Genomic DNA, 144,179 nt, shown 5'->3' on the forward strand with positions numbered 1-144,179 from the left:
AGAGCAAATGCCTAGTTTGTCAAAATTCACTGGAGCAGAAGCTTTCAGCAGTTTATTTAATCTAGCAGGACTTATCAAGACATGCTTAAGTAAGAACTACTTACGAGGAGCATGAGTTGTTCATTCTAGTATTCTTCAGCCAAGTTAGTATTAACATCCATTCGATGATTTAAGCACTGCTACTGCCAGATAAGATGGCTTCACAAGTATCTCAGTGGCAATCATACAGATATATACACTTTCAGCTTCTAAGGTCATCGTCAGTCTGTCAATTAGAGTGAAGTGGTTCTAAGCTTCCAGCTTTTTCTTCCAGTTGGACTTCGGTCTCCCTAAACTCTCAGGTAAGAACTTCTGCTTTACGTCAAAGAATAAGCCAGGTTCTAAACTCTTTTCTGATACCTGAAATCAAGTAGTTAGGCTATGATAAAGCAGGTGTCAAGGACAGTAGAGAAAAATAATTGCTGCAACCATGCTGTAAAAACATGTCACTTCCACCAAGTACCTCTGCAGTGGATGCCTGTCTTTTGTCTCCCACTCAAACACTGTCATGCCTGTTAGGAGAAACTCTGTTAAGAAGACAATTCAGAAGTGAGATTAGATTTGTTGCTGCTTCTTAAGGTATTTAAAATGGGAACTGGAAAACTTGAGTAAAAAGTTAAACTAGGTACTGGCTTAGAGACTGTTTGTTCTGTTCTGCTTATTATGCACAATGGCAGCAAACAAATTCTTCTCTACATTAATTTTGATGATGAGTTCTCCTATGATTATGAAATCCAAGGAATGTTTTCACCACACAATTGTCAGGCTTAATTTAGTGTAGCTCTGTCCTAAAAAAAAAAAAAAAAGGGCTCTCTTTTCTTCAGCTGGTTGGACATGAGTTTTTTCAAATGTACTTCTACCCCTGTAAATCATCTTCTGCCATTTTTGTTGTTGTTGTTAGGAGCATCATGAGCTCATAAATCAATGGACTTTTCACATTTTTAGGATTATCTCTAGAAAATCTTTATAACCCTTAAGCTGACTCCCACAAGTGTTTACCACACTTAAATGTCTTATGGGGTAGTCTGCCTCCACACATTTAGGTCACGTGGCCAACCACTTCAGATGTACATTAGAGAAATCCCTGATGCATTTGGTCTTAGTAGGACTTTAGTGTCTGCTGCCTCCTGCCACCAGAGAATTTCCACGGTCTTTGAGGCAACTTAAGGAGAAGTGAGAGTTTCTTAATGTGGCTGTGTGACAACACACTGAATATGTTACAACATTGTCTTGCAGGACTTAAGTTTTGTTCTCAGTTTGATGCCTGCTCTCTCCACAGTCTCATCCAGAGTCTTCTAAAACCGTTAAAGCCTTTGATAATTTGTGGTTTATTTCACCATGTGGACATGCATCTTATAAATGTGCTTCTTAGTGAATGACTTCATCCAGTGCAGACAGCAAACGCCTAGTGGTGATGTTAGCCAGCATTAACAGGAGCTGGTTGATAAGAGTTTTTATCTTTTTCAAATGAAGACTAGAAACAAAGTTATCACGAGTCCTATGGGCCTTACAGTTATCAATAACCGCTTTTTTTTTTCAAGAGAGTGTTAGCATCACCTGGATTATTGTTAGGTGGAACCAATGAATCAGAAAAGGAGGAACCTAACACTGAGAGTGCATTGTTAGTAAAACAAGAAAGTCTTCAGAGAGACAGAAGATTACATTAAAGATCCTGGGCTGAAAAATCTTACTGGAAATGGAGACTAGGTGAAAACAAGGTGAAATTATTTCCCCATTTTGAGGAAAAGAGTAGATAAATGAAAGGCAATTCATAACATAGGGAGGAAGGTAAGATGAAGGAAAATAGTTAAATCAAAATGAAAAATTGCCCTCCTTAAATATTTATGACTTAGATTTATGAGATTCTTACTCCTGATGGACAACATGCAGACTAACAAGCTTTTAAGTGTCCTTTATGCAATTAAGGGTGGCAGTCTTTTGCTAAATCCTGAGTTTCAGCCGTAGTTTATGTAAGTTGTTCACATTACTCAACCTATAATGATGTACTTGGCTTCATTGTTTGTGGTCTGGTTCTCATTGTCTGGCATTACATTCTAAGATTGCAATGACTCAGATTTCCTTTAGTTTTACAACAAAAAACACTAGCATGTATTGCATGAGGCATCTCAAATTTATTCATTTGCTTGTGGTCTTCTGCAGGCTTCTCAAAGCAGGTGTATCCAGACACATACCTCTGCCTTCAGAAGATAAATAGGAATTCTCTGCTGTACTGTCACTATAGTGACTCCTTTGCCATATAAAGACTGACATAGATTTGAAAATTTTAATGTAATTTGAAAATTTTCAGCACAGGATGTTCCTGAGAAATTATTTAATCATAGTCCTATATTTTCAATAGAGATTGAAATCTATGTCTTTCCCCTTAGGATTTTTTTTTTTTTTTTCTGGTAAGACATGAAGAAGAAAGATGTACTCAAATTATACCATGTAGAAAACAAAACCGGCATGTAATCTACTTGGCAGTGCTTCCAGAAAACCTTGCTCAACCTTTATTCAGACAAAGCACTGCTAAAATTGTTAAGTCTTTCACCTGGAGCAGGAAGGCAGGAGTTGGCCACTGTAGTATTAAAGTGTGTTTTCACTTATAAAAAATGAACTGCTATACATTTTTATTGGCTTTAAGTCAATTAGTATTTTTGCTGTAAGCAATAAAGAGAACTATCCAAATGTTCATGCTTATAAAGTGAAATGGATTCAAAAATGTTAATAGACTTTGGGATATGACTTTTATATATATTCAGACAGCAGAAACAATGGTGTAAACTTCAGTATATGCTAACCAAAGCAGGTACTCAGATTCCCTTGACAGTATATAATTCAACTGTTTCTGCATGCCCATGGCTTGTCACTGAGTCCAGCTAGGATTATTAAAATTAAAGAAGACAGTTGAGTGTATACTATTGTCTTACCTTCATTTTGTCATCCACATACACAACCAGAATACAGTATGTCCAGGAAGAAAAAGCCGAAAGAAAGAAAGGATGAACTATATGCAGGCAGAGAGATTTTTGGAAAAATAGAACAGCCAGTTTTTCTGCAGGGCCTAGAAATAAAATAGAATTCAAAGGGACCTGGAATTTAGTTCCTAGGCTCTAGATTCCTGTGGAACCCAGTGAAGCCTGAGAAGCCACTTTTTGGCGACAAACAGATTTCGTTTGCACTTGCAAAGACTCAGTCACATAATACCTTCAGTTCTACACATAATTAAGCTAGAGTATTTAATAATTCTCTATTATGTTCAGCTATAGTCTATAAATTAAAAAAAAAAAAAAAAAAAAAAAAAAGAAAAGAAAAGAAAACCACAACAAACAAAAAAAACACAAAGAGACGACCTTGAGATCCTGAACTACGGACAGCAGTAGCTGGATGTGGTGAGCCAAAATTTTGTGGTGAGGTTCAGCAGCAGCTCATCTTCTGTGGATGAACAAAGGAACAAACCAACAAACCTGCACACATTACTCGCCAAGGAGGTTTTGAATAAAGTCTGTGTTGAATTAGTTCTGTCTTAGTTATACCTGGACAGATGTATCATTAATAACAGGGATTCTGTAAGATGATCTAATTCTGTCAACAAAAAAAAGGGAGTATTAGACATTTTCATCTTCTCTGATTATTGCAATGGTTTTAATAGAAGTTGTGTATCTCTTCAAATACCCAAACATGTTCTATCTCCCTGCAGTAGCCAAAAAATTAACTAGGAAGTCGTAAGTCCTCCTGACCATGGAGAAAGCTTGTGTGTATGCCTGAAAGCTGTTGGCTTATTCTGATCCTTTCCATTTTCTTTTTCCATGGTACCCTCAGCACTGACCCCTGAAAACCAGGCACAAGAAAAACAATTTATTTTTCTTTTCTATGAAGAAATGGCCAATAACAAAGATAAATATAGAAAACTGGATGGCCATTGACTTGATTCATTTTGGCACTTCACAATTAATCTTACATAAAATTCAGTTGGTTCCTGGAGTTTGACTGTATGTCATTATTGATGCATTTCCTGGGGTTCTAGCTCAAACTCCCTTAATCAACGCCCCAACTCCGAGGATTCCAGATCTCTTTCTCCAGGGCATGCTGTTTCAAAACCGATATTTGTTTTCTCAGAAATTACTTTAGTGGCATACCAAAAGAAATTTTACCTCCCCACATGTGGATTTATAACATAGGTGATCTTGAGATTTCAGTAAGCAATGCAAAATGATGCTGATGAAAGCAATCAGCTTTCAAACTGTTCAAGTATAGAACACAATGGACCTGTAGTCAGTGGAAAGGCTTCCTCTTCCTTTTCCAAGATCACTTCAGTTGGCTTCAGTTTAGGCATCGTGATTATTATTTTCCCACAAGGACATTGAGGAAGGTCTGCATTCCTTATTCTATTATGCAATTCACCTTGACATGCTTTTTACATTTGAAACTGTCCCAAAAATGTAAAATATGATAGTCTTCTTACATAGAGGTTTATTTTCAGAACAGCATTAGCAGGAACATTAGAGTTTCAGGAAAAGCAATAAAAGTAAAAACACACATCACATAATGTAGTTTAAAGAACCTGCAAAGAATTATTTGGGACTGTAAACACACTCAAATGGACTGTAATAATTTTGAATCAGAAGGAGATCACTAAGACTCAGATTTCATATGGGCAAAACTCTACTTCATAACTCAAATGAGTAGCCCCACAGGAGTCAGTGAACCAAGAGAGGAATAATTTTGTTTATGCAGGGCCTACAGAGAAGAGAAACATCGCTTATCTGCATAGTCCATGCACTTTCTTCTTAGGACAGACATGAAAGCTATCCTTCCAAGAGCAATTATTTGAAATCCCATCTTAACCTGCCTCCTTCTTATGCTGACTGATTTGCAGTAACAAGGACAAGAATAGTGAAAATTGAATGGAAAGGACCTTCAGTCATCCCAAGCAGAAGTGTAGGAATAGGAAACTAAGGCAGCTCCATCCTGGGAGATACAGCAACTCTGAAGATTTGGATCTTGTGCAAGATCAATCCCAAAGGCAATGTCACCACATTGTCATAAATTCCTTCTAGTTTCTGCTGCTCTGCACTCTACTACATACTAAGTCAAGACTGGAAAAGATGCAACACATTGCTGGCTTACAGGTACTGTTACACCCAGGAGAGGATCAGGGCTCCAGTGGATTTAACTGTCTAAACTTCACCTAATGTGAGGTCTCCAGCCATGGCTAGTGTGGCCCACTGGAGAGGAAGCAATTGTAAGATTCAGATGTGAACCCCAACTTTGACCTTAAACTGTGGAATTTGAAAAAAACAAATTTAGTAATTCAGGATACTTTATGTTCCATTCCCATAACTTTAAAGGGGTTTCATACAGAATTCTAACTAGTAGCAGCCTATCGATATTTTTCAAACTGTATCATTTTGCAAATTTTCCCTTCCTCTATAACACCAGATAAAAATATGCAATTTTAAATACATCATATAACTCTATAGCTTTTGCATCTGGTACCACAAAGAACTATTTGTAAGATTAAAAATTAGTATGATTTCTGAGAGTAGCAAGATCATTTAAAAGAAATTATCTTTATCAAATAGTCAAAGTAATTATTGAAATTAAATTCTTATTAAAATTTATCATGTGAAATATACAAAACATAAGTGCCAATAAACACCAAAACCACAGAATGCCTCCACAACAAAATAACAGTCTCCATGTTGAAACTCCTTTACGGAATAATAAAGACTAGAAGAAGAGCTATCAAAATAACCAGCTGTCCTCTCTTCATATTATATTCACTAATATAACCTGACCTGCTCTTCAGGGCCAGGCTCTGTGGGGGCCAGGTGCAAGTGGTTATCCTCAAGAACAGACATCAGAGTCCATCTTTCAGTCCTACAGATTTTGAAGTGTTAGTGGAAGGGCCAAGGCCACCGTTACAGTCCTTGGCTGCAAGTCTCTGCAGCACATTCATACTTGAAAGCCCCTCTTTTACAAGAGCACGTATTGCAGCGCAGAGGAGATACGGGACTGTATTATCCCTTAGTCTAGATCAGGATGCCGACAAAAATGGCATACCTGTCCTATTCTCTTTGGGTGAAGCTTCAGGCACATAGGGAAACCTCCATGATGGCCTAAGAAGAAAAGGAGCACCGATGTGGAAAAAAAAGCCTCTTGCTGAATCATGTGTCCTCCACACATAAACCCATCATAGTCCAATGACAAAGCAAAGTTGAAAAAAAAAAAGATAGCATTTGAAAATAACACACCTACATCAAAAAGGGAATAAAACACATTGGTTTTCCACAGAAATGCACATCAAAAATGAATCTTTTTCTGACGAATGGAGTTTGTAGCAGAAATACCAATACCAAAATATTCTAATACCTGTAAGTTTTCAATAGGCTTACTGCTCTTCTCTTTCCCCTGTATTTTTCTCAAGAGACAGTTGTTTAGTGATAAGAAGCAGTGCATTATGAAAAATAAAACTAACTAAAGAGGTCTGCCTAAAACCAAGTAGCAGCACAAAGCTGAGAAATCATAGACATGACTGCTCACAAGGCAGTTCAACCTTTCCAAGGCTAAGATATGAAAGCCTTATTTAAAATAAAAAATAATAAAAAATGTAGCATCAAAGCATACTTATTAAATTTATTCACAATGCTCTTGGAATGATTCTAGCTAGAATCCAAATCTCTAAGCTTTTGGCCCAGAAGAGAGAACACCAGTAAACCCATGCTAGCTTTTGTAGCATTTTGCTTGTGCAGTCTGATCAGAGTTTAGTTTGTAGGATCCAAACACAGTTGAGCAACATTTGATTATGATTATTTTATTTGATTTTCTGAAATATTTGCACAATGTTCTTGTTACTTTGAAGATACCTCACTTCAAGCTGTTCAGCTTTTATTCAACAAAGCCAAACACAATTCCTTTTTATGAAACACTGTAAATATAGAAAGCTGTAAATTAAGTTACTTTGGAACAGAGAAAGCAATTTTACGAAATGTCAAGTGACATATCTAGCTTTGAAATCACTCTCCATGGGAAGGAACAGGACATTCCCTATGTTCCTGCCACAATGTGAAGCAAAAAGGCTATTTCCATTTCAGGCCAGAAAAAAAACCAGAAAATCACTATGTGTTTACATTATAACACATACCAGTAGATAGAAGAGGTACTTAGGAAAAGAAAAATTGTGTTTATGACCACAAAACATAGGTGTTAGCATAAGTATTAGCAGTACTTTCCAAATTTGTAAAGTTATCACAGAATCACAGAATCACAGAATGGCAGGGGTTGGAAGGGACCTCTGGAGATCATCTAGTCCAACCTCCCTGCTAAAGCAGGTTCACCTACAGCAGGTTGCACAGGATCGTGTCCAGGCAGGTTTTGAATATCTGCAGGGAAGGAGACTCCACAGCCTCCCTGGGCAGCCTGTTCCAGTGCTCTGTCACCCTCAGAGTAAAGTTTTCATTCATGTTCAGGTGGAACTTCCTGTGCTCCAGTTTGTGCCCATTGCCCCTTGTCCTGTCACTGGGCACCACTGGCCCCATCCTCTTGACACCCACCCTTTAGATAGTTGTAAGTGTCGATAAAGTTCTCTCTCAGTCTTCTCTTCTTGAGAGTCCCAGATTTCTCAGCCTTTCCTCATAAGAGAGATGCTCCAGTCCCCTCACCATCTTTGTGGCCATCTGCTGGACTCTCTCCAGTATTTCCTTATCCCTCTTGAACTCAGGGGCCCAGAATTAGACACAGTACTCCAGATGTCACCTCACCAGAGCAGAGTAGAGGGGAAGGAGAACCTCCCTCGACCTGCTGGCCACACTCTTCTTAATACACCCCAGGATGCCACTGGCCTTCTTGGCCACAAGGACACATTGCTGGCTCATGGCTAACTTGCTGTTCACCAGCACTCCCAGGTCCTTCTCCGCAGAGCTGCTCTCCAGCAGGTCAGCCCCCAGCCTGTACTGGTTCATGGGGTTATTGCTCCCCAAGTGTAGGACCCTACACTTGCCCTTGTTGAATCTCATTAGGTTCCTCTCTGCCCAGCTCTGCAGCCTGTCCAGATCTCACTGAATGGCAGCACAGCCCTCTGGTGTGTCAGCCACTCCTCCCAGTCTTATGTGTCATCAGCAAACTTGCTGAGGGTGCACTCTGTCTCTTCATCCAGGTTGTTGATGAATACGTTGAACAAGACAGGCCCTAATACTGACCCATGGGAAACACCACCAGCTACAGGCCTCCAGCTGGACTCAGCACCACTGATCACAACCCCCTGAGCTCTGTCCTTCAGCCAGTTCTCAATCCACCTCACTGTCCTTTCATTTATCCTACACTTCCCAAGCTTCACTATGAGGATGTGGTGGGAGACAGTGTCAAAAGCTTTGCTAAAGTTGAAGAAGATATCATCCACTGCTCTCCCCTCATCCACCCAGCTAGTCGTGCCATCACAGAAGGCTGTCAGGTTGGTCAAGCATGATTTCCCCTTGGTGAATCCATGCTGACTACTCCCGATAATCTTCTTTTCCTCCACATGTTTAGAGATAACAGCCAGAATGAGCTGTTCCATCACCTTTCCAGGGATGGGGTGAGGCTGACAGGTCTGTAATTTCCCAGATTCTCCTTCTTGCTCTTTTTGAAGATTGGAGTGACATTGGCTTTCCTCCAGTCCTCATGGTCGTTACGAATCAATCACTGTAGTACTTATTAGAGTATGCTTTAACTACTCCTTTACCTAAAATAAGCACTAACAATCTCGTACTATTAGATACACACTGCAGTGTTTTTGGAACTATCTTAATGAAACTAAGTAATTAAATAATTATTCAAGGAAGCACATATATTGCAGTACTGATATGAATGGGTCTGTTAATGATATGAGCTATTCTTGCTTTTAATATACCTTTCATACGCTGAGCCATCCAACCATTTAACTCTCGATACACCTGAAATGTATTCTTCTGTATGGGCTGATAACTACTAAAACCTTACCATGAGCAAAGATTTTGGAGCAGACGTTTCCCAACTGATTCACCAAGCAGAGTTGAAAAGTTCCCCAAACAACAGTAGTGGGTTACCTGAGTTGAAGCACTTCTACACAAGCAGTTCCAGCTGATCCCTACTATATCACTGCTGTGTGCTGCAGAAGTCACCTGTATGATTTGCTGCTTTTGCTGCAGGAATACAACCAGCACCAGAACTTGCTCTTCAGGCTCACCACATGGAAGCAAGGCTAAGGCAAGGCAGCTTGCTTGGAGGAGAGAGTTGAGATGCTGTATATAGGCTTAAGGTACAATAGCCTTGGCAAGGCAGCTGAGTCTGAGTGGGACTGCACAATGAGAAGGCAGGACATTTGTGGTGGGGTCCTGGCTTTAGAGGTTTGCAAGAGAAAGATGGCAAGAAGGGGAGAGAGATGTTAGACTTCCATGTCACACATACAACCTGCAAATTTAGGTATATATGTAAAAGGTTATTTGTTCAAAACAAGTCATAAACCAATCCTACAGTGTGCTGGTCAAGTGGGTAAACTGCTGAAAAGAAAAAGCCCTAGAAAATCTGTAATCTTATTTCCACAAAATTTGCAAAGAAACTTTTATTCTAAGTTTGTCATTACAGGCTATGTAAGTACAGGTACTTTTATAGTGAATTAAGTATCTAAAAAGGTCAGTAAGAAATTTTGCCCAGAAGTTGAAAGTGATTTCTGAAAATGCAAGTCTACAGACCCTAATGTGAATGATTCCACCATCTACTTAGTGGAAAAGTTCCTGTGGGTTTATACCCCCTTTCAGTTACCACTGGTATTGTTTATAGATCCTTCTTAGGTGCTTTTGGGGGGGGCAATATAAAACAGCTAATCATGCTTTGTAGATTAAGAACATAGCTGAAAAATCTATACGTAAACCTCCATTAAACCAGTGCTCAAAACAGTATTGTTGTTCAGTTTAAACAGCTGTTGAGTACAAATCACTGATGGTAGAGCTAGAGTATTATACTGCTCTAGCAGTATATATATATCACCTCAGAAGTTATCTTCTATTATGTTTTTGAGTCCTGATGATCAATGTATCTACATAATCACACCTGAAACCTCTAACTGCTGTACTATTGCAGCCTCATACTACAATGCTTGCTTATTGAAATGAAATTATTCATTAGGACATTACAAGTAAGCATCCTGCTAGCATAAGCAGATTTTAATCTCCTTCTACCCAATCTGAACAGAAAAAAACACATACTATGAAAGATGACAGTGTAAAAACTGTTAGATTTTGATACTCAGACTTCTGATTACAGCCCATATTCTATCACCCTTCCTTTCCCTTTAAAGAAAAATTTCTACAGAAGTTTTATTTCTGTCCAAAATCCTGAAATCAAAATAGCATGTCTCCTGACCATGTTTTGTTAATTTTTGGCTAAATTTCTGCCAGAGAGCATTGCTTGTTCTTTGGAGGTTATCATCAACTTTTAGCCAGATGTATCAACTGCAAGGAGATCTCTCAAGTCCTGAACAATTTCTCCTCCACAAGCCATCTTATATTAGGCATAAAACTTGTTAGGATAGTTCCAAATTCCCTCTTCATCCCTCTGGGATGTTTCTTAAATCTCTGCACCAGGTCCTCAACAAAGGAATGAGCTCTTGGTTTTGGAATCAACAAGAATAAACTTTTTAGTTTCTTAATTACTGGGCTAGTCTCTTTCCAAAAGGAACTAAGTTTGGAATTCTTTTCCTGGCTACTTTTTCTAATCAAGAGCCAAGCATTTTCTGCTCCCTGGATGGTCACATAATTCTTTTAATTTCTTTTGGGCTTTTACTGTCTTGCTGCTCAGAACCGCCTTATATTCAGGAGTATGGTGCTGAAGGCAGAGATATAACACTGCAACGACAGCTACCTAGAGATGAGTCTGATAATTATCAGTGCCTTTATGTAAAGGCACAGGAAAGCAAAAGTGCACAAATAAGCTCTGGGAAAGTAATGGATAATAGAACACTAGCAAAGACAACAAATGTTATTTTTATATTCTAGCATTTATAGTCTTCACCAAGACTTTAAGCGTTTAATTTGCAGCCTCCAAACTCTGCACCAATCAAGCTCAATTTATTCAAGTGCAAATCCCACAGCAACTTTCAGCATTGCATAAAAGTAATTTCCCATACAGAAGCCGCAAGTGACTAGGATCAATTTGGAAATTTAAATACAATCTGGTTCATAAAAATCCTTTCTTCACCAATTCAAATCCTTTTTGCTGTTCCTCTGTCAAAAGTCTCCCAATTAGTTGGTACTACAATGGCATTGCCCACTCATTCAAACTGTATACAAGTCTTCTGTACTTTCAAACCGCTGAATTTCTTCCAGTCTTGAAGAAATTTCCTAGCCCTTTCTCATGGTCAGTTCTATAATTTGAGATGCAGGAGAACAGATGAGGTTACTTTAAACTTGCTTTCTCTTCCTGTGTGTTAAGGTGTGATCTCTAAACTAGGAACATACATTTGGTTAGCTTTAGGATCCTTCCAGTTCCTAACAAATTGCTCTCCTTTATTCCATATAAAAAATTGAAATAATCGAAGTACTTGAAAACATCTTCCATTCCCAAAAACTTGGGTTAGATCACTTACTGCTCACCAGCAAATCCAAATGTTCCACTGTGAGTTTTCCTCACTTTAATTATAGCCAGAAACAAAAATATATACTTTTTTTTTTTTGCTCCCAATGTTTTATATTATCTGCTACAGGAGAAAGCTGTTAACTATCTTGAACTACCTGTGCATTAGGGATCAGGCCAGCACATGTCCTCCAGTTTGTGTCATACTTATAAAATTATTACCATAAAAGGTGTCTAATCAGGTTGTTTCTTAGATTCTTTTATCTTTAGGTGATACACTAAAAAACCCTAGAGATTGATTTTATGTCAATAACACACTCTGGTTTAAGATTGTTCTAGTAATATACCAGATTAAATCTCCCAAGATTTCTGCTATTTTGGAAAATATAATAGCTTATGTTGAGAACCGTAGTTACAATTGCTACTTCCTGCTTTTTCAGTTCTCTCTTTCAAGGCATCCTCTAGATTTCTGACTCACAGCAGCTTCACAGCTCTTGTCCTGCAATAATGATCATTCCAGCATAAACTGCAATGAACCCAGTATCTTTAGTCTAGTTTCTGACTGATTCTTGGTCAACCTCAGCATTCTCAACCATACATCCCTCACGAGCACAGCTCTCCTCTACAAAGATTTTCATTTCAAATGCCAGTGCATTCACTACCAATGCCACTGCAAGTGCTAGTTTTATGCACTTGCATTTCTACTTAATTTGCTTTGGTTTGAGAAACCTTCTCATGTAGATTTGGCCTTTTTCATATGTAGTCCCACTGACCCTAGAGGATTATTTTGCCACAGTTAAGCAGTATTCTGTATGTGTAATTGCTGCAGAATTCACGCCTGACATGTTCATCCTTTCTCCCCCACCCCATGTTTTCTTTAATTCCTCACACACCCTGTAAGCTGCTGAGCTGCCAGCCAGGGCAGAAAAAAAGAGTCAGCACAAGTATTTCACATATACTTAGAGCTTCAAGAAGGCTACAACATCATGAAACAGTATCCCAAATGATTAGGTTTATGGACAACATTGCTTAATTTAGAACTAGACAGGACAGACAAATTGCAACTACATGAAAGCAACCACTAGATAAATCTAAAGCTAAGTGCTTTAACGAGGTAATTTCACATTATTGCTTTTATTTGGTTTAATCAAATTTGAAACAATAACAGCCAAGAGTGGAAGGACAATAAGAAATTTCAATTCCTTTCTTAAAACTAATATTTCTGCTAATTCCTCTTCTAGAAAGCTTTCATGCTTAGGAAAATCAGATTCTTAGAAATGGAAAGAAAAATCTTGTTCCAAGACTCCATTGGCATACTATTTTCAAAAAGATCTTGGATGAGCATTTGTCAAGTACTTGGTTTAGGTAGGCTAAAGCCAGTGAGAGTGTTCTCTGACAAAGGAAGACATTTTGACTATCAGAAATGAAAGCATTTCCAAAGCCTTAATAGATTTGCAGGAAGTCAAGGGTTTTTTCCTAGAAAATTAATACACCCTGTATTTGAAAATTTAATTTTCTATGAAAAATGTGACCAAAACCACTTGATCCCTTTTGGCTGGACACATGGTGACAGGTAATGAATCTATTTCTGAAGGCTTCTCACTTACTGCGTTGCTCCGTTGATCATCAAAACTTTGCAGATATCTATTAACTAATAAATCTAAGCAAAAATTTAAAATACAGTCCTTTAAAAAAGGAACTTAAGTTCTAGTGTGCTTGGTACTGCACAAACTTTAACAAAAATACAGTTCCCTTCATAGTCCTACAGTCTCATAATTTGGATAAGATCCTAACAATACAATTCCCATTTAATTCGATGGTAAGCACATAACTAAAACCCTGTGCAAGGAATTGAACATTTAGCACAGTATTCACTAAGTAGATCCAGATGATGGGCCAAATCCAGCTCTGATGTAGGTGGGCAAAATGCCATTGAAATCATTTGAGTTGCAACACTAGAGCTGAATATGACCTTATATTTTTTGAACATGGTGCCAAATGACTGCAAAAACAATGCAGTTTTTACTCAAGTGCAAATGAATGCGGTGGTTTCATCCTATCCCCTGGAGGACATGTATTCAGAGCACAAAAGCATCACACAGTTTGGCACAGCTTGTAACTGCTTTTCTGCAAAGATCCAGGACTAGAGTGTTCAGGGCGTTGCAGGTCATGAGTGAAGGAGGCGAAGCAGGATAGCTGCATGGAAATGGCTGCACACTGTTTGCCTCTTGCTAACCTCTTGCCAGCACTCGTTTCCTCATTTTCATCATTCACTTTAATGTTTCAAGAACAACAACAGCAATTTGAATTATTTTGAAGTCTTAGTAGATGTGCATTGTTCCTCCCCAGAGCCTACTGAAAGGCAACTCTATAACTTTGTATTTATGCCGATAGAACTACAAGCTGAATTTGTCTTAGTGTGGCTATTAACACTTGGCCTGTGTAATGTTTTACCTTCAAAGATGTCAAGGGTCTTTCTGAAAGCAAATTTATAGAAGGCAGTGATAAATGGGACCAGCATTTATAATACGCCTACTTGTTAGCCATTCATATTTTCATATTTAGACTTTGGCTTCCAGAATTAGCAAGCAAAAGGAAATTTTATTAGCTCCCTTGAAAACTTTATTCACCCTGTGGCTCCAGGGACCTCATTCATTCCAAGTCTTTACATTCTCCTTCATGTCGGTGGCAACATGTTTAATTAGGACAAATAACACAAGACAGGTACGAATTGAAAAAAAAAAACAACCTACCAAATCTAGATAGCCTGAAAAAAGGCTGCCTGGATCATGAGATTCCACAACTAGGTAATAGGAATGTAATCAAGATGGTCTCAAACCTGTGCCTTCTCACCACTTTATGAGGTTGTTGAGTAAATTTAGCACCAATGTCCCCTGACTGCTACTTTTCCTATTTAACTTTTCTGTCTTGAGGGTAATAAGAAAAAGCAGAAAGCTTTACATAGAAAGATTAAAAAAAGGCACAAAAATATCATGTCTGGGGAAAATTACCCTGTTTTGAATGTGGCAGGGAGATTGGTGTCTAACCAGTTGAATATTTAATAAAGGAATAAGATGCAAGCCTTCTGTTTTTTCTGGTATTTCATAAGAACAACTTTTGTTCTGTTCTTTGTTCATCTCATTTTACTCTTGCAAACTGTACTGTCACCAAAAAACTTCCCTGAAAGAAATCACAAGGATAACACCCCAGGGCCACAGAATAGCTGAAGAAATAATCTGCAGTAGTACTTGCTCTCTTCTCACATAGAAAATGTGAAAGATAATTTGTTCCTCACAACTTCTCCTCCACTCTTTTAGCAGTTTTTATCACCAGTTTAATTCTTCCTTTCAGCTTTCTCTGATCTGTTAAAATGAGATCTTATAGCAGTGTTCATTTTGCAGTTGTATGGATCTCATACTACCCCAACCTGCAGACCAGTTCTACAAAGCAAGCAATACCAATGTGGAGTGAGCAGAAGCAGCTCTGTGGTCACCTAGATAGACTATTAAGGTGCAATTATGAAAAACACAAATGGAAGCTAAGCATTCATTGGGAACTTAAAAAGCAAGTGACAGGAAACCAAAAGCAAGTGAAATTAGAAGTCTAAATTCATTAATCCAGTTTTGACCATCTTGACTTACTGCTCTTCAAGCTTCTGATTCGGGATTTTTGATTTTATTTAGGAGTACATGCCATTCAATGTTTTCCAAGATATTCTGGAAGACAAAGGTTCAGAGCTCACAATTAATTTACACATCTTTAAAAAAATCTACTCAACCAACAGCACGTAACGTTATTAGATCTACATAAACTTACTTCATCTAGTTGCAATGACATCAGAATCAGATCCTTCACAAGAACTTTTAAACTGCTTCTGAATAAACATGTTAGATTTATCTTCTGATAGATGGCAGATATACTATTCCTTGCCCTTTTTGATCCAACAGGTATCACGAAATAGATACAAAAAACATCATGGAAAACAAGTAAGGTATGTCTTTATGAACCAAAACCCAGACTTTTAGAATAAAAAGATGTGCAACATAGTTATTTTAAAAACGTGCTTTACAACCTTTTTTTTCCCTTACAGATGGGATGTCTGGAAAACCATACTAAACTGGCTTCCAATTCCAGTAAGCCCCCCTAGGAAAGCAGCTTTCAGTTCCAAAAAAAAATTTTTAGTTAGTGGCTAAAAGACTTCCAAGTTCATGATCCAGTACAGGCCAAGAGTACTTAAAAGTCAACAACATCATAAATTAGCTAAGCAAAACTAAAGTACTGAAGTATCTGAGGTTGATTTTGGGGATATCAAATCAGAACTTAACTCAGACTTCCAAACCCTATTTAATTTTCTTATAGAAAATCTGACTCAAAACCCAGTCTATGTCAAAATACTACATCCCACAAAACCCACGACTGAAACCTTGAACAGGCTTTTGCATTACAAAGGCCAAACTTATTTTTTTTCCCTTTGACCATCTTTTTGCTAAATCAGACTTCAAATAGAGAGCTTTTCTGGGAGGAATTAAAAGACACTCACAAACTATCCCTATTTTAGATTGACTTTGACATTTCATAAGGATGTTAGAGCTAAGTCTAGCCAACTCGGGTGGAAGACTTCCAACCCAGGATTCTGCGGTGCATAGGGCTGGTGGATAGGTCACATTCTTTCCTCCAGCCATACAAATTGATGTCCTAATATGGTGCTAGGCGGCACTATCCTGTGAACAGACTTTTTTAAAAATAAAATGTAACTCTTCATCACTAAATACCACTATACCGTTTGACAAAAGTGGGGCATTAACCCATTCTTTGGCAAATCCAGGGCATGAGCTACCTTAGTCCCACAGCCATTTCAACCAGACTGTTTTGGTTCAGTTCATGCATCAGACTTCATGTACTGCTGCTATTAGATAGGATATAGGTCTTCATGTATATTTTAAAGATGCTTTTGCTTTCTAAGTAGAATCCTATTAAAGTTAAGGAAATCTTTGAAAACATTCAGTAGAATATTCATTTGTAAAAGCTCTGTGAGATCCTTTGGAAGAAAGGCTCCAGATCTTTATGAAGAATTATTTAATATAAAAAATTTAAAATCTTTGCCCTGTGCTGTAGGTAATTCAGACTCATGCTGTCCTACTCCCTAATCTGCTGATTGCTGTAAGAATATATGGATGATTCATTTTTTGCAGTGTATCCTTTACACCCTTCTTCTTCCTCTTTCTTTGTGGGTATTACTGCTGTACAAGGATTCACGAACAAGGATTCACTGAAACAGGACACCCGGTTCTTTAGAGGACCAAAAGCCAAAAACTTGGACTGAAGTACCAAATGTACCATTAACATCCTGTGACAGGTTTAATTTATTTGCCTCAGTTTCACTTAGAAGAAAATATATGGCAATATTTTTCCGTGCTTATGACACGTCTTGACATGATTAAACTGTGGCATCCAAGTGTCTCTTACTATCCTTTTCATATTTCATATTTCTACCCTTCATATTTACTACCCTTTCATATTTCACAGAAAAACAGTGTAAAATTGAAAAGCAGCCATGATGGTAAAAAAAATCCCACCTCCTTGTCATGTGATCTTCCAAAATATCTTTTGTTTTTCAGTGTTGCAGTAGCTTAATGTAGTATCACTTTCAGATGACACTTCCATCTGTAGCCACTTGTAATTGCTGTGTCTCCCCAGAATACCCTTGGGTTACCAAACTCTTGTATTTAGCTCAACTTCTTACTATAGTCCAAGATTTTTAAAAATAGCAGCGCTGAGGACCTCTAATAAAAGAGAAGCTATTTTACATTTATTTCTTGCCATCCATTCTTACTGGCAATTTGATGACATTCAGAAAACATTTGGCATTAGGCAAGCAATGTGATTGGGATCATTAACAATGATGTTCTTAAATACTGCACATTATTGAAAAAATCCTCTAATAGCAGACAACAAGTTTTCATGACAGGCAAGCCATAGAACTCTGTAGACATTAAAGCTATATTTTCCCAAGCATTTCAGGTTCAGCTTATTATAATAGGATATCTGTTGAAGCTGCATTCCCAGGTTTAGTCCATCTTTATAAATAGTATAATACACTACAACAGAAAGGTATCAGATTTATCATGAACGCATTTCGTAGAAAGGAGCTCTCTCTATTAACCACCAAATGAAACAAAGAAATAGTTCAAAATCCAGGGCGGGGAGGAGCTGACTAAGTTTTGATTTGTCCTGCTTTCTCTTTCTAGCTTGGCTGTTTTCTTATATATTCTATCTTGTGGAAGGGTATTTTGCATTGCTCTTCCCTGGTCTCCCAATTTGTTCGTCTCACATGAGAGATAAGAAGAATGGGCCAGGTAGCAAAGGCAGAGCTTGCAATAGTTAACAAAGCAGAAGAATCAGCAGGCAGCAAGGGAGCAGACCCATGCCTCCCCTCCATACCACTGCAGCCTGCACAACTTCGCCTCCCTTTTAGAGGGGCAGGTTATGGCCGGGAGGAGGGGCAGCCCCCAAGAGATATACTCGCACTCCAGTCAATTTACAGACATCAAACAGCTCCATGGGGTTGTTGTACTAACACTATCCCATTTGTTGTCATCTTAGGCTCTGGAGAAAACTTTTGAGTAATGCTGAGTTTACTTAGCTGCAGAAAGTTTGGTGAACTTCAGTTCATTGTGAGGCCTGTTAACAGCAGGAAAAGTCCAGCCTACAGCTACGGAGGATTCCCTGCTTGATGACATTAATAAGATCCAGATCCAAGAGGTAGACACAGCTGTGATCTTCCGTATCCTCTGCCCTGCAGGGTGAGTATACTAAAGCTTTTCATCCCTTTATAATGTTCCCCCTCCCCACTGAAGTGCTCAGGAGAAATTAGCACCCTAATTTTGCATTAGTAAGAATTTGTAAACCTCTGCTGAGCAGATACAGCTTAGAGAGACTGCTGCAAAGGTACTCCAGCCTCACCAACTTTTTAAACAGATATGCTCATTAAGACAAGAGAAACAGAAGCTTTTTACAAATAGCAAAACCAGGAGAAGATAAACATACACATAAGAAGGCTGATACAGGACTTGATAAAGTCAAGATTCTGGAAATATAAACCACAGCGAAAAAAGATGAGGATGGATTAAGCTCAGAAAATACTTCATAAAAGAGATTTTTACGTCTACATTGTGTATTAGACTAAAAATGTGTTTTTCGTGAAGCAATGTGCCTTTTTAGCTTTCTCTTTTCAAAAAAATCTTCCATTTCTAATGTAAGAAATTACATTAAGGGCAACAGTTTGCTTAGTGTCAAGTATCATTTACGTATAAGTTACATATGAAGCAACTGCATACCACAAGCTATCCAAACTAAACAATTTATATTTTCTATTCAGAAAACAGAGAAGGCCCTATTCTGAAAATCATGGCTTGTGGATAGCCAGCGATCACTGGTGGTATGTCTTTGAGCAGAAGTTAGTAGGATTAAGTCCTAATCTGTGCACCTGACATCAAACCATCAAGGAAAATCCACACCAACAACAGATGTTTATCCTAAAGGTTAACAGTAACACACACAAATCACATCAGAGAAAACACAAGAGCCCTTTTGAACTGTATTTATTATTTTCAGGAAATATATACCTTTCATCTCATGTAACGGAGTATTCTGGTTTATTAAATCCAACATGAACAGGTGAAACAGTAGGAAAAAGTTCAGTTAACAGCTTATCTTTTAAATTCAGATGACATTGCTATAGTTAAAAGGAATATCAACAGTGTTGATAAAATGAAGATAAAACATAAAATGCAAAAGATAAAATGAACAAAGTTGGAAGAGACTGAAAGATATATTTGTTACTGCTTTAGACCAGTAGCTTCCAGAAAAACATTTCTTTGGTTATTGACAGATGAAAAACTATTATCACTAGAACCTTTCTAGTCATGGGTTTTACTGTCCTTATGAAAATGATTAATTACCTAGTTTCAAAATATTTTTCACGGAATACACAGACTTCACTGTAGAAAACTTAAGTTCAGAAGGAACAGTTATCTCTAAATCAGTATATTGTCTGGGTGATTTTTATCTCCCTTTTACAGTACTTACATTTCCACAATGTGCATGACCTACAAGGAATTTTAGCAGTTGTCTGATTCAAAGTTGCTATTCATGCTTGGCTTTGAGTCTAATCATCTGAGTTGTGTGCCTGTATCATGCCATAAAGCTGAGATCTCATTTAGGTGCCGCACTGTTAACATTGGTAAAAAAAGCATTTCTTTCAGAATGAAAGCAGAAAAATAAATAAGAATTTGAACATTCAGAAAGTTCACATGTTGCAGATGGTTCCTATCAAAAGACTGATATCTGGATATAGCTTTATTGGAAAGCTAAATACATATAAAATAATTTGGGCTTGTATTTAAAGGTTATCTAATTAAACAAATAAATAACATTAAATTAGTCACAAATGTTCTTAAAATATTGGTTTGTACCATTTACAATTAGCCAGTAGAAAGTTGATTCATACTTCTCACATCTGACAAAGTGTTACTTTTGATTTTTAAAGCAATAAAACATTTTAAGCTGTATCAGCCTACTAATATTTAAATGGGAATTGAGAATTTGCTTTGAGTCATATTTGGCATGATCTCTTACTTTTCCTCCCAACAGTAAAAATTATTGCTGAATTTCCCATTAACTTTCACAGCAATGTTCTTTGGACACAACCAGCCAAATTCTACCCAGATTTACACTCTGGAATCCCAAGCAGAGCCAGTAGGGATGCAAACTATGGCCCAGCAGCTATCTGCCAAAAGGTGACATGCTGTGATGTGTCTGTTTGCCATCAGGATACTGCTGTGGTAAAAACTAATATTACAGTTATCCCAAACACCTTTTCAAAGCCACTGCTCTTACTTTGAACATTTATGCAGTGTTTACTTCAGAGAAACACTAATCTGAATGTATGGAGCATTAATTTGAACCCTGCATTTTAGCACATTTGTAGTACAGCATTTGTAAAGGAACAGATAACTAAGTTGTTTCAGAGGAAGGATTTTAATGAGACAGGGTGATGCTTTTTTTTTTTTTTTTTAAAGGATGGCACCAGTTGTATCTAGTCATTGTAGTACCCACTACTCTTCTGTTGGTGTTGACAAAGGCTCCTTCAGCTTTATTTAATACCTTCTTGATTCTTGCTACAGAAAGCGTGATTACACACAGTCCTCCACTGAAATGTTTGCCCATTTGCCAAATGATGTCAAATCAATTAACAAATATATACCAAAAAAAAAGTGTTCCTCTAACTGTATCAAGCTATGAGAAGTTCTTAGCCCAATACAGCAACATTTTGAAAAGCCCTAATAGCATGGCCGTGGCAGGATTACACACACCACTTTCAATTGCTGTAGAATTATTTTCACTTCCAAACAGTTTATGCCCAGAGTACTTTCAGTTTTAGTTTGCAATGCTCAAATCTATGAGGTACAACAGGTTTTGTTTTGATCTAAACTGGCTTCAGTTTGGAGGTCATTTTGTTAACATAAAACAGAATCAACGAATACTCAATTGTACTTCATTCCTCTTTTCCATTCTGGGCGTAGCTATGCTCCTGAAAAAAATAAATTATAAGGAAACACAATGTATGCCCAAATCTTTTTCTGTAGCATATGCCAAATAGTAATATATGGGTTCCAGTTCCTACTTCAGTGATAATCTGCAGCAAAATTCCCATGGGTATAAAACCACATTGAATCATATCCTCTTGGCACAATATATAACAATATCCAGCAAGCTTAATACTCTACATAATATATTTCAACATCGGAGCCACAATTATTTTTAGACATCTGATTCTCTAAGCCTTTTGGTGTTATTGTGCAGAACTTTGGCCGCCACATTTGCCCTCCGCTGCCCCCCGCCCAAGTAATCTGGAATAATATCTGTCAAGAGCTCAGAAATCGCTACAGAGCAGACTGGGAGATTGCCATCAACCCCAACAGTCTAGAACTAGAGTTTCTTCCACATGCAGAAAGAGGCTGAGATTTTCAGTCTGATACAAACTTAATAGCCCTAAAGATTTGCAAAGGTGAATTTGAATGCCATTGTAATTCACCTATTTAATACAAATTTAAATCCATGTAAAACAGCAAAATCTGCCTGCCTGTTAAGGTTGTGTCCCTCTTTCAAGGATTTCAGTCCTTCCCTAATTAAAGGAAATTGCAAAACTCCTTCCCATTTCACTGGGAGAAGAATCAGATCCTTTCAGATCTTTACCAGGGACTACACCCTGCTATGCATGCTTTCACATAAGAATCATCAATAACCAAAACTATTTTTGCAATGGTGATTAACAAGAAAAATGAGGCCCATAACACAGAATCCAGAGTAGACAGTCAGTACTGTTTTCTCAACCCCTAGCATTTGGCTGTCTTATTTAGTCTCAACAGGCTAGTTATAATCCATTTCGTAGGCTTCAGGATGTAGGAAAGATCCAACAGTTAACAACATTTAGCTGAAAAAGTAACAAATGTGCAAGTGGAGCAGGGCATCCCACTTGCTTCATTAACAAACCTTAAGCATACATGTGCTCAGCTGAGTGTCACATACAATCACGCCGTAGGATATCGTAGTTAAAAGCAGGTCTCACTGCAGTTGCTTTGTGTCCTTATCAGATCTTGATGTCCCTTCTTCACAGTAAAAATAGTCACATTCTCCACTTGGGCACACCTTACAGTCTTGGTACACAACCATTTCTAACACTTCCATAATTAGCTTGAGCTCTGGCTTAGAGGGTGTTGGCGAAGGGGCAGGAGGAGAGAAATAGCTGTGTGTTAAATATTGTAAGACTTCCGCTGTTTTATATGTAACATCAGAAAGAGAGAACTTCTGCGTAAGGTCGTTCTCATGGTTTTCATTATCGCATATAGTTAATCAAAAACACTTCAACCCCAGGCAACCAACACACTGCAAAGAGAATATTAAGAGGGTATAAAAGCATCCTACTCACTTGGAAACTAATTAACTTGGTTAAAAATGAAACAGTTTTTTAAAAAGTACTGTAGTGTCAGGAAGGGCTTGTTGATACCTCAGATTTACTATGTGTGCACACAAATGAAAGCCAAGTTTGCTTCTGTTGAAGGTAATGGCAAAATTCCATCTCCAGTGCAGGCAGATCAGGCTTTTAGCATTTGACTTAAATTTTGAAATAAATAGGATAGCTATACAGTGGCTTAGGTTTTTTTTTAAAAAAAATAGGCTTTAGGTGCCTGATGCTAGTTTAAGAGCAATTTAGGCACTTCATTCCAAAACAATAGCCTTGAAAATCCTTCTTCAACAACTTCCTAGACTTTGCAGTGCCTCCATCTTTGTGACTATCTATTTCCAGTTTGGCATAGACTAAGCAGCTTCTTTCTTAAGTGTTATACTGCTCCCTGCTTAACCAACCACTTAACCATGGCCAGATATAGACGCAATGTTCTAGGGCCAAGACCCTTCCATTGAGCTGCGGGGGTCTACAATGTAGGTTGCCCATTCTGACATTGTCAGCAAGAATCTTTCTATGGTCAAAGGAGATCAAGTCAGTGTAGTTAATCGAGTTTGGGACACAACTCACCTCACAAGATTTGCTCAGAAAATTATGGTATAGATTCCACTCATCTATTGTCAACAGTGCAAGTACCTCAGACATTGATACTTACAGGTAAGTAAGAAGAACTCTGCATTTGGCGTCACGCTTCCTATTTCTCTTACCAAGCACTTATTCTCTGAGCACATCTACTGAACGCCAGTTGAAGCAGGATCTGCATAAAATGCAGTAGCAATCCATTTCATTTAGAAGATATCTTGAAGAAATGCCTTCCCTTTTACACCAAGAGATCAGAGCACACATGAAAATTAAGAAAGAATAAATTTCTGTCTGAGAACATTTGAATTCATGGCCCCAGATATGCCAAAGCCATCCAGGTATTGGCTAGTCTGATGACTATGTCAGAAAAAGAAATGATGGTTTCAGACCCTCTTGATGAAGCTGTTCCATTAAACAAACAAACAAACAAACAAAAATTTATCAAGGTAGAAAAAGACAGCAAGGAGGAATAAGGTTTTTTGCAGCATGGCATGCAAAACCCCAGTTTCCTGAACAGACCACAGAAGCAAGCGAATGCATCTTTTCTTTTCTGCAGGAAACCTACCTTCCAGCACAAGCCCACATTCCTACCTCTCATGAGATGGCCATGCTTGAGTGTGCCACCCACTTGGCACTCCATGAGGTTTCCAAATTGAGGTCCCTCTCTGAAATCCTGAATATAATATGTAAAACATCCAAGAGCAGAACAAAACTCTCCTTCGTTCAGCACATTTCACCCGGACAGTTTGGGTGACTCTAATCAGCTGGTTTGAATTCCATCTTGAGGTTTTTCTCTGTATGGAATTGATATTAATTCTGGGTCATTTTCCAGGCACCAGTTTGATAAGAAAAATGCAGCTTCCTTAACATGTGCTCAGCCTCTGCCAGTTTAAGTTCTCACCTTGAACTGAAAGCCTCCTGGATAGACCTTATACTTATACGAGAAGTGAATTAAATTCTCAGCAAGTGCCTTAATTTGTTATGTGAATTTCTGAAGAATGGAGTCCCTAATTTGAAATTCTCCCTTGCTGACAGGAATTAAAATTAGAAAAGGCAAAATGAATAAGTGTTTGTATTTAAATAAAAAAAAAACACATTAAATCCTACACGAGAGTATTTTTAGCCATAGCATGACAAGGATTTAAACAAGGATGTCAAAAATTTAGTACAGAATAGGTCACAAGTCTTTAAAATTGTTACTGATACCTATTGCATACTGTGATATTTTAAGAGTTATTCTGTTGCACAGATTAATAATAGATAGAGCACATTCGAGTGGTTTTATTTACTCAGCTTTCTCTCACATGAAACTAATCCACACATACATTATTGATAAATAGTGTACACATCTCCAGTTCACAGCATCTAAATTATGCAGAATTAGGAACAGCTGACACACTAATACACAGAGCAGTTTATTCTAGCGGACATCACTGTATTTGTTGCCAGCATACCTGCTGAACTGCAGTTTTGAGTAAAACCTGCAGTTGTATATATAGATGGAGTTTTTCCATAGATGCCATAATGTTTGGTATTCCGATCGATACCACTCTTATTACTCTTTTGCTTAGATAAAAGATCTTAGAATTAGCTTCAATATATACAGAAGCATCATTTGAAAGTAATAATGCAGCCTTATAAAAATAAAAAGTTTTGCAGTATTTTTGAGTATATTAATTTGCATGTTTCAGTACTGCATTAGACTATGGTAGTTCCATCAACAACAAATAACCTTCTACCAATGCTTACTCCTGCTTTCTTTTTATAAAGCAGTGTTTATTTGCATCTATGAACTAAACACAACATTGTCAAGCAACGTCTCTCAACAGTCATGAAGTATTTAGCACAATATTCACCTGAGAGCATCACCCAGTACAGATTTTCAAAGCAATAATCTTAGGTTACATGTGCATTGGGTTTCCAAGAGGAAGTGTGTGTTTTCCTATGCAGATACACAAGTCCAAATTCACCTCATCAGTTCACTTCATTCCCGTCTGGAATGAATTTGGGCTATTCTCTCTTTAACTGTGTTGAATTAGACTTTGAATCTTCAGCTTTATTTAGATGGAAAAAATTACCTGAGAAAAGCCCCACAGAATATTCATTGTTTAATATTACAGTATTACAAAGAAATAGGCAAAATTTTGCATAAAATTTGTTATACACTGTATGTTCTGCCAGTTATGACTGGACAGCTTAGATGAAGGCCAATGACATACACTGTGGGGTTTGGGGCTTTTTTGATCACTGGGGCAATACAAGCACGAGACGAAAGCTTAAAACCCTAAAAGCAAGCCATTCTTCAAATACTGAAATCTAAATCCTATTTTATTATACTGTCAATGAACTGCTGAGATTCTCCTTTGCTTGTTAACATGATAGCAGACAGATGAGAAGAAATAAAAAGTACTGGCCTGTGAAAGGCAAATCAAAAGAGGAGATTGAAGGGATTTCTCGAGTTACTCAGGTGAGTCTTTAAGCCTCAGCCAGTGACCCAGCCAGTGGTCAGAACGGTGCAGGTTCCGTTTGGTTGCTCCGAACGCTTAGACACGGTATCCAACTGTCTGCCCAAAAGGCTGAGAATTTGCAGTTTCTTTGTAAGCCTACTGCACAATAAACAAAAGAAGGGAATTTGATACTAACTAAACAGAGAATGAATAGTCAATAACATTGTATAAACTTTTTCAAGCCACAAATCTTTATGTGGCAGGAGCAACTTTGCACGTTACTGGAGTCTTTTACTGCAAAGACTGCTTTTTTTCTTCCTCTCCCGCCTCATTTTTTAGGTGTAAAATGTATTTTCCTAAAATGAAACCTCACCTCTTGGCAGATAACATCATCAAATCTGTAACTTCTATAAAAGAAAGGTAAACCATGGACTAAATAGAAGTTAAAGTGAATGAAGAAAATGGAGACCACTACTGAGATACTTAAATAGTATGCAGAACTGCAAAATAATTATTTTAGGACTTTCAACATGGGTGGCATGTTTATGAAATAAATTATTCCAGTAAAAAAGTGTATTTTTTTCCATTGTTGGATCTCTAATTTTTGAATTTAAAGAAGCATTTAAAGTACCATGACCAACATGTTGAATAAAAAATGAAAGTATGTAACAAGTTCCATGCTATCATAACAACTATGAAATGAGGTGGCATGTGAAGAAGAAACACAGGGGACAAGCATATTTGTACAACAATCTTGAGTGCAGTTAGGTGGAGTTTATAGACCTAAACCTGAATACTCTTACAGTGGAAACATTATTCTATGCATCATGGTGTATATTTCTCAGAATACATTAGCTGTCAAGTTTAAGTAATACCTTACATGCCCTTTTCGTAACTTGCAGAATTAGCTTTATGAAACCCAGCTGTTCAAAATAAAGCCTGGACTAGCAGTGCCATCTAGCATCTTTAAAAAAAAAAACCAACAACAAAATCTCTGTGCACTCACAGAATTGGTAGGTTAGCATTTATTAAGACTATCAATCTTTGTAATAGATCTATGCATCAAGTCGTAACCCTCAAGTGAGCAACAGGACATGTTTTGATAATCAGTGTATTACCAAATATAAAATCTGTACATGTCACAAACCATCTGGACAATAAAAGTGTCAGGCAAAAGTCTTTAGCCTTTGAAAGAGTTGAACTGAGACTGGGGAGAAGAGGGCTGCATTTACTCAGGCAGTGTTGGGTTATAATACATGGATAGTGTGAAGCTGAGATAAAGATGGGAAGTAGGAACAGCAAGAGGTTTTCTTCCTTAAGCAATATAAAATACGCAGAATGGTTTAGATGACCAAAAAAAATATTTGCTTATGCCAGTAAAGAGAAACATCTGCTTTGCATGGCTTAATAAATGATTTTCCCATTCTGAAATCTAATAGCCTTCTGCTTTGCAGAGGTATAGGTATATATTGACATGTAACTATGCGTATGGAATATATTCATTTGCTCCTCTCTATATGGAGTTAAAAGGCTTAAGATTTGCTAAAGTGTAATAGTGAGTGAAATTTCACCCGCTTTTATTGTTTGTTGAACAGAATGAATTGCTTGGCATTGCATAAGACAAAACATGAAAACAAATACTGCCTCTCAGAGCCTACAGTATAGAAGACAGGCTCTGAAATGACAGGATGTACTGGGAAGCCTTAAAACACAGTCATTAATTATCATCATTGTTAGGAACAAGCCTTTAGAAAGAACTTGAGTGCAAACAAGGATGGGAAGACACTGTAGCATAAAGGACCTGCAGAGAAAGAGAAGTGAGATGAGTTATCACAAGCTTAGCCACAGCAGCCCCTTACACCGATACAGATATAGGCACACACTTTTGCCCCATAGCTAAGAATCATTTCTATATTGCATAAAACAGAGGAATTAATTATATCCCAGGCACAATAATTAGATTATGAATCTTTCAGTTGAAAGCCCCTGAAGAACTGCTACATCATGGACAATGATTAATGCCTTGGTGACTTTGAAACAGATTTCATCTGCCACTGTTTCCCCCTGTTCCTGTGCATTTTTGTGTGGATATTCCCTCAGAAAAGTTTCATTGATCTAGAACTGTAAATTTAAAATATAGCTTACAATATCCTAGATTATGCTATTCATGAAGCAAAGTTCTTCCCCCAACACAGCTAAGTTTTCTTCGGATAAAAACAAAAATAGTGTGCAAAGACTTCAACAAATACCTCCAGAGCAAAATTAACCCCACTGAGTCTAGATCCCCAGTCACCCAGCTCAGATAACCAATATGTCCAATCTATGCCACACTACCAGCAAACTTTGTTTCCACAGAAACACGTACAAAGCAAACCAACCAAGAGAAAGTTTAATATAAAGTTCTGCATCCGGCTTACATGTTAAAAATAAACTAAGTTATGTCAATATACCCGTTTAGCAGCTACTATAAAGTCATGTGTAACTATCTCAAAGTCATTACAGTCCCAGTAGAAAAGTGCTGTATCTAGATACATATTTAGGTGATTTTCTTTCAGGGAATAGGGCCTTTTATCAGTCAAAAGCCACACTTTATCATTAACTACTTACTACAACTGGTATTACATAAGGTTTTGTGAGCTTCAACTATGGCAGAGCATTCAGCTGAGTTAGATACAAACCTAAATATATAACCATGATATTCTCATTTTCCATGTCAGGACTTGAACTGTTTGATTGTTTATTTTTCCAAAACACTTTTTTTTACTAGAGAGAAATGCTACTCTCTAAGAACACTGATTTCTAAAATATAACATTTCTGCAGAACTTTCAAAAAGACCCGCAGATTTTACATAGAGAAGTGGAAAAGCAAACTGTCAGCATTATAGTCTGATAAAATGTTTTTACCTTCGTAAAAAAAAAAATATACAAATGGTGGCAGCATGCCGTGTGTTTTCCAGTACAATCACCCTAACTTTAGACCTACCAACAGAAAGAAAAAACATGTACTTTGAAAGACAGTCTAAAGGAAATGTGCGAATGGAGACATGGCAGATGTTTTACAGAGCTCCGTTCTGCCCTCAGTTGCTTAATTCAAGCTTACTAGAAAGGAAATACCAACTATGAGGTAGGAAACCAGGGAATGTTTTCACACTTTTTTCAACTTTCTGTTTAAATGCAATTTTCTTTTCTTATTTTATTTCTGTTACGGCAGGCTAGTGTGATTGGGAATTCATCCCCACTGGAGAGTCTCTGCTTATAGACCTAAGGAAGGAAGGTACCTTGTGTACACTAGTATAGGTACTTAGGTAGATCAGATCAGTTTATTCAGAAGACTCATCATAACCCTGAAGAGCTCAAGGCGTGATATGAGAGCACTCCCATTTGTTAAACATCACCCCTTTAATGCTTAAATAGTAAGAACATTTCCAAAAGAAACCAGCAGCAGAGCTGAAATGGAGGTCGGGGGGGGGGTGCATTCAAACTAGACACCCCCACACAACTAACCCACTGGCACAAAACTGATTAGCTGCCTAAGGCCACTGAGAGCATAGGCACAGGATGTTTTCCTAAAGGGAGGAGGGGCTAGCTTGACCTTTTAATTTATAAAGGGAAACCACACACCCAGGTGTTGCAGCTCTGCTCTCTAGGACCAATTAGGACATAATCTGGGTTGTTTATTTTGTTGGGTTCAGAGGTCCACGCTGAAAGATCAAAAAAGACTTATAGTCACTCAGTAAGCTCCATGCATGTGATGTTTTTCAACTGTCTTTTGTGTTCATACTGTCTAGTTATTTGTTTGTTTGGAAAGAAAAAGCAGTCTCTTTAAGTAGAAAATCCCACTTGGGCTACATCAAGGCAAATTGCCCCTTCATGGTAAAGTCAGATTTTAAAGGAAAAGAAACTTGAAAGGAAAACTGTGCCTGTACAGTGAGCAGCAGCCATTTGATTAAAGATGTATTCTTAGAACTGATACATCCAGTCCTTTCTAGATGAACCCACTTTTATTGGATACTTTGTGCCTTAAGGGATACTGTTATAAACAAACTTAGCAAAGAGATTGGTTTAGTATATTTTAAACCAGTAATAGGCTTCAGAGGCTAGAACAATTCTGCTTGTTATCTATAGAGAGGTATAAAAGAAAATATATACCCATCAATTACAACAGGTGCTTTAAGTGACTCTTCTGGGCAACAGTGACACCAATGTCACAGCCAAAGTCGCACAATTACCTGTGCAACCTTCCCAGAATGAAAAAGTCAAGCTTGCATGGCTCTTCTGACCCAAACTGTACCAGCGTGGCAAAGAAGGTTGGGCAATATTTCAAACAAGCAATAAAAAATATTTATCAGGCTGTCAATACAGAACCAATAGTGAGAGAAAGAGAAACTGCTGTGGTGTTCCCAACCTCTGGCATCCTGAATCTCTCCAAAGATTCATAGCTGCTGTCCTAAAAGTGCTGCCTATCGGTGTGGTCTCTTTAAAACAGTCCTGCATCGAAGATGTGCACAGCAGACCCTTTGGCCATGATATTGGTTCAGTGACAAGCCTGACTGTAACAGCATAAGTTACTTTTTTTTATTTATTTTTTATTTTTTTAATGAAAGATGGAATATAGTACTTAAAGAATGACTGCTTGTGTAATCCACCCAGGAAATGTGGGTCCCTCTGTGGGACAAGACCTATCATTTATTATATGGAGATACAACTTTTAGCATATTGCAATGTCTTGGACAATCTTCAAGTAAGAGATTCTTCCCATCTACTAAAGTGCTTGGTAGTTGATCTGTCATCAATTACCCATAAGAGAGAAGGAGGGTAAAAATAGCCTTTCTTCACAATAAATTCCTTTCCAAATCTTTCAGATTCCCTGCCAATGCCTTTTCTGTGGATGCTGTTCTTGCAGCTACAGGGGATGTTGGCCAACAGGATAGCAGGGCTGCCATACAGTGGAAAATCTCTGAAATCTTGAGACTGCCACATAAAGGTGTCAGAATTCACCAAAACAGTTACATTACTGCAACGACTAACAACAGGCTGGGATACCATAATCTGGGCGCTACTTTTGCAAAGACTTGTACACAACCTCAAATTAGCATATGGCTAGCCTGATCCAGAAAACACCGATATTAATGGAGCCCTTTTTCCAGCTGATGGACAGACTTTTGGCTCAGGAATTGTAAACAGCCTTGTTTGTGTGAGTAGGGTTTCTTTCAGTGTGTGAACTTAAATCATGAATTTTACAACAGCAGCATCTACCTGGGATGTGTTGGGATATGGCAGCCAAAAGCATTATCAAGGGATTAATACATGGTGCTTTTTTTCTTGAAATATTCTGTTTATTTCTAATGTTTGCTGTCTATTTGATCTTGTCTTCACTATTTAGAAATTTCCTCTGTAAGGTTTTCACGGAAAGAAAATCCAAGAAAACCAAGTCTAACATCTCAAACTTCCAGAACAACCCATAAGCCTAGACATGTCCATTTCTGTCTCTTTTTTTTTTTTTTTTTTTCCCCCACAAAAATGAAGGAACTGTTTTTTGAAACATAAATGGCATATGAAAAATTTGGCACTGGAAGATCTGATTCACTGCAATGTCTTCTTCTTCCATTCCATTCTGACTACCACAAAGCACAGTGATGTAGGAATGTCAGCCCTCATTTTATATGACGTTAATATTTTCCACAGCTTTGATACTCTAGGACAAAAATGACAACAGAATCAGTTCTGCTATCTTTAGCTTCAATGAAGAAAAACTACAGCATTCTATAAGAGTCTCAAACCTCATTTTTCTTTCATCAGAGCTAAAAGCTAATTTGTCATGGCACAAACAGGAAAGAGCAAGAAAATCTGTTTCTGAATGCATCTGTTGGTTATGAACACAAATTAAGCTGAGTTTTTGTTCTTTTTAATTGATGGAAAAGTTTAAAATCTAAAAAATACAGTAAGACCAGAAAATAAAATATAGAAGATTCAATATTTCATCCAAAAATAACTGTCCTGAATTTAGACACCAATTGCTTCACTTTCATGTAACTGGAACATGTTTTCATTGTTTCAGTTTTGACTTTTTTGGGGGATAAGGCTATTTTACAGATTCGTGAATTTCTAGTCCATAGGCCAGTGGATGTCATACTCGGAGCTTGTTCGCCCTCATAGCATTGACTAGGATCCACTGTTGAAAGCTTCTGGAAAGTTACTTTTAACCACAAGTTATTGTACTAGCCACAGGAATTGGGTGGAAGATGGATTTGGGAAAGAGGAGCTTTCTGTATCATACACTAGAATGCAAGATGTATCTGATAGCCATAATAGTTATTCTTGGCTTTACTGTTTATGAAAAAAATAGAACATTCATCAATAACGGATCTAAATTTTACTCCATATTTTAAAGAAAGCCTACCGCATACAAAGCTACAGAGCTACAAAGCTGGTAGTAATTTAAAAAGAAAGGCAAGATATAATTGAGAAATAGAGAAGAAAATTCAATGGTTTATTTCTTGAAATTATAAACTACATCGGATTAGCAAAATAGCAAATGAACAAATAAGCAGATGAGTAAAATCTTATTTTGTCAGCTATTTTACAATCCAAAGTAAGTGGACACTACATGGGAAGAATATGCTGCACAGATGCAGTAGCAGACTCAGATGCTGCAGATCTGGCTTTCACCTCCGCTACTGGCCTTGTGGGTTACCTTCAGCAAGTCAGTTCCATAGCTTGTACCTCTATTTCGTAGTATGTAACATGGATTTCCTCTGAAAAGCATTTTGAGTCTCTTGGTAATGCTCTCATAGTTAAATTGTATTGGTTTTGTATTTTACTGTGATCTTATCCTTTTTGAAGACAAAACAGTTTGGGCATGTGGGATATAATTTATCCCACAGCACTACCCTTGGGAAAATAATGTTAACCAGGGGTATCTGCAGTATCCAAAATGGGATTTAAGGCAGCTTATGCATCTAATCAACTGAACTTTTGAAAACTTTTGCTCAGAGATTGTTTAAAGTTCATAGGGGCCTCAGGCTTCAACAAAGGTGCATTGGCACCTACAGATGAACTTCTAGTGTGTAAAAAATTACCTAAGCACCTAAAACTGGACAGGACCAAGCAACTCTGCACGCTAGTGTGTACTTTATGTCATGATGTAAGCACATGTCCTGCTGGAATCCTGAAGCTAAATCTGCTTATTTCCATGAGGGATTCAATCCAGTAGTTGTTAACAATCATGCCTGTGAGAAATTGAATTTCAGTGTCTGCTTGAACTGCTGCTTATTTATTTTGCATCAGGCAGTCATAAAATGCATAAGCATACCATGGAGCGGTGACTGGAACCTAGATCTTTATTTTAAGAGGAAAGCTTTAACCCTAGGACACAGTTGGAGTTTTTCTGGACATGAGTGCAGGCAAAGTGGAAAAATGACATTCAAATTGAGAAAGAAGATTATTTCACCTAGCATGGCTTAAGCACCGTGTTAGACTGGAGGTGCAGACCTAAATCCTCTTCAGGCAGAGGTATGCAAAACAAAAAGTGCCATCACATTAGGAAGAACCTGTGGATGAAAAGCAATCACCACTTGTGCTTTCACCTGTGTTTCAAAGGACAGATTCCTACTTAATTTGAACAAAGGTTTACCTGTAGTGTCTATAAATTCAAAGGAGAAGGCAGCATCTTCCTCTAGTACAGAAACAGCACCTAGGTCTGCAACAGAGGGCAACCAGGTCAGAACGTTTTCTCTAGGGTATACAGACAACAACATAGACACAACAGGCTGTAGCTTCTAGAGAGGCCAAGCATCTGATACGTAGGGACTGTGGTGACTAACATCAAAGCACCAACATCCTTTATTATGAACAGATTCTCATAAACAGGAGCTCACTTGTAGACATGATGATGTCTCCAGACACCCCGCAATTTCTGTCAGTTCTTACAGTGTTTCAGTTCAGATTCCAACTTTGTAACTCATACATTTTCTCACAAAAATAAGTAGGAAGAATGTTTTAGATATCTTGCACTTACCAGTAAGAAATGACATTCTGACAGCCACGCACAGGCATAATCAGTAACTAATCTGATATGAGTCAAACCCTTTCCCTGTCTAGTTAAGGTCCTTAGTACCTTAACCTGCTGTAATATTTATTACAGCTAATTTCAAGAATTTTGTGAAAAGCTGTTGGTGGAAAGGGTGGCGAGTGAGGGTGTGTGTATGCACACACATTTCTGAAGAGGTTGAAGATTTGTGGCAGTATAAATTACAACTTCCTGAGTTTTTACAATTGAAATTTGTTCGAGTGCTGGCTATCTGAGGATATGATTCTTCGTATAGTTCCACATTTTTCACATCTTTTATCTAGTAAAAAAAAAAACAACACAAAATCTGGCTCAATAGCCAGACAATGACAAGACTACTTCAAACTGTTGGAGTATTTACACGGTTAAATTTTTGACACAATTAACAGTCACATTTTTGACACAATTTAAAATGGGGAAGAGCTCTACGAGTAAACAGGCTGCATAACTGCTGTAGGACCATTTACAGGACCTGGATTGTTGACACAGCCTTGAGTAAGAGTGACAAATAAAGAGCATCATAACAGAAGAAGCCCTTCTGAGTACGGTAGGCTCTCATGACTTTTTTTACCCCTTTCTGTGAAGGCTGATAATATCAGTAGCAAAAGATTACTTCCTCTAATTCCGCACCAGAGGAGTAAAAGGAACTTAGCCTATCTATTCTCTGCTACCACCATCCCCAGCTAAACACGTGCACCAAGCACACATACACATAGCTCCTACTTACTGCTGCCATAGCAGGCCAATGTCCAAGACAGCAGAACAAGGGTAGCTGAAGAGGTCTTCTTTTTCTCAGCTGTAAGGATGCATTCTTCAGACTAATTGGTTACAAATGTTCATTTAACAAGTAAAGTTTTTCATATGTTACAGTAATGCAATAGTGAGTCTTGAAGACTTTAAATGTTGTTCACTTGTCTTTCTAAATCAAAATCACCCAGCAATTATTATGGAAAAAAAAAAACACAGTACTTAAAGCAAATGTCATTTTTAATCTAGGGGAAATTTGTATCCCAGAATGTAATGGATTATTAGCATTCTTCTCTCTTTTTTTTTTTTTTTTTTTTTTTTACCAGAGAGCAAACCCTCTATACAAGTGCTTAGCAGAGCTAAAAAACCCCAAGCATTAGAAATAAAAGTAGAAGCCTTTTTCTGCTATGCTAGTGATTTTTTCACTCAGATGTGATCAAATAGCCATACTGTGTAAAACAAACTGCTAAATCAAAATCCTAGTGGATATGCAGATATGACACAAATATACAACACTGGAAAGATAAAAAAATCAGCATACACTCAAAGAGCATTCGTTACTGTCTTCCTTAGTCTACACTGGGAATTTCCAGGGAATTTCTAGAATTGCCATGCCCTGATGTATTTTCTGCAGTTTGGTCAGTTCAGGAAAACCACATAGAATCTGCTGAAGTCAGCTGGCCAGAATCAACTGAAATTTGAGTCCTGTTTATTTCCAAGTTTTGCGGAATTAGAGTTTGAGAGAGAGGATCCTCATAAAAAGCAATGGAAAATAAAATATTGTGAAAGGATGAGCGAGTTTGCTCTGTTCTTGCTTATGCTCTAGTTTTACAGGAGATTTTTGCTTAGTAACGCAAGCATTTTGTAAGCTTTCAATTGAGATCTATTTGTTTTCTTCAACATCATGAAAACTATAGGAAAAGAATCCAGCAACCATCTAAACTGATCTCTGTACCAGATCAGGTCCACCTAGAACAACCCAACAAGTTTCTTTCTAATTTACTTTTGAAACTACCCACTAAAAAGATATATAACCTACTGGTTCCTTGTAATGCTCATCAAAAGCACTGAACATTGTGCCCATAATAATGTCCTTTTCCTGAAAGGATACATAACAGCTACATTGGTACCATTCTTTCCAGTTATGAAAATGTTACTGTCTTTCAGACTTGAAATGTGCCATGCAAACACAGTTTCTTATTCTCACATTTTGGGTAGTTTTAATCCCTTAAAAATCTTGATAATCTCACTCCTGATACCCAGATTTCTACAAGAAGAATTCCACACCTAAGGAATTTTTTATAAGCTATCTGAAATCTGAGTAGAAAAAGCTGAACAAACCTGCCTTAAAAGTACTTAAACACACACATAGCTTTGAACATATGTGCTGTCATATTTAAATTCATCGGAATATGCAGGTGCTCAAGCACAGGAGTAGGAAATTGTCCAGGTGGCTGGTGCAGGGCTCAAAGTTCTGTAGGGCCAAGTCCAGTTTTGCTTGAAGATTGCTAACAGATTAGAGGGTCTTATTTATGGATAGTGTTTTCTATGTCATGATGTGGTTAGTTGCATTTATTTCCCTGACATTAACCTCAGTAATTATCTCCTCATAGATGACTTGCACTTTGTTTCTATTGTAAAGGACAATACATTTTACACATTAGCTGATGTTGGTTGATTTGCTTTTATCAGAAATGCAGGCTGGACATAGTCATTCTTGGTGCCAGGCCACTCCCTACTCTCAATTCTATTCAGTGTTCGAAAGGAGATCTACATGTGTCAGCCATCAATCAAAAAACTGGGTAGACAACATCCCAGCCTTCACTTCTCTGCAGATGCTCCATCAGGAGCATCAGGAGCAGGACAGGCTGTTTCCAGGGTCCACAATTCTGTGCATTTCTGAGCAGATCTTCAAGGACAGGCTTCCATTTTGGAGAATGTATGGCTTCTCCCCAGCTCCCATTTGAGGATACTAAGCAATTGCAGGAAAAGGGAAGGATATATCTTCTGAAGGCCACCAGGGAGCAACTTGTCCAGTGGAGCTGCACAGAAGGTCCCAGTCTTGGACTTCTGGAAAAGCACTTTTTACTGTAAACTGGAGAGAAAAAAAGAGCTCATCCTCGTCTCCTCAGAGAGCTGACTTGTGATGGCTTATCTGACGATGTGATTTGTTGAAAAATGTGAATACATATCTATAGGGAACCAGAATGAGAACGATTGTTTGGTAATTAAATTGTATGGTCTGAGTTAATACATTATTTGTAAATGCCATTTAAAATTTCTCTGACTAATTGCCATTCAGTAACCATGAACCTAACTAGTTGTCTGTCATGCCTACAGCTTTTTGTAGGGAGTGTTTACCTGCCACTTTTACTAACTAACTAACTAATAGAATCGTTAATGAATTGAAGAGTTTTCTGCCTTTTGGAGTATGCCTAACACAAGCACCAACAAGCAAAGCTGACCTGGTGCAGGCTGAAGCAAGGGTCACCACTGTTTCGTTGAATTGTTTGTACAACAGACTCACAGAAGTTCAGAAGACATCAAAAGCACTACTGACAAATGCCTCAGAAATTAAGCAAATATTTTTACCCTTGCATCATCCATGTATATTTGCGTTGGCCTATCTATTCAGCTCTTCCATATGCACTTCTCTGCTTAGAAAGCATTTTGTATTACGTAGTGCTTTTCCACGGGCAACAGTCAACATTTGCCACAACTAATGAACTTGCTCTTTGTTGTTTATATTTCTGTCATTCAGATACACAAAAAGGTCTCCAAGATATTATTTTCCCAGTAACCACATGAATAGGATAACTTGGTGATTCAGGGCTGGAAGGAATATCAGAGGCAAGACAGCATCACAAGCAGCGTAGAATAAAAAGAAATGGAGGTGTCCCTCCTTCTTTGGCTTCTGCCCTCCATTCTTTGATTGCAAGAAGCTCTTACATGGTTTTGAAAACCGCTCAGAATGAGCTTATACCATATACACAGGCTTCTACTGCTTGTTATAGAATCATAGAATCATAGAATGCATTGGGCTGGAAGGGCCCTCCAAAGGCCTTCTAGTCCAACCCCACTGCAGGGCGCAGGGACATCTTTAGCTGGATCAGGTTGCCCAGAGCCCCATCAAGCCTGATTTTGAATGTCTACAGGGATGGGGCCTCCACCACCTCTCTGGGCAAACTGTTCCAGTGCTTTACCACCCTTACGGTACGGAACTTCTTCCTAATATCCAATCTAAATCTACCTGTTTCTAGTTTAAAACCATTGCCCTCGTCCTGTTGCCACATGCCGTTGTAAACAGTCCCTCCCCAGCTTTCCTGTAGCCCCCCCTCAAGTACTGGTAGGTTATGATCAGTAATGTCTCTTGGTTTGGCAAATTCTAGCCTTTAGAGAGTTTAGAGGGTAAACATCCCTGAGCTGCACTGAAAAACACTGCAGCAGGTTTTTTTAGTATTTAGAACTATCCAAGGAAGGAATTTTACCCATTACTGGCATGCAAAAACAATGTGTGTCATTTTCAAAGTTCCTTGCTTTTAACTACATGTAGGATACACGAAACGTGATGTTAAGTTTACTGAATCTGGCATTTAGGAGCTAATCATTATCATCAGTAACTGGCAACATAGTTAAAATCTGCAATAATTTGGATCTGTGTGGCCAGTTGTTACCCATATGCTGTAAAGAAAAATAATCTCTTTAAGCCTCGCAGAATGGATGACTGCTCTTCAGAGTTGCTTAAATCTTTAACATGCTGTAAACATTTTCAATAATGCTAGAAAGAAGATACCACATTGTTATCCTTTGTTTCTGTGTTTTGATCTTAATAAAAAGCTAAAGAATCTGCTAATAAATATAGAACTAATTACACTGCATTTCCAAACCATAATGAGCAGCTGGAGAGTACCCTATAACAGAAGAAAATAATCTTTTAAAAAGATCACAACTCAGAATAAGCTGACTTTGAGGGTCTTGTTCTTTGATACAGAGCGTAGAACAGCAGTAGAGCCTGTCTGTTCTTTCTGCAATCCAGGACTAAATAATAAGAAGGGTATATCTAGTTGGGAAATTATATCTGAGTCACGGTGTTCTCACTAATAACATTAAGGGTACTAGTATGCCCTAAGCTATGAAGTGCTTAGGAAAAAAAACATATATTTGAGCTGACTCCATATTTGTTTTCTGTCTTCATGGTACCTTTGATGAGACATGTTTGTCACGTACACGTGAAAAGGTACGGTCTTACGAAAGGTGGTGTCCAACCCTGCACAGCATTTCTGTGGAAAAACAGGTCGAGCGCACCCTCTAACAGATACTGTGCTACGCACCTCCCGGATGACACCATACTTAGGAAGGCTGACAGGTGCCCAGCCTGGCTTGCAGCGGCTCTGGCACTGCCTGCTCAGCAGGAGACATGGAGAGCTGTCCCTGCTTCCCAGCCCTGCCCCATGCTTCTCTCCTAGCAAAGGGCTCGCTTCCATCACCCTTCCTCACGCTGAGAGGTGCTTACTCACAGAAGTAATTCCCAGTGACTGCTACAAATTAACTGACAAAGAGGAGGCAATGTGTGAGCTCCCCCTGCAATGTGTGAGCTATTAACTAGCTCAGAGGGAGCCCAGCTGGCTACCCTGGTTGCCTGCGGAGAGGCAAGCATGTTCAGCTGTTGGGCTGATGTTCCTAGCTGTCAGCTCTGTTTCAAATAGCTCCACAAGCAATGCCTAGAAGTGACTTCTTCACTCCCTTCCAGTAGCACTCAAGAAGGATGGAGCCTAGCAGACCTGCAGAGTTTTGGTTTGGCTTTGTTGCCTTTCTAAAGGGGATCTTTGTTGGATCCAGGGAGTACCAGGTAGTTAACACCTTTCAGGATACACACTCTTGTTCATAAAAAAAAAGATTGTATAACTTTTTTGGTTTTGCCTCAGTTACATCCCACACAAAGACCTTTTCCAGTTCATTATTAGATACAATTCAAAGAATCAAAGATGACATTTAAGTACCAAATTATCTCTATTTCTGGAAAGCTTCCTCTGGGGAACTGGAGCTTCAATGTCACAAACAAGCCAACACCTTTAGATAAAAGTTTGTCCTGGGAATGATTGGTGAAAATGTTTATAGTTTATCTTCAGAAGAAGTTGTATGAACAGTTAGAACAACCAGTATGAGGGAAAAAAAAATCATTACCATCAGCATTATCCATCACAAGAAAGCTCACCAGAGTGTAGGTTTATGTGGAAGGAGGGTACATCATAATGCACAAAGTATTTCCTCAGAGTCCTCGTAGGTTTCCCCACGGAAAATGTAGGCTTAGATGAGATTGAGTGGTTAAAAAAAGAATCTGCAAAGGCCTGACTGACATTTGCCTCTTCCTGGCAGTTTCTGACAGTTTTGTTCTCAATCACCCATATTTATAGAAGTATTTAAGTGGCCTGCATTCATGGTAGTTCTGTATGAAACAAGAAAGAAAAACAAATCCTCTAAGATTAAAGTAACTCCTTGAAAATATTGCCTTTTTAATTATGTTTGTGCCACAGAGTATGCAAAACTGGCTGCCAGCAGACCATTACTAAACATGGTCAGTGTCCAACCCACGCACATAGCTATTTATGACACTGCAGCTCAATGTCTGGGGGTCCATAGTCTCCTCTAGCTGACCTCCACAGAATGCATTTTTTACTTATTTCTTCTTTTTTTAGTAGCTGTGTTTATCAAACAAAAATCATACAGATATTTTCAAATGTCATATATCTCTTTGTAATTTCTTTGTCAGACATAGCATAACTATAAACATATTCTAAGAGAATAGCCATAATTAGCATTTTAAGAAGAATAAACAATTTTCTTAATTGTCTGCTTGAAGCGCAGCATTCAGTTTTGCCAATACATCCATGAGAGAGAAACACATAATACTAATCCAAGTAATGGCTCAAATCCTGCTGGGTCCCACAATTTCTGTCTGTTCACAAACAGATGACCTGTGCGGTCCTAAGAATTTATCACCAGTAGCAGTGCTAGCCCAGCCAACTCTTCATTCTCTCACCAGATCTCACAGGGTCAGTACCATCTTAGTTCTCCTGAGGACTATAGCCTCAGCCTGAGCACTCAGCCATTCTCACTAGTGACTCTGTAGGCTGGGTGAAACCAGTCTGGCTGAACTGCATTTTGGTTATCTCAGACTTGGTTTGCACGTGCCTGTTGTTATTTCTGACGTAGGAATGCAAGTGGTTTTGAACTAAAAAAGAAATGCTGAAACAAGCATTTTATTAACCTCTGCTAAACTCTGCTCAAGTTCCTCTCCAGTTTTGGATACTTAGTTGGAAAGGAGTGTGCTCAGAGGAGCCAACGGGTATGCTCCACACACTACCAAATCCCACTACAGGCAGCTAAACTAGTATTTTGATTTTATATGTCTCATTCCAGCTTCATGCACACTGATGAGTTACACTGCCTTCAGTCTTGATCTTTGACAACTGCAGGGTTTATTTTATAACTCATTCTATACATAAAATTAGAATAATATTACTATTTTGACACTTTTAAAATGAGACATGGAGGTACATGAAATGATGAAAAATAGAGATAAATACAATTATAGTGATTTTGCAAATTTCTCAGAATGAAACAACTCTAATGATGATTTTTTTTTCTCAAACTTTAAGACACACTTCATTCAGATAAAACGCAATGGCCTTCAGTCCCTGTTGTTGGTAGGCATGAAATCCACAGTGTAAAGATTTCAGCAAGTAGCACTGCATCTCAAGTCAAACAGCTTGTCTCATTGCTGGCTAGTGACTTTGTGGACACTATGTGCCACTGCCTTTTCTTTATAGCCAAGATTAGTGTTTTACAACACTACCAAGTTCTGCAGTTTGGAACTGACATATAGGGGGAGGCATACGAGCTGTCACTGGCATTCGGCATTCCTCGCTTTGTTTCTGGCAGAGCTGCTTCTCTGGCAGTGACATTTCCTGGCTCAAATCTCCCTCAATGAAATCAAATGCGTATTTCCAACACCTTGACTAAGAACGGAATTGGGTCCCATGACCAGAAGATGTATATGCATTTCTCATCATACTGTAAGCACCAAATGTTCATGATTACTATCTAGCAATCCAAACTGAGGCGCTGGTGACATTTGAGAGTGTGTTGATTATATTAATACTCAAAGGCATACACAGAATTTATTTACAACACCAGAAAAGATAATGCCTTGCATAAGTGAAATCATACAAGGCAAAATCTGTTCCAACTACCTTAAAATATTCCTCCTCTGATTCAAGTCGTCTACTTAACAAGGAAAAAAAAAACCACCACAAACAAAAAAAAACACAGAACATCCCTCCTTGATGAACAAAAGACAAAAATATAAGCTATTGCTACAAGTATAAAAAAAATTCACCTGTGCAACTCATTTTCCTGAACATTCTTTGGAAAGCAAACAGTCCAAAAAGAAAATTCGTAAAATGTACTTTCTACTTTTTGCACATTTTTTAGAAAGGGTTTTCTTTATTCCACTCTGGATGGGTCAATGTAATTCAGTCTGGATGTAATTCAGCATTTATGAAATGCAGTGCAGGAAACTTTTCACAGAATCCTAGAGCATTAAAAGACAAAACAGAAACACTGTTTTAGAAGCAGCAGGTACCATTTCTAGTCTAGGACCTGTACTGATGGTAGCTGCTTTTCAAGCTTAGCAATGGAACAATTAATAAAGGAACCCATTAAGGTCTGATTCTTGCTGCTAAAAAGGAAGGTTGAATTTCAGTCCTTTGAAGTAATTGAGAATGATTCAGGCCTCATTACAGAGATATAATCTACATTCATACATTTATGTTAGTGATTCAAATCTATTGGGACAGATTGAATTCCGTTAAATAGTGCATCTTTCCTGTGGAACTTTTCTCAGGCTTTCTCAGGCTAACCTAAGAGGTGACCTGACAATACAAAGTAGTGGGGTATTTAGGGATTCAACTGTGCCATAAAAGAAAGCCTATACAGAAAGCAGAAAAAAGAATGAGATACAATCTAAAAAGCTATGTCAGCTTTTCATTTGGACTGTTTTGTAAATGCCCTCCCTGTCATCACATGGGATAGAAAAGGACTCTATGCGTTGTAGTAGTTTTAAGTACTGCACTGAATATTGCACCTGCCAGAAGCGGTTTTATTAGGAAATTCTGGATATGTGGGTTTTGCTCTTTACAAGATTTTACAACCAACATACACCCAATCACAAGCTAGAAATAGGTCTAAGCAGAACTCTTCTTGAGTAAACTCAAGACACTACCCATTTTTTTTAATGAGTAGGGGTTAAATATAGCTGTTTTCTCCTGCCACTAGAGAACCTAAAATGCCGATTCATTGTATTTTCCAGCATTTGGCAGGAAAAAGAGAAAAAAATAAAGATTTCTTCAAATGTACCACTTTAAGACATTATAGTAATTATTTATGATTTAAGCTGTTGGAATCAAAAGAACTTCAGTTTTAGAAATAACGTCGTATACCTTTCATGACCTAGACAGCAAGCAAACATTGACATCAGCTTTGTATACAAATATGTAAGCTGTCAGGCATTCACCAAAAGGTAGGCTGTTGCTTTTCATTTGGTTTTGTTTTTCTTTTGTTTTAATTTATTAGTTGCCACAAAAGGAAAGCCTAAATCAGATTCACAAAAAATTTTCTGAAATGCTTTGTACTCAGTGCAAATTCGTGTAGAATAAATACTCTGAAGTACCATAAACAACAACATAAAACATATTGATTCTAACATTAAATGGTTTCATTTTTAAGGCTGTTTAAATGTCACCCCCAGAAGCTGAACACATAAATTTAGGAGCCAGCTCTCTCCAGAATAAACACCATAATTGGAGAAAATAATTTCTAATTTCTGCTGTGAAGTTAACAATATATTTAACATCGTAATCTAATGAATCAGTCTAATTTTAGAACTATTTGTTCTTTTCTGCATTTTCTGTTGTTTAAATTAAGATTTACTCCAAATGCCAAATGTAATTGCACAGGCTGGTTTCCATTGCATTCCACTGATCTGCATTATTAAACTGCTTCTATTTCAGAAAAGTTCTGGGTTTATGTATTGAGCTATTCACTGTGTTTCTGTACCACTTCACTTCTCTGCTACTCCATTCTCTCAGTGAATGTTTCATCTACTTGCATTCTGAAACAGTTATTTTACAATACTAAACACTGAACCAAAATTTAATGTCTTGCTTGCTGCCCATATCCTGTCAGTCCCTGATCCCTTATTCTGGTGTTAAAAGATAGTACATCATATGGAAGATGACTGTTAATTACTGGGAAAGTTCAGTGATGAGCTACAAATATGAATCTGTCATAACATGCAGTATGTGAAATGACAAATCCATTAGGAGAGATGGAATCAAAGGAAAAAACAACATATGCCCCTTCAGGAAAATAATAGCGTGAAAAATCTCTTTAAAATAGCCTTTAAAACAGAAAATTTGCTTCTTTCTGGCAAAGGAAACTATCTTAGTCAAAAAAAAAAAAAAAAAAAAGGACAGCAAAATATTCAGACAGATTTTATGGGGAAACCTTTGCAATCCCAATAAAGCCCCTTTTGCTTTGAAGTCAGATGCGCGATTCAGTAAATGCCTCATGTTAGCAATTAGAAAATGGTCATTTAGGGCCCTGATTTCTTTTGAGACAAGAAGGGTGAGGGTGGGGAAAGAGACACAATAAATCGTTGAGAGGCTTTAAAGGAAGAGCAAGCTAAAGTGTGAACTTTTTATTTCAGCAACGGAAGCGAGAAATCAGTGATTCATTAAAGTAGGGAGAAAGACCTCCATGGAAGCTGGCAAAGAAGGAAAAGGAGCTAATTATGTCTCTCTTCCCCCCCCCCCCCCCCCCCGCCCCCCTTTTTACTCTCTCTGACCAGCATATAATCTGCTTTACCAGGGTCTGCCTGTAGTATACACTTTTTTCCAACCTCTCCACCCAACTCCTCCTCCAGCGGGGGTGGGCGGGGGGAGGGGGAGATCTAGCAGGCAACAAGCTCCAGGTGGCTTTCTCAAGCACTTCACTGCCAGAAAATAAAATAAAATCCTCCGCTAGAAAACACGTTTCTTCTTTTTTTTTTTTTTTTTTTTTTGGGGGGGGGGGGGGGTGTGTGTGTGAAGGGGGAGGGAAGCCTCCCTAGAGGGGATTGGTTCAGCCTGGAAGACAGGGAAATTAGTAAAGCGTGAGTCTCCAAGCCATGCTGGTGGCCGGCGCTCCGAGGAGAAGAACGCTTTAGGAGCAATTAGCAGCGAGCCGAAGGCGGTGGCTGCTGCTCCCGCTGCAGCCCGGGAGGAAGCGAGGGCAGCTCCCGGGGCTCCCTCCGCAGCAGGCACCGCTCGCTCCAGCTGCAACAGGGTTTCAGATGTCCCACCGCTGCTTGACCCCCTGCAAATAAGGGTTGACCACCAGAGGCACATCCCACCTCTGACTTGTAATCGCTGACATTTAGGCTACAGCTTCCAACCTGTTTACAACCAAAGAGGGAGGGCAAGGAAGGGAAGGGGGGGCGGGAGGGGGGGAACAGGACAAGTTGGGATTTTTCCCTCTCTCTTTCTTCCTCTCTCTCTGGATTTTTTTTTTTTTTTTTTTTAAATACTGTTCTGGAGAATTCAAAGCAAAACAAAGAAACTGCCTCCTCTGGGGTCGTCAGTGAGAAAGGACGAGTTGTGCAACTGTTTTGGGATTTGCAAAAAAAGCGAGGGGGTGGGGATCAGAAGAAGGTGCAAAGCCACAAAGTGTGAGTGTGTATTTGTGTGTAAAGGGGTATGCGTGAAAAATCCCTTTCCAGCACCCCTTTCCACTGGTGATTATTTATTTTTGTTGTTGTTGTTCACTTTGCTGTCATCTATTTTTCAGACCTTTCTGCATCTAAGATGGTGAAGAAAGGAGTGAGGAAGAGAACAAAATAACTACTGGGAAGTCTCAAACCAGGTTGGGGAGTGTGTGTGTATGTGGGGGGGTGGGGTGGGGAAGAGAAAAAGGAAAGGATTAACCACAGCAACCCCCCCAAAAAAACCAACAGCTCTTTTTTCTGAGGGAGGACTCGAAGGATTAAAAGGCAGCAACTTCTGAGGCGATTTGTCCCCTGAGTTATGGATGTTGGTGCACTTACTTCAGGCCAGATCAGAGCTCAGAGGGATCTAACCAGAAGCAGCAACCACCGGCTCTCCACTTGCCTTTTACCAGGTTTTACCCTTCCAGTATGTTTCATTTGATAAGACATTTTCCAGCGCCCAGAGTTTCAGTACAATGTGCAAATGGATACTGACAAATGGTGCCTCAGCCTTTTCCCACCTGCCTTGTTGCTGCTTGCTGCTGCTCTTCTTGGTGTCTTCTGTGCCTGTCACCTGCCATGACCTCGGCCAGGACATGCTGTCCCCGGAGGCCACCAACTCTTCTTCTTCATCATCCTCCTCCTTCCCCTCGTCCTTCTCCTCTCCTTCCAGTGCGGGGAGACACGTGCGGAGCTACAATCACCTCCAAGGAGACGTGCGCAAGAGGAAGCTCTACTCTTACAACAAGTACTTTCTCAAGATTGAGAAGAACGGCAAGGTCAGCGGCACCAAGAAGGAGAACTGCCCCTTCAGTAAGTACCGCTCTGCCCCCCGCACCCCGGCCGCGGCAGCCCCGGCCCCGGCGCGCCCGAGCCCCCTTGCTGGGGAGGGAAGGGGAAGGTGGCGGTGACGCCTCGGCGGGGAGGGGGAGCGGGGCAGAGGTGGGGTGGGCTCCTCCGGGACGCCGCTCCCCGCCGGCCCGTATCTGCACATCTCTCCGGTTACATTTGCTTTACAAATGGCCTCGCCGAGCACAGTTTGTTTCTTGGCCTGGCAGAAGAGCAAATTAGAAAGATTTGTGAGGATGTGGCGCGGAGTGTGTGGGGGGGCATTGTCTCTCGAATCTGAAAATCATTATCCCTTGTCATTAAAGTGCCTTGACGAGAAGGCTGTATTGGAACAATGCATCGATTTCCCCCACGCGCGCGCACACACACACACACACGATCTTCTCCCCGACCCGCGCAAGAGCCCTCTGCCCCGAGCCCGGAAAAGGGGGTTTTCCTTCGGGCTGGGATTTTTGCCGGGGCTGCCCCTCCGCCGTGGGGGTGCCCGGCGGGGCTGGCGCTGGGGGCCGGTACGCGGCCGCGCAGCCGCCCGCGGTGAGCGGTGCCGGTGCCCGCCGCGCCCCTGGCGTGCGCCCCGCCGCTCCCGGGCGGCAGCGCCGCGCCACCGCTGCTCGCTCCATTGTAAACATCTGGGGCTGGGCGCGCACAGACCTCACACGCGTTTCATTGTCGTTCCATTGGTTGTGTGTGTGTTTTTTGTTTTTTGTTTTTTTTTTTTTTTAAAGAAATTTTTTCAAAGCAAAAGTCATATGGCTGTTTCCATGGCTGAAGTTCCGAGGTTTTCTGCAGTACTAATTATGCTTTTAGTAATAGTATACTTCTGGTAATGTATTTTTGGCTGTCAGTGCTAGAAATGTATTTTTCGGCTTTATTCGGCTTTCCTGCCTGTGCAATCTCAAATTGAAGTAACTGTAGTAAATCTCAATATACTGCATTGTAAGTCTTAAGTGACTGCATCCCGCTATAGTAGCATGCTGAGAAAGTAAGATCTGTTACGCAAGTGTTGGAGGAAACTCTCTGACTCGCTCCGTTGGTGGAGAACCACATTTTGGTTCTTGAGTTGTTTCATATAAATCAGATGAACCTGGGGACAAATCTTCTGTTAAATTAAAAAAACTTAGTGACTTAAGTAGATCCCTTGGTAGCTAATGTGTAAAGCAAGGAGTACTTCAGCAGGCTGCCATGCTGTATGATAGGCATTACTGCTAATTCAGCTGTATTTAGGCTTACAAATAGGGAGGAGAGGGCTGCTGTATCGTATGTCACTACTTCACTTGCTCCACCTTGCAACTTCATGCTTTTACAGTCATCAAGTGCATGATAAAGCTTTAGATGTCAAAGCAGCTGAATTTTGTCACCTCCCTTTCTATATTTCATAGGAAGCCAAATTCTTGAAACATTTCGTTAGAGTTCTGATGAAGACTTCACTTTGATGAATTTGTGTGGAATGAAGTCCTAGCACTGTATTTCTTAGATTACTTTTGTTTGCTGAGAAGGGCAGCATCACTCCTGTAAAACAGGACTCTGAAATCTTTGTGTGCATCTCTGAGAACATCAAGCCATTCTGTGTAGAACATTGCTGCCGAAAAGGCTATAAGAGGCACAGTCTGGCAACAGTGTACTTGGAGTATGAACCACACATCTGAGCAGTCCCCCTTAGCCAGCAGAACTGTTCAATGAGTAAAGCTGCATGCATCCATGAGATTGTGCAAGGTCTTGCCAAGAACAGGTAGAATACACTGAAATGCACATGGACATCTTTCTACTCTTTCAGTCTACATGTAAGAACACCCCCTTGCAACTATAGGATGTGATTCTTTTTTCCTACTTTTGCAGTCAATGCATCAGAAAGAGAATTGTCATTCTTGGTGATGTCATGATTATTGTTACATCTGCAGAGTATCTGTTGAAAGAGAGGAGAATGTGATTTGTTTCATATAAAAGCAAACCAGCGCCTTTATTATACATAGTTGTATCCTGACCCTCAAGTTAATGTGCAATGAAGAAAGGACTCCGGTCATCTTAAAACCTGCAACTTGCAAACTGCACTTAGGTCACTAATTCAGACCTAGAGTACAACGTCTTTAAATACAAGACAACCACGATCTTGTTAGCAGAAGATAAGTCAAACAGTTGTATGTTTTTCTTCAGTAGTCATTATAATTTGCAGTGTGAAACTGTGTTTTCTGTAAAAGTACGTAGTCTGAGACTGTTTAAGAATGTATTTACCATGCAGTTATTTAAGGGTGTCTGTGTAGCAAAAAGTTGCAAGCGACTCACAAAATCAATGCTTCTCATAACCTCACATGTAGTTGTGCCACCATAATACTGCCATAATCCCCAGCTGGACTGATTCAATGCAGATATCTGGTATCTTTAAGATAGTCTAAAATATGTAATTACATATGAATATATTTTTGCCATGCATAAAGGGTTAGCTGGCCAGCCCACTAAATTGTAGCCTGTTTAACATTAAAGGCTATTTAAACTCTAATATTAAAGTTCCTCTTTCAAAATCATGATTTCCTAAACAAATAATGGTGGCTATTAACACACAAGACTGAAATATTTTAATTTGGGGGCTAATTTTCTTTTTCTTATATGCTAATGTTTGAAGTCCATTTGTGCTGCAGTAAAACCTTATCTGTAGGGCTGTAAGATCATGATATGTTGTGTAATTAGACAACAGCTTTCATGGCTGGCAGCCAGTTAAGCACTGTCAAGTAAGAAGAACAGTTGGAGAAAATCAGAATAAACATCCAGAAAACAGAATTTAGTCTCCAGACTTTAAATGGCTCAAGCAGCGTTCATAGATTGGCTCTATAAATATTGTGTGGAGTATGCTAAATTGAAGTGTACTCTGGCAGATGTTTTCCAACTCGATTGCTTGGAACTAGTCCGTCAGCCTTTCTCTACCTATACGGTAATCGGAACAGAAGTGGCTCCTGACTGCTCTGTCAGGAGGCCGGGGGAACTTGCAGCATTTGGCATAGCTGGAGGGTGTCACTAGATAGAAGTAGGACATTTTTTAGGTTTTGTTTTATTGTTCCTTACATATGAAAGATTGTTCTTAAAATGCAAGTACTAGCTCATCCTGCAATACCACAGCTGTGAAGTCCCTTGCCTCTGTTCTTTAGATAGTCTTTTGCATGCATGAGTAAGGAGAGCTGTACTGCTTTCTGGTGACCTAAGTACTTGGGGGAAAAACAAAACAAAACAAGCTTCCAAAGAGTAATTACAAAAGCTTTCACTGTAACTTGAGATCTGAGGTGACCAAGAGAAGCTTAAGCCATATATTAAAACTATGAGAGAAGTGCATATGCATCTTTACTTGCACCCAGGAAGCTTTCTTGAAGATAGTGAAACTCTGAGTTTAATGGATGGCATGCATTGAGCTACATGATATATGATAAGCTCTTTCAGGAAAACTTGAATGAGTGTTGTACTATTCTCAACTGACTTTTAAGGCAACCATTAATAGTGCTATGAAGCACACAGACTTCAAAATTAGAGGACAGATCTTAGCAGCTGAAGAATGGTCACACAATATGCAATGTTTAATTAGCAGCAACTAACCTGCAGTTTGTGGAGGGAGTTCTGCCTGAGCAAGGATTGCAGGATCAGGCTATTATTTAGGTACTTGTTTAGGGAGTGGAGTCTGTGTCACTGAGCCTGCATATTAGTGCGAAGAATTGCTGGAGCGTTTCCTGAGGGCTTTGGACCAAGCGGTGCTATGCAAAACCTACGGTAGATGGCGGCACAGCCACTCCCTGGTGTCACCTCTGCTCGAAGTAGGTGGACAAAAAGGGGCTGGATCCTAGCTGTATGTGTTAATTTAGCGCTAGAAAAATGAAAAGCGCTTACACCAACTAAGATTCTATTAATCGACCTTCTGAACATCCAAAGTCGATTAATCCAAACAGTGCAAAGGCACTGCAATTGCAGAGTGAGAGTGTTTGCTGGTGGAGCTAGCATGAAATAATTAGCTACTTCTCACAAGCTAACCTATTGCAGGCTTTTCCCCTGAGTATGCAATTTTTACACATAGCTTTAGGATCTGCTGAAGTTCCTGATAGTCTTTGGTTTTGCTTTAGTTGGTGTGGGGTCAGATTACCAGCATAGTAAATACTAGCAAGAAAGTTTTGAGCCTCATTCTGTAGCCCAAAAGATTGAAAACAACCACTCTAATTACTAGAAATGCTGAACATTGCTACTGAGGGTTTTCAGTGTGTGTATCTATACATGACACATAAATACAGATTTGTACTATGTATGGGGATATACACATAAAAATAGATAAGTGTGTTTTCATTAAATATACTCAGTTTGGTACTCAGTTTTTTGATTGTACCTCAGGTGTAATAAAATCATAGAGCTTGATAGGTACCTTAACCTCAGCTGTAAAGCTCAAACCAGATTCGAATACTTGGTAAAATATGTTCTTTTGCTACTGAACTTTTTTTTAAGCTGGTTGTTTGAGGTTATCGTTTCCTCATGAACTGCTGTTTGTAAATTAATGTAAGAACTTTTCTTTGTTTTTCCGGAGACTGATTAGTAGGCATATGTGTTTTGTTGTTTCACTCTCCATAGAGATCCAGTTTATTTTTTTACTAATCAGAAGATTTAAACTAGGAAATAGTACTGTTTTAGTGAAATAATTTAAAACTTAGGTTCTTTACTGTGAAATGTGTAAGTTCTTATGGAGATGGTTTCTCACTTTAAGCCTCTTTTTTCTTGTCTTCTGCAGAACTGAGTTATGTAATTTATAACCAGCAGTATACAACCTTAGGCACTTAGGATTTATGAATGTGGAAAGAATTGTACTATTTAACGTCTACATGACACTCTCCTGTTACCCTTACTGCATTCCTGCCTTGTGGACCCTCCATGCTGATACTGTAGCCCTGTCATAAATCTGTTCAAAATACACAGTTGTAAGAAGTCTTTTTGTCTTCATAAATCTAACTTATAGCCACTTGTAAAAAAAAAAAAAAAAAAAAAAAAAAGGAAAGTGGAAAGTTAGGGACAATTGGAGGTTTGTTCTTCTCAAAACCACAGAAGAAAAGAAAGAAACGAAGGGGCATGCAGGCTTATAGATGTGTTGCTGTTTTAACGGGACAGTTCTCAGGTAGTGGCTAGGTCAAAGCATCCCTTGAAGATGGCGTTAGCTGAGTGAGCACTATAGAATGTGCTTACGCTTCTGAAACATCTTGGATGCATTCGCTCATAGGATAAGATCCTCTGTTTTGAAATAAGGCATTTAAAGATGACTTTCAGATGTCTTTGAGCTGTGTATGTGAATAGGGGCCTTTTTCACTTCAAATAGGAGTCGGATCAGATGCTGCAGTAGGGGAGTCTTCATTTTTTCTGCAGAGCCTTTCCTTTTGGAAAAGGAAAAAGCCTTCTATGAGCAAATCTTGTTAACCTGTGTATCTTAAGTTAAAAATAGCATGTGCCTATGTGAACATAGGGAAACATCTCCTGTCATTGTGGATGCATGACTTTTCCTCTGAGCAAGTAATATAATTGCACAACGAAGGTTCAAAATAGGAAAAAAAAAAATTGTAAACAATATTGTATTTATATTCTTAGGCTTAATATTTGGGATGATAGAAAGTGTTAGCAAAGTGTTAGCAAAACAGAGAAATTATCTGGTCACCTTGGGATTTGTTATAATGCTCCCTTAATGGCTTGCTTGTGTTTGGTTGTTGTTTTTTTCTCAGTTTTCTGAATTAAGCACTTACAGTTCCTTCTTCCCCAAAACAGCACGGAATTGAAATTTCAGTTTGCACATTTTGACCACTTGCTACCACTGCTTGCAGTCACCATAGGATACTGAACTACCTTATCCTGATGTTCAGAGGTTTATTGTCTAATGACCTCTTTCCACTTTGAACAGCACAAATAGTTTTAATGTTTATCAGCATTAACAACCAATGTCAGCTTGATGAGATTAAATAGAAAAGTAACCTTTGCTTGCTTTGGGCAATGAAAACCAAATTATCAGATCAGAAATGGAGAGTGCATTTAGTTAACATTAGCATATGTATGTTTCTTGGACAGTAGATATACTAGTACAGCTAGTCTAACAGTATGCACTATCAAACAAGTTATTCTTTTGCCTCAACTTTTTTAATGCAGTATTTTAATATCTTGCAGCCTTTCACTGCTCAGATGCTTTGAATACAGAAAAGTAGTCAATGTTACTTGCAACCGTTCGTTCTGTTAACTAGGAATATCCTTTCATAGCCTTATTAGTTGCTTCTGTTTGTAGTGCCAATTTGTTGTAAAACATCTCTGTTAGTTACAACATAGTGAAAAGCAGACAGGAAACATTGTCACATGAAGTCTTGAAAAGTCAGCCTGGGAAAGCTCTGTGTTTATGAAGAAAATTATAATCTTCAAGGCTAGGAGTGAGGAGGAAGTGGCTTAATCTTTAATCACTGAATGGATATTAAAACTGAATTAGTTAGTTGGTGCATTATTAAAACTGATTATGCTACTCTGTGAGTACAGTGCAACAAAGGGAAGTTGCAGGAGAAAGAAGTGGTTACAAGTGAGCCAGGTCACACACTAAATAATGGCTTTAAAGGCACTCTTTGCTTTTAAATTAGGTCACTTGTGTTCTTTCTTTGAACATTCAGTTCTAATTGCAACAGTAAATCAAAGAATACACTCAAAGTAGATTCCCATGTAAGGTGGACAACTGGACAGTGCCTTTTTACTGCTACTAACACGTGCATCCAATTACTGAGTTGATATACTCACAGTGTCAGCGGTGAAGCATTCCCCTATTTTATAGTTAGCCTAAAGAATTATTAGCCTGTCCCCTTTCACATTTACCTCTAAATAATCTGTCAGTAGTGTATATCTTCTACAGTTAAAGAGGAATTTTCACACGCATCGAATCTGACTTTCAAGAAAATGAAATGTTGAAACTACACCAAAAGTTTCATTCCTTTTCTCCCTCCCCCCTTCCATAATTTCTGGTGTTGTGTAAGAGAAGAAAAGGCTGTGGATGCTAGAAACTTGAATGCTCATGAATTTTATGTAAAAACAAAGATCAGATCTTTCATAAACCTTGATTTAGTAAAGCAATATGATGCCTGCTCCAGTCACAGTAGAGAACATGTGTGAAGGACAATAAACTTAGTTGGGGTTTGCAGTTCCTGACTCTTCTTTCTATGTGGGGAGCAGAAGTGAAAATGGGGGCCTGAGAAGTCTAGTTGCTCCTACTTCTTCCAATGATATTACGCGTTCAAATATTGCACAGAAATAAAGGAAATACAAGTTTTCTTTTAGGTTCCTGATGCACATCTGTGCAGCTGTAGTCAGTGTGTGTGGGAGTTGGGAAGGGGATGCTGAAGCATTTTGGAAGCATTCAGGATGTTGTTTAATTGGAAATACAACATGGTGCTAAGTGGAGGCTGAGTATAAATCAATGACATCGTGCCTGCATTAGAGGAAGGGAATGGGAAGTGTGACAAGTGCCAGAGCAACACTAGAAAGGATGACAAGAAAGAAATAGGGGCAACATGTGTCTTGAGTGGGAGAGAAGTGGGGAGGGGGGACCGTGGCTTACCCATTTTGGCATCTGTGGACTGTCAGTGATGCTGAATTGTTCTGTCTCATCTCACTGCATCGTCATTTGCTCACAGGCTCAACCTATGAAGCCCTTAAGGTGCCTGTTGAATTTTCCTGAAAGTGTGTAATTGGTGTTGGGATATAAACTCTTCCCACTCCCAATTTCATTGTGTCTTCTCTGACCCTGTTGTAGATGCTATTTGGTACATGCTCTGGGATTCTCTTCTTTACCTTATCCTCTTCAAGAAGATTAATAACCTGCTTTATTGCTAATGTCAAAGTCAGTACAGACTACTTGCAAGCAGAAAGGTGCACTTGGAAGTAATAAACTATTTAAAGGAAGCACAAATAGACCTTGTTAAAAAAAAAAAAAGTTGGGGTTTTGTTTGATTGTTTTTTCTTCAATTTTTCACTATGCTAGTACTACCCACTAGATTTGTTATGAGAAACATACACCTGAAGGACATCAAGATATCCTAAACTTCTAAGTGTTTTAATCTTTTGAGGGTGGAATAGGGTATTTTTGCAACCAATACGTTTAGTGTTATCAAGTATGTCATGTTTTGTAAGCCTATCTTTAAGATTTGAAGTAGTTACATAGTTAGAAGTTCATATATTCAGTAACTGTTCGTTACTACAGTGAGCAAGAGAATATATACTCTAAAATAGGTTACAGGGTGACTACATTTAATAGGAAGTGGATTTTGTAAGACTGCAGTTTTAGTACCTTCTTTCATAAATTTTTATGACATTTTAGGAGACACTAAAGCTCCTGGTGTTCACTGAAACAGTCTTTTGACTTCACAGAGCAAAGTTTGCTCTCTGTGTATTTCCCTGATACTTACTTTTTCCCTATGGTTTCCGAGATGTTCATTAAAAGGGTAAACCATGTCAATCTGGAAGTACCTCTCTCATTTGTATGAAGTATCTTAGTACCTGTGGCACCTGTCCCATGGAGGAAAGGAAGCTAATGAAAACCTTCCCCTGAACTGTAATATTAGCTGACTTCACTGTTCCCTTCTCTCCTGTCTTGGGGGAAGCAGGGTGGTGTATGTGGCACATGTTCTGACGACAGGACACCTTTCCTTTGTCAAAACACTAGTGCTAATTACTGCAATACAGAAATTGTGTTCTGAGGATGTGTAACTGCAAAACTAATAGTAACATGAAAAGAAGCAGCAGAGAGTCTAGAGGTAACCACATGAGCCAAGCTGTGGCTGCTTTCTGTTAGTCTGATTCAAGGTCTGGGCCTGGTTGCTTAGCTGGCTCTTTAGATGCTGAAAAGGTAACATCCTCCTGTAAAAGACACATGTAGTTTTGGTGCTACCCTCACCAGGTAGCTGGATCAGCAGTAGGTAATTTGGCCAAAGAGCTGAGCTAAGACACCACCATGTGTAAACTGGAGCAGAAAGTTAATATGAGCTGAGTTTCACCAGGTATTCTGAGGTGCAACTAGACATCCAAGCCATTGCAAGCTCTTAAAATTGTTACTTTACCTGGTTCTGACAGAAATAGTTTGGAAAGTGAGTAGCATGTTAGAAATGGAAGGAAATGATTGTTTGAGCTTCTTACAGGTGAAGATGCTGCATGAGGGCACATATTATGGAAGAACATTATTATGAACAGTAACATTTACTGTCATGACTGTTAGCTTTTATTCACAGACTAGCATCACTTCTGCTTCCAAACACCCATGAGCACACACAAGCAATGACTTGCTTCTTAAGGCAATGTATAGTTTAAACCTCTTAAGCACCTAAAGCAAAATTCACTAAGGTTAGCACTGGGACGTGCAAATTACGCCCTTTCTGAGGCCCAGAAGTAGCTTCAATTCAAGCAGTTTTGCTGTTTCCCTTGGGTTTTGTGTTGTGGGCAGCCTAGTCCTAGGGCAAAGAGCATAGAGGGAGATGGTGAGATCATACAGACTGGCAATTCTATCCATCCTGGCAATTATGATGTTTCCTATTGCCAGCATACTGTGGGAGATACTGCAGGACAGAGGGTGGCGGACAATACTAACAAAAATCTCTGCTTGAAGTGCTATGTGCAGAAACGGACCATTTCTCTCACAGCTTCACATGGCTGAATAACCTGAGTGGTACTTGGAACCCAGTCTGTACATCCCATGGCATTTAGACTGTGTAAGAGCTATCTATGAGTTATTCGTTGGCACTTCCTTTCCTCGTGTGGTATAAACCAGTCAAGAACAGTGACTGCTGATTGCTTCGAAGGTGATGATAATTGTGTATTAGGAAGCCACAAGACCGACATTATTAAAAACATTTTGAGATCACTGTATGGAAGACACAGAAAGATTACTATTAGTAAATGCAATGCATAAAATACCTTGCTATAGGGCTTTGGATGAGGAAATGCATTTCAGCTGGATGGTATACCTCACAGAACAGCTACTCTCAAGGTTGCCACTAAATTGGTTGGGAAAGAAAAGGTCCAACACCAGCTTTCTTTGTAGAAGAGATTGTGGGGTTTTTTAACTTTAGAATCTTAATGACCAGGATGGATTTTTTTTTATCAAAAGAAGGCCGAAACACGTAATGGCCTGCATAATGATGTAGGGTTGTGGGAAATTAAAGGCTTATATCATTCACCATGTGCTGTGAAGGTACCCTGGACATAAAGGGAGCTGGGGGCCTCTTCTGAGTTCCTCATGCTCCTCCTGATGATGGTCAAGCAACACAGAGGAGGATTATGCTTAAAGGGAGAGGGAAGAAGACTGAACAATTTGGCACAAGCATAGTCTATGGGAAGTAGACTTTGAGTATAGGGAGTGCCATAAAGTGTTAGGTGTTATGAAATATCAGGTCCGATATATGTTTGTTATCCATTGTACCCCAAAATTTATAAATGTGTTTGACTTGAATGTCTCTTTGGCTCTTTGCTGCTTATAAAAAGAGGATATTAATACTTCCTACATGAGCAAGGGTGTTGTGAAAACAAATTATTTGTGAAACACACCAGTAACATTGTGATGAGTGCCAGGGAAAAAAAAAAAAAAGCCCACCCAGAGGGTAATCATTCTCTTTTTACAGAAACCTTTGGATATAAGGAATAGCAAGGGCAGTTTTGTCCTCTCACAGAACAGGAAGGAGTAGGCTACTTCTTAGCTCTAGCAGACTTAGGTGTTTGTCTTTTGACTACAAAAATCTGAAGATTCCCCAGAAAAAAAAATACTCAATAACCTCTTTTGCAAGCATTCTGTCAAGATTACTCAACAAATTTGTTGCATAGCATAATAAAAGTTAATGGCAAAATAGCTCCTAACCAAACAGCATGGGCACAGGCGCAAATTGGATCTGTCCTTCTGTCAAGCTGAGCTCTAGGTCTGGTTGTGCTGAATGAACGTTACAGTCACAAGTGATGTCAAAATTTATTTTGCTTTAAAGATATGAACATTAGGATGTTTCAGCTCAAAGATCTATATAATTTCTATGATTAAACAGTTAAAATATAATTGCAATTTCACTCTCTTTACTGCCAGGCCTATCAGCCAAATAAATTTGAGCACAATCTCCATCTAATATTTATTGTATTTGGCCCTATTATATATTTTTGGAACTGCCTGAATTTCTCTGAAATGCTGTCTGTGTGTTGGAGTTACACTACTCAAATTATTTGTTTGGTTTTTATTTCTTTTCCTACCATTTTTTTTATTACTGATACTTCCCCTTTAGTGTCACAGACATTATTCTTTCAGTTTTAATTTATTACAGTTACTTTTACATGTCACAACTTCTCTTTGAAATGACAGCCATCCAAGTTAAAGTCTTTTCAACTTTAGTGAAAACACATATAATGAGGCTGACACTTGGCTCATGTGGTATTAATCTGGTCTCTTGGTCATTTCTTCTGTGTCTCCTGCTGCAGTCGGCTCTCAAAAAGACATATCTGCAGCTGGGGAGTACATAAGATTAACTTCCGCCTCTCTGTGGCTTCTTGCCTCAGACCACACACCAAATAATTCCTCAAAGCGTTATCCAGATTTGCTTAAAATTCACCATGCTTGCTTTATTCCTTCAGTTCTGCCACACATGCCTTTGTGGACTCTGCTTGCAGCTGATTCTGCTTATGAAACAGGAAACATTTTGCAAATATGAGGATTTGGAGACAAACGCCATTGTAAGATATCTATAATAATTTCTCTATGGAGCTCTTCCCTTTTTGGTTTTGCTGATTTTATAAATATACACCATAGACCATAAAGGTCAGCAAGATGACCTTTTTGTTTTTCAACTGTACTCAGGGCGTAACAACGACTGATGAAGCTTTTCAGTACAGACTGAATTATAGTAACTCCTGTGCCCAAAATGGAATTAAAAAAAAGGCAAACCAAAGTGCTTATCTTCAGGAAGATCTTTAGTGCTGTCTGATCTGTTACATTCAACAGTGCTACAAAAAAAATTGCCACTGGGTGCATGGAGGAATTGCTAGTCAGCGCTCTTTTTCAGGGACCTCCAAACCTTAATCAAAGTTTAAAATCCATAAAAAGGGAGCCACAAATGTGAGGAGTACAAGTACCTGTGCTCACACACCAATGCAAACTCGATAAGTATCTGGAATGTTGAGCAGGAAAACCAGTACATAAAAACATCAAACTACTTTCTGTTACCTTATGCTTAGTATAAGAAGTTATAACTGAAGTCACCAGACACTTCTCATTAAGTTCATAATGGGGATGGGAACATAACTTTGGTGTTTGAGTAAACTTCAGTCTGGCATTTTCTAGTATTACTGTTGTTGGTTTTTCAACTAAATATTTTTTCATGGTAGTTTCAGAATCTTTCTGCTTTCCACAGCAGCCAGTCATAAATACACACACACACGTATATATATATGTATAAACTCTTCATTTATGGATGTGTTTTGTGTGCCAAGCTATGGAAGTTCTACATGCAAAACTCTTGTTACACACTCACAGACATACTGATAATCCAAAAGTAGGTTGCATGATGATGCGACTAACATACTGCATAAGATGAAATTACCAAACCGTCCGTAAGGGCCCTAACTGAAGAGCGCACTTACATTTTGGGATCGGATCCTTATGCAGCCAATGCTGTGGGCACCTCTGGGAGCTCACTCTATCAAGTTTGTGATGTGAGAGCTCTCATGATGTGAAACATATTGCGAATAAGTACAAATCTGTGTCATTATTGCAGTATTTGGACACATTAGATTAATGTCTTCAGGAGGACCATAGCATATGCTTTACCTAGCAAAGGATGACAAATGTTAAGAGGCTTCTAGATATCTAATAATAATTTCGGAGTTTAGTCAGTTAAAGAATTTATCTCGTTCTGTTATACCAATAAATATCTTGCTAATGAATCCTAATTAACATGAATGACCTTGTAGCAGCGTTTTTTGCTGTTCCCTTTTTTTTTTTCCCATTCCTTATCCAAATAGTAGGTTTGTTTTCTGATTTTGAAGGAGAGCTGATACTCACAACTCATATGTCACAAGCCACTAAAAGTGTCAAAATCTTACAGCAGGCCCTTGGTGGCTTGTTAATCTTTCCTTTCCCCCCCCTCATTTTTTAAAGGAAACAGACTAATTCACTTAAATATAATGAGAGCCATGCTTGGCATAGCCTACTTTTTAAACAGTATCAGCTCAAGTAAGATCTGTCTTATTTCGTTGCCTCGTTTTCTTGGCTCCAACAATCAAAACACAAAGCTGAAAAATACAGGTTTGTATGGCAGAGCTATTTCATATGTCAAATGAGAAATGCAGCCTGCCATTTTTATAAGAGAAAAATATACAAGTGTTAGGACAGGGAAGTGTTTCTTCCTTTGTGCCCCTCCCCTTCTAAATTATCATCAGCAACATGCAAAAGGTAAACCTCTGTGTTAAATAAGGAGACCAGATGTATGTTTAACCTCTTGCCCTCATTTTTCTAATTGGCTTCCATGAGGAAGAAAAAGTTAAAATATCTAAACAAAAATAACTGGTATGGTAAGGGGAACTTTTCAACTGAATAAAGTCCCTTTAGAAAAACACAGTATTAGAGTCCTGTGTTAGGCCAACAGACTTTTACTGTAGTCTATACTAGGAACAGTAACTCCATGTTTACCTTTGGTAAGTAGCAGCAGAAAGTTTGCTGAGTTGCAGCAAAAATGAAAGTAAGAAGTTGTTAAAATTCTCATGTCTTAAAGAAAGTCTAGAAGTATCATGCTACAGATCTTAGGTTTGCTATTCAGTGTTAGACTTCTTCATCTCTACAGACATCAGCTAACCAAATCTTGAAGTATGGCTGGGTTATTTTCCCATTCCTCAGAGACAGGGAGTGAGGCAGAGAGTTTAAAGACCAGGATTTTCTCTCTTATTTTCTTTATTCAGTCTTACTCCACTGTAAATCCCTGGACTGATGATTCTAGTCTGTTCCTTACTTTGTGTTCACAATAGGAAGGATGACATTTGTGTTTTTAATAGAAATCAGAATTGAAGGGTAAAGTGTAATCCTGTTTATTTTATATAGCAGAGTATGTCTCCAACATAGATGTACATGTATGACAGATTAAATGACAACTTTAACACCAGTTAAAGATAAAGAAAGCAGAAGAAAAGTCTATGGAAGTCATTGAAAAGAGACAATAGTCAATTCTGTCTAAAGACAGAGGTATTGGAAAGTGTCCTCGTTGTAAAAATGCCCATCAGCCAGCAGAGTCAAGAAAATCGACAAAGTTTGAAAATGAGCTGTTCTTAATGAGCAAAGCTATGAGCTGCTGGTAACCCATAAGCTGTCCTTTGGAAGAGTTTGGGAACTGAGTTTGTTTTATCATGAAAGATAAGTGTTTTAAGTGCTGTTAGTGTATTGGCTACAGATACCACCTGGAGAGAGCCTGTCCTTTTGGAAGTGTACAGTGTGAAAACTAACAAATTTTGCGTATGAATTCTGAATTAATAATTTTAATTGCTTCCTTCTCATATAGTTAAGCTTTTATGAATGAGTTAGTGTTTATGAGAGATTTAACTGAAGAAAACATGTTCACCCAGGAACAAAAGAAAATTGTGAACAGAAGGGCAGGAGAAACTGACATTGAAAAATTGAGAGACTATTGCAATCGGGGAATCACTGCCAGAAGCAAGTGAGTAGAGGAGAAGTGTTCCAGCAGCTTGTTCTGCCTCCTCTGCTGGATGTTACTAAATCTCACCGGCTCATGTTAGCATTCCATAATTTCCCCTGTGTAAAATCACACGTCTTAGCTTTACTGGCTTAAATACAAGATTTCAGCCATCCTGGCTGATATTATCTAAGGCAAGTGTACACTGGAGTGTTTGGAGAGCAGCTAAGCTCTATCTGGGGAAATCACTTAGAGACTGGCTGGTACAGGTTTTGTGTTTTTTTTTTTTTCCTTTAGCCTTGATTCGTAACAGGGATGCAGGATGTTTTAGAAGGAAAAAAAGTGAAGGTAGTGTTAAAAGGAGTGACATTTGATACAAAATCACCAAAATAATTTAGATTCTGAACAGAGAGGATGGAGTTTTGACCTTGTACCTAAGTGTAGCAGTCCAGGAATCTCAGTTGTGCATTCCTCGTATGTCTTTGAAATTGGTAATGTAAAGTAGCCAATTTATTCACACTGTGATTTCAATTTCTGTCAGAGAGTATCGTTTCAGCACCTTCTGAAAGTAATAATACCACCTTAGAACCTAGTCCAGGAGAAAATACCAGTTGATTTTATGGGTTGTGCCAATCCTGGAAAAAGTTGCAGATGTCAGCTTTACAGAAGGCTGAAATAGCCGAAGGAAAAGGTCAGTTGTAGGATAAAGAGGAAAAGGAAATTAAAAAAAAAAAAAAAAAAAAAAAGAATTCTTTGTGCTGCAAGCTGCAGTGGGGAGAGAGGAGCACTCTGAATTCACACAGTAAGCTCCTCATCTTTTGTGCCCTGCAGCTACCCTAGAAACTCTTTTCTCGTTATCTGCATACATTTCAAAAGTAAAATGCTAATATTGGAACCATTCCTACTGGACAGCTTCAGCAGACAGTTTCTGTGAAACAGCAGTCTATGCACGGTATCAACGGTGTCCTTACTACATTTACAGAATGCTCTCTCATCCACAAGACAGGCGCTTCCAGATGGCCTTTCCCACCTACAAACGTCCTCTTTGTGACAGTTTGAGAGCTTTAGGTAGGTGGGGAGAGGTTCCTGGCTCTTGGCCTATAACAGGGAAGTTCTGCAAAGTCATGTAATATTAACCAGTGAACTTATGGTACCAAAAAAATCTCTATTCATCTTGCTCTGGCATCTTCTTTTAACATCAGCTTTTGGTGGATCACTTCAAAGGGATTAGGCAGGTCTTGTGTCCCAGCATCAGGAAGCAGCCAGCATTTCTGTGTGGTTTACAATGACTGGGGAGCTCTGCTGTGTTCACAGCCTCACCATGGGCATTTGTTATACTAGGTCAGTGTGTGTCTGTTAATAAAAAATGTGTCAAGTCACAGGAAGGCAGGATCAAGGAAAACGTCCTGGGAACCCTAACAGAGCCTCTGTAATCACCAGTGTTTGCTAAATAAATTTGTTCAGAAGTTTATCAAGTTCAATTAACACCAGGTAAGTTTCCTCACCATACTCCTTAGAGGAAGGTTGTCCCACAATCTTGTGCCTCTAAGGGCTACAAATAATTCTTAGGTCAAAATACCTTCATAATCAGTGCTGCTCTTCCCACTCTTTTGCCCAAATAGCATCCTTCATAGCTTTTCTTCTTTACAGTTCACCACCACAACATATACATAGGAGGCAGTTATAGGTTATATTCTCTCCTTTTTTTTTTTACCTTTGCTAAACTTAGTAGGCCAGGTTCATTGCTAACAGAGAACAGCATGCTGAGACATAGCCCATCGTCTTCCTGCTGGTTGTGGATGTGAAGCAATACGGCTACATCCACATAGGTTAATAAGCTATGTGTCTTGATGGAGCACAGCAGTTACTGTGTGGCATGCTGGAAACGTAGCTGTGTTGCTTTCCAAACCCAAATTTAATGGCTTTTCTGGGGCAGTTTAATTTGAAGGATTTCTTTTGGGTCTTCTGGTTGGTTCTGTGTAGACATGCCCTTTTCTTGTAAGATAGTGCTTTCATTCTCCTGCCTTTCTAGAACTACTTTTAGGTGCCTGGTCTTAAATCAGAACTGCGCACCATGTCCTAAAGCTAAAAGAAGAATTCCAAGATTGCCGAAACCAACAAACGCCCCAAACAGACTGCACATCTGCCACTTGTCAAAGGCTTCCTGCTGCCCAGTTAGTAAAAGAAATGTGGGCTATAGAAATGGCCCTGCTTTACAGTGCATTTGACAGGAAATGTTGAAGTGCTCTGTTAAGAGTGATGGTCAGAATAAAACTGAATAGACAAAGGTGAATCGAAACAATGTATCATGTAATGTTTTACGCTCATTGATTTGCATATAAGACTTCTCTTGACATTTGAAAGGAGAACATTGGTTTGTGGATGTTTTGGGGAAGGAACTTAGTTTCCCCACTTCCTTAAAGATGTTGAAATGCCAAAGCATTTTCCAGTTAGAGTGAATATGAAATATTGAAACAGACTTTCCTACAAAATTGAAGTCCAAAATAATGTCAGTTTAGATGAAGCATGACATTTAGTGTGAATTAGTTAGAAATATATAATGAAAACTGTCCAAATTGAAATATGTTTTTATTATAGTAAGCTTAGCAAGATTTTTCTTTTTCTTTTAAAAGTTAAAAAAAAAAATATCATTATTTTTAGAAAGTTTAATTGAAAATTTGGTTGAAGCCCATTATTTCTATGCGAAACTGAAATTAATGTAGTGCTATTTTCAAATGAAGTAATGTTTGGTCATAAAAGTTCCATATATAGCTTACTGATTTCAAAATAGGAAAAGAATTGGAGAGTAAGCAAATAAATGCTCAGAAGATAGTTGTAGTATTCTTTGCCAGAATAATCAGGCTCTCTACTGACATGATGCTAAACTCAGAGAGTGACTATGCTGCGTTTCACACAGGCCTGTGTCCAACTTCTTGGTCCAGGCAAGCAGTTTGACTGTCTGTAAAACGTCTAAGTTAGTACCTGAGGCTCAAGGCATCGATGTCTGTGTGACTGAAGGAACAGACAGTTCCAGCTAGTCTTTAGGTAGCTTCAGTCCCTAGGAGTTATTGAATTATTTCATTAGAAATACTAGAGAATTAGGGCGCATATCCATAATGGCTTAACACTGTGCACAGAACTCTTACTTTCCATGCAGAAACCTGCCCACTGGTCATTATCTTTGTCCCAGATGTAGAAGGGAACAAGCAGAGCTCTACCATTGTTTGCTTGGCTTCATTCACTGATAACAGCGTTACCAATGGGTTTAAGGTAAACATTAGGAAATATGCTTGGTTTCTGTTCCCCAAGCAAAGCATTGCTTTCCCTTGACTTTTTTCAGGAGTAGCAAGACAACTACCATTTGTTCTAGATACAGTGCAGGCTAAGTAACCAGGACTTTTTTCCATGAAGTTGTGTCTTTTTATGCTAAACACACATTTGTATTTACAAAAGCACTTTAGGAAGCAGTGTGTTTTATGTGGCTGTGTATTTGCATTTTATCTAATTCATACGGGTCTAGTGCTTCTGTGTTGGGGAGGTGTGAAAAGAATGTGTTGACAATTTTTTCTTTCATATTGTGACAGATCTGTTCAATACAGTATTTCCTGAAACCTTTAGGTATTATTTCACTTGTTCCTGCTGTTCTAAGATAGGTATATCAACCAAAGCTATTCTTAGTGCTCTACTGCTACATCAAGATGTCATAGAAAAAGTGTGGACTGTTGCAGCTGATATATGGAGATAATGGACACCACATGACATTTTTTTTTTAATCTGTTTTCCTTTTCTTTTATTCTCTGTATGTCTGGCTTTAATCAGTGACTTCTCTGTGAAATGTTGCAATTGGGCCTGAACAAACTCTTTGCTCTTCTTTGATATGGACCTGTGGATTATAGGTGAAACTGCATTAAGAGGCTACAGAGGTTAATTATGCCTGAAAGTTTCCAGTACTATACACATCAGTTGACACTCTCAGCACACTGCATAAACAATCTGGGAGAAGCTATCATTAGTGAAGCAGGAGATCTGCGCCTGCCCAGCCCCTGCGCTGTCTGCTTGCATTTAGAAGCCTTCACACATGGTTGTACATTTTGCATGCGCCATTTATGCGTTCACCTGAGTTTGTTAGTCAGCCGCATATCCCGTATGTGATAGTTCTTCCATTTATACAAGGAAAAAAAGTTCTACCACTTCTCCAAATATTTAACACCTAAGTAGTCCGTTCACAAAGCTTTCTTTTTATTTACAGTACCTAATCTTTCTTTTTTTAATCAAAGCTTGAAATAATTTTGGTAGAACACCTGCACATATTGTACTTGTCAAGATCTTTCAAGGTTCTGTGATCACATTTTGCTAGTTTAAAAAATATTTTTTCTCTGTTGTCCTGTGAAAATTCTGTATTGACCTGGAAGCTAGCTTTCATTGGTAAATAGTAAAACTGATTAAACAGAAATTTTGTCAACAGTGCACTGTAAGCATATTGATAAATCATTGCTCTCTTTTTAATAGAATCTTTGAGGGTGTTAGGTTAAAAACAGAAAGCATAAGGTTTTCAAACAAAAGCAGTCCTCGGGACAATCATGTCTCAATTAAGATTACTGTATTTCAAACATCAGTTATCTCCTATGCAAAACAAAGAAATGAAAGTACAAGTACCTGCTTCCCTCTATCTCTTGTTATGATGTTTTCTTACATTCCAACACCATTTTCTTTACTCTTTTTGAAGAGAAGAGGCAGCTTTATGCTTTGGAGTGTGCAGAAACAAGTTGAGGAAGGGTTGGAAGGTCAGCCAGTGAGCTCAAAGCGTGGCAATTCACTTCTGTCTCACCTCATTCCTGCTTCTTCAGAGCAGCAGCATAATAATCTTTTAAATCTGTTTGATATGGCTCGTATGCTTGAAGCAACTTGGACACTACTTGCATAGGAGCTGTCTTGAATTTGCCTATATGAGATCACAGAAAAAAGAATCATAGGACACTCAAGGAATTCTCCAGGTTGCTAGATTTAATTACCAGAATTTCTAAGGAATTCTTTTGTACCAAAAATAATTGGATCATCATTTTTTAAAGTGGATTGGATACAAAAATATAATGTAAAACAGCCATTACATTGAGATATGATGTGGGACATTTTTAGCTGTCAAAATGTGCTTAGAAATGTATAACAAATGCCAACATGATACTGTGAATTGTGAAAAGGAAAAGACACAAGTTCTGCTGTTTGCTGTTGCCAGTAAATGTCTACTTTTGTTTAGACATTATTACTACAAAAGCCAAGATAAGATTGTGATTTGCCAAATGTTGCATTGTGCTGTCCAACTCAGGTTTTGAATTAAAATACACATGTGCCAAAAATTGTTTGTGTAATTTAGTAGGTTGTGTAATAAGAGTGTTAGGTAGTCCAGTTAATGAAATTATTAGATTTTGGCAGAGTGGTGTTAAATTGAGTTTATATTTAATATTGTTTTTGGGGAGAGTGGGTGGAAGGAGAGTTGAATTCCACTTCATATTAATTGAAACGGACTAAGCTGTCGATCTAATAATGCCTGTAAATAGCAATTAACTGCTATGTGATGGTAGGTTTCTCTAAGAAGACAACTTGGAAAGTGTTTGCTTTAAAACAGAATAGTCTAAAGTGGAGCTTTTATTCCCTGTAAGCAAGATTGTCTGTGTAGCCAGCTTTCCTTTTGGACAGGTGAGATGTCGCTGGTCGCAGGAGAACCATGTACTGAGGAAAAGGTCTTTTAACTCATAGTACAAGTCAAAAAATGAGGATTAAATATTCAGTGGTAGAAGCTGGCCCGTGGGAATTGGTACATCTTATTATCTTCTGTCAAACAGAATCTTGGTTCTCAAAACGAGTGCATACTTTTAGACTTTTTATGTACATTAGAGTACATGTACAATTTAAAGGATCTCATTCTTTGTATCAAAATCCTATTGTAGTCACTTGGATAATTTTCTTGAGGCTAAATATTACTTGGATGGAGGAGTTTGCAGGATTAGCTTTGGTTTCCTTGCAAGTTTCCCAGGACTTTCAGATGGACAAAATCTGCTCACCCGAGCTTTTATGGATTATGTTTGTTGTTTATTTTTCCACTATCAAGATGACCAGTTATATATTTCATAAGTAGTTTTTTAATTAAGAGTGTTGCAAACAAGCTCCATTCGTCCCTTGTTTGGTTTGACACCCTTCCTGGACACTAACACTTAATTAGTCATTGTCCGATCTGAGGAATTTGAGTAGCTTGTTGGTTTTGTTTGTTTATTCCATCACATCAGTAAGTAGTGTAAGACATATCTTGAAACAAAACATGATGTGAAAGGACCATGTTGAAAAATTACTCATTATGGGTAACAGAAGTTAAACCATTGCACCATTCTTAAATGAAAATGTTAGAAGAAAATTCAAGTTCTAGAAAGAATATCCACGTAGACAAAAATACCAGCCCTGTTCCTTTTTAAATGATTGCAACAATGCAAAAATGTTCGTTAAAGTCAACGTCTGCTAAGCTTCACAATTTCTGGCTTTACTGGTAACATTTCCAGTTGTGGCAAACTAGGTAATTGGGATTTTTTTCCCATTTACTTAGCGTATTTTGCTGTAGCGGTAAGCAAATGGGCAGGTAAAGATCTTTTAAAGAATTATTTTGTTTGGATCAATTCAAGCCAAACCTTGATAGCTTGTCTTTGAATGAAATCTTTCCCTTCATATATATTTTAAATTAAAAGTACTTTAAAGTCTTTGGTGCTGGAAGCTAAGCCATTGGGTATCCACTGATAGTATTCAAATGTGCATACTTTTTTTTTTGCACATTCAAGTATTTATAGCTGCTTATATTCTGCTGTCTAGAAAGATGTGCCAAATAATTTCAGTCTGCTCACATACATTGCATAAAACAGTTAGGAGTAGATAAGAAAGGTGAGACAAGGCCCAGAACAATAAGATGAAAGATGAGCTATCTGGTTATTAAAAATTATAAAGAAAAATGTCATCACTGACATACATCTCATGAGCATTTTCTTAGCAGAAGTATTTATATAAGATGACTCGGTCTGACTGCCCCACTATAGGAGAGTATTAGGTGTCTTGTAGTTTATAAGTGTAGAGAAGCTTTAAGAATTGAAAAGAGTGTGTGTATACGTGAGTGTGTGTGTATGTAAAAAGAATAGATTAAATAACAGATGTTACCTTAATCAAGGTGGTTTACTGCAAAATATCTTTTTTTGTTGTATTTGGTTTTTTTTTTTTTAATTGGTTAATCATTTGGTTTGTTATCAAGATGCCTGGTTTTGTTGTCATGGCTGCAGTCAATGTTTTGACTAGATACACACATGCACGAACATATATTTCAGGGGCTTCAGAGGAAGGGTTACAGTAGTTTACAGAAGTTAGCCACATGAAATGAAAGCAAGGGCATTCCTGTTAGAAACCTGGCTTCGGCTAGTGTCTGCTTAACCACTGTTGCGTCTAATGAATAGCAATGGAGCCTGGTATTACGAAGTGCAGGGAGTCATCAAAGGTAATAAAATTGAGATCAGACCAAAGCAGCATCTGGGCCTGAAGTTTTAAGTAGCAGACAGGAATGTGTACTAATTATTGCATTGTTAATGTGTTGCATGTGTTGGTTGAGTAGTGATGGTGTGACTAAGAGCAGGCAGTAGCACCGCCAGTAGCCCTGGATTTTATCCATCACAGATTCTGTATTAAATCTCCAGCTGCTTTATAACTCTCCTAATACAACATATTCCCATGCAAAACCTGTCTGTCCAACTGAGCACGCTGCTTCTTTCAGATGTCACCAAATTCATGTAACAACCTAGGACCATTTGGCTTCCTGCTAAACTGGACTGAAAGCTTAGAAGAGACAGCTGGACAATGTTTCATTGCTACTAAAGTATTTGCATTGTATACATCAGACACTCAAGTTCATTGATGTGCTTTGATGGCTTCTTTCCTATATATACAGGAGGAACACTTAGTTGAGATGATATTGCAGCATTGCCTACATACACAGCATTCCAAGGTGTCTCTTATCCTTAGAGAAGACTGTTCTTCAGGCTGTTCTTCCTTTTTAAAGAACAGGAAGCTTTGGAGAAGTTATTGTTTTCTTTTCCATACAAGGTGTGCCAAAGAAGAATGGAGCAAGCACAGTTCACCAGCCAAAAAAAAACCTCTTCATCCTGAACTTTACATGTTTATTATTTGAAGTATCAAAGTTGTGAAATTAAATGTAATATTAATCAACCTGTTGAACAGAATAATATTTAGCATTTGTACTTCAAATTTTCAAAGCTATAGCAACATAAGCTAATAAATGTTCTGAAAGCACAGGAAGTAATAAAAGTTCTGTAGTGCTTTGATTGTGATGTGGCAGGCTCACATAATCAGCTTACATGTCTGCATGAGAAATAGTCTTGAATGTTAGCTGGAGTAATACCATGGTAAATGAAGCCATCATTTTTCTCTATGATGTCTTCCAAATTTCAGGCTTTTGCCATCAATATCTGTTTAAAATGCAGAAAATTCACCTGTTAGCATCACTCCTGTTTGCATTATTCTCAGTTTATGGCCTGTTCTGCTTCCAGACTTCCTTGGGCTTTCTAATTTTATGAAAAATCATAGGATTATGACAGATGTCAAGGGAATTTGCCTCTAACACCTAGCTTTGTGAATCTTTTATGGAAAATGTTGATTTCTCGTATCAGTCTAAATGTTGTTTTCATGTTAGGGAAATAATTTAATTGTTTATGAGTAATATGATACGGAATTTGTTTATGAAGGGCATTTGTAGGATGTGGTATCGAATACTTCATGGACAGTCTGCTAATGTAGTTGTCAATCCATGATGAAAACTTTTGGTTAAGAGTTACTGAAAAGTAAAGAGGCACTGAAGGACCTCACATCACATTCCTTTTGACCTGGGAATGGAATTGCATTTATGATTTGATCAAGAGCATACTTCAGGAACAGTCACATTTCGCTGTGGCCCCGGTGACGATGTCATCAAGAAAGAAGGCAGCAGGGCACAAGCCACCAGCTTGATTATGGTGCTCTGGATCCACCCTGTGATATTCAGGATTTTCTCACTCCAGTCTTAAACTATCCAATGACCAAATGGTATCACACTAAAGAATTTACATTTGAAAAGAGAAAGGAGAAGTGTGCTGTAGCTCTTCTGAGCTTTGTCAGTTCTCCTATACAATGTTTTTGCCAGGCTACCAGGAATCTGATTAGGTTTTTCCTATTCTAATTTTACTCTCAGACTCTCTAGTGATGAGAAAGTCTGATTTTTATTTTTTTTTCCAGCCCTGTAGGTTTTGAAACCTGTGTTGTCACAATCTGTTTTGCTCTGTAACTTATTTTACTTAGGACACAAATACCCACGTATCTGATCCCAGTGTAGCAGTGGCTTGGTCATCCTCCTTGGTGCAAAATAGGAACACTTGTGAAATCTTGAAATGTTTTCTGGGCTAGAGAGATGGTTTCCCACCCAGCTTTCACTAGCAGTCACATATTTATCCATGGAATTCCCATATGGCTTTGTGGGTGGTAATGTGTAGAGGGCAGCTTTCCCACCACAGCAGTTTTCCTCAATACAGATTTATTTCTCCTTTGCTCTGCAGAGTTTTCAGTCTTAATCACTGCTAAACTTAGGCCTGGTGTTTGTAGGCCAATATTAACTGTATGAGGAAATAGCCTGTATTGAACCTTACAGCTCCTTGGAGCTTACCCATTTGTTACTTTTGCCTTTAAAATTGGATAATTATTTTGAAAGTTTCCTCATCCTGACTACAGGCAAAATAGAACGTACAAAATCCTGGCACCAAGGCTTTTGTTACAAACTCCAGCCTGGAGGCAAATTGGTGACTCTCTCTGAGGGTTGAAAACCTCAGCCATGCAGAAAGCGAATAACCAACAAAAGCAGAGTCCTCTGGCTGACTCCTGTAGATGAGAGCGCTGCAGTACTCTGTGTACGTAGCAGGGGGCAGACAGCAGTCAACTTCTGGCGTCTTTGTCAGCTCTGAAGTCAGCACTCCTCAGAAATCTATGGCACAAAAATATAAAGGCAACAGGGTCACCCTGAAATTGATAAATACCAGTTTTAAAATGTCTTCCATTATATAAAGATTGGCTGGAACCAGACTGAGTGTCACATATCTTGCTCTGTTAACTTGTGAGCTGAATCCAGGAATTTGAGATGTGTACCTGTTGTTTGTTATTAATATACTCTGAGGGGCTGAGAAGTCTTTTGATTCCAGTCCAATAGATGCAGATCTTAGCTCAGTTAGAAGGTGCCTTTCTGGCAAATATCATTTATGCTTTTACTTTGAGGAAATATTGTTATTATATTGTGGGGCGAAAGGGAAAGAAAAAAGGCATGGTTCACATATCCTGTCCTCACTTCAGACCTAGGGTGTAAGAGACATTTAATGCTCAATGTGTGCTTCCATTGCAGTCTGGTCCAAAGGCAAACGATGTGGCTGGAGACAGCAGGCAACCACCTCTCCTTCTCTTGTAAGGTGCATGGAGTACCACTACTCCACTCCCATCATAATCATGGGGCCTAAGTAGACTGTAGGCATCACTGTTAAGAGTTTTTCTTCATTTCATGGAACTCATTGGAGGTGTCATACCCACAGGGCAAAATTCTTTTTATAACACTTTAATAACAGTTTTTAATAATATTATATGATGATCTCATATAAAACGTAAAAGCTGTGGGTGTCCATGCAGAAACCTCACAATGCCACACCAATGTGTATCATCTGGATCAAGTCTGAATTTTTGTTTCTAATTTTAAGATTGCTTTCAAAGTGTTCTTCTCCTTTAACTACTTACAATTATGTGATCTTCATCATCTCACCATGTTTTGTTATTTTGTAAGTGCTACTGCCTAGCATAGCTGAAGTACAAGTAAAACGGGAGGAGAGATTGGTTGAGTCTAAACTCTATAGAAGTGCTAAACACTGCCATTCAGATGCTGGCATTCAGCTGTCTCTAATCTGTACTGTTTAAGCAAAAAATAGAACGTAAATAGGACCAATTAGTAAAGTACACTAAAGCAGATCACTCAGTTGCAATTCATCATTCATTTCATTTTGGTTCACATTAGTAAGTTATCCTTGTATTTCCAACCACTAGAAAACTGAAGTTGTGAACTGAGTACAAGTGTACATGTAAGTAAGCATATAGTAAATGCAACTTTTTCCTAATAAATAGCCAGTAAAAGAATTTGATTTGCTGCTGCTGCAGTTGCAAGGAAGATTGCCCTAAATTGTGTCTGTTGTTTGCAAGCTAAAGACATGAGATAGGTTCTCCTCTATAGTAACATTATCCTGATTTAGTCTTCTCATAAAAAGTACTGAATATTTTTGAAAGTACACTTGAAAGATGTCAGACTGTTCTTTCGTTGTTTCTATTTGTTTGCTGGTTTGTGGGGAACTGTCTTTGTATGAAGAAGTTAAGATTCTAGAACCAGAAGGGCTGCTTTGTGAGGTGCTGTATGAGCACTTAATAAAACAGTCTCAGCACAAGTGAAGCCTTTCACTTGTGTCTTTTGAAGCAGCAAGGAAAATGGGAGCAGGAAGAGGACATGTCAGGAACTGTCATCAGACTGGGGATTTCAGGATTTATTGTAGTAATTGTAGGACCTTAACCTTACAAAAGGAGGCATTTGCTCCTGGTTTGGGAACAACAAAAGCTTTCCTTCTCTAGTTATAAGCTTAGTGTAAGAGCAGATCGAGTAGAACAACTGCTTGGGGTAAGCTGTGCTCCAGGCACATTTGCCAAGTTGAGTGAAAGGCGTAAAGAGAGACTGGTTCTTTGTGCAAATGCAGAGAATTAGACTGAACTAAGGGAACTGAGCACTGAAAGCACTAGAAAGAGCCCTTGCCCCTCCGTTTGCTTGAGTAACTTAGTGGCAGTATAGTAGAAACTGAAACTTTGACCACAAGGGAAACAGTTCAGTGGTTAATCCATGTTAGTGCCTCTTCTTTAGAAGGAAAACTCTCAGAATAAACCTTAAAAGAGAGCAATATTTTTACTTCAAGCAATTTGCATAGTTCTGATTTAACTTCTTGTTTCTTTGGTGGAAAGCATTAAAGAACTCTTGCTTAAATCCAAGGCAAACATTTTCTTTATAATGTAAATCAAAGTTATCTTCCTATGACACTGTGGTGCAATCTTTTATCAGTGATAGATATAGAATAACAAAATATACTGCATTCGTTTTCCTTCCTAAGTTAGCAAAAGTAAATTTTCTGACAAAGTGGCACATCCTGAGTGGATTTTATACATCTGTTCTTTGTATTACACCATAGAAAGAAAACAGCAGCTGAAATAAGAATCATTCAGGTTGGAAAAGACCTTTGAGGTCATCGAGTCCAACCATCAACCCTACTCTGCCAAGTCCGCCCCTAAACCATATCACCAATCACTACATCTAAATGACCTTTAAACACATTAAGGGATGGTGACTCAACCACCTCCCTGGGCAGACTGTTCCAATGAATGCCTGACAACCCTTTCAGTGAAAAAATTTTTCCTAATGTCAAGCCTAAACCTACCCTGGTGCAGCTTGAGTCTGTTCCCTCTTGTGTTGTCATTAATTAGCTGTGAGAAGAGCCCAGCACCTACGTCTGTACAGTGCTCTCTCAGGTAGCTGTAGAGAGCAATAAGGTTTCTCCTCAGACTCCTTTTCTTAAGACTAAACAGACCCAATTCCCTCAGCTGCTCTTCATAAGACTTACTCTCTAGGCCTTTCACCAGCTTTGTTGCCCTTCTCTGTGCTCTCTCCAGCACCTCAATGCCCTTCTTGTATTGAGGGGCCCAAAACTGCACACAGCATTCGAGGTGTGGCCTCACCAGTGACGAGTACAGGGGCACGATCACCTCCCTGCTCCTGCTGGCCACACTATTGCTGACACAGACCAGGATGCTGTTGGCTTTTTTAGCCACCTGGACACAATGCCGGCTCATATCCAGATGTTTGTCAACCAGCACCCCCAGGTCCTTTTCTGCTGGGCAGCTTTCCAGGCACTCCTCCCCAAGCCTGTAGCACTGCATGGGGTTGTTGTGACCCAAGTGCAGGACCCGGCACTCAGCCTTCTTGCACCTCATAGCATTGGCCTCAGCCCATTGATCCAGCCTGTCCAGGTCCCTCTGCAGAGCCTCCCTACCCTCAAGCAGATCAACACTCCCTCCTAACTTGGTGTCATCTGCAAACTTACTAAGGGTGCATTCTATCCCTTCGTCAAGGTCATTGATAAATACATTAAACAGGAGTGGCCCTAGTACTGACCCCTGCAGAACACCACTTGTGACCGGCCACCAGCTGGGTTTAATTCCACTGGTCACCACTTTCTGGGCCCGGCCGTCCAGCCAGTGTTTTACCCAGCAGAGCGTGAGCTCATCCAAGCCATGAGCAGCCAGTTTCTTCACTAGAATTCCATGGGAAACAGTGTCAAAGGCTTTACAGAGGTCGAGGTAAACAATATCCACAGCCTTTCCCTTATCCATCAGGCAGGTCACCTGGTCATTAAAGGACATCAGGTTCTTTAAGCAGGACCTGCCTTTCATAAACCCATCCTGACTGGGCCCGATCACCTGGTTGTTCTGTAAATGACTCGCGGTGGCACTCAAGATGATCTGCTCCATATCCTTCCCTGGCACCAAGGTCAGACTGACAGGTCTGTAGTTTCCCAGATCCTCCTTTTGCCCTTTCTTGTAGATGGGTGTCACATTTGCTATTCTCCAGTTCCACTGGGACCTCCCCAGTTAGACAGGACTTCTAGTAGATGATGGAAAGAGGCTTGGTGAGCACATCCGCCAACTCTTTCAGTACTCTTAGATGTAGCCCATCCAGCCCCATAGACGTGTGTGCATCTAAGTGGTGTAGCAGGTCACGGCACACTTCCTCTTTAGTTGTGAAAGCCACATTCTGCCCCCCGTCCCTGTCTTCCAGCTCAAGGGGGTGGGTGTCTAGGGAACAATTTGTTCTACTACTAAAGACTGAGGCAAAGAAGGCATTGAGCACCTCAGCCTTTCCCTCATCCTTTGTCACTATGTTTCCCCCTCTCTCTAGTAAAGGAGGAAGATTCTCCCTAGTCCTCCTTTTGTTGTTGATGTATTTATAGAAACATTTTTTGTTGTCCTTAACAGTTGTAGCTAGTTTAAGTTCTAATTGGTCTTTGGCTCTCCTAATTTTCTCCCTGCATAGCCTCACTACTTCTTTACAGTCCTCATGATAGACCTGCCCCCTCTTCCAAAGGTCATAAATTCTACTTTTGTTCCTAAGGTCGTGCCAAAGGTCCCTGTTCAGCCAGGCTAGTCTTCTTCCCTGCCAATTCATTTTTTGGCACATGAGGACAGCCTGCTCCTGTGCCTTTAAGACTTTGTTCTTCCTCCCCTTCCTGGACACCTTTACCCTTCAGGGCTGCTTTCCAAGGGACTTTGTCAATCAGTCTCCTGAACAGGCCAAAGTCTGCCCTCTGAAAGTCCAAGATGGCAGTTTTACTGACCCCCCTCCTTACTTCCCCAAAGATTGAAAACTCTATCATTTCATGATTGCTGTGCCCTACACAGCCTCCAACCTTTACTTCCCCCACAAGACCTTCTCTGTTGACAAGGAGCAGGTCCAGGAGGGCACCTTCCCTGGTTGGCTCCCTTACTAATTGTGTCAGGAAGTTATCTTCCACACACTCCAGGAATCTCTGGGACTGTTCTCTCTCTGATGTTCTATATTTCCAGCAGACATCTGGAAAATTAAAGTCCCCCACGAGAGCAAGGGGTAGCGATTGTGAAACTTCTCCCAACTACTTATATATTCCATCCACCCCTTCATCCTGGTTGGGTGGTCTGTAACAGATTCCCACCACGGTATCAGCCTTGTAAATTGCAGGACCTGATATTGTTCTCCTTCAAACCATCAGTAGTTCTGCCATTGACTTCATTGGGACTAAGGCCAGTTTATATTTCACTTCAAATTTTTTTCTCATATGAATAATCCATTGAAAAAATACTGCCCTAGATAGGTGTCACGGACAGAGGCATTTTGAAGGGTAGTCCTGGTGCATAGCAGATCTTGGTGGAGAGACTACTTCATTAGTAGCAAGGAAAACCTTCACTTTTTTGTTTTATGGTGGCATTTTATTTTATGTAATTATTGCAATAGATAGCAGGGTGCAAACTGACAATTTGAGACAGATTCTTGGGTGCCTAAGCTCTGGGCTTATTTATCTCTGTTGAAATTGCTGAGGTCTCTTTTGTGTTTTTCAGTAGCCTCCTAAGTTGATATCACAGATAGAAATAAAAAGGAAAAGCATTTTCTGGGTATTAGTTCTTTGTGAAATACTAGCAATGTTCAGCAGGTGACAAAAGCTCTGGGCATCCCCGTTTGAAAGTTACTAAAGCACTGAAATTCCAGAAGCTAAAAACTTCATTAGGCTGTTACATATCACCAGTCTCTTTATGTATCATCCCACTCACAAAGTCCAAACAACCTCATATCCAAGAAAGTAATTGAAAGGGTTTTTATGCTACCCCAATAAACAGATTAAGATGAGGTGTAAAAGAGGATACTCTATTGATTCCAGCAGAGCAGCTTTGATATCAAGTAGATGAGGGTTTGATCCTTTTATTTTACTGTTACACAATTTTTGTTTGTCTTTGTGGACGGGAAGGCTTGATAGTATTTTTGCTATTTTCTTTTTGGTGTTCAAATATTTTCCTGTAAGAGGACAAATAGGAAATGCCCCCTTGCATGTATTTGCTGGGAGTTGTTGATAGAGTGATTATGATTATTGTTTTTTGAAGAAAAATATGTCCTTCATTGTAGACTGATAAAAAACAACTGTTATCTGTATCTAGCACGTAACTGGTCATCAACATACATTAATAGGTAATTTTGATATGTTTTACTTTACAGACATTTTCTGTGTTGTGTGTATATTTTCAGATTATGATAAAGTAATATTTATTCTGATTGAGAGTTGAGTTTGAGTTGCAAGGAAATAGACTTCACTGAGATATGTACCATTAAAGGGTCCAGTCTGAATTTCATGGAAGTGCTTCCACTGACACCAGTGAACTTTAAATCTGGTCCCTAATGAATGTCAAATTAAAGAAGCCTTATTTTCTTAGATCACTCAGACATACTGCTCTGCACTTTCGATTCACAACTGAAGGATAACAACAATTAGTTTCAACACAAGAATTTCAGTTCTCCTATGTAAATCATTAATTTATTTGAGGGAGGCTGGTCATTACTTTCTTAAAATGTGGTGTTAGAAAGCAGGCACTTCTTTGTGAGGTGAGAAGGAAAATCTTTCAAACATATAATTGACTTTCATTTTGTTTTATTTTTAAGCCTCTTGTCTTCAAGAGCTACTCTTTACCTTAACATTTAAATGGGAGTTTTTAAATGAAATTCCAGATAAATCAACTTCTAACATGGCTGTCTTGGCAGAATATTTGTTTTAAGTATAGCTAAGAATTAAAATGTGTTTTAGATTAGATAAAAAGATCGAAAAGCCCAGAGATTGTTATATCCCTGTTTCTCAGGGAATCCCAGAAGATTCCCGTTCTATGTTTCCAAGCTTTAATGATCCATAAAAATTACTGTATGCTTGGGATGGATGACAAAGTATAAAATTTTTTGCTTTGCCTTAGAGACGAGCCTGAATCCTCAGGAAAAATTGTCCTGAAACATGACTTTGAGCTCATCCTTGACAGCATCTTACTCTGAACACAATTTTGTCTCAAAGGGCCCTACTGGACACATGACTGTCCTCAAAGATTCAGGTCTCTAACATCTGCAGATGATCGCTCTGTCTCATCTCCCACCAGTCTTCCCTCAAAAAATTTCCAACTCATTTTTCTCACACAGACATTATTATGACCAGAATTAATCTCTTTTTTTATTTTTATCTGCATAAAGAAGTGGTAACTGTGCAAAGCTATGACTCTTTGAACAAAGTCTGTCAGTGTGAATTCTGAAAAGTGTTTACCTTCAGAAATCTTTGGCTTCTGCTAGCCACATTAGTCTTTCTTGACCATTTAACCCAGCTTTTGCAAATGCCATTGCAATTTCTTGTCTGTTCTTTCTCACCTTTCTTACACTTTCAAAACATCTGTAAAAACCATCTTTTCCACTCTCTGCTTCCAATTCATGTATCACAACACACCCAGAAAACTGTTGCTAATTGACCTTGCCACACTGTCGCCATGTTAACTTGTGCTCACTTATCCTATTTGTTGCGTGTTGTCAATACTTTCTTACAGTTTAAACTCTTGGGACCAGGGTCATTTCACGAATGAACGTGAATACAGAACTCTGCAAAATAGGGCGGTAGGTCCTACATGAGATCTCCAAGCACCGTTGCAGCTAAACAGAAATACTTTTTATGCATGCATATACATACATAGCCCAAACTTCCTATGTTACAAAAACACTTCTTGTCATTGTAAAGAAGCAAGACGCATGCTTTAGATGGTTTGTGCAGGACCATGTAGAGTGATGGTTATGGACAAAGATCTGGTGTAATTCACTCCTGTGCAAAAACCCTTGTGTATATCAAGTTCAGCTTAAGCATATTTGTAAGAGAAGAGAAATCATTTTGTCTTGTTTTTCCATTAGTATATTCATCCCCTACTTGCACGTGCATTCACCCTTTCAATTGCACAAAGACAGCAAGTTTGTAATTTCACTTCCATCTGTTGGTAAGTGCAGACTGTGATTCTTTACAGTGTCCTTCTGCTTGCACAGGACATAAACTTTTTTTTCTACAAGATGGATGCAAGCATTATTTTTTCGGAAAAACACCATTTGGTGAGCTGTTTTTCAAAGGACGTAGGATCTTAAAAGCAGGTTTTAGCAAAAAGTGTTATCTTGAGATTTCTGTCCTGTGGTAGCTGGCCGCACCTGTCCATTACATATCCTTTACTGAGTGGCATAAAAAAAAGAAATGGGATGCTTTGCCACTGGCTATTGTCAGGCAAAAAAAATCAGCAGTTTTGGGATCTACTGCTGATTCAAGAGAAGGAAGACTTTTCTTAGTGGTTCTGACTGCTCTTTGTTTCTTCTGCTCATTCCATTTGAATTTTTCCCTTTTGACTTATCCAGGCAATTAAAAAGCAGATAATCTAAAAAATCATAGGCTATAATTATTCACCTCTTCAACATTAACTTTAAATGCATGGAAATAAATAGAAAATGGGATAAAATTTAACATGAATTTTCCAAAATGGCATAATGTCAGTCATCTTTGATGATTGTTTCTTCTGGACAAGGAAAATAAATGAGATCTCATCTATCTGGCTGGACTTCAGGAGAGCTGATACATTTTCAATACTTTCAGTAGTATCTTAGACCACAGAGCAAATTAAATTTGCTGGTGTGATATTGAGAAATCTTGAAAATATAAAGCAGTAGTAGTATATAGGAAGAATTTTATGAGATTGGTGAGGGGAGAGATGGGAGGAAATTTGACACTTTAAAAAGCAAGACATACCATTATGGGCTTGTAACAAGAATATATATTATAGGCAACTATTGATTAATCTGAAAGTAGGATTTCAGGATACAGCTTCATCACAGGATGAGTAAGAATTTACAATATGATGCAGCCATGAAAAATATAAGCAGAAGCCGCTAGTGTTCTCTGTTAAAGAGTTCCTGTAGAGATGGAGTAATTGTGGTTCCATCCTGGCACTGTTAAGAGCACATCTGAAATAAAATGCATGGTTCTAGTCAGGAAAAATGGAAACGGGAGCTGACACAGACACGAAGCTGTGGATAGCTCTGCAATGGAGAGGCATAGTTTTACCAGGGAGTCTGAAACAATCTTGTTTAACCAAGCAAAAGAAAAGCTGAAAGAGGGTGTAAGAGTGTCTATTAATATATCTAAGCAGGAAGATAAAAAGGATAACCCTACAGATATGGAAAGAGACAAGATGACTTGTTACACTAAAAGAGACTAATGATACAGAAGAAAGTAAGTAAAAACTGAGGTTTAAAAATTTTGCAGCAATGTATATTTTTTAACTGTACAATACAGGAGATTTTTGAAATACACTTTCAACCAAAACCTAAGCAGGAATTCAGATTTTTCAGTTTATGAAATGGCTATGTGATGCAGCTGCTTCACATAGTAAATAACGTAACTCAGCTTTACTACCCCAAGGCCAATGCTATGAGGTTCAACAAGGCCAAGTGCTGGGTCCTGCACTTGGGTCACAACAACCCCATGCAGCGCTACGGGCTTGGGGAGGAGTGGCTGGAAAGCTGCCTGGTGGGAAAGGACCTGGGGGTGCTGGTCGACATGAGCCAGCTGAACATGAGCCAGCAGTGTGCCCAGGTGGCCAAGAAGGCCAACAGCATCCTGGCCTGTATCAGCAATAGTGTGGCCAGCAGGAGCAGGGAGGTGATCGTGCCCCTGTACTCAGCACTGGTGAGGCCGCACCTCGAATGCTGTGTGCAGTTTTGGGCCCCTCACCACAAGACAGACACTGAGGTGCTGGAGCGTGTCCAGAGAAGGGCAACGAAGCTGATGAAGGGTCTAGAAAACAAGTCTCATGAGGAGCTGCTGAAGGAGCTGTCTTTGTTTAGCCTGGAGAAGAGGAGGCTGAGGAGAGACCTTATCACCTTCTGTAACTACCTGAAAGGAGGTTGTAGTGAGGTGGGGGTTGATCTCTTCTCCTAAGTAACAAATGATAGGATGAGAGGAAATGGCCTCAGGTTGCGCGAGGGGAGGTTTAGATTGGACAATAGGAAAAATTTCTTTCCTGAAAGGGTGGTCAAACATTGGAACAGGGTGCCCAGGGAAGTGGTAGAGTGACCATCCCTGGAGACGTTCAGGAAACGTGTAGATGTGGCACTTCAGGACATGTTTTAGTGGGCATGGTGGTGTTGGGTCAATGGTTAGACTTGATGATCTTAAAGGTCTTTTCCAACCTTACTGATTCTATGATTCTATTCTATGATTCTAAAGCATTCAACCAGAATATTTAATTTAGCAATAATAATTTTGCATTTGTTGGTTTTAGTAGTTTTGTTGGTTCTTACTGCTTGGTACTGTTTAACACTTCTCTCTGCTAACCACAAAGTATCTGCAGATTTGTATATACATAGTTATATGGCTTAATGAACAGTTATCCAGATTCCTAATTTTTCCTTTTTGGTTTTGCTAGAAAATCATGGACGATAAGTTAATTATTTACAAGATGATCATTTACATATGGCTTTTGTCAAGCCACATTTGGAAAGAAATTAGCATGTAACTAAAAAAATTCAAAACCAACAATTTAACATTGTTTTGTTAGTTAAATTACATTAAATGGCATTATACCGGAAACATAATTTGTAATTTGTAAAAATATGCTTTGCATTTAGTGTGAACTAATTTATTGAGCAAAAGAAGTGTATGCAGTTAGTGTACCAAACTTTCTGTTTCTGGTTACTGTTTCCTTTGGGTTTTTAAAAGTGGTAGAACTCATCTTCTGACACCTTTAATCATTGATTTATTTCCTGTTACAAATGTCACTATCTTTCAAAATTGCAATCACTTCTTAACTTTGAACAGATGACTTGCCGGCATGAGTAAGTTGAATAAAGCATAGTGGAGAAGTTACTTTCTCTGTTAAAACTCTGATGCAAAATGTTTCATCCATGTCCTTTACAACTCAAGTGTTTGATGCCTAACTTCCTTAGCAAGTGTACTACTTCATTTAATATTATAATGATTTTAGTGTTGGGCTTACTATGTTGTCATACAGCTGAACTTTCTCATTAAATAATATTTATTAAATTAAAAATAAACCAGATAAGTAAATAGAATGTTAAAAATAAATAGCATGTTAACATTGTTTCTTTTTTAGTTAAAACAAGTCTAATACTACAGATTTGTATTCTTCCAGTTGTACAGAAGAGAGACATGGTGGACAGTTTAATAATGGGGAGTGGTGTTGCATTGCCTATAATAATTTCTTAAACAACTTCCATGATTCAAAACTGGTATGGTTTAACCCATGGTAGGCAGCTAAGCTCCACACAGCCACTTGCCCCCTCCCCCACCTAGTGGGACAGAGGAGAATCAGAAGGGTAAAAGGGACAAAACTCATGGGTTGAGAGAACAACTGTTTAATAACTGAAAAAGCAAGACAAAACAAAACAAGCAAACAAACAAAAACACAATAAAGAGGAAAAGAAAGAAAACCAAGAAAAACAAGTAATGAAAAAAAAAGCCAAATAAACCAATAGCTCACCACCAACCAACTGATGCTCAGCAGGTGCTCAAGCAATGGCAGTCCAAACACCCTCCCTAACCCAGTTTTATTGCCGAGAATGACACGATATGGCATGGAATATCCCTTTGGTCAGTTGGGATCAGCTGTCCCTGACTTCTCACTGGGAATTTTGCACCCCCAGCCCACTCACTGGAGGGGTGGTCTGAGAAGCAGAAAAGCCTTACTCTGTGTAAGCACTGCTCAGCAAAAATTAAACCTTCCCTGAGTTATCAACACTGTTTTCATAACAAATCCAAAATACAGCCCCATTCTAGCTACTACGAAGAAATTTAACTCAATGCCAGGCAAAACCAGTACAAAACCTAATATTGTATTCAGACTTTTGTATACACCGCTACAATCAAAGTAGTATCTGTTTATGTATGTAAGAGCCAAATGCTCAATCAGTAGATACTGAGGAGGCATAATATAATAAAGGGATAGGGAGATGCAGGGTTGAAAGAAATTCAATGTTGATTTTAGTGAAAGCAGATTTAGCACAAGAATGGACTGTTTAGATTTAGGCCAATCTTCAGTGTCACTGTGCGTTTGTCTTATTTGCCCGTTCTACTGGCACAAATAAAATATTACCGCAATAAACAAGGCAAAATAATGTTGCCTTGGAAGTTGTGTGATGAACTGTAAATGTTCTTGTGTACTATAGTATCTACTAATTCTGCAGTTTCACTGAACTCTGATTTTTATTATTCATGATGTTTTCAGGGACGTGAGGCTATTTTCAAGCACTAGATTGTTTCCAGTGTTGGCAAGACTTCCAGGCTTTAAAGTGAAAGTATTTTATGTAGAGAAGTCAGAAAGCAAACTTGAGATTTCACTATAGCTGACACATCTCAACTAAAACTGCTGTCACCACTGTATTTGCCAGCACTGCTCATGGCTCACAGGAAGAAAAACTATAAACTCCAGCCATGTTGTGCACCCATTTTCAGACACTGCATTTCATAATTACATTTCACAATTCCTTTTTAGCAAAGCCAGCCAAATGTTTCATTGTGATCTCTTCTTTATTAATGAAGTGTCCTGGTACAGATGAATTTTTTGATGATGCATTTGTGATGTATTTGCGTTTAGTCTGTGAGCACACTGTGTGAATACACTTCAGCCCTGTGCTGAAATGCACGCTGCAATATAGTCCATTAATTTCGGTTTTCATTATTTATTCTTTTTTCCTTATTTATTCTCTTTTAACTTGACAATGTTTCTGCTTACTTATACTGAAAAATCATGCATTGGGATATCTGGCAGACAATTTCTGTGGTGTAGAGAGAGATGCAAACACCTGCATTAATGAGCTTAGTATTCATCAACTAGATTATTAGTAGTAGATATTATCTTTAGGTATATATGGATGTAAACATGTGTTATCTGATGTCACCAAAAACAAATAATGTTTTTTGTAGATGTTTGCTAGAGGCTGCCTAAACACATCTGAGCTGAAAAGGTACCCATAGTGAGTGAAAAGCTTGGAATACGTTATGAAAGATACTGCTCTGGTTCTAGTTGTTATTTCTTTTGTTTGGCCTGCCTCCAGATGGCAAATAGCTTAGACAACATTGACATCTGTCCTGTGGGTAGAAATATGAGAAGGGAAGATGAATGGTGTCCCATGTCTGTACTGAAATAGATCAAATTTTAGGAGAAGCAAATTCACTCTGTGCCCTTGGATTACATGAAGAATTTACAAGAGGTCACTATCATTTTGCCTGCATGTAGAACCCTGTAACTTTCCTTTGTCTACATCTGTATTAGAAATATTAATTACTAGCTAGTGCACTTTATACATGTTCTGTATAATTCGAGAGTGTGAACAATTTGATAGCTATGCAGCAAGTTGTCTTCTGATGGGAAATATACCAGGGATTTCTCATCTAGGTAGATGTACTTCAGAGTTTAGGAGTACATTTATAAATTAAATGTGAAATGCTTGATCATAAACAGTATTTCAGTAGCTGACATTCATATGGTTGGATCTATATTTTTGCATCAGAGACATAACGAGGTACATATATATACAATGATATGTTTGTTTAGTACATATGTAAAAATATACATGTGAAAAAAAAACTTTTCCTGTATGCAGTTTAATGTTATGAACAAGATGAATGTAGGTACTTGCAGGTGCATAGATAAAGATACGACCTCATCAACTGAGTTTTGTTACTGAACTTAAAAGTCGTTTGTTTTTCTTGTGTCTTTTAAGTAAAGGGACATGTAAAACTGTTCATGGCAACTTAGCCTTTACAACCATATGCGAGTTTATAAATACTATCTGAAGACGTGTTAAGATAGGAACAAAAGTGGAAATATAGCTGGTCAACTGGACGAATGGCCCACAAAAAGACAACATCTAATGCAGGAGAGTGGCTAAGCACAGGGAATCAGAATGACTCGAAGAGAAAGGGTGATGTTTATTCTGGAGAAGAGACCAAGTATTTCTTCACTGTGGTGTTTCAGAGCTGTTCAGATTAGCTGTAAACCAGCTAGCCTGAGTATCAGCAGCAATCAAGCCACTGGGCTGAATCCCTCTGCAGAGCTAACACATTGCGTGCTAAGCACCTAGAAATCCTTGGAGTTAATCGCGTTGTGCTAGTACAATAGAACAATAGGAGACAGTTCCTCTGAAAAATGTGATGGCATTAAACATATTATTTGCTTGGATTTTATTTTTTTATCAGATGCAGTGTAACACCTCTGAAGGTGTTACATTCAAATCAAATTATTTAAATAAATCATCGCAGGCTCCTAGCCTGCATGGGAGTTTGTCACACAGGCAGGGCTACTCTCTCAAGTGCTGAGATGTCTTAACAAGCAGACAAATCATGTTTCCTTTTAAAAAATTGTCTGTACTGCCTCAACTGTTGCAAAACCTCTGTAGTTTAGTTTTAATTGTTCTGATAAGTGATGTTATGTAGGTTTCTCTAGTCACAAACACTAACGAACTCCAAGGGTTTCAGAAGAGCAATTTTCAGTTTACACTGTGTTATTTTCATTTCTCCCTAGCAGGCAAACTCCTGCCTACACATATGATTATACATGTCTCTGCACATCATACGTATGTATTACTTAGAATTTTATTATCACAGAAGTTCAAAAAACTGTATTTGAAACCAATGCTTGTTTGAAGGAAATGAATGTCAAAGTTACTTTAGTTTAAGACAGTGTTCACTATTTTAGCCTTGTGTACCTGAAGTAATTGTAGATATGCTGCTTTGTTTACAATATTGATTTGTCCTGTGGCAAAGCATCAGAGGGAGAATGGAGGAGAATCTTACAGAGTGAAGATGGCAGAATTAGGCACACTTTCTATTTATCTCAAAGGAGCAAACATGTTAATTTTTTATATTAAAATTAAAGCACATACTGACTAGATACATTTAATGAGTTAATGATTATCTTAAAAATATGTACACTTGGGGAAGAAGACCGTGAAAATGCCTTGCCTCTTGGATTTTGCAAGTTATGTTTTATCTATACCTTTCCACCTCCCTTTGTGGGGTCATATTTGACAGTGGCTTCAAATTTTTGCTTCCGTATCTACATTTCCTAGCATGTTAGCTACATTTAGTAGTTCACATATAAGCTGTGTGTATTACTTTTGTGAGGAGCAATGATATTCAAATCTGATTGTAGGTAAAATAATTATTTTTATCTTTAACCAAATTTTTGCATGCTTAGGGTTTTCTGCTTTCTTCTGGCTAAACTTTTTTGTTAACATTTTGTTGATAGAACTTGGTTTTTCACAATAAATCCTATAGCCAGTATACAGCCTGTGTACTCCTGATGTCCTCAAGCATCTATAGTTTATTTCCACTACCATCAATTATTTTTCCTGCGATAGATAACTGGTCAACAACTAACAGAAAATATTTAGTGATCTTAGCTCAGATATTCATATAAATGTGAAAACTATATGTGACAGTTCAAAGCTGAAACCTTTTGTTACAATTTGGGTTTTTTATGATATGTTTTCTTTGAACTTGGACTCTAATGAGGAAGATGAGGAAAAGGCTTTACTGATATTTGAAACACATCAAAGGCTTAAGAAACTAAACATGTGAGACAGATGCTTTTGTTAACATGTACTGTATCTCATTTCACCATCTTTAGCAGCATAACAGCTTCGTGAATTAACAGAATTACTATTTTGCTGCTCATTGATGTGAAAAATTGATACAGTTGGAAACACTTGTTTTTGGAGGGAAATCTCATTTTTTACAATTCTAACCTAAAAATACAACTTTGAAAAAAAGAAAAAAAATATAATAAATTGCTAGTACACAGCAATGCTTAGAATTCTTAATTGTATGGAAAGATCAACAGCATTTAGTCTGACTGCTTATATATCACAGCCTATTGCATTTTCTGCAGTTAACACTGCAAAGAGAATATTAACTTCCACTTTGAGCATTACCAATATTTGTCTCATCATATATCTCAGACAGGCATTAGTCTTAGTTTACGCACATCAATATACAGAAAATCTTCATTTTTTTCTTCAATAGGTGGTACCAAAATGTGATCAAATTTTTTCATTAAAGTGTTTTCCATTCTTAATGAATTTTCCTGTGTTCAGCTTCTACAATTTCATCTCTGCTGAGTCTCTGAGTATTTTAGACAGTCATTGGTTTGTTATTTTTTTAAATGAGCAGGAACATCAACACAGAAATAATCCTAGAAGTGAGCGAGGTTTGACATTATGATTCTAACAGTAAATCCTTCCTAACATAGGCCCAACTTTAGACTTGATTTCTCAAGTTTGAGTTGGAAACAGTAGGGGAAGTGGAGTTTTGATCTCCTCATTCCCACATGTGGATAGCCCAAGCTGCTGTTCCCCTCAAACTCCTATACTACCAGCTTCTGGTTTCTGATTTTTTTTTTTTTTTGAAGTAAAGCAATGATGAAGGTGATGATGTCTAATAATTTGGCTAATGAATACTGCCCTTCACTCCGTCAACTCTAGGGTATGCATAGATCTAGCCTATTTACAATTAAAGACAATTCTTCCTAAATTCAAGTGGTGGAGAGGCCTGTTGCAGCAGAAAGAGCTGGGTCTTATCCCCACTTCTGCTTTGTAACCACAGATTTGTTACAGTGCATGCATAGTGCTTTCCATTTGTAGACCTCATTGAAAATACTCATCTCTAAATATTCCCAGCTTTCCCCCTATTCAGAATATGATATGCCACTGGGATTTCCTTATCTTATTTAGACTGAAAATGGGCATGGACTGAGACTGTCAGTTTTGGTTTATTCCATTATAGTTAAAGTAGCAGCCTTTAATCATTACCAGGAATATTAGTGCCACAACAGTGTTTACATCTGAAATATGCTTCTAATTTTCCCAGTCAAAGGCAAATTGTTGGTGATATCTTAATGTTTTTTTAGGTAGCTAATGCCAAAATGCAAGGTTATGATCTTGATCTGAATATTTCCCAGATGTGTGGTAAGGTGAAAGGTGGAACAGCTAACAGAACTTGACTTCCTATATGTGTTAGTCTAACTTAAGTGAATTCTAAGTCAGGCATAATTAGAGAATGAGACCCCCAGAAGCCTTCACCTTCACAACTGTTTGAGATGAAAGCTTAGCGCATGGGTGGATGTAACATAATCCACATGTTGGAAGAGAAATCAGAATCAGGTGTCACTGTCTTCTTGCATATGTTTTACAGTGCCCCATTAGCCACCTTCTTGTCAAAAGTCAGTGATTTTCCCCGAGCTTAATGCTTCTAATTCATTTACAGTGGAATCAGGACCAGATTCTGGATCTGATGCCAGTTCTACCGCAGTGACTTCCTTAGTCAGATCCAGTTTTGGAAGAGATTGTCGATAGAAATGGATTCTAAGGATCCTCAGTCATGGAAGTCACTTAACTCTTTTTCAGGACAGCCGTGTCGGATATAACATAGATACCAAAAACAAGAAATAGAACAACTAAACAAAACTTTTAATTTGGCCCCTGGTGTTTGGACCAGATGACCACCAATGGCCTTTTCCAACCTAAATAATTGTCTGAATGAAAAGGCATCTAGAAGTCTTTTCAGTGTCCCAAAACACTGGAATTGTTAAGTTGGCAATCAGAGGTTGATATTCAAATCATTTAAGATAACTAGGAAAGTTTGTTCTTATTAAATATTATAACTCATTGGATAAAACACAGAAATAGAACTCAGATAGCAGAGTCCTATTTCAAGCTTTAGTATTATTCTGTTAGGTCACTACTGTAAAGCTATCAGTCTCCTGAATCAACAGTGTTTACTGGCTTCTCAAATTGATCTTCCTGGCTCTGATACCTAATGATCCTGGAATGAGGGTTACACTCTTCCTGGTTAATGTAATATGTATAGTAGTATGTACATAAAGAGGAAATGGCATTAAAAGGCATGTCTGTTATCAGTAAACAGGTTAATAGCCCGTTTTTAATGGACATGATAAAAAATATTTTATGAGGGCAGAGTGGAAACACATTACAGAGTGGTGCTCTAACAAATCCATCAGTGATTTGCTTTAGCCCACTTGTCACTAAGAGGTAAGCCACTTTCTTGAAGAAGTGAGGTTTAAGTATTCATGCTAGTTGTCTTCTCCTAATAACTTTTGCATCTGCTGAAAATTTTCATTCAGGTTTGTTAATGAATAGTTTGGAGTTTTCATGTAAACAGAGATATAGCTCTTATGAGATAACAGTCAAGCAATCAGAGAAGTGATAAATTATTATTCTACACTGAGAGAAATGGTAGATTTAATTAAACACAGGCCACAGATCTTCAAGAACATTTTTTGTTAGTTTTCAGAGCTATGTATATTTTGTCAGAAGCAGCACAGAAGTAAGGAATTGCTGAAGTATCAGCTGATGATTGCAGTATATTTCGGGACAGTATTGATCACTGTCTCTATATGTTATACATTAAGAAGAGATAAGGTTTCATAAATTAGAACACACTGCTCATTAAAATCTTTCTGTTTCTGAGTGCTGGACTTAAGATGGTTTTGAGCAAATAATGCTGAGAATTGTGTCAGACTGGTCACTTACTGATTCATTTCATATCTCCTGTTGAAATGAGATATGAGGAGGAAGGATAGATCTGGCATAAACTCAGGGCAGCCTTTGGAAACTTCCAGTCTTCCTGACAATGGGTAGTCTGCCTTAATTTGGGAATGTGGCCCACAGCACTGGAATTGTTATATTGAAAATCAGAGATTGATATTCAAAGAGTTAAGATCAATTACAAGGGATTGCTGAGGTCAGTGGGCACTAGGTCTTATCAGCTGACATATGCAGCAGTGGCACTGGCATCTTTGAGATCCTGCAGGCAACATGCTAGAACTCCTTGCCCCAGACCAGTTCCACTTTGATACTAGAGATCTGAGAAGGTAATTTGCCAACTGGGATTTTACCACCTCTGCCTTATTAAAGATTTTACAGAGCACTAGCTGTTGCTCAGTATGTGCATGAAACATGTGGGACATGGAAATTAAAAATCACCTGCAAATAGTGTCAGTAATATATTGATGTTGCTCTATTGTCATAACAAAGAAAATATTTGCAATATCATTTCTGTCCTGATGCAAAAATCGCTTGCATCTTTTCTACCAGAGACTGGTTTATTATCTTCTGCTTTCTCTGAGAGCTTTCATTTTTTCATAGGCAGCTGACAATGCAGCTGGTGGAACTGAGTGGCGTCAGGCAGTAGCTGCAAGGAAGTGAATTATGATTTGTGCAGATGCACGACAGTAGATTTAGCAGTGTCTTGTAACTGTTGATTGTTGTGTTAGTTTATACACAGCAAGGAGCTCCCAGAACGTGGTCTTGGCACACATAGATTTCAAAGTAGCAAAAAAAATAAAGTAAATAAATAGACTGACAGTTCAAAGGAAGCCACTGTGATTCTTAGTCGTATGTTTCAACTTACCCTTCTTCTATCAAGTTCTCTTGGTCTACCACAAGGAGAGAGGAGGAGGTTACAATGTGGGCTTGAGGGGAAAAGGAGGTACCAGGAAAATGGTGAATAGAAAGAAAATAATTCACTAGAGGTGGACAGAGGAACATAGGTATTAAGAATCAAATTTTCAGAAATGGTTCTGTTATCTTCATGCTTTGCTTTGTAGAATACTTGCTGTCTATGAGCCTGATTTGTGATAGGAGTCTCACAAATTTGTAAGTCTTGTAGGAACTACAGTTGGGAGTCCAGCTTTCAGGTACTGAATCCCAAGTTCTGTAGGATGTACCAGTATGCAAGCTCATTGTATTGAGTTTTTTTAAGTAGAAGTCCCTTCAAATTTCAGTATAACAGGCCTAGTACTGTTCTGATAATTATGCATTTCATTAGAGAAGTGAATAGGTGTCTCATTTCTAAACACCGCTGTCTGTCTACAGTGTTTGAATGGTTTCTAATAAAACCAAAAGGAATTATGGTTATGTTTATATTATGTTGCATTTGATCAAATATCAATTAGGATCAATAAGCACAAACCTGCCAATGAGGAACATGAAGATGAGGGGTGTTAAATTCACAATTTAGCAGCAAGATCTCCAAAGTTTATACATAATCTGGAAAGATGATGTACTGTGAAACAATTCATAGTGTTGAAGTTTTTATAAGCAAAATCTGAATGGTCACACTCTTACGATCACTTAGATACATATCTGAACCGACCTCTTCTGCTACGTGGGCTTTTTCATGATTCTTTTCATTTCTTCTGGAATTCCAATGCGTTGATCAGAAATGTCATACAATAGTTCTGACTTGTTCTGTGTAACAAAAAATCCTGAATGTTTCACACTGTAAGTCTGTACATTTCTGGAAGTGTTTAACTTCCTATGCAAATACTGTACAGAGTACTGCTCTGTAGCATAGTTAAGTCTAACATTTTCAAAAATGATTGATTGACTTCTTGTGTGTCAAAACACAGCTTTATAGGCTTGGAGGGCATTTCAAGAGAATGTGTGGTACGTCCTGTTTTCCCACGATGTACATATGCATGATACCTATCATCAACTCTGCTGAGCACTTTTATCACCTGTTCTTGAAGACTTCACAGACTCCAAAGTGTCTTTAATGAATAATAATAATTTCATTTAAGACTCAGTGCACAGTCGCTCCTTCTTCACTTTCTCAAGATTGTGTGCAATTTTATAGATTTCCCCTCCTCAAACCATTTCTGTTCCACTCTGCAAAGCCCCAAGTTTTAGTTATTCCTCAAACAATAGTTAATCCTTATTTGTGATCATGCATGTTGCCCTTTCCTGTAGCTTTTCCAGTTCTGCTTCATATTCTATGAAATGAGAGACTACGGTAACATGTGTGTTCAAAATGCAAGCACAGATTAATTTCAACATTGTTGCTATATTTTCTATTTCCTAAACATTCCCTACTCCTGTCATGTATATTCCTAATTTTTGTTTTGCTGTCTATTATAAGACTAAGAAGTGGTATCTGCGCCATAAACCATTCTGTGTTTACAAACCTAACATTACTTTCCCTGCGTGCACCACTTTTTACAACATTCACCTACATTGGATTTTATCTGGTATCTTACTGCCTTGTCAGCTTGGATCCTGAGATTCTTCTGCAGTTACTCACAGTTTCTTCAGATTTAGTACCCTGAATAGTTTAGTATAATAAGCGGGGTTTGTCATGACATTACTGTGGATCATTAATAAACATATTAAGCACAAACAATGCCAGGACTTTGCTGATTACTTTCCTGAGAGAACATTCTTTTGTTCCCTATTTTTAACCCGTTGCTTATTTATTGTTATCTATACATCACCTATACAACATGTGTATAGAAAAGTTATGCTTCCTGGAGTATAACTGTGAAGTTGGTTCATGCACAAGCAATAAGACATTGTACATAGTTTTGTATTTACTGGCTGTGCCCAGGCTGTACAAGCAACACAGGCACCATTGCTCTGACGTTGCTTGGAAGAGTCTGTCTCCACATGCAAAATCCCAGACAGAAATATGCCAGCACTCTTCTTCACTTGCTCATCTCCATAGCTGTCTAAGTCTAGGTGTATACTGTCAAATAACTTCATTCCATTGGTGGCTTTTTGATCCAGCACTCTTGACCTTTCGCATTGCGCGTTTGTTCACACTTAGCTTTTTTTTGGCATGAACTGTTTCCTCCTGGGATGAACCTCCACAAAATTCTTAAGATACTTCACTGCAGGGACCCCATCTAAGCAAGAATATGGGCAAGACTGAGCCAAGCTTGGTGCCTTCGGTTTTATGTACTGTCATGCCAGGCACTTCAGGAGGATGTCTACGTGACTTTGGCATCAGGGTACAAACAGCGAACTGCTGGGCTGCCATGCAGTCTTCACAATGTGTCAGACACTCAGAACAGAAAAACCACAGACATGTCTGAGGTTATGGGTGAAGTCTCTAGAGTTAATAGTCTGGTGAAAATCGAACCAAGCACTATCAGGGATGCACCAGACCACCCTAGAAGGTGTGAATATGATTGTCAGCCAGTTTTCACCAAATGGCCTATGGGCCAGGTGCTCTTTGCAATGTTAGACGGTAGAGTAAGCAAAGATATCTCTGAGCCTGATATAAAAGTACATAAAGAATATAGGAGGTTCTTTGGCTGCCCTCTCCGCATCCCTTGACATGGATTCTTCTGGGATCACAGCAGAAATTGCACTCACTGTCAGGTGGGTGGTTGATTTGGGTTGATTGGCTGAGTGAGATTTTGTGCTGTTAGACTCCATGAGTGGAAACCCCAATTTAAATACAGGAGGTTGAGTAGAAAAGCTGGAAAGAATCTATCAAATCTTCTGAATCGTATTGTCCATTAACTGTCCCAAGCGTAGTTTTGTGAGTATTTGTGTGAGCAACTTACACAGCTCAAGCAAAGAGGAAACCAAAAAGATTTCAGCAACTTGGGATAGGGAATGGAGTTTGTATAAAAGGACAAGCCACAAGGCACAAGCACGTGCAATTAGATCACATAATCCTGTGTGCGGAACATGCTTGTTAGCTGCTATCTGAAGATGTCAGCAGGGTAGATGGGAAACAATATAGAAGGAGACCTGAAGATAGTGAAAGCAGAAGGGTGTGAAGTGATTGTACTCTGCAGACTAGCCTTTTAAGTTTCTGTGCAAGATTGACGATTTTGTCGTCCTGCTTTCTGATGAGGTGTTGAATGAATGTTTAAAAAGACAGCACTTTGTACTAGAAGACTGAAGATACCAGGTCCAGCCAGGTTAGGACACAGTCAAGTATTAAAGATAAAAGCACTGTGAAAGACATATATCAGGTGCTTGCACTGTAGCAGGCTGTAGTTTATGTCTGTATGCAAGAGTAGAGACCTTGTTAGTTGCTTTAGTGTTTCAGCATACCTTTGATGATGAAAGAAGTGTAGAGAATATGTAAGAGAAGCTACCAATTTAGCATTAAAAAGAGAAGCTTATTACACAGCATTATAACAAGAATAATACAGTTATTGAATGGTGGTTTTTTGGGTTGGTTGTAATTTAGGATGGATTAAGCACACAGAATTATTTATGTCAGAGAAAACTAAAAATGGACAAAGCAATGAACTGGTGATCAAAGGTCATTGAGTCCTTTTCAGCTCCTAAACTGTTGGCCTTAACATCTTCTCATATACTAACAACTTGCAATTAATTTCTCTTTATTTACTCTGAGACTGTCCAATAACAATTGTTATCATAATTGTGTCTTTCAATAAATATTTCGTCTGAAAAAGTTTAGACAGTAGTTCATTTGCAAAGTACCTATGGAGTTATGAACAACCCATGATCTATGACTGGTCATCTTAAATCATATACAATATTGACCCAAACTATGTATATATAAGTATTAGGGTCAGAGACCTGCCTTTTTATTTAATCATATCCAGGTCAGTTAAGAAAAGAATTTTTGGAGAAAAAAGTGGTACAAGGGACAAACAACAGTTAGAAATTTCAAGATATACTGAAATACTGTTTGCAGTCATTTTCTTAATACTAATAACCCCTACCATACAGCTGCCCTAATCTACACTTCTCAGATCTTCATTCTGTTCCCACAGTCATTAGAAAGTTTCTTTAAAAAGAGTGATTATTGTGACCAAGCAATATTAGGAATATTTGTAGCATTATAGAAGAAAACTGATGCAAGTGTTGATGAGTAACTGCCACCAAAGATAATTACGTGAAAACCAGTGATCATTATAGCTGTCCAGGGGTAGTCTTGCATTATAAACATGTGGATCCCATATTTTAAAATACCATGGATTCCTTTTTCCTGTGTGATGCAAAGAGAGACATAAACCGTTAGAACCAACGATTAGTGTGTTTGGCAGCTTTCTGATTTGCAGGGGAAACTCAAACATCTTTTTTTTTTTTTTTTTTTTTTTTTCCCGGAGAAACATAGCAGTAGCAGGATACTGCTAGAAACTATGCTTAGTCATGGTCTCTTAAAGAGAAGCTTGTAGAACTTTGTGATTTTTCTATTTTACCCCATTACTAGGTCATTATGCCTATTTAGGAGAGGATCCTACCTGCCACAGGCAGTGCAATGCACATTGCCAAGCTTTGTGGTAAGGTTATGCAGTGAGTTTCCTTCTGTCTCTTACCTTCCACAAGAAGATAAGTATTTGAGACTAGCAAATAAGAGACCATATTTTTCTAGTCCTGTGGTCTTGCACAATGGGGAATAGAGATCCATCATAAGAACAAATTATGTCCAAAATTAAACGTAACTGTTGAAATAAACTGTTGTCTCATTTTGATGTGCAGCTGAGCAGCCTTAGAACAGCTACAGTATGTGACAGTCTCAGTAGGAGGCAACAAACCTGTCATTTGGATAAAGATTGTTGACAGACAAGTAACAGAGGCCATCTGCAGCACACTGATTCTGTAAGTCTCACAGCTTCCATTCAATGTCTCACAGGGATACCTTTTTTCGTGTTTGTACATACTCTGACCACTTTAGCACCTAGGCTTACTTCCATCTGCTCATACCTGTCAGTGACTAAGTAGTGATTGGCTCCATGCAATTATAATTTGTGCCCCATTTGCAAATACATGTACTGTATCTGTTAGAAGCTCCTGACTGAGCAGCAGATGACTGCCTGAGCAGCGAAGACCTGCCTTTCCTGAGACTGCAGGTGGTGGACAACTACTTCTTCTGGCAGTCACCATGCATTTTGACTGTTTCTTCTGCAGTGCCACTGCCTATGTATCCGTTCCTTGTGTGTTGGGATGAGCAATAAATGGAACAGCGTTAACTCTATACAATTTCTTCCAATTTGCAATTATTCACATTGAAACTTACACAGGTGGTAAAATGCAGCAGGTGAACGTACTCATCATGAATGTGAAAGAGAACAGGACTCCACATATATTGAAATAGCCAGCTCTGCACACCGCTGAGAAGATTTACTGAGCGGTACTAGTCTCGTATGAACTTTCCATTCTCCTGTGTATTTCTATGGAGACCTAGAAATTTAAGATTTGGCAGCTATCCTGAGTGCCTGGTCCTGTCTACTAAATGGAAACATATATGGACTGCCAAGTTTCGATTAGGATTTGGATTGAGATCCAAGTTTCCTTATAAACAAATGAACTAATCTTTCTGCTCAATTCAGTACCCATCAGGCCTTAGTTAGAACATTGGTCCAAACTTGGGCACCTCACTTCAGAAAAATTAGCCAGTTGGAAAGAGACCAGAGAGAGAGCAATAGGAGGTCTAGAAAACATATTCTACTAGGAATGACTGCAAAAACTTGGATTGTTTAGTCCTTAGGGTTTTAGGTTGATTTGTTTTCTATTGAAAGTTATTTCCAAACGACATCATTCCAATGATTTTGTTTATAGTCCTGCTCCAGAAACAGTTATATTTGAAGGGTTGGTGAACTTCAGCACAGAGGCAGGAAAAAGTATTTGGGGGAAGGGAGGGCTGAAACTCCTTAAGCCATCTTTGTCAGGAGACCTAACACATCAGATAATTACAAACCTTCACCTAACTATATATACTAGGAGGGGTGGAGGGTGATTTGATTTCTCTTTTTTCTCTTTGCATATGAATTGCTGCCATTCCTTGGGCAGCATGAGTGGTCAGTTATAACTCCTCCATCCCAGAAACAAATCAGAGGATAATGAATTCTGACACTGTCTATGTCTACTGTAGAAGTTATCGAATCTTGCAATGTTGGGCTCAAGCACACTGAGATGTTCAGACCCTTATATTTCATTTCATTCATGTAGCTGGCTATACGTCTTCCCGTCTTGGCTCAAAGGATGGAGCTCAAGAAATATGAGCTCTAATTAACAGAGTTAGGTACAGTTGGCTTACCTGTAACCATCACATCTCCACAGCCTGAATTAAATCCATGCAAAGGAAGCAAACATGTTTATCTTCCCTGCTGCAAGATAATTCTAGCACTTTGGCTAAATTTGATTACATGCTTGCATGTTAGTGATGAGAGTGATGGACAAGGTGTCTTTGAGGGCAGATCTGAACTCATTGTAACTGACAGCATGAGTGTGTCTTCCAAGTCACTTCTTGCTTTTCCTTTCCTTAAGTTTAACCCATCTAACTTTAGATGTTTAACAGAGGGAGTGGTGGTGGTGTTTGGAGTTGCCTGTCTTCACTGACAAGAGGGAAAAATGTAGGTTAACTGTGCTCTTGAATTAATTGTTTCTGTTACATGTCAAGATGTATACAAGCTAAATTGATTCCTGCCATTCTTGTAGCTAAACTTCAACTCCTCCTTTGCTAACAACCAGCTCTCACTGTTGAATCTCTAATGAGGTTCTCTCTTCCCATGTAACCTACTGCCTTCACCCTTCCATTTACTTGGTCTCTAGAGGACTGTTGGTTGAGTGGAACTTGCTCTATTCTGAAATTAAACCCATAAAAGCAGTAGATAAGGAAAGGAGAAGCAGTTTAGTTTCCTTTAATCCTTTGCAGGACTGAGAAAGGGCTTTAATAATTAGTCTTTTATGTGGTCTTGATGCACCATGGAGATTTAACATCTTATGCTGATACTGTGCTAATGCAGGAAGGCTCAGAGGTCCTGTTCCCACAGCCTTCCAGAAGTTTGGATACATATCTCAGGCTTATGTAAATGCATCAGATGTGGGAATTGAACTGGAAAGCACATGGAACATTCACATTTTGGCTATAGTTGATCTAAATATGACACATTAGCAGCCTTCTTTGTGGTCTTTCAGTACTTTCAATTCTGATTTAGAGCAGGAAGGGTGGAGGTTTCAGAAAATTTTTAATAATAGTAAAAAGCACCCAACTGATTTTAACTTCAAATAAAGTTTTAGTTTTAAGTCAAAGCTCATGTTATGTTTCGAGTTGGTCATTGTTTGAGAATTCTGTCCATAACTGTGGCATTGTGGATTTTGGCATTTCTATCTTAAACTGCCTTACAAAGACAACTATGAAGTCTGTAAGATTACATTTTGGTGAATTGCTTTCCTTCATTGAAAAAGCTTCCAAAGGCAAGTCTTGCTTAGCCCATCTTCAGTTTCTTAGGTTTGTTTTATCTTCTAGCCCACCATCTCCCTGTTTCTGTTGTCAGTAATTCTTACGCAAAACAAATAAAAGATAGAAATATGTAACTTCTTATTTGGGCATTTTTTGACTTGCTTGGCAGAGATGTAAATGGTGAAACAGAGTGGAAGCAGAGTCAGTGGCCTCATATTCCTTAGCACTCTTTCATAACCACATCCAACCGGTCTTCTCATTTCTTCAAACCACCCTTTTTCAAGCCACCTACTAAGAGCAGCTTTTTGAACTATCAAATCTTTAACATTATGCCTTATGACCAACTTTGTTTGACCCAAGCCAATGCCAGTCAAAGGTACCGCTTCAGAGGAGCACACTGGAGGGTGCATAAACCAAAGTACTGAAAAGTCAATTTAGAGGAATGTTACCAAGCTCCCTCCTCTCAGGTTACCCACCAAAAGCAGCAGCTGCCTTCACAGGCCCAGCAGCTTCTTGTCACCATTTGGGAAACTGGAAAGTTTCAGAAGCTCAGTCATCATCACGTTCCACCTAGCTGAACTCACTCTTTATATGCAGTACTTCTGCAGACAGCAGAAAAGGCAAAGAAGGGAAGGACTGCCTGTGGATTGCCACGTATATGGGATAATCTGTGAAAGGAGGAGGAAGATGAAGGTGGTCCTGTTCGACTACATTAAAAGGACTGCAACCAGGGTTTCAGGCATTTAAAGTGCATTTTAAGAACTTATTACAGAAATGACACAGCTACAGAAAAATGGCCACTGTCTTACATTGCAAAGAAGTTGAATTTAGTCCCAGAATCAAGTGATTCTCACTGCAGGGTGTGTTTGGATCGATTGCAGTACTGCCTTGATAATATATCTGATACTCTGTCAAGTTGTCTTTGCTAACAAATTGCTTGACATAATTTCACTCAAGTTCTAGGATATCTTGTAAATTTTTTACTTCGTATTACCAGCGTTTTTATAAAAACAGGACATTTGGAATTAGTGTACAGAATTATGTAAGTGCAATTTTTCACTTGTATTTTTACAGTCCCTCTGTGCAAAGCAAGACAGCTAGTCAGCTTTCTGTTGCCTTGTCATTTATATAATGATCACTTTTATAAACTGTAAAAATACAGTTTATTTAAGTTAAATATATTTGCTTTCTATTGGGAATATGTTTCTAGCCTTTGGGACCTGTAAAGAGAGCACATGTATAGCTACAGGGCACATCTCAAGTTGATATTTGGAATGTTTCTAATTATAATGAGTTGGAAATGGTTTGGGTATTGAAAGCTATGCTTTTACAGTGGATGTGGTCAAAGGGGATTAGTTGTAATTGTTGAAGTTTACAGAGTTATGGCTGTAAAATAATAGTGTGCTATCTGTTTTGAAACCATAATGGAGGCCACAGCTTTTTTTTTTTTTCCTTTTTTTTTAATTTTCCTTTCCAAGTTACTAAAAAGCATGGAACCAGAAATAAGTAACTACTAATGAGAATTTTTCCCCCAAGAATATTAATTTTTTTTGTAGTGCTTATTATCAAGCCTAATTACAAGTCACACTGTACCATGGAAATTATTTACTTTACATATTTTCTTGGAGTGAAAAGTTTTAAGGCATGGAAATGCCAGACCCCAAGCAATGGTATAAAATCAGATGCAAGAAACATACAAGGAAGTATGTTGAAATGCCTTTTTTGTTCCAGTCTTCACAGAAAAGAAGCAGGAGCTCCAAAGAGAAGCTAACATTGGTTGGAATAGAAAAAGAAAAAAATTAAAATTATTTGGATGATTTATCTGGTTTTTACCTGATAAAATTTGCTTGTTCTACTGAGAAGCCTCTAGAGGTTCATTCTGAAAACTTGAGGACAAAAATTACTCTCCAGATAGCTAAGGAAGTAGTAAGTAATAGCTATTTTTAAAAAGGGAAAAAACAAAGACCTAGAGACAAGTCAACATATCCTGAGAAAAAATATGGGAAAAGTATTTTTAAATATATAAGTACCTAAGAAATAATCAACGAAAAAGAATTAATCAAAGAGAAGTAATACCAAACCAATCTAATTTTCAGCTGTCGTGAGGTAAAAATCATCATGTGTAGGAGAGAAGCAGTAGATACCATATATTTGGGAAAGATTTTTGAAACTAATGTCCAATGATATTCTCTTACCAATATCAGCAAGTAAAATCTAAGTGAAGGTCTTACAGTATGGAAAGCCATACTTGGGAATTAGCAATTTTTCACTGCTATCTGAACAGAGGCTTCAAATTTCACATGAGTCACTTCAAGGTCTCTCCTAATCAAAAATTCATTAATAACTTGAATGAAGGAATTGAAAATATGGTTAGAAAAGTTGCAATACGAAATTGGCAATATGAACTTGGAATAGTTGCAAGTGTTTTGGAGGACTGAATAAGAACTCAAAAAAACATTAGCAAATTAGAGAAATTATAAAATCAGCACCAGGCCATTTAACTGGGGCATGTGCAAAGTATGATGTTTAATTAGGAGTAATCAAATTCACAACTACAGAATGAGGAATGATTGTTTGTATTTCTTCTGTGTATCCGAGGGTGGTGGATCACAAAGCAAACATGAATCAGTATTATCATATTACCGTAAAAACCAAAAAAAAAGCAAAAAAGGAAGTATACATAAATGTATGAGTATGCGTATGTCCTTTGCTGGAAGTACAGTATGTTCCTTCATGTATCAACACTGATGAAACTTCAGTAAGAGTGCTATGGCCATGCTGTGGGCACAAGCAACAGGAGTGTTCGAAGGTCTAGAAAACCTGAAAGCTTTGAGGAAAGCATTGATAGACTGGACTTGTTTAGAGAGCAAAAGTTAGTAGGTAGATAGGTAGGTGTAATAATAGTTCCAGAATATGTAAAATGTTTCTGCAAAGAAAAAAAAAAATCTCTTTTTCACGTTAGTTTATGCTTTAAACAAGAATTAATGCGTTCAAATTACAATAAGGCCATTTAAATTGGATAGTAAAAAAATTTTCTAATGTAGATAGTAGAATAGGTTACCTGCGAGGTCATAGAATCTCATTTTTTGAAGGTGTCTGAGAACAATCATCTGTCAAGAATAGCTTTCCTAGCTACGGCCAGTGGAGTACACACAGTGGTCTCATGTCCTCTTAGCCATAGTGTCTATGACTACACATAGGATCTTACCTCCAAGCTTGCAGCACTTGAAGAACATGAAATTTTACAGAGTTAACTGTAAGAGCCCATGAAAATTATATTTTTTATTGCAGTAGTATAGAAGTCAAATCATGGCCCATGACTGCACTACATAAACCTTCAGGAAAATACGAATTTTCTGTGCCCTCAAAGAAGTCAGTTTCATTAGATGGTAAAAACACTACAGTTTTAAGCTTCATACTATATGTCTCAATTTCATTTTCTTATACATTCTTGTTGAATTTAATAATGGCTCAGGAATAATCTAATACATGTTTCACCCTTACATCAAAGGCATTTGTTTTAAATCCAGTCTATTTCAAAGTTCTGAAAAGTCCTTATGACTTCTGCTTGTAGATCCATGTCAGATGAGTTGGTGTTCTCATGCTGACCTTTGAAATTTGTGTCTACATCACTGAGACCTATTAAAAGATTCCTGTTACCTTCAGTAGGTTTCTATCAAACTTATGAGAGAATTTTCTCCTGAGAAAATCTGTAAATGATACTGAATAATTTGCAATCTACGCAAAAGCAAGTTCTGTGCTTGTAACTACACATAACTCCAATGAAGTCTCACAATGTACACATGGTACACAATGAAGGGTGTACCAGTAGCAGCAGGGTAGATAAGTACCAAATTAGGTCTCTGTTCCCCAATGAGTAATAGATCAAGAGTATTAAATTCATTTGAAAGAAAAACAGCTATTAAAATTTCCCCTTCTCCCCCCAAAACACTGCAGAGGTTAGAATATGCAAAATTGTCATTGCAAATTATACATTTTTCAAATTCCAAATACATAAAACACACTCAAGTGAGAATAAATCCAGGATCGTTGGTGATAAGACCAAACTGATAATAGTTCCGAAGAAGTCAGCTACATTTTACTCCAGTTAAATAGCGTAACTAGGTATAATCAAGATAGTTACTGTGGATGTAATGTAAATGTAGTAACATTTCTCTTCATGATCTCCTTCAGCTGCTCAGATGGGGTTATAATGGAGTGTAAGATTGCAAACAAACATTAGCAGAAAAAAATTACTGTATTTTCATGAATTATATGAATACTTCTGTTGGTTTAACTTAGGTGTTGTACTGAAGAACAGGATATCTCCGTCATTCAAGTGCAAGACACTTAAAATGGGTTAATTCAGTGCAAGTTTCTTATTTAAGCACTGTTCTCCTTCAGCTGTAGTGTAATTGTGAGTTTAAATGGTCTAATACGGTGTTATTGTTACAAGGATAATATGATGAAATATAACTCAGTTCAGTCCATTTCAGCATAAAAATTAATAATGGCACAATTTATGCCAGTATCTTCTTTTCCTTTTTTTTTTTGTTTGTTTGTTTGTTTTTGTTTTTTGTTACTGCTGTTGTTAGAAATGGACCCAGCTTACTTTTACTGGTGCCTCAGTTCAAGTTACAGCAATTAATTTCTGTAGAAACAGTTAACTAAATTCTTCTCTTCACTTCTTGGTGTAGAAAGTACAAAAAACCCATGTCGCTCATGTGTGAAGAAGTGGGCGTTGTAGCAGTGTTCGCACCACATTGTTACCGTCTAATAGCTTGTCCACATAACTTAAGGCACTCTACTTAACTCTGATTTTAAGCACAAATACTTTAGGGGATATCCCATGGGAGAGAAATACTAAGCACCACTGCTCTGTGTTAATGCTCTTGCAGAAAATTAAGAAAGCAACTTCGGCTTTTCGTTGCTGTGAAAATGAGCAACATTTGCAGAGTAATACAAGCATATTAGGCCTTGGCTGGTATGGTTTCACTGATCTGCTTGTATTAATGGCATGACACTGGTATATATGAGCTGACTGTCAAGACCTGGTTAAGGAGCCCTCACAACTTTTCTTGAGAACAAGGAAAATGATATATGGCTCCTTTGCAAGAGTAGAAAAGTTAGCCTTAAAAGTAGCTCATGGTGGTATTAGATCAAAGGTTGGACTTGATGATCTCAGAGGTCTATTCCAACCTAATGATTCTATGGATCTTAACTAACTCTTCCCACACATTTCCTGGGTCTTCCCTGATTACAGAGTTCGCCTAAGCTATAGCTCCCCTTATTTCCACCTAACCACCTTGTGCTAACATTGCATGTGAGTAACTAACAGGAGTTGTGTTTAGAGTTTTCATTTAAATCACCGGCCATATCTTTTCTGCTTGGCAGTAGTTAGGCACCTCCAGATATCAGAGGGGCCTTTGCTGCTACAGAGTTGGATGCTAGTGATGATGGAATGAGCTGATTTCGGGAACTGCTGTTTCTACCCACTCACAGGTAGCAGGCTTGCAGTGCCATGTGTAACTATGTATTCAGTCTGTTTGTTCAAGTCTGGGTTTCAAAACTGAGAGGCGATTAGTGCAGAATTGTTTTTGCATGGCTGTAAGAAGCTCAGTGGATATTTCACAGCATAGGTGAAGTTTTCTTAGTTTATATGTGCAACTCCATCCTTAGCACTGCTGATTTTTCATGCTGCAGTTGAATCTTACCCTAATAAACTTACAGCAGAAGGCTTTATCAGTTTTTTTAAAAATACATGATTGTTTGTGTCTATGAACATTTATATTGCACTTTGATATCAATATTTAATCAAAATAATCCTGCACTTTCACCTCTTTATAGGTTTGGACAAGAAACTTTTTTTAAAAATACTATATCTTCTTTAATAGGGTCCATTTTCTGAAGGGCTTTACTAGGTCCTGTACCTGGTGTGGTTTATCTTGTAATTCTCCCTGAAGTCTTTCTCATATGTGAGGACTATAGACCCTGTAGCTATGGCCAACCTAATGCTTCTTGTTAACTAAACACAAAACCTCTGGTAGTTGCAGTGGAATGTATATCTTCTTATCAAAACTTATGCAGTTTATATAAGTATAGAATTTTACAAATATATTTAAAATTTGATCCAGGAAAGGCCACCTCTCCTTTCTTGATGAGGAGGTCTTTCATGTTAAATTGCCTAGTTTGATGTTCTCTTGCTTCTTCACATGCATGAACTATGTCGCAGTTTACTTCCCAATAAAAATCAGCTATTACTTTTCCATTACTGCTTGGTTCACAGCCACTGCCCAGCTAACACCAAGCCTCTACTTCTAGTCACAGAGCAACCCTCACTGAGTTGCATAGATCAGTTCAATGGCCATGCAGAATGGCTTTTGCATTGTATGTAAAGCAGTTATTTTCAAAAAAAAATTTACAGTGAAAGAACTTCCTCCTCACCTCCTCTGCACATTAAAGTCCACGTGATTCCACAGTCTGAACAGACTGCATTCAGTTTTCAGGGACAGAAAATCAGCATTTCCGGAAAAAGCACTGAATACCAAGTTACACTGTTGGCATCAGTTGGTGCGTGATTTCCATAAGGAATTTTCAAGTAAATTAAAGATCATACGGATTTGCCCGTACTACCCAGCTCAGACAAAAAGCATAGAACATATTTAGGAGGAAATTATTGCAGATTCGCAGATTTTTTTTTTTTTTTTTTAAGCAGGTGGCAACTCATCAATGTTTTTTCAGCTGATCTATTTGTCACATTATTTGTTGGCTCAGTCTAAGATGTTCTTTACAGTTTCTCAACACTTTTGGCCCTCCTGTAATTTCCCCATTGGTAGACTCTTAGTGACCACTGAATTAGATGGGCTATTGTTCTGACTACTACTACTTTAATATCAGGAGAAATGTTGGAGCCGGACATACTATCTGGATAAACCATTTAAAAGTTATTTGGTTGGAGCTATATTTTTCATGTATTAGGACTCGGTGCCAAAACAACATAGCCATGCAGTTACTGTAGTAATAGCTGAAAAGGGATCTCTAAAGTTGCTATGTAAGTTGTAGTAACTTCTACTACTCCCAAGTCAGTATGCTCTTGGGCAGAAAACATGGAGATGAAAAGCTCTGTCTCACATTACTGGCCCCTTGAGTCATCCAGTATCCCAGAGTTTGTTTTAAAGAAAAAAAAAATTAATCGTATTTATTACAAACAGAGCAAAATGTTTCTGATATCTGAAAGACAAAGATAATGTAGTCATTAGGGTTAGTCTTACTATATCCCAAAATGTCAACACGCTTGCCAAAAGTGAATTTATCAGCTCAGTGCAGCCAAGAGATTTAGTTTATCTAAATGTCCTACAAGGAATAAGTAGTTTACCACTGGTTTTGAAGACTAGGGTAAATCTAACATTCTATTGACATATGCTATAGATTTAAATTAATGCTGTGGTTCAGATGTCTCTTCTGATAAATTTTTGTAAAATCTATGTTAAGAAGAATGGAGCTGTTTCAGTATTTATGGGGTTTAAAACGCAGGGTTAACAGAGGAAACGTTAATTGAAACAATGTTTGTGTAAATTCTTGCAATGGTTTAGAAAAGAGTTTTGCTTAAGTTTGTTGGTCAGTTGGTTTGGAATATTTTTTAGTATATATATATATAGGAATAATTTAGTATTTTTCAGGTTTATTGTCTTTTCTATAGCGAGAAAATCCTCTAATGAAGTGATTAAATGACTCTGGTTTTATTTTTTAGGCATATTGGAGATAACATCTGTAGAAATTGGAGTTGTGGCAGTTAAGTCCATTAAAAGCAACTATTATTTAGCCATGAACAAGAAAGGAAAAGTCTACGGCTCTGTAAGTATTTTTTTATCTTCCAAATGGATTGCAGTAGTCAGCACAATTCCCTCTCTTGCCTACTGAAAACGCCACTTCTCTGTGTATTGCTACTAATTAGAGATTAAATGAGCTGTTTATCAAAATTTCATCCTCTTGTAAACCAGCAGCCTCCCTCTCCAACAACTCCCTGTTTTTTGTTAAGCCCATATCGTACCAAAGCAGCTGCTGGGATTTATCATGCTTAGTGCTTCAGTCAGGTTTCTTGTTAAGTATTGATCAATGGAGAGGGTCCTAAAAAATGTAATCTTTAAGGCTGTTTTTACCTGGTTTCCTGCAGTACAGTCACATTTAGCAGTAATTCAAGGGGGTGGCAGCGGGATAAAGTGTACCTGAAATATTGAAAACTTGAGCTGACAGAGCAGACACCAAATTATCAAACTATGACTTCAAAGAAGAAGGTTTCTAGAGCAGCCAGCTTTAAATTGACTGTATTAATTAGTACACAAGATGAGCAGTACAGAGAGACATAAACTTATGTATCAGCAAATAGGTAAATTTTCATTGAGAAGAATTTGGGTATCATTTGAAAATTGTCTATATATACTCTGTATTTGTGTAAGTTTGGGGTTACTGGTACTTTTGGGGGGGGGGGGGGGAACAACCAAAACAAAACACCCAACAAAACCCAGTAACAATGCAAATATTTTTAGTAGGAAGCAAACCAAACTCAAGTGTACCCTCACACTTACACAAACACCAAATTGTTCTGGTATTACATCTGGTTGGTTTGTAATTTTGCAACTTTTTGCCAGTTCCAGTGCGTTTGAGCCCACATAAATGTAAACTTAATTATTAAGTCATGGTTATGAGCCAATCTTCAGATTGCTCAGTATTCAGAAAATACTTTAAAGAGAGCAGGTCACACATAGGTACTGGGGCTGGGTTTATCCTTGGGCAGTGTAGCTAAGCCTCCTACCTCTGCTGAAAATGATAAAGTAATGCCAGTCTCAAATCAAAGTCAAGGCACTTGAAGTCATTTAGCCCTCTTTTTTAAGGAAGCATTTCTACAGGGTGGGTTAGCTCATACAAGCTATATCTCCTCCCTCATCTGCACAGTGACCAGTCACTCCTGGTTCAAAAGGTTACTTCTGACTTTCTAAACTCCTGGACAGTGTCAAAGAATCACATTAAGGAAATATAAGAACAGAGAAATGTTTGTGAAACTCCTGTAAATGTGGATTTTAATTTCTAGAATTACACTGGTCAGAAATACAGGATGATCGGTGCTCAGTTCTGCACCACTGAGAGGTATAAGGGTATACTGAGTTGCTGACAAAGTTACCATTTGTCAGTTAAGCTACACTTGTTGATCATGGGTATGCTTCTGTACATATGTGAAGGTGTTAGCATAAGTCATCATCTTCAGCTCACACATCTCAGTTTAGAGTGTTTAATTTAGTCATTTGTGATGATCTGTCCCAAAGCCTGAGGTAATTTTCCCTACCCAAGTTCTTAGCCACGCTGTGTGGTGAGAGTTCATTCCAACCCTACATAAACACAAAAGAAGCCAAAGCAGCTTTCATGTATCATAGGTGGAAACTGCTGCTGTAAGATTCAGTAATTCGTAGTATATTAGAAATAGTGTTGACAGGAGGATACAAATGTGGAAAGCCTTTTTTTAATTCCAGCTGAGATAATTTTTCAATATTCACATCATAAAATCACAACACAATGACTTATCAAAACCTATTCTGTAATACTTCAGAGATTCAAGAATGCTTCTGTTGTTATTTTTCCCATCCTCCCAAGACTCGTATTACTATGGCAGCTTGCAGATATTTTTCCTGTCCTCCCAATACTCATATTAATACAGTGTGGCAGCTTGCAGATAGATATGAAAAACAGAACCAATAAAAATTTTAAAAACACTCTTAAGCATGTGCACAATAGACATTGGTGCAGGGTCATGCTGAAATTTGTTTAAAATGAGCAAAGCAGTCCTGGACTAACACTCAGATGTCTGCCAATACGACTTCTTAACCACATCACAACATCATCTGTTCTCTCTTTATTATCTAAGAATAGAGATAAAAGTTTGGATTTGAGTATAATTCTGCATCTGGGTAAACAAGTTAAATAAGACAGTTTCTATGTTTATCAAATACTTTTCTGTTTGACTGCCTTTGGTTAGAAAGTGGAGCAAAAGAAGGCTCAGTATTTGGTTTCTTTAGCAAAATAAGCTGCTGGCAAATAGGAGAAGTTACTGCCGTTTAGAACTGTGATTAATGGCCATCTGCCTTCTTAATACCTTGACACCAGAGGTGGTGTATTACAGTAAATAAATATTACATGATCTATGTGTAGCTTTGTGAATACAGGCAGTATCAAGTGTCATTTTGTAGAAAGTCTTCTCTTGATAGTGTCTTCCCCACCAGTCATTGTTCAACTAACTACTAATCCCAAAATCGGAGAGCATTTTGAGAGCCAAATTGAATTTGAATACGTGCAATTCTGTTAGGGGACAATAACCATGTGTTCTGTGGTCTTAGCAGCAACTAAGTAGAACATCAGTTGTAGACCCAAAAATTCTTACTGTATCGAAGTACTGAGCATTAACTACTTTAAAATACATGATTTAAATTAATAGGAATGGAAAATATATTTTTTAATATTATGTCCTTTTTTTATTAATGTGGATGTGTTCTTTGTCTTTATTAGCTGAATATCTAAGGATTTTTGCCGCAATAAAAGATAAAACATCCCTGAAATTCTTATCTGTATCATGAAAATTGTTTATTATTCATATTTCTTGTTTTGTTCATAGACACGTTAAAAATACCACATGTAGTTAGTATATGATACTCTGAGATTCTGACATGCTTCTGCCTGAGCTGTGAAATAACATCTTGTTTTCTGAAATACAGAAACAACAAAATGCTAATTTTTGACTGTAATTTAAGTATGTTGTAAACACCCCACTTTCAAAAGCCTTCTAAATGGAGTATAAGTAACTTGATAAAACTGGGGGGATTTTATATGTAGGAACTACTTTTCTTGGAAAACAAAGCATTCTTGGCCTCATTATAGAGAAGAATATCTGTGTAAAAGTGCGTTTAACATGATGCCTGTGGACACAGTGAAACTTTTCTTTAAATACACTGTAGAATCCTGAAAGGGTGGTACATACAGAACACTGAAATCTTCCAAAACATTTTTAGAAACGATTTACCTTTCAGCTGCAACTCTGAATGATTATGTTTATTTTGAATTTGTGTGTTTTTTTCTTCTTTCAACAGAAGGAGTTTAACAGTGATTGCAAACTGAAGGAAAGAATAGAAGAAAATGGGTATAACACATATGCATCCTTAAATTGGAAGCACAATGGAAGGCAAATGTTTGTGGCCCTGAATGGAAGGGGAGCCACAAAGAGAGGACAGAAAACAAGAAGGAAAAACACTTCAGCTCATTTTCTTCCAATGGTAGTAATGTCATAGATGAAGGAACTATTTTATTGATGCAGTTGAATCAAAGGCTCTTATGTCAAGAATATTTGATAATCCTTTGCGTTTACTCTTCAAGAGAAATAGTGCAGATATCTGCTTGTTTGAAAAGAGCAGGGGAAGCCTTTGAAGGTTTTGTTCTCATTACTGGCATATACAATACTTTTATTTAGTTCAGTGTCATATCTTATAATCAAGATACAAGCTGAATCTAAGGGGATGGAAGTTATTGCCAGTGTGAACAATTTTTTTTTGTCTCTGCAGCAGAACTTAAGGGACATAAGACAATCTGTTGAGTTCATGGGGAATATTATTTATGGAATACTAACTCATATCAAAGACCTTAATTGCTCATTCAAGCCTAATGATCCAATGAACAGTTAGACATGCAAGCATTTACTGGAAGCACTTGGATCATATGCACAAATAATGACATTTCTGGAGAAGCCCTGTGGAAGAATGGATAGGATTAAGGAATATAAGCAAAGTAGTGTAAAACTGTTCTAACAAAACGAATAGTATGGTTTGCTTGTATGTTCTAAATTCCTTTCTTTTTATTTCTCTCTAAGTTATTTATTTAATAGGATGTTAAATATCTTTTTGATTTGAAACGTTTTCTCATTTGCTTCTTTGTTATTTTCCCTTTTTCTCAGTACTTCACACAGAGGCTCATAGGTTAAAATGTCAAAACCTCAGAAGTAATTTGAGAATAGGTATTAGACAAGGCTTTAAAGGCAGGATTTAATGTGTATAATCCATTTTTTTTCCTAAACTGTCTTGCACTTAAGCAAAAAGACCAAACAAGCAGTGCTTGAATTTGTGGTATTGAGTGTCTTTATGTTGGAGAAAATTCTTTACTTACCAGCACTCAAGAACAAACTTCAAGACATACTTTGTTCAAAGGGTCTTTCTGCTATTTTGAAATTGAGAGAAGGGGCCACATCTGTACTTGGGTGTCAGTACATCTCTGTGTGTATTCATCTGCCTTTGATTTGAATTTGGAACTTAGATGTAATGCATTGCAATCAGTGCGATATTTTGCAGCAAGCGTTGGGCTGGAACCTAGATGTGGGCAGCCCTGTTAAAGTCACCGAGATTGCAAATGTTAAAATTAAACAGTGGGTAACTCCCAAGTGTAAAATTTGGCCTCTGAAAGGTAAGTAAGAAGGCAACAGAGTCCTGCACTCATTCAGTTAATACGCCCATTCAGCACATTTGTCCTTGTTACCAGCTTGTAGAATTACAGGCATAAGTGGGAGCAATTCCTAAGTAAGGATTGAGGGACAAGAGATCCAAAATCATGCTCATGCATTTATCAGAGATTATTACTCACATTTATCTTATATATGAGAGCCAACTAAAAAGCTGTGCTGATGTCCAGCTTTAGCATGCCTTTCATACCCATCATAGTAACTGAAGGCTCAAAATACATAATATTCAGCACATTTTTATGAAGTGTTACTAGTCCCATGGCTTAACTTGAGCAACTGCAGTATAATAAAGTTAAGCGTAATATGAAGTCTGTTCAATTAAAGGTACATAAGGTTTGTTTTATGTTTTACTCTACTCTGTAATTTTAGAGAGCTCTGGATAGCTCACCAGTGTAACCATATTGAGATTCATTTTGTTAGAGCAGATAAATAGAAAACAGTACGTCAAACAATTTGTACCACTGTCTTCACATTGTATTCCACTAAATAAATAAATAAGCCTTTGCAGTGTCTTTAGTAAGAAAGAAAAGTAGTATAATATTATTTTGTTCTAAATACTTTAAGTGATAACTATGAGATTATATTGATGCTGCAGTTTTATCTTCAATATTTCTTGTTGTGAAAAAGTTGGTTTTATTTTTATTGTTTGCAAACTGTATTTTGGTACAAAGGGGAGCCTTGCTTAATGTGTCTTTTTGACAATGTTTAACCTCTATAAAGGCTGGTGGTGTTGGAATCTCCTATAACTTATTTAAGTCAATGTTTAACCAGCACTTCAATCTTAATCTGTTATTTAAATATTAGCTGTGTTTTTAAAAAAAAAAAAAAAAAAAGAAACAAAAAATAATAGCTTTCCCATAAAATACAAAAAGGTGAGATTGTATTTTCTGTCCTTAAAGGGAGTCAACTGTTTTAAAACCAGGAATTCATTGAGAGACAACATTTCAGCTGATATCGGACATTGTATTTCATGGTACTTTGTCTTCAGCTTTCTTCACAAGTGAGATTTTTCTAGAAAGGGAAATAAATATTTTAGATTTTAAATGTAATTGCAGGTCACAGCAAAACTTAACTACCATGATAAAAGCAAGTTTCTGTTGTTTAAATTTGTAATTGGTAGTTAAAACTGACAAGACTTAATGGACCACCCGCAGCGAACATTCAATGTGGATGAATACAGTATTGGATGACCACTTAAAGAACGTTTTGGGTACAAATGAAATTCTCTTTTGACAGAATTACCTAGATGACTTGGTCAGGGGAGGGATTATGCATAAATATTATCATAGTACTCAAAACACCGTGCTGCTCAGAGGCCAAAATCGGGAAATCTCAGTTTTCTAACGTGAGGCAGGAGCCATTTGTGATATGAACCACGGTTTCTGAAAATTAACCAAAATAAAACCTTGAAGGAGTCAATGATTCATGTGTGTTTGATAATACTGTAATACCCACTGCAGTGGGAACAGACTGCAGACACTCTATCTCGAGTATCACAGATCTCAACCATAACCTCTGTTTTCTGTCACTCTCAGTGTAACAGACTCCTGTGCAAAAGGAATATGGGGATTTAAAAAAGAAAAGGGAAACAAAAAAAAAATCACTGAGCAACAATGTATAGCATGTTATATTTAAATAAAACTAATAAAACATGGGGAATAGAGAATAAGAGTATTGTCCTTGTTTGTTTTATTAACCTGAAGTGATACTGCGCAATGAAAATAAGGGAAAAGATCCGTTGTACTACAGGATGTGGTTTGGTGCTGTATAGCCCCAAAACAAAACAAATATCATTCGAACATTTCTAAATTTCTTTTAATTTTTTGCATGTGTGAGCCAACTATCTCCACACTAATAACAACCAAATGCTTTAGATTCTGCCTGTAAGTATTCGAATCCCCCTAGTTTATACAGTGGACAAAGAATGAATTTATAGCAAGCACACTTGATGAAAAATGAAGGGATTTAGGAAGAAGAACATGTACTCACATTTTTAAAGTAAGCTTTAGGTAGGGAAAAATAGTTACATTTTATATGACTTCATTCAAGACATTTCAGGTTATAAAGTTTGCTAAAGGTTAGTAAGCTTCAGTAATACAAAAATACCAGTGTATGAGCACAACTTTGTAATTCATGCCCCTGCTGAAACTGATTGTCTCTGTTCACACAGTCATAACTGCTTCAAGCAGTGATCATGAAACTAATGCATGAAGACAGCACCTTTTTTGAAGTATCAAGTATTGTTATTTTACTCTATTAAGCTAGATTGTGGGGCAGAATTCATCCTCCTAATTTCCTGTTAAGTTGAAGAAAGAAAAGTACAGCACAACACACATTTTCTGCTGCAGCTAATTAATGTGTGACTACTGATGATATTTTTCAGAAGAAAGCTCATTGACTGAAACAATTTCAGTGCAACTGCAAGTAACAGACACATGGAAAAAAAAATTGTTTCCCATCACATTATAAGCAAGAAACAGAATATGAAAACTACTTGGCTTTGGACCTATCAGGTTATGATTTATAGTTATGCTTACCTGCTCAAATATTTGACCTCATGTTTAACTATATGGAAACTTTCTTGGAATAAGTTTTGGTATTTTCTAGTGAAGCACAGTGAATCTCAGATAACGGATTGGTGTCGTTTCACTCGCTAATCCCAGAAAAAAAAAAAGTGTAGTATGTCCTTTGCTCACCCCAACAATGTAAAGAAATACGCTCCTGTGAAAGGCAAAATAAAGGAACCATGACTAAGCCTCAAGTAACTAATATGGGAGCACTGATCTCTAAGTTACTGCAGTATAAATGAGGAGAATTTGCACTCCTGAAATTCCTCACCAGGACCGTTAGTGATGCCACCGTGCATTATTTCATTAATACAGAATACTGACTCATGCAATGGATATGCTGGTGGTCGCATCACAAATACTTGTCCTATAAGACCATTGTCCTGACATGAGGCTGTGAGAATCACAATATCTGGGAAAAAAAAAAAAAAACAAAAACAAACCACAGAAAGTACCCCAAAAGTTCTGTGCAAAGCGTTGAGTGCACTGATAGTGCATAGATAATGTACCACTGTGGAAAAAACCAGAGTCTATATTTACAACAAATCTTGGACTTTGTGATAGTGTAGTAAATGAAGAATCAAATTATTACAGGTTATACTGAAATGTAAAGTGTGGGTACCTTTGGTATAGCCATTCATCCAAGCTCCAGATGTACTGTTTCAACATATCCAAACTATCCTGTGGCTTGGTTTAAATTACATTATATGATTTTTTGACTATGAAACTGTTACTAATTCCTTAATGTAATTTTGACCCTTTCGTTTGCTGACAGTCTTCAGAGAAGTCTGGGAAAAGGCCAAACACTGGTCTACACCCAAATCTGCACTTTTTTTCTAGCTGAAAAAGCAGATTACATTCAATGTTGTAAATGCAGGAACTTGCCATATTCAATGAGGTGTGTCTGAGTCAGATGAAAAATTGATCTGTCCGCTCCATTGTTTTCATGCTACCCAGCTAATACGTATACTTGTTTGCATTAGAAAAGCTCTTGAAGTCTCATTTCCCATGTTTCCAAAACGTACATCACAAAATTGTATGAGCAATTTAGCTTTCTCTTTTATCTTTTTTTTTTTTTTTTTTTTTTTTTTAACAATTTGAGACAGCATTCAGAAAAGGAATTGCTTTATCAGGAACCTGTACATGCAATTTAATGTTCTTTACAAATTGTACTGAAATAATCAATTAAGGACAATCAAAAAGTTTTTAGCTAGTTCTTCTAGTATCAACTTAATTCTAGTATACTAACTACTTGAAAAAACTGTTTTATTTATACTCAACTGTAGAAAGACTAGTCCAAGAAGAGCAGAATCTTGGAAAAAAAACACCTCAATAAACACCTTCTAGATGCTAGGGTCAATAGGCTGGAACATTTCAGGCAATATTTCTAAGAAATCACAATTAAAAATTAGGGTATTGGGTGTAAATAAAAAAAATCACAATATAAGTATTCATGTGAGGGAGGCATTTTAAATTTTAAAATTTGCACTGAAAATGTGAGCTCAAAAAACAAATTCTTCATTTAGTGTTTTTGAAAAACAGTGTTTTTTCAGTTTACTCTTGTACTGCTAACTATGTGCACTGTATTTCTTGTCCAGTTATGGTAATTTCCTATGATTTCTTCCTTCTTTTACATGTAGTGATGCCCCCAACAGTAAGATTCATAAGTGATTCACCAAGGGAGCTTTCACAACTGATGTCTGCAGTACACTGTCATTAATGCCACAAACATAAGACTATGATTTCTGGTTCCATGTAGAACTAGCCATATGCTTACTAGTAAATATGCAAGTTAGGTTCTAAAGTTAAATATGCATTGAGAGGATAGCTTGGCTATTATAACAACCACCATGCACAAGATACGTTTCACACAAAAATTTTTCTCCTTTCTCTTTCCATGGTTCACTCAAGGAAAGGGAAACAGATGGAATGGATATGATATTATTATTGCTGTTTACAGTTTCCATTGCTTTTCTTAATTTGTAGCCAATACATGACCTATGCTGGTTATGGACTAGATCTTAATTTCAGTGATGAAACAGAATAGAGGTATCAGCAATCTTGTAAAAGAAGGGCCAGCCTCTTTCTCTTCCTTATGGTCAGCCAGTTTGACTTACTGAATGCGACTGATACAACATACAGTTTATGCTCACTTAGGTGTAGAATAAGCTAAAAGGTTCCAGCTTTGGAAGAACAGATATGGCTCTCCTTATTCTATTAAATGAGTACTGTATCCTTTGCCTGACAGAGACGGGTAAGATTTAATTCATTCATTCGTTTAACTGATTGCTTCTTAAATGCTCTGAGGTGAACAAGATAGTGTGAGAGAAAAGTCTTGCTGACAGCTGTAATTATTACATTTCTATGGTAGTTGGGAGGTGCAGTGGGAAGGTACAGTGTCAGGACAGTTAAAGTACTTCAGTACAAATCCTGCAGCAAGGTTCAGCCTATATTCATACTGAAAGCCACCATCGAGTTGTAAATGAATGTCTGGGCCTCCAGATTGAGGAAGTCAGTTATCCAGAAGCAATGGTAGGCCCCTTGCTCCCAACTGCTCTAGTCACTTAACAATTCTCCACATTAAAGTCACAACAACTTGACTCTGATTACGCGTACAGATGTAGCATGTGAGGCAAATGCTATTCACAGTCAGAAAGTGTCAGAGGCTGAGTTTAAGTAAGTGGCCTGTTTCTCCCCCTTCTCCCTGGACTTCTTGTCTGAGTTCTGACACAAAGACGGTTTTTCCTCATTGCACTTGAAATGCAGTACAGCATGAGGTTTCTAACACCACATCTTATGTACACCAAGTACTAAGGATGAAAATACACTTGTGAAAAAAATGAAGTGAAAACTTGGTTAGATGTCACCTTGCAAACGCAATCATTGCTGGAACTGCCTGGGACACACAGGACCGGGTATAAGAGCAGACTACTCAGCACTTATATGACAGGTATTCTGCTTTCGATTAAGCTTTACGTATATTAGATTTTCCCCCCAACATATCATTTATTTTGCAGTAATGGACTTCAGTGAGCTTCAGACAGTTGTCCCAGTTCGTACATTGAGGACTATTAATACAAGACACCAGGTTTTGGCCCAAGAAGTGCTTGAGCTTCTTAGTGCTGGACTGTGGAAGTGTACTTTAAGGAAATACTATAAAAATTGCTCCATTATTCTGCTCATACCCCTCATCACACTTTTATGCTCACTGTTAAAGGCAGAACATTTTAGAGGATAGTTTTTAGTCTAACACAATACAGCTGCTCTCATACTTTATTTGGCATGTCAATAATTCCATTTTGGCTTCTAGACTTCCAAAAAATGCCTGCCTAGCCACTGCTCTTTTGCAGATCAACACTTAAGCAGTACTGCAGCAGCTGGGCATGCCCAACTCCGTTCAGATTGGCTGCATGAACCTAAGTCATTTGTGAAACATAGACACAGTACATACAACATATCACAGAAAGCCAGACCCTTATCTTCTACTCTACATTCAATACCCGTGTCCAAGGAAATGAAGGTACTGTGGCACTACATAAGAAATAAACATTTGTGCCCAAAATTTTTATAGTAGATTATTAAATCAAACTGCAATGAAAGAGGTATACAGTAACAAACTCTGCAAAATTATCCTGAATTGATAATCCTAGAGAGTGAGCAATTCTCAAAAGCCACAATGCTTGTGACCATCATATGACAGCATTTCCATATCACCCTGTATATCTAGTCTCGTCTGACTCTGAGATAGGATCAGTACTATTGAGGAAACTTCTCTATTTCTGGAACAATTAGATTAGTTCTTCAAATATGTTTGAAGAACTAATTTTGAAGTTTGAAAAACTGATTGTGTTGAATTTTGATACATATGTGTCCACTTGGGCTATTCTGTTATATTGATAAATAAAATATCCCTGTTTTCTCCACAGATAGTTTAAGAGCAAAACTATCAAACTGAAGTAAGGGCAATTTAAGTTTAAATATTTGGAAAAACCTTAACAGTAAGACCTCCGAAGTTAATTGATTAGGAGAATTGTACAGCTTCCTTTCTGAGTTTTAAGCATGTAAGAGCTATCAGGATTGGTTTACTTTGTTGACTCTGCCGCAGACAGGAAGGTGAACTAGCTCTCTTCCAAGGACCCTTATAACAATATTTTCTATGATTCTATAAACCATCAATGGAATCTATATAAAACACTAGGAAGTCAGCTGCAGTTCTAACTTTCAATTATTGCTAACAGGCTCTAACTCAAGCCCAGTAACATGTAGAGATCCCATAAAAAAATACCCAGAGCCATCCAGTTGCACTCTGCCCCCCACCTCAATTACTTTACACAAGTGTGTTGCAATGCTGAACAGGAAAGAAACCTAACTAGCTAAAATCTTTCTAATTGGAAGAAATCAGTGACTAAAAGCTGCTCAAACGTAAGATTTTTCAGAAGACCGCAAACTCTTCTGGGAAACATCAGCAAGATGGTATTTGGTCCTCTTTATACTAACCATTATACAGAGAGATGCAATCTGGGTCTGACTCAAGCTTCTGTTGCACACTGACTGCAGGAAACGAGACTGACCTGGACAGTTACAATATGCAAAGATCAGTATCCACCTCCTTTTGACATTGTAACTTGCACAAAAAAATAAGGTAATTTTCATAGATAATTGGCATATTTTTCAGTGGTTCTTGCAAGAATAATGCCATAGTCAATAAACCTCTCCATTAATCCACTACTCAAAAGGTGCTATGACCCAATATTGCTTGACTTACAGATGCTATCCAAGCACATTTACTTATTTCAGCTGTCACTAACAGCACTATAAGTTAATGGGTAAATCAATGTATTCTATTTAATGCAAGTTTTTGACCTGATGGCAGCTTAATAATTTGTAGTGCTCATTTTACGTTTATTTTCTTTTGGTCATTTTTGAAGCAAGTGTGGTAGTTGATCAGATGACAGACTAACCCTTCGTGTATTGGGCCCTCTATTTATACTGGGGACTGCTCAGGCACTCACAATTTTGTCTCACACTCTGTATCACCATTTTATACAAGCCTGGAAAAGAAGGCCTGTTCTAGGGAAGAGGGAAAATATATAAAGTTCATGACTATTCTGTTACTGCTTAGACTATGCAAGAGTGGCAAGGACTCAGCATAACTAAAATACAGGGAGAAGAGTGTAAAAGTATTCTTCCAGTTAATTGTAGCACTAACGAGATACGGATATATTGTAAAATATACAGTATGCTACACATCCTAAACTCCATTTTCTTAAATTAATTCTATGTTAACGTATATAATACATAACAATATTTATACCCAGTAGTCATAAACACCAGAAACATGCACACAGACTTCTACGACTGACAATTTCCTGCCAAACTCATTATGTTATTCTCATTTTTTTTCACCCCACAGGAGCACCAATGTTATCCCCTGCTGTTACTTCTGTAACCTCATAGGAAGTTAGGTTAATTAGCACCCTTCCAAGTTAATACCCATCTCTAAAGTTCACAGCTCTTACAAATGTGTGTGACAAATCCTTGTACCTCAAAGTCATTAAGGCAGGTGTTTTCAGATCTTCTCAGAGCAAATCTTTCTCACTCAATATGTTCAGGAAGGCATTAGAAGTAACTTGATATTTACCTGTTTGAAATATAGTCTCTAATCAGGAGTTCATTATTTTAATTTAGAAATCAAATTTACTGAGAAAAACATAGTAATCATGCAAATACAGCTGTGCTTTGGAAGAAAATGATACATGTATTTCAGAGAAGCAGGAGGCCGCTGGGAACTACTGACCTGTCAGCCTCCCCTCTGTGTCTGGGAAGATCATGGAACAGATCCTCTTAGAAGCTCTGCTAAGGCACATGGAGGACAGGGAGGTGATTTGCGATAGCCAGCATGGCTTCATAAAGGCTGAGTCCTGCCTGACCAAGTGGCCGCCTTTAATGCAGTGACTACCTTAGTAGACAAGGGAAGAACTACGGATATCATCTATCTGGACCTCTATAAGGCCTTTGACATGGTCCCCCACAACATCCTTCCCTTTAAATTGGAGGGATATGGATTTGCTGGGTGGACTGTTCAGCGGGTGAGGAATTGGTTGGATGGTCACATCCAGAGGGTAGTGGTCATTGGCTCGCTGTCCAGATGGGGGCTGGTGACAAGTGGCATCCCTCAGGGGTCCATAGTAGGACAAATGCTGTTTAATACCTTCATCAATGACATAGACGTTGGGATCGAGTGCACTCTCAGCTGTTTGCAGATGACACCAAACTGTGTGGTGCAGTCGACACACCTGAGGGACGGGATGCCATCCAGAGCGACCTGGTCAAGCTTGAGAAGTGGGCCCATGTGAACCTCATGAGGTTCAACAAGGCCAAGTGCAAGGTCCTGCACCTGGACTGGGGCAACCCCCGGTATCAACACAGGCTGGGGAGTGAAGGGATTGAGAGCAGCCCTGCCAAGAAGGACTTGGGGGGACTGGTGGATGAAAAGCTGGACATGAGCCAGCAATGCACGCTTGCAGCCCAGAAGGCCAACCATATCCTGGGCTGCATCAAAAGTAGTGTGGCCAGCAGGTCGAGGGAGGTGTTTCTCCCCCCACTACTCTGCTCTGGTGAGACCCCACCTGGAGTGCTGTGTCCAGCTCTGGAGTCCTCAGCACAGGAAAGACACGGAGCTGTTGGAGTGAGTCTAGAGGAAGGCCACAAAAATAATCAGGGGGTTGGAGCACCTCCCCTACAAGGACAGGCTGAGAGAGTTGGGGTTATTCAGCCTGGAGAAGAGATGGCTCTGAGGAGACCTTATTGCAGCCTTCCAGTACTTAAAAGGTGTGTGTAAGAAAGATGGGTCAGTCTATTTAGCAGGGCCTGTAGCCGTATGACAAGGCATAATGGTTTTAAACTAAAAGAGGGTAGATTTAGACTAGAGGTAAGGAAGAAATTTTTTACAATGAGGGTGGTGAAACACTGGCACAGGTTGCCCAGAGAGGTGGTGGAAGCCCCATCCCTGGAAACCTTCAAGGTGAGGTTGGACGGGGCTCTGAGCAACTTGATCTAGCTAAAGATGTCCCTGTGCACTGTTGGAGGTTTGGACTAGATGATCTTTAAAGGTCCCTTCCAACCCAAACCATTCTATGTTTCTGTGATTCTATGATTCTGTGAATCTAAATGTGGCTAGGCCAGGAAGCACAGCAGTTGAAACAAGGAGCGTTGGGAAGAATGAGTTAAATTAACTTTGCAGAACCTCACAGAAAAGATTCAATTTAAGTTTTGGACAGTGCCTGAGCCTTAGGGTGAAGTTCAAATTTTCTTCAAATCCAGTTCTGTAAGTAAGTTGCTATTTGGTTCTAATTATTAAATTAAATGTGATTTTTGTTTGTTTCAGTCCCTCCCAGATTGTCCGTGCTGTAAACATTTTACTGGTACATTATTGTGTTTTATGTAAATACAGAGAATTTTCTTAACTTGAGCCAGCTCTCATTTAAAACAGCACCATATAACAAGGACAGCCCTAATTAAACAGAGGACAGCTGGCAGTAGTATTACAATACACAGAAATCTTGTGCTGTTTCCTGTCTTTTTTTATTGAGCATGAAATCCACAACAGATTTCTTGCCACCTAGGTAGAACTGAACAATACACACTCTCACTCTTATTCTTCCCTGCAAATACATATAACCAGTACAGTACAGAGCCACAACATTGACTGTGGGACTATGCAGTAGTCCATGTTTACCCAGACACATGATATGGAGCCTGTGCCAACCCAGGTGCTTCTGCAGGGAACACTGAGACAGTTTAGCATGCATGGTAAACCAGATCTCTAATATTGAACATGCTTTAGACAATCCATTAGGGAAGAAATTCTTCACTTGGCAGCTGTATTCAGTTGCCACAGAATATCAGACTTCACTCTTTGGAAGAACGTCAATGTAAAAGAATGGAAGTAGTTTACACAGTGGAAAAACAGTAAATAGAGCTGATGTAGTCAGTGTTTTATATGACATGTTCAGGTAAGGACTCCACTCCACTCCTGCTCTAAATATTTCTTCCTATGAAGACCAGTATAAACAAGAGGAGAGAAAGGATCAGAAAAAAATAATGAAGCGAAGACACAAGAGGAAAAACACTGAAGTAGAAAATGCAGGAAGCTGGCTGCATAGTGGGCTGGCAGACCTAGGTTGGTGCAATTATCTGTACTTTAGCATACTGTCTGCAGTGACCAAGAGAACTTCATCAGTACAAGAAATGATCTAATCATTCCCTGCGAACACTTGACACCATTTAATGAACCACTGCTTCCACACTACAATGACTATGTGCCTTCAGTTATGAGTAATTATTTGGCCAATAGTTTTATACACATATTCAGACATAGAATTTTTCAGTAGAATTTTTCAGTAATTGCTCTTGCAAACGAAACAATTATCTTGTTCATTTTTCTCTCGTACTCAAAAGCCACGAAACTAGAAAGGAATATCACTTCACCTTCACAAACTTCTTTATTGTGGCTATATTTACCTCAATTGGTTTGTAACAGACTACAGCCTAATTTGTGTTTGATTAAAGCACAACCTCTTGAAAGTTATCTTATATTGACAGGAGTCCAGTTCTGTGCCAGTTATATACTTTATTTAAAATTCGTGTTTCTCTGGCTTTAATGCAAATCCTAGTTTCAGTTCTAACTTTTTCCACTGGAGCTAAAAAGCAGTGACAGTGTTTTACTCTCTGTGAAGGACAAGAATCAAGTCATTCTCAGCATTTCTGAAAAATCAGAATTCTCTCAGTGGCTCAGGATAAGGTATATTGCTTGTCCTCTCTTTAAGACTCTGTTTTGTGTGGCAGCATCTGTAGTGTCTACAGTATCCTACCATGCAGAAGCAAAACAAAACTTGCTAGTTTTATCACCCCCACATATAGGTCTGAGGATGAGACTAGTTCACCATTTGCCACAGAATTTATTTTATGAACTTGGTTTGTACAGATATGTGAGAAGTTTAAGTTTATGTCCATAAATAAAACCCTGAATAGCATTAGGCCTAATACATTCTCTTCCAGAACTCCTGTCTAAAACTGTATTCAGTTGTTTTTCTCCGATTGCTACTTTTTGCCAATCAGTGTATCTTTTAACATGTGTTGTACTGATATTTCGTAACGTTGATTTTTGTAACTGCAGTATGGTATGATGATGAATGGAAAGCTTATAAAATGTAGCATATCTACACAGTTACCTTTATCTATCTAATTGTTATCTTATTAAAGAAAATCTAATTTATTTCATAAGATCTAAATTTCCTTTAAGGCCTATTAGCTATTACTATGCTTTCATTCCCTGGTCCACAAATCCTGAAGCAGGAATTATATAATGCTGGCTGGCTTATATGCCCTGAGTTGTCCCACATGCCTTTCTGATGATAATTGCAATTCTGTATGCTATGTGTAAGGAATTTGATTTAATTCAATAATTTTGAACACACTCTCTGTGGATAGTTCCAAAAGAATCCAAAGGATTAAGAAAAACAAACCTATCATCTATATGCCTAATTTGCTGAACACATCTCCATTTCCACTGAATCTGCAAATGGGCTGAAAATTTTTCATGTAATCATTAAGTCATTGTCCTGCTGTAGGAACATAACAAATAAGAAAATCCATGCTGGTTTTGTTGCTTATGAATCATTAATAATGAATCACATAAGAAATTGGGCAGCTCATCCAGTGAAACAACAAAGCAATGAATTTCTGAATCTGAAAATTTGCAGTTAGTTTTCTATTTGCCTAGTACTTATTACTTTTATCAGTGAGCTGAAGATACAAAACTGATAATATTCTGTTCCAAACCTTTTATCTAAGGTATAATCCATTACCTAGTCTATCTCTGACAGAAGTTCATCCAATAGTTTCAAAGCATCTATCTATGGAAATTCTGCTGCTACTTCAAGTAGCCTGCTTGGATGTTAAACTGGCCCTTTGATGTGCAAGTTTTTGTTGATATTTAATATAAATTGTCCTTGCTACAAATTAATCTAATTAATTCATGTTCTATCTTTTGCAGGGATTAAACACTTGATCACCAACTTCTTTGCAATAACCTTTTATGCATTTGAAGCCTGTTATCATATTCCTTCTTCATTCTTCTCTTTTTTCAGACTAAACAAGTTAAACTCTTTCACACTTGCTTTGGAGGTCAAGTTTTGTGAACTGCTTATCATCTGTAGTATTTATGATAAGGTATCTGCAATGTCTGTCTTTCAGTAAATGTGTCCCCTCCCCCAAAAGTGCATACCAATACCAGGTAGCATGAAATAAACACATCCTAAATCTAAGAAGAGACATGCTTTTAATAACTTTTGAGAATGCAGTTTGCCTCTTTTATGAATGAATATTCACTTGCATCTGTGTCTCAAACTTGTTTCCTGCATTTGCCAAGCCAGTCCTTGCCCATTTCCTATTCATGTAGTCAGTGAAAGGTAAGATGGTTTTCGACCATCTGTGACCTCACTTTATACTAGTTTCAGTGAGACCATATGTCCCTAGCTTGCTTGATCGTGGAACAGAGGACTGTATGGAAAGCATCCAACCAGTGCAGATAAATATTAACTCTCATAATTCCAATCCAGAGCCAAAATTCATATAAACCAAGAATCTTTTCTCTCTGCCCTCCAATCTTACTCTCTACAGACTCCTATCTACCTACTGTCTACTCCTACTCTAACAATTTAGTTAACAGGTTTGCATCTTGACATCCAGAAAGTAAGAGTCAGGCTAAATTGGCTGGGTTTTCATATAAACTTCATACAGGCAAGTGTTTACTTTAGCTAGTTTACTCTAACATGTCTAACATGTAACTCATGTAACATGTTTACTTTAACATCCACCAAGCCTGAGTGTCTAACAGACAGCTAACTGCATCTGTAATAATATAAAGCAGTCTTACACATCCCAGTATCTTGTTTCAAATATCTGGAAATAGGTAGTTAGCCTATCTGTTGTAATAGCCTATTTTCTGAACATTACCCCAATATTATATAATACAAGAATATCTCATGGTTATGAACAGCAAAATAATTGAGGTCAACACTAGAAAGCCTTTTACGTTTTTTCTTCTCTGCCTTAGGACAGGAGTGATCAGGATGCAGTACATCCATGAAATACACCCTATACAGCTTGTGAGCACGCCTATGGCTGTTCTCATTTTTAATAAGAAAATAAAAATCACAGGATTCAAAACTCCAACAATAATTGTATTTATCTCATGAAAGAAACAGACATTTCAAGATGTAAGTAATAAAGTAAAATAACATAAGAGCAAAAAAATAGCGATACATAGTCAAACCAAAAAAAGTCCTTCTTTTTGGAAAGACTAGTATCTCATACGACAGAGGTACTATGCATTGATTAAATCAAGTTATTCACAGTTTTTTCAGAAAGGCACAGCTTTCCCTCTATAGTATCCATTTTGTTCTTATCCACTCTTGCTGTATTTTCTTGCTGTCTGCTAGTCCTACTTGCCAATATAGTTGTATCAATTTACTTTGCATGGCTTTTCTTTCACACATCACATGCAGGACAACCAGGTGATCAGGCCCAGTCAACATGGGTTTATGAAAGGCAGGTCCTGCTTGACTAACCTCATCTCCTCCTACGACAAGGTGACCAGCTTAGTGGGTGAGGGAAGGTCTGTGGATGTTGTTTACCTGGACTTCAGTAAAGCCTTTGACACCGTTTCCCACAGCATTCTCCCGCAGCAAGTGGCTGCTCATGGCTTGGATGGGTGCACTCTTTGCTGGGTAAACCACGGGCTGGACAGCTGGGCCCAAAGAGTGGTGGTGAATGGAGTTCAATCCAGCTGGCGGCCGGTCACAAGCAGTGTTCCCCAGGGCTCGGTACTGGGGCCAGTTCTGTCTAATATCTTTATCGATGATCTGGATGAGGGGATTGAGTGCACCCTCAGCAATTTTGCAGATGACACCAAGTTGGGTGGGAGTGTTGATCTGCTTGAGGGCAGGAAGGCTCCACAGAGGGCTCTGGACAGGCTGGATCGATGGGCTGAGGCCAATTGTATGAAGTTTAACAAGGCCAAGTGCTGGGTCCTGCACTTGGGTCACAACAACCCCATGCAGCGCTACAGGCTTGGGGAGGAGTGGCTGGAAAGCTGCCTGGCAGAAAAGGACCTGGGGGTGCTGGTCGACATGAGCCGGCTGAACATGAGCCAGCAGTGTGCCCAGATGGCCAAGAAGGCCAACAGCATCCTGGCCTGTATCAGCAATAGTGTCACCAGTCTTATGAGGAACAGCTGAGGGAACTGGAGTTGTTTAGCCTGGAGAAAAAGAGGCTGAGGGGAGACCTCACCACTCTCTACAATACCCCAGAAGGAGGTTGTAGTAAGGTGGATGTCAGTCTGTTCTCCCAAGTAGCAATTGATAGGACAAGAGGAAACAACCTCAAGTTGCACCAGGGAAGGGTTAGGTTGCATATTAGGAAAAACTTCTTCACTGAAAGGGTTGTCAAGCACTGGAATAGGCTGCCTGGGGAAGTGGTTGAGTCACCATCCCTGGAGGTGTTTGAAGGACATGTCGATGTGGTGCTCGGGGAATGGTTTAGTGGTGGACTTCGCAGTGTTGGTTTACAGTTGGACTTGATGATCTTGAAGGTATTTTCCAACTTAAATTATTCTATGATTCTATGATTCTGGAAGCTTTTTATAGAAAATTAGTGTTGCATTTCAGTATACTTATCTTGAACTCATCAGAAGAGAGAAATGCAAATAGTTTTCATCATTACATGCCACCCAACACTTTTGTTTGAAAGCATCTTTTTCTGCTAAAATTTTTTTGTCAAAATGCAAATTGTCATTAATTAGACTGAGTAAACAAGAAACCAAATGTCAGAAGTGAAAAAGAACTTTGTTCAAACAACATTACTTCTTAAAAATTTTATGTCTTTAAAAGACATTACAGCAGTTTAATATGAACAACTTTAGCACTGCTATGGTTTGAAGGAGGGATTTGAAGGTTGGCAAGAAGGTTGAATTTCATTCTGTCATTCTCCCTGTGATATGTCCAACTTAAGCCAATCTATAGTGCTATTATGCCTACATCAAGCTGCTTTTTAATGTAAGGAAACTCCTGGAACAAAGGAGCAGAACCTAAGACTCTTTGTCCCTGAACACAACCTCATCCCTGAAATGGGTACATGTTTACCCTTGCTTCCTTCCTCTCTAGCCACAGTCATTTGACCCCTTGGCTCCATAGCAGTAATCCTCATGGTGAGAGGTGGTACGATGGCCTCCTCCTGCACACCTTCTAGACTCATGGTTACGTCACTTTCTTAGGAGCCAGAGGACGGTAAATGCTCTCAGATTATTATATGAAAGGTGACAGATCGGGTTATAGTCTTTCCTAGCTGTGTTATAAAAGAAAAAGAAGTCACAAAGTCAATGGCATTTGAAGTATAAAGCCTTTAACCAAACTCTTACTCTATAAGGGACTGGTTCTGCACTGGGAACCCTACTCTCATGCACACATTGAAAGCAGAGGAGATGTGTGTATATCCAGGAGACCAATGGGATCTGGGACACCTCTTCCTTGAGACAGATTGGGCTCTGCCACACTGGTGTCATCAAGAATACTGGCACACCCCAAATTCTTCCCTTTAATTTCTAGAGAACTCATATCCTTCATTCAGGTTTTGAACTCTTCTCGCAGGACCAGTTACCAAGAAACCACCTTGTTCTCCAGCACTGGTCACTATGTATTTACTAGGAAAGTTTTATAAGTGATATATTACTCAGCTTTCTTTTCTTTAAGCTCAGACCCTGTACACTTCCACACCTTCACCCTGCAGTGTCAGTCCCCCATATGTAGAGTCAGAGCACCATTATCTGTTCACATTATTCATGGAAACAAACAAAAGTTATACTATTTCTGACATTTTTTTTTTCCTTCATTTTCTGTTTTTTAATGATAGGCTATTCTTTTTTACTCTAAGAAGATACTTGGGAGATTCAGTTAACCTATTCAGAAAAGCAGCAAGTCATCAGCTGCAAGCTTTTTAAGTCTTTGTGAAATTTATAGCTAAAATATGGCAGTCTCCAATTTTACAAGACATTTTAGAAAACAGTGTAAATATGTCTGCTAACAATTCCACTACAGACAGCCTGGGATGTTTTTTATGCCACTGTTGCAGTAAAACAAAAGGTTAAGAGACTCATGATATAGGGGCTCAGGAAGGATTAGAAGTGAGACAGATCTTTAAAACACATTGGATTGTGTCTATGTGATAAATGAGCAGTATGAGGATGAGCTTATCTTTGAGACTAGAAATCTACAGAGGCTCTGATATTATGGTTCATGCTGAGAGCAGGTTGCTGAATATAAACAGAACCTTACTGAAACCTGCTTGATGCTGAAACTAAGATGCTGAGGCTGATGCCCTGATATGTGTCTCAAATTAAATGTGTGTCTCAAATTAAAAAATTACTAGTTAGTTTTGCAATTATTTAATGCTGAACTTAGGGCCTCAAACAAGCATGTTTTTCAACTGGTTTTCAGCGTGTTCTTAAGAGTCATATGAGCACTGAACATTATGGAACCTCAGATGAGGAAAGCAGGTTAAATAATGTGAATGTTCTATTTTATTTGGCTTTAACAGAATGAAATTCTTTTTCCAGTCTAAGCTGGGGAGAACAGGAGAAAACCCATATTAAATGTATTACAGCCTTATGCTCCACTTCTGAAGGGCAACTGTTGAGTGCTAGATCCTCATGTCACCTCAAACCAAAAGCTATCTCTCTTTGAAATGTTTACTGTAGAAGACAGGAAATCTGTTTGCAATCTTAACCACAGACCAAACTTTTCAAAAGATGTCTCTAGTGTCTAAGCATACAGATAATCTTGTGGGTAAGGCACAGGACTGGAATTCTGACCTCAAATCTCAGCTGCCAGAGTGGCTGTATATGACCTTGGCAAGCCATGCAGAGCCAGATATAAATAAAAATGCCGAAAATAAAGATTCAAAAGTACATCTGTGGCAAATGATAGGTGCCCGCAACAAAGTTTGTAATATGACAGCCTTTGTTTGATTGCTGCTTACAATCCATAGGCACTTTTCCTTTTTGGTCAACATTCCCTACACTGTATGTGTGGTACCTCTTATTATGACCCGTTATCTCAGTTTCAAGCTCCCTCCTAAGCATGTTTCTCTTCTGTGTGAGGTACTCATGGGAGCTGAGGATTTGGGCAGCTGATCTTACCTCAGCAAAGCCACATCAACAAAAAAATACGGCTGTTGTCTTCCACAACACAGTGAGCAGCATAGCTGTTTTCCTTATCTATCCCTCAGAACAGTGTTCTCAGAACTGTGGTAAGTATGACCTTTTCTCGGATTCATCCACCCTTGTGGGAAAAACCCCCTCTGTCCATCACATTGCAGTTGAATGTACTAAGAAAACAACTAAAAACTTTTAGTTTAACTGGTTAAATTAAAAGAGTAACAGCTGGTTGTAAATTTTTCCTCCTGGTACTTCATAGTAGTTCGCTTCCCGTGGCTAGTGTAAAAATTCTGCAACGCCCTTGATCCATTTATGGCCCATTTGGTTATTAACTTACTGCACGGACTAAACTACAGGTTAGATCATCTGCCAAGGAAGTAGAAAATCTATATTCAAGTCTGTTCGGTTTTATTGTCCTGCACACTAAAAAAAAATTGATGTATCTTACAGAACCAAATGCTAAATTGTGAAGATTTCTCTTGAAATTGCAGACTTGGACACAGCTCTGTCTAAGAAATTTAAGTCTTTCCTATTTCCTATTAGCTTCTTCTTTCCATATTGCAGCCTTTTCCTCCTGCCACAGTAAGAATCATGTGCTGCAGGGATGTTCTCAAGGCTCCCAAGAATAAAATCACAGAAGGTTACGTCTATACAAGTTAACACTAAGCTTTGCAGAAAATTCTCTCAGACTGAAATGTGTGTTCTGAGACATCAGCTGTCTCCCCATTACCTACAAGAGAAGCCTAGGCATCCAGCTTGGACTAGACATCGTCTTTCATGAGGCTAAAGGCAGACCGGACTGCACCCTCTCGAGGAAAAGTGGTGTCTTTATCATATACCACTTCCTTCAACAAAATGCTCATAATCTTACTAGAAGCTTCTGTGGTAACAAATAGCAATTAAGGTGTTGTTATTAAAAAATGTGACTTCTCTAAGTTTTTGTGTTAATTTAAGCAGTGCATTTTAATAGCAAAAAGCACTAATGGACATTTTCTGCTCTTTGCCCACTACAGAAACAAAGAAGTTGCTCATTTTTTATTTCTTTAACCGACTGGACCCACTGGTATGATAAGTCCTCAGATCAAGATGAGATTAGTTTAACTGAACATAGTTAAGTGTAATTCATGAATATCATACCAAAGCTCTGAAACGCAGCTCCTCCATTCTGACCCCAAGGAGGTCTGCATGGGGTTTACAAGCTCTTGTGTTTTACAAGCCCTTCTTCAAATGCTGTGTTTGATACAGTTGTTCAATGCTTAGGAACTGTACATTGTTACTGAATGTTCATCCCAATTCAAAATACCACGAGATTAAACATTTTCAGCCGAACATAACATCTAGAGAATGTTCCACATGTTTGGCCCACAGAGAAGAGGTTATAACACTATTGCAATTACATCCTCTACAGATGGCACATGCTGTATGGATTACAGTGTTGCTTGTTCTGTTGCTGTGGACTTGGTTTGAATTGTCTGTGAAACATTGGAACCATAAATCAATTCCTCTCCCTTTCAAAAAAAAAAAAAAAAAAAAAAAAAGGAAAATATTTCAAAGGGAATTTTGTGCACAACGGCAAGGGTCAGGGAGGCTAGGGTAACCTTCAATTTTGTATCAAGGAAAGGAGACCTTCTGAATAAAACAAAGAAAAGGAAGCCGCCTGAACAAAACAGTTTTTCTCCTGACCTCATACATCAGAAAGAAAATCTCCATTAGAACAAACTATAATGGAAGGCAGACTATATTCAACCGTGTCTTGTACAGATCTCCAGGGCTGGCAATGGTCCTCAAGAACAGCTTTACCAGCACCAGTGGAAGACTGAGCCAAACTCCACATCTAACACATACTCTTTAAAGGCAAACTGTTTGTGGCTAGAAGAATTATAAAATATTATAACAAAATGTTTTTCAAGCTGAGTGTTGAACCAGATGACAAGGTAATGTCATGGCTTGATCAAGCTTACATAACTGTTTTGGTGTGTGGCAACATTAAATGTCAGTTACTCTCGCTAACATTTATCTTTATACGTGAACTGATAATTAGAACTACTGTATTTAGAGAAACCCATTTGATAAAAATGTCAAATGATTTTTGCAAAATTCTATCTTTTAATCTTCATCTTGTGTTGCAATTATTCCCAGACCTTACTGTGGTTTCCTGCATAAAATTATATCCTTAAGCATACCAGTCCAGCATTTAATACAGACACAGGACAATAAAAAAGTCAGCAGCAGGAGACAATATGTTTTATATGTGCAGTTAACTTTACACAGTGCTGGAAAATATTGGCAAGTGGCATTTAATTATGGTACCCCTGGATTCTTACAACGTATCACAAAGAACACAAAGGCACAAAGCACATATTTACTGTAGTTACTTTCAGGAATGACTTTTCAGAGGTACAGGCTGTGCACCTTAGAATACAATTACAAGATGTTCTACTTTGGTAATACAATTGTCCTTTCTTGTTTGCATTCTTTTTTTACTTTTAAATAATTTCCAGTCAATAACTGTATCACAAGTGGTTTCATTTGAGACATCTAAGTGATACCTCCAGGCAGACCTAATTCAGATTTTTTTGCCATGTTGGCTCTGCATAGATAAGTTCAAAACAGCACCAAAGACAGAGGATTTTCTGCTCATCTGCACAATACCTAAATCTGGAACTAAGACCAGTGATGGAAAGAACCTTATAAAACAAAGCTGGGGGCCCATTGAGAATATATCCTAACATGAAACTGCTGGAAACTCTGGTCTGACAGCTCTTCAGACAAAGAAATTAAGAAATGATCTGATGGCCAAACCTTCCTATTTTCTACTTAGCAGTGCACTCAAATTCTAATGATTTATCCCCATCTAGCTAATATTGATCAAAGTTGTATGTACAAATCATATCCCATATGATAAGGTGTTCTAACAAGAAATGAAATTAGTTTAGCTAAGTGCAATGAGAACAAAAACCAGCTGACAGTAATCTGCTGCTTTAGCTTGTGCAAGAATAATTTTATATATCAACATAAAGAAAAATGTTTGGGACAATAAACACCACCTAAAAATTGTAACTACTACCTACACTGTAGCATGCCAGTGTGCAATGTGTTCCCTCACTGTCTGAAAAAGACTGGTTCAGTGTCTGATTCAAAGATCCCTGAAGGTACTAAATGAAGGTCTGGAAAATATTTGATCAGAATTTTCCAGCTAAAGGTGAAAATTTTAAAAAGGGATAGATGTAAAATATCTTATTTTCATTTATTCAAAATGTTCACCACCTACAAAATATAATCTAGAAGAACTGACTTACTTTTTTGTAGCTTGTAGGGTGACAATTTTCTTAATTTTGTGACTGAATTTTATTAGGAAATTAAATCTGTAATATGATAATCCCACATGGATTCTGCAAAACTTAATAGTGCTGTACTTTCAACAGTGTGAATGTATCTTAACAAATAGTGACATTACTTTCACTGAGTGCTATAAGCAGCATCACAGCTCAAATACTGTGTTTAATAAACAACCAGTTTTGTTGCTACTCTGGGAGAAGTGTGGCATTGAGTTATTGTTAGACTCAATACTGCTAACTTTTGAGTCACATAGGGAGGAAGAGGCCAACATTTTTTCTTACCAGCCCCATAGTTTGACTTTATTGACAACATTTTAGTTTTACCAACTTGATTTTAAAATACTGACATCTGTCTCATTGCAAAAACTTCAGAAAAACAGCCTTCTCTTTTTAATTTTCTTATTATTGCCAGGACTGCATGTAGCCGCAAAATTGCTGTTGGCAATTCAGAAGCACATCTTCTCCTACCATCTGGAGATGTGCAGTGTGCATGACACAAGGCCGTGTTCATGGGTCCGCAGTTCTGTTAGCCCCTCCTGCTGAATCCATCCTGACTAGCAGAATAAAAAGTGTTGGGATTTGTTTTGTGTTGGGATTTGTTTTGTGTTTGGATGTGTTTTAGTAAATTTACATTTGGCTTCAGTTCTAAAAAAAACAAAGAAATCTTTGACCAGACCCTTCTCTGACATGAGATACTGTTTCACTCTCTTTAGTGGCATCTATGCTGATTTATACTTGCTTAGGATCTGTTTCGGTGCATCTGTGTAGGCAGAATCTGAATCTATGTTAAGCTCTCCTGCACAATGAAAGCTGCAAAATGAGTGTAACAAAAAAGATATCGCCATATGAGAAACTGGTATGTGTTTTGTCTTCTAGCCTCACTCAAAGAAAAATGGCTGTTGTCTTTGCGCACAAGGAGGTGCTTTCAAAGGTCAAAATGCAATTCACAGAAAATGAAGACAGCACAGATTTAAAGTCACATTAACCAAACGACTTTTAAACAATTTAAATTCTTCATCCAGAAAAAGTAATGAAAACTTCTTTGTGACAAGCATGCACTAAAAACTTGGAGGAAAAGAAATTAATTCTGCCCTCTGTCAGCCTGCTAGGAACCTCCTGGTATGTACCTGCACTCACAGAAGTACATGGCTTAAGGAAAACTCACCCTCTTACATTCTCAGTCTCCTTCATATTCAAAGAAAAAATAAAAATTATGCCACTGGACATTTCCTGCCCTCATGAAGTAAATAGTACATGCTGAGCCAGGTATTTGACAAAGAATTTGCAGTTAGGCTGTCAGCCCAGAACATGAATCCTTGTTTTTCAGACATTAGTTTAGGAGATTATGGCACTTTAAAATCGATTCTTTATTTTGTTTATACTCTGCTAAAAATGAATTACAATTTGAGAACACATACGTACTTTTCTTCAGCCATTTAGGAGAACCATTGCAATATAACCAATTAGTGTAATTTCACACAACTGGAAAAGCAGGATGCAAATATTGATCCTTACCATGTAAACTTATATTAGCCAGTCTACTGTTTGCTTATGACATCTGGAAGAATGGTATCCTCCTTTGTAGGAATGATACTGTAATGCTGTGGTTTTATCTTACTTTAATTAAAATGGACAGTCTGTCAAACCGCAAAGATGTAAATAGTTAAACTTTACTTTGATCCTTTAACATGGCTTTATCTCATTAAGCAGATATATTTGCAGTTTCCACTTCCTTTTCAGAGATGATGCATCTTTGTTTTTCCTGCATTTTAATTAAATAAAAAGTGTGATAGATAGGAAACTCTTTCCTGAAGTACATTTTTAAACCTGCTAGTTCAGATGATATAAATAGATTTACAGATATAGAGGTTTATCTGATTTATCTTTGGCCATCTAAGTGGCAACTGGGACCCCTCTTTATTCACTCTACAAAGCTACATTTTAGGATGGTATGAGTCACTCTGCAGAGGTGATAACCTCCTTACATTACACATCAGAGGGAGTCACTCAGATTAAGAGAATAGGTGAGAAAAAATATCACCCTTCATTTTCCAACCAAATTGAACATGTATTTTCAGATATACTGATGAGTGTTCCTTGAACACAGGTCACTTCTGTAGCCATTAAGAAAAAAAAACCCATGAAAATCAAGTGTTGCGTAATTTCACTACTGCACAGTTTCTGTGGGAAGCATTTTGCAGAAACGATATACACAAGTTCTCCGTAAAATTTACAGTTCTTTAATTGAGCATGAACAGAATGAGTAAGGGAGATTACAAAATACCTCTGATATATCTATGCTTTGGACACTGCAGTGGAAGTTACTTTTAAGCATATATCTATTCTGAAAACTAAAATCTTGCTCCTATGACTTCTTATGTACAGTCTTAAGAACTGGAGAGCCAAAAGGAGTTCTGTTTTGCACATGAACTGGTGCATGGCATTTGTTAAGTTTACACAAGCAAAAGCTGAAGCATATCTGGTCAATATTCCAAATTTGTGGTTGATTTTTTTTTGTAATAGCTGTTGCATCTTAAACTACTACTGAGACGACAGGCCAGCTTCATGGGGCAAAAAGAATTCACTAAAAAAGGACCGAATAAGCCAAGAAGGCTGAGAAGAGAAAGTGTTAAATATGAGAGAGTATATTGAAAATCTCAGCTATTTTTTCCTATTCTTCTACTGGTCTTTGTTATTCGTAGTGAAAAGATATGGTATATGAAACTGTAAAGAGTTCAATGAAATATGTTAGCAGCAAGCTGCATTTAAAACCATTTAATTAATCATAGCAAGATGTACAGCAGTGTGCTATTAACCCACTTCTGAAGATACTGAAATCTCTCAGCCTTTGGTCTCCAGGCTCACATCACATCCAAGACTGCACCAGCAATCTGCTAATGCTCACCCTTGTTGTGGCTTATTATTATATGTCTCAGTGCAGTTTCCACATGTTCCAGATTTAAAACTGTCTGGCATTTTTGGTTGAGTATGTTGTGGCTAAACATGTGCAGGAACAGTTTTTCCAAAATGATGCATATAGTTATTTTAAAATGTTTATTTTCCTGAGTAGCCAAAAGCACCAGTCCACAACCACTACAGGGTGGATTGAGAGGGCTTGCAAAATTACATTTCAAGAAACAATGCAATGTTTGAGTTAGAGAAGTGTGGAAGAACATCTGAAAACAGTAACTTCCTTTTTTTTCTTTTAGTTTTAGTTGTGTTTTTTCATTTGCACTAATGTGATTTGAAAAAGAACCAAATGGGTTTCTCAGATATTATGAAAACAAATGTGTTGCTGGATTGAATACCTAAGTGTCAGACTGGAAACACATTTTTACAACCATATTATAATTCCCTAAAAGATTTAAAATATCTCATTACTGAGTGGGGAATAACACAGGTTTTAAAGCAGTTCTATTTCTCCTTTGCATTGGTGCATCCATGCCTAGAGCTTCAGCACTGTTTGAGTGTGCAAAGGGGCAAATATGTTATGATTCCATCATAGCATGTGGAACTCTTGTGATCTGAATGGAAAAGAGTCTTTGACTTTTGGGCAATTTTCTGTTATACTCCTATCATGTTTTGAGGCAGTTCAGCACTTTGAAAATGGAACATTTAATTTTTTTTTACTTCTTAGTGTTCTTTTCTTACCTTTGCTATTTTTTTTTCTCCCATTTATGCCATTCCTGTTCTAAGGCTCCCTTTCTATTAGAAATCAGACAGAACTGTTTGACAGTCAATAATAATCCCTATAAAATGTCTCTTCCCTTTTTCATTCCTGAATGATGCCTTTTGGATCTAATTTTTAAAGCTTTCAGTAATGGATATCTCATTTATCTCCAAAAATCTGCTTTAGGATTTATCTGTCTTTAGAAACTCCAGGATTCCTTTTTGCTGTTCACCTTAAACTTCCCATACTGTTGCACAAACCTATCAATATTAGAGTTTATATCCTTGCTTGTAATAAATTTTCATATTTTTAAAGAACATAGTTATGTATTTCTGCCTTCTCTTTTTAGGTAAGTCTAATTAATCACAACTACTTAGTCTTTCCTTATTGAGCATCCATAGGCTTGGGTGAGCAGACATACTTTGATCCATTACCTGATGCTAACCAGCCATACCATAGGAATAATTGAATGATGTTAAATACAATTCCATTTTGTACTGAGTTCTGCAGTTCCTAGCTTGGATTCCGCAGAGCCCTGTGGAAGCTTAAAACACTCCTGAGGTAGTCTATACAGGATAATTAAATACTGAAGTATGTTATTTTGAATAAAAGTATAAAATCAGTATAACTTTCATTTTTAAAAATAAAGGAGACTGTGAAAACATGTTTAACAGAATGTATATAAATTTGGACTGTAACCCACTACATTCAAATCTATTACTTCTTTCCGTCTTGACCTATTCCTTTGTCTCTTAAAATTGTGTTGGCAAACTCAGTTGCCTGTATCATTGTTAAACAGTAAAATGTGTTGGCCAAACTTATACTTTACATCTAGAGTACAATGGAGACACTCCATACGGGTCCCTGAAAACCATTTGATAAAAATCTCAAACATATTTATAACAATTATTTCCTTCATTGCAAAACTATTTTCAAAAATAAAGGGACTATATAGTAGATTGCAAGGAGATCATTATCATATAGTAGATAATGATTATTTTCTTTCAAGGAGAATGAGAGAGGGAGACAATCCTGCAATAAAAGTAAATTAAAAATTAGTCACAGAAAATAGGCAGAACAAACATAAATAGAAAAATACGGAACAAAGAAAGAGCAAAGAAAATTCAAATGCAAAAAAATAGGTGGAAGAAAAACAACTAGTAGGAAGCATCTGCTTTTGCTATCCCTGTGATGTCATTCACACCTTGTAACAAGCCTAGGATTTTATTAATTTTAACTAAAATACCCTCCCATATTTTTAGCAGTAAGTTTATTATGCACTTTCTAAAGTGCATAAGTTTTCAGCACTTACCATCTCAACCGCTCTAAGATAAAAGCAATACAACTGTACCTCTTCCGTTCATTTGCCCAGGCTTTATACAGTTGAACAGTGGATCCGTACAATTGAAGTCACTTTGCAGCTTGATTTCGAAACCTTTCTTTGTTTTCTCACATGACCAAGAATATGAAGCTACAGAGACTCGTGCTCTGCCTGAGCAACTTACTTCCCACTGTTTTTAGTTTTTTAAAAAAGGAAAGTGTGATTTCACAGTCACAGCGCAGAACTACATAAGTTCCAAAATACCTTATAAATTATGATTCAAGACTGCTTGTGCTAGTACTGATGAGGTGATAATACTAAAATTCCCAAACCAAATTGCTCAGTTTTAGATAAACTGTCTTACTGCCATGGTCTTAAAGGACTAAGAGTTGCTGAAAACCTACACTGCATATCCCACAAGCAGAAAACAGACACAACCTAAGCTATAATACACCTGATAAATACCAGAAGATGGTTTGCTCAAACCTATCAGTGCTGTATGTGAGCATCTTTTAGCCACACATTAAGTAACATGATCGATAGTCTCATGCCTGTTCTTCTGTCTTCTCCTAGCTATAAACACAACAGATTGGTTGGATTTGGAATTGTTTGTGTGTTATCCTGTACTGCACATGTATACACATCTTGGTCAGTGCTAGAAAAGTCAAGGTCAAAGAAAGATGTCTTGCATTTAAATTACAGCCAGTGAGTTTTGTAATGGTTGTTAGGTCACACTGAAGTTTTGGGTTGCTACATAAAAGAGAATCGGCACAAAGGAATTTCTTATGACAATCAGGACCTTCATCCTTGAGCTTTTGGAAATCACCAACTACCCTAGCCCAGACAAGCATGATCTTACAACTAGAGAAGCACAGAAACCACTCCCCTAAGGCACGTTGCAGGTCACTACCCTGTTTATAGGGTTAAGACTAGTATATACTGATTTGGAACAGCCTCAGTGCCTGGAAACATTCTAATAAATGGCAGGGAATGGAGGGGAGGGGAGAGGTACAGGGACCTGGCAATTATAAAATGGTATCACTGACATTTGGCTATCATGCCAGCCTGCAAAATACCCTTGCTATAGGTGCACTCGTCACTGGAAAAAAAGATATATGAGAGAATTTAGTATATCAAGCTCAAGAAATACAGCACTCATTGGTGCACTCATCTGAGAAGAAAATACCATTTTTTTCTTTTAAAAATATTTTTTTTTTTCAACTGTAAATGAAGGAAAGGAATTTCCACTACTGAAAAATAGAGATGTGATTAACTTGCCATGCACAGCAGCTGACAGGCAATATGGAAGGGTCGAACACTATATATTGAGCTCCACCTTTTTGCCATACCTCCGCCAAAATCAGATCAGTTTCTATTGTCATTTTCTAATATGCCTTATTCCACACATTAGAAAATGCTTACTGACTTTTACAGACTTTCTCATATTTATACGTAAAGCTGGGTATAAGAACATCATCACAATTAGACATGAACTGAGGATGACTGTTCGCTTTTATTTGATGTCCGTAAGGCAAACTAAAGCAAAAGTCATTAAATACGAAAAATAGAGAGTAGAGATAAAATAGAAAGAAGAGGAATGCAGTGTCATTGCCGTGGGTGATATGTGACTTTGGACTTCTATCCAAAAAAACAAACAAAGGTTACCTTTTTGCCCTATTTACACATCTCAAAAACTTTGTTCCTTTCCAGTACTGTTGCATAGCTCTGCAAAATATTACAGAAACAGAAAAATTTTAAATATATATATAAAGATGCACTCACTACTCTGGAAACAGCAGCTCAGATAAGATAAAGCAGCAGTAAATCCAAACTGCTACCTAAAATATGAACTTTTTCAAACTTTAAGTAAAGATCAGCTGACAGGCTTGCTAATCTGTTTTTATTGTTGTATGTTTCTAAAATTCATTTCCTTCTTAGGTCTTACTCTCAAAATCACATGAAGGCATTCTCCAAAGGTTTTGCATGTCTTTGATTCTGGACAGACAGACAAAAATAACTTTCTTCCTTGTGATCTATTAGCACATCTGATCTTAATTATTTTCCAGTTTGGTTTTAGCATAAATCAGAAAATACAAAGATTTCAGAATGTACAAGGCCTTTTGTTATTTTAGGTACGCATTCTCTGCTAATCATTATGGTATCCCAGGTGTTTTTAACACTAAATATATCCCTCAGGTATTCTAAACACAAGTTTGTCAGTCTTTTGCCCTTTAGAAGGCAAAAAGCTGACAGAAGTGTATACACTTTGTAAAAGGTAAGGTAAAATATAAGTGAACATAGTGCTTTTGCTCTCCATCAAGAGAGTCCTGCAATAACTGCCTGCAACATTCTAGCTTTTGATCTCGTTCTGTCATAAGGGTGGCCCATACTCTGAGATGTCCTGACCCCCAGCCCAGTGTTATAATCATGCTTGTAGCAACTTGCCCTCAGAGAGTATGTACAGATATGTGTATACATGATGTCTCTCTGTATATAATGTACACATCCATCTCAAAAGCCTTTGATATGCTACTTGTAGACCACTTATCAGATACTAAAAAAGTAATGGCTCTGAAAAAAACATCATGGGATTTACATTTTGACAATCAGAGTCCTCAACTAGGATAAATCAGCATATCTCTAAGTCAGAATTTCACTGATTTACATTGGCCAAAGTCTACTCTAAATACTTGTAAACAGTACCCTGTACGTAAATCAACCCATTTTATATCAGTGCTATATTCCATCAATGAACTTTACAGTAATTTCTATTCTCCTGAGCACAATTACAGTCATTAATAAAACCACAATGACTTGCATGGATTCTTGATAAATACAGCACAGTCCTATACTTGGATGCTTTGCTCTATTTGAAAACTGCTCCTTATATTGCCTAAGAGATTCATGCCTCATGTAACTGATGTAGGAGGTGAGATTCTAGATTTATTTTCATCTTTTTTTTTCATCAATTTAATATTCTCTGTATTGATGGCTAATTTTCTCACTTAGCTGGGAAGTTGAAAGGGGAGTTTTCCTATTAGGCCCAAGTCAGAACCAGTATTAATCCACTTAAGAAAAGCCAGTGTAAGAGGAACAAAAGATGAAAGGAATTGTAACAGGCAGTGACAATTTATGGGACAGGCCCAGGCCTTTGTCTTTTCCCCCTTTGGAAGTAAGGTGATTAATAGGCACCTCAGAGTATTACAATTTTCTCCCTATGGCTGTGCACAAAGACGGTGGAAGACGACGCTGATTCACTTCAAACTGCCTGAGAACGAAGCAGGTGTACATCCATTATCTGGACTTCCAATAGCAGAAAACCACTGAAGTGGTTATGGACTATAACTGTGTCAATTTTTGACATTTTGTTAAGGAAACTATATCATATTCAAGTTTGTACAGATACGTCCTTTTTGCTGAGACAGTTAAAACCACTTCAGCCTGGGTATCGGCTGCTGGGCTTGTAGCAAGCTAAGAGAAACACACATAACTTTATACATAAAAGCTTTAAAAAACTGACAATTTTAAACTACACAATGAAGTAGCAAACAGAAATAACTGTTGAACATTTTTCCAGGGTTTGTCTGTCTACTTTAGGTCAGAAGCAAGATATCACACTAATGAGAAAAAGCGTTAAAAAGGGAGGAATTAAACTTCGATGTACATGGCGTAGATTCTAATTCTAAAAAATATGGACTGTAATTACCTCACCAATCAACCAGCAGCAATGAACTTTGCAGACAGGGGCAGCACTGATACACAAACATTTTTTAGAGAAAAGACACGAATTTTCATACATGAAACCTACCAGAAGAAAAACCTCAAACTTTCATCAATGGATAACAGGAACAGCAAATGCTGCTGTGATGATTTGTGCTGGAAAACACTAAGATAATATTCATTTTTAAGAGTACCAGTGTCTTGGCATTAAATTCACTGGCATTTTTTTAGTCCATATTATTAACTATGGAATAAAGAACAAACAAGGATTTTATCATTGCTACTTGTTCTGTGTAGTTTTTATTTACGTATGCAAATCCAGATTGAAAGTTGTATTAAAAATTAAGTTTTTACTAGGGAAATGCCAGACTATTTCCGAATCACAAGTTTATTGTTAGTTTTGCAATATTAGTTGTCACTTCCTCAGCTATGGAGCCATGTATGGGAGTCAAAGGAAAAGGTGAAAACCTTGGGTTTTCTTTGAGAATCAGGTTTATTTCAGCATTTTTAACTTAACAGAAAAGCCTTGAACACCTAAATTCAGAAAACTCAAGCAGAAGATGACATAAAATCTTATAAGGCATTTTATAACATCTTATGATTTTCAGGACAATCATATAATTCAGTGAGGCGGAATTAAGGAGTTTTGAGTGACTGAAATAATATTGTATAACTGATTGCTGCATGAATTGTGTTCAGAGTAATTAAATGGAAATCCAAGTGGAACAGCAGTTGTATTTTTGCTCCTCTGAAGCGCCTCAAAGTCTTGCTGACACAGTTGAAGATGATATATTGAAATGAATCTTCAGAGTCAGGGACCTGCTAGAATTCTAGGCATCTGTATAACTGTTCTGTATTCCAAATGCTTTTTTTAAAGGAAAAGCTATAACCAGAATAAGCAAGAAAATGGACATCCAGGTCCCAGTGAAAAGCAATTTCCTTAAAATTTTAAAATTAAAAGTCTATATTTCAAAATTATGTGATTGAAGACAGAAACATATTAACCTGCTTCAGAAGGAACTTAAAAGCCCTTGTCCTTAATTTTCATGATCACATACAACCTGTGCACTCAACAAATGACAAAATTGGCAAAGAATAACAAAATGGAAAGGATGGTTTCCTTGCATTCTGGCACTTAGGTAATCTGAACACAATTTCTAATTTAGACTTTCAACATAACCAAAGGCAATTATCTCACAACACTCTCTGCCTCATTTTTCACAAAAAAAAATGAGGCAATACCTCCAAATTTCATAGACGCTTTCTGAGCATAAAATTCATTTACATGAAACGTTCTAACACTACGAACCTGAGGGGCATGTAACTTGTTTGCCGTTACAGTGAAATGATGCAAAGGTCATTTTTTTGAGAGGGGCTGAAACAGTGGCTGTGTATCAATAGCACACTGGCCAGTCATGATGACAGGCCATTTTTTCTTTTTTATTAGTCTTCTACAACAAGAGAGAAGTGACTGAAATAGGAGTCCCCAGAGTGATTCCTATGCCTTCCGCCATAAAAAAACCCAAAACCAGTATGATCACGTTAGAGAACAGTACAAGTCCCTTAGAGCCAGAATACTCTCTGATCCTGCAAATTAGGTCGCTTTACAGTACTCCAGTAAGAAAGAGCTGTTCTTTTTGGAAAGCTTGGAGAAGGATCATAATAGTTCTTGTTAATGCTTTGCATCAACTTACCTGGAATATCTTGGATTAATGCCTTAGTACAAATAAAGCCTTGTCTTTCTAACCTGCTAGGCAAGTGCCAAAATGTACAATCTGTCCTAAGTCAAAATGAAATAGGTAAAAGCAGCATGGTTTTAGAGCTATGTACTGTTAACTTGTTTAGGTCTCTCCCTATTCCTTGCTCTTACTCTGTATCTTCTTACAATCCAAAGAGAAAATGAGCTATACAAACTTTGAGGGCTGCTCCATGTGTCAGAGAGTCTTCAGAAGCAGCAGAAATCTGCCCTGTGTCTGTGTTGGCAGGCATGGGATTGGAAAGACAAATGTTGTCATAACCTCCACCCACTGGAATCTGGTTGTTGGTTTAGTTAACACATCCTCTGGCTGTTTGAACTGGTCACTCGAGAAGTCAACAGTAAGTCAAGTTGTCATACATTCCTTATTAGTCATTTCCTCCTACAGCTGGATACTCTGCATTGATGTTTACAAATCAGCTGAAATCTTGTTTGGGCTTTGTGGATGAACTGAAGACATTAGAGAAGTATCTACTATTCAACTCTGCAAACTAAGTAGATTTAGATACCCTCATGCAAGCAAACTCCACCAATTTGCTGTTTCCCAGCTGTCTCGCTATTGCTGCATTGCTTGCTGGGGGCGGGCAGTATGTTGGGGGAAAAGCAAGGGGGACACAGACAACATATTCTCTGATCCCTTCTATATAAAGTACCGAGGTAGGAATCTCAACTATTTCTCAACAAGGAAATGCTTGAGTTATTTCTTGCAGTTTTTATTTGACATGGTAGCACTGAGCAGTTATGTTTGTGCATAGAGAGATGTGCATATAATGACTTTTTTTTTTTCTTACTGCAACACCTATTTCTGGGCGATATTTCCAGCTATGTGGGCAACTGTTGAGACTTTGAGGCAACATAACTGCTTACCTTGCCTTACTGTCACAGAACAGAATAAAAATTCTACCTTTAAGAATTTCTTCAGTTTGCTGAATGCAGAAAAGGCAGCATATGAAAGCAGGCAAAACGGACACGAAAACAAAGGAGGAATCTGGACAAGTTCTAGCCAAATCCAGCTCATTGTCAATGTAATTTCTTTTGATGTACTACTACATTTCTTGGCAAAATTACTCTTTCTCTACCCTCTAAAGAGTTACCTAAAACATGTCCCTGTCCTGCCTTGGGTAGTATATCAATCTTTCCCACAACGATCTTTATTCATTAAACACAGAAGACTTCATCGATCAGATTTTTTTTTCCTCAAGTATTCTCACTGGAACCTATCTGGTTTTTGATATCCAAAAAAAAGTTAATTCTCTTAAGAATGTAGAATTGCCTGGAGAAAAGCAGAATATAATTGCTTTAAAACAAAAGCAGAATCAAATAAAAATGTCCCACAAGTAAATTTGTTAATCTATTGTGAAAGGCACATGGTTTATGCATTAGTTTGAGTATTTTTGTAAATATGCCCTTTACATATTTAAAGTCATTCTTTAAAAATAACCACTACCTAATAATCTTCTTTTTGAAGTGTTTGTATTCTAGTTTTATTTTTTATGACATCCCATTCCCAAGAGATTAGTATATAGAATACACCAGCTGTGAAGGTCAAACAAGTCTACTCCACTGGAAAAGCTGAATCTAAGATTTACACCTATTTTTTAGATACAAGTTTTTTCTCTACAGTGCCCCCAGTCCCATCATTCACTGATGATAGACCTACTATTAACAGGTTCTATAAGCAAGCTAAGAGTTGTACACTAACTCACATCACTTCCCAATCATTATGTATCTCCAGGGTCAGGACCCACTCACCAACAAATCGAAGATAAGGTTTCTCTAACTATCATGGGGAAATTTCATTGATTGCCTCTTCTTTAACATGAAAAGTGATTTTTCGTATTATTGCTTTATGCTAAAGCTCCTCAAAAGATTTCTTCCACAAGAGTTTAAAGTGCTGTCAGTTTTACAGGAGAGCCAACCGCCAGTAGTTATGGGCAGCAGAGATGAAAAACTTTTCATGGAAGTTTTCTAAAATGGTGAAGAGTCTTATGTAATGTTTAGTGTATTTACTACTAGGCCTCTGTAGTCTTTTTGAATGAGAAAGAGGTTTGATGCAAAATAATTCTATTGCTTGTAATGACAGGGTTGCAACAAAACAGATACTAGTTTCATTTGTGTATATTATGAGGAGGTAAGTACATTTTACAAAAGCATTTTTTTGCACTGTCAGGACTACAACTTTTTTCTCAGAGTTCATCTCACAATAACATTTTCTTAGTTCCAGATGAGACTTCTTTTGAACCAATCAAATATACATTACACAGCTATTCCTCCACCTATATGAAGACAGATTAACTGCTTGACACTGAATGTTTTCTTGTGTGCTTGTTACCAGCAACTAAATGTCACAGCAGACAAATATGTCTATTGGCATTAAGTTTTTTACCTCAACCATAGAGGGTTACACTCACACA

General features: G+C 38.0%; 1 protein-coding gene across 1 annotated transcript; it reads left to right on the forward strand.

The window, feature by feature from the left end:
• The first annotated feature begins 45,778 nt into the window (after positions 1 to 45,778).
• On the forward strand, positions 45,779 to 108,902 carry FGF10 (fibroblast growth factor 10). Its single transcript, XM_086479957.1, has 3 exons — positions 45,779 to 46,115; positions 105,323 to 105,426; positions 108,705 to 108,902. Exons 1-3 carry the CDS (start codon positions 45,779 to 45,781, stop codon positions 108,900 to 108,902), a joined length of 639 nt encoding a protein of 212 aa, XP_086336083.1.
• Positions 108,903 to 144,179: the final 35,277 nt, after the last annotated feature.

The sequence above is a fragment of the Leptosomus discolor genome, chromosome Z (assembly GCF_034619465.1).
Source record: "Leptosomus discolor isolate bLepDis1 chromosome Z, bLepDis1.hap2, whole genome shotgun sequence".
In the NCBI taxonomy this organism is placed as follows: domain Eukaryota; kingdom Metazoa; phylum Chordata; class Aves; order Leptosomiformes; family Leptosomidae; genus Leptosomus; species Leptosomus discolor.

What these genes read in the sequence shown, in the direction of transcription:
- FGF10 (XM_086479957.1), top strand. Translation starts at nt 45,779, where the DNA reads ATGTGCAAATGGATACTGACAAATGGTGCCTCAGCCTTTTCCCACCTG. An exon ending in GAAGGAGAACTGCCCCTTCA is followed by an intron (nt 46,116 to 105,322) that starts GTAAGTACCGCT and finishes TTTATTTTTTAG; the next exon opens with GCATATTGGAGATAACATCT. An exon ending in AAGGAAAAGTCTACGGCTCT is followed by an intron (nt 105,427 to 108,704) that starts GTAAGTATTTTT and finishes TTCTTTCAACAG; the next exon opens with AAGGAGTTTAACAGTGATTG.